This window comes from Leuresthes tenuis, unplaced genomic scaffold (assembly GCF_036924035.1).
Source record: "Leuresthes tenuis unplaced genomic scaffold, fLeuTen1.0.hap1 SCAF_17, whole genome shotgun sequence".
In the NCBI taxonomy this organism is placed as follows: Eukaryota; Metazoa; Chordata; class Actinopteri; order Atheriniformes; family Atherinopsidae; genus Leuresthes; species Leuresthes tenuis.
This window is the reverse complement of record NW_027325371.1, coordinates 18,660,021-18,763,916: the sequence shown is the minus strand read 5'-3', so window position 1 is coordinate 18,763,916 and position 103,896 is coordinate 18,660,021. Positions and strand designations below refer to the sequence as shown.

Sequence of the window (103,896 nt, the reverse complement as noted above, 5' to 3'; positions counted from 1 at the left end):
AAAGAGAAGACTTCAACACAAAGTGCAAACCATCCCTAAGCCTCAAAAGCCTGATCAGATCTTGTCAAAAAACATCTTTAAACAGGTCTTTTTTAGACAGAAGGAAAAAAAAGCCTGTGAAGAAAAAAGAATTGGTGACCTCTTAGAGCAGTTCATGTTCCGAAGCGTTCAATACCGGCACTCAAACTTGAGGAGGCAGTGTGATAGGTACGGACGCACATGGTACCGGACCGCTAATGTTTTAGGATGATGTGACAGAAAACAAAAGCAATCAGATACATTTTGAAGTATTTAGGGATATAATTTCTACTCTGAATCAGCTAAATGCAACAGTTTATTGTATTGTCTATCACAAAACAGAGGCCCAGCTAAGCATCACAAACCCATTTTTTGATAGTACACATTACACGTCAGACATTTGAACACCAATAGAAAAGAATTCCACATATCAAAAAGCTGCTATACCTAAACCCTTTCTCTATTTAAGGTGTGAGCAGGGGTGTAACCAAAAGGGGGACATGGCCACTACAGACTTTAACCTGGCAAGAGCACATATGCAATAGAGTACTCTATATACTCATAGAATTGGAGTTGCATCTATCTATCGCAGTCACCATATACTCACACCTATATTTATTCAGATTATTAATCGAATAACTTGGAAGAAGGAATACTCAGCAGAGAATAACAGGCATCTTGTTTTTAAGATATCAGTGCCACATCAATCTGGATGTATCATCAATAGTGAGCAGCAAATGATCAGCAGATGGGGGGCTCAATCAGCAACTCTTATTAGCATGCATTGTCATTGGCAGCAAATGCTCCTGAAGTCTTGTTGCTACTCTTGCAGATCGTCTGGGGTATGCAAACATCCAGACGACATCCAGTCCTGGAGCGCGGCCTTTCCAAAAATCTCTAGAACATTCAGTGCACATGTGTGAAAACAGCATAAAAACAGTTTAAAGTCTGCTGGAATAAAAACTGCTGAGCACCGCATATCTGTTGTTATCTTACTTATTTGAAATGTTACATTTGCATTACTTTTATCAGCATTTCAGAAAGTCTAGTGTTAGAAACTGCTGCTTATAACTTTTGATCAATCGAAGGACACTTAAACATGCTGTACCTTGACATGGCAGTTATGCCTGTCTATATAATTAAGAGTGACAAAAGAAAAAAGAGTTTTAATTATGTACCATACAACATTGAAACAATAATTAGACTCAATGCGATGCCAAACAGGTTGGCCAAGGTGCGGTAACGCGCCCCCGTTGTTACCAAATATAGCCCCACTCCCACTCGCTTTCTCAAAGAGATGGATCTCCTGAACGACATGTCTCCTCTTGAAAGGTCAGGTCTTTTATTACTTAGATTATTATTAGGGTTGTTGTTACTGTTGGTCTGCTCAGACTCATGGGAGACGTGCTTGTTTCCTGCCGTTTCCATAGCGATGGCGGCGTGCCAGAGAAATGTATATCGTACTTTTTTTCAGCGTGAGAAATACCATGTGTGGCGTATGAACGTGAGAACTTGTTGAAATGCACGTGTCTCGTGAAAATTGAGAGCCCTGATTTTTAGCATTAAGCCATACAGTCCTGCAGTACCATGGTCGCTTCAGTAAACACCATTGTGGCGTGGTCTATGGGTGTGATGTCATCAATGATCAACTGCGCATGCGGGTCACTTCAGGAGCCGTTCACACAGCAATCCGTAGACAGGCCACATTTAAAGATGTAATGTTAACATCCAAACAATTTGAGCAGTAAATCGGAATTGTGCATTAAGACCTGCAGTATGACCGTAGCCTTATGGTCTAAGCTTGGCCACCCCTGTAATCATTTCCTGGATCGGTCACTGGATGTGAAATCCTTTGATTTATAGCAGAAAGCCAGCATATTGTCATTATGGAAATGTAATGTATAATATTGTGATAAACAGTGGCATTCACAAAAATTGTGTCCTTGTCTGTCAATTATATCATTTGTTTTGCTATCAAGTAAGAAGTCAGCTGACTGTTATGTTATATGACTTAAATGCCACGCCCACTCGTAACGTCACGCTCTGTCCTCTGGCTCTGAATGGTTGCCGCTCTAGCAGATGAAATCCGACACGTACAGCACGCTGAAGAGAGATCAGAAGGGCTCACTGAGTCTAAGAGACCCGAGCGGACACAGAGGACGGAAAAGTGGCCATTAGCTCGCATAGGAACAGATCATTCATCTCATCTAACACCACAAAGTCTCATTTATGTTGTTTGTTGTGTTTTTTCATTTAATCTTACTGCGGTGTCTTTTTTTCCCACGTGAATGTGAATTCCTAAGTATATGCACAGGGCTGGACCTTGCACAACCACTTCTTTAATCAAATACTCCACTTTGTAAAGAAGAAAGCCAAGAGAAGAGGAAGAAAATGGAGAAATCAAACGGCTTGTCTCCGGACAGAAACGTCCTCTGTCTGTTTGATGTGGACGGCACCCTGACACCACCAAGAGAAGTAAGCTCGCATCTGATCAGTCGCCTGCTGTTGTTGTTTATCTGTCAAAGCAAGCTCTCATTGCATCTCCCCTCACTCCTCTGCCCTCATCATCCGCCTCTCATGTGCTCTCAGTGTGGGGAGAGCACACGGTGTCCTCTTGGCATCATGCGCTCATTATTCGGTGTTTTGAAATCTTTTACGCTCTTTGCTTCCCCCCTGTACGAACTCCGGGGTTGCAGTCTTGTGTTTCCAAAAGCTGCTGTGACCTCCTGCATGCATAGGGCTTGCTTTTAATTCATATACACAACACATCCAATGCATTGCAGCGAAGTTGCTTGCTCTCTTGGGTGACAGACATTTAGAATTACTACGTGTGTCAACGTTCCCGGAGCGATCCGTCATTTTTAGTATCAAGTACAGTGTTTTATGTAATGGTTCATGCCTTTATGTTTCTTTTTGTCTGCTTGGGTTTTGTGCTTGGGTTCATCTGAGGTTAGGATGTGTTTGTGTGTGTGTGTGGCTCAAGCATTCCATTATGTTTCAAAATTGGGCATCTGCTCTGAATTACAACATGACAAAAGCAAATTCATTTTCCTTGTTTGCTGTCTTACCTATATAATGATGCTTTAACAACACAGATTCTGCTTTTTAGGGATGGTGCATGTTGAGGAAGTTCTGTCAGCTGACACAGATATTTGAAGTGTGTTTTCCTGTATTCTGCAGAAAATCGACCCAAAGCTTGATGAGTTCTTCCAGACTCTGAGGAGGAAAGTGAAGATTGGCGTCGTGGGAGGCTCGGACTACCCCAAGATAGCAGAGCAGCTCGCTGAGGGAGATGATGGTGAGCAAGCCTCTTCCTGGTTTAGCCATGGTCTGTTTATATGCTTCATATTGCTCAGGCACATGACCTGACCCTTTTTTATTGTAACTTCTTTAATTGAGTACCAGTCCATAGAGAGTAGAGCAGAGAAGGTAGGTCCTGGGAATAATTCAGGATTTAGGCCACAACATAGACTCAAACCTGTTCGCTTGGAAGTCAAAACCTCTTGGAGGTGAAGCAGGATGACTAATGGTTACATTTCCTCTTATCAATAATGTCCTAAGGTGATTTCACAACATGTCTGGAGCAACAACTATTGTTCATCCTAAACTTAGTCATCTGCGCCAGGTTCAGTTTAGTTTGCTCTATCATTTCTGTGGCTGCTGCCGAAACACACACTGGCACACTTGACGTCCCGCTGTAACACCAACAAGCTCCCAGCTCAGTGAACACATGGCTGCAGTGACAGGCTGATAACTGCCCTATTGATAAATATTAGACTACAACTGGAATGCAGGTTCATTGTGCCAAGCCAGGGCTATGTGGTTTTGTCACCATGCCAAGTGTGCTGAAGGTGAATCTGATGTTGTCACTGTTACGATGACCTGCGGAATGGGAAAGATATCAGCCGTTTTATTACGTATTTACAAATGTTAAGAAAATTGTCCATTTTAAAATGCTTTCACAGATACTATGCTATGCACACTAATAAACCATAATACCAGCACAGATGCTGATGTTGATGCTGTGTTTATAACAAGCCAATTTCCTTTGTAGTCTGGAGGATGCAACATCCAGAGATTCCAAATAAGTTTCAAATTTCGATTTTCTTTGTCTTCCATTTTGATTCTAAGAATATCTCTTGGGCTTATGCCATGATTTCTACCACAGGTTTGTGCCTGTGTATTGTAGCCGAAGGAAAATCATTGGTATTCAGCCTTGCACTATTCATTCAGAGATTTCTTCAGGTTTTCTGAATCTTTTAAGTTACTGGGTATTGTAGACAGTGAAATCCCTTTGAAATACTTTGCAACTTTACATTTTGTGATGTTGCTCTTAAATTTTTTTTAATAATTTGCCTGCGCAGGCTTTCTTAAAGTGGTGAACCCTGCACATGTCCTCCTCCGTAAGACTCTCTGGGATGCTTGTTAAATGTCTGTTTTTAAAGCGTTATTTTAGATAATGACACAATTTTTCAAGTCTTTTGCCATCCTTCTCCTAACATCTCAACATTCTGTCCCACCTTTGAGTCATTTTCTATTGAATACGGTGTTTAGTGATTTGCTGATCGTGGCATTCTGTTTACATCTTGTGAAGGATCAAAACTTTTTGAAAAAGGAGTTGTAATATATTAGACTGTATATGAATGAAATGTCAGTTTTCATGTAATTTGTTACCACATTGTTAAATAGGTAGGATAAAATATCTTGTTCTACTTCTTTTTTCCTCTTAATTTGGCTTAGAAAGTCCCATTGAGATATAAGATCTCTTCTTCCAGCGAGTCCTGGTCAGACCTTTATCTTGCTGCGCTATGTTAATGTTAAAGTGATTAATCAGTTCTGTTTGAGGCAGAGATTAGAATTAGTGGAAAGATTGGACAGATTAGATGTGTCTTTTCGAGCCAGTGTTGCGTTCGCTGTAATCTGCTCCCTGGTATATATAGTTGGTTGTTTTGTACTTCCAGTCTTGGACTCCCTAGCGAAGAAGCTGCTCTAAGTGTAGTTCTGAAGATTTTAGAGAGGCAGATGAGCACATTTAACCACATGTCACCTGTGTCCTCTCTTGCAGTGATACACAAGTTTGACTACGTGTTTGCTGAGAATGGAACAGTTCAGTACAAAGATGGGAAACTTCTCTCAAAACATGTAAGTCAATGTGAGAACATATTGTGCACCTATATTCACCTCTTATAAAGCTGCTAATGTTTTAGAGAAGCATGTTTGAAATGGCCACGCTGTGAAGAATCATGTTGGAAGATACTCTTATCACGTTCACTACGGTTTAATAAAAGTCTTGTTACCTGTACTGAACTAGGGCAGCTTTTTAGGTAATCTTTCCATGTCTGTATGCAGAGAGGAGTTTGCTAAAAAAAATTAAAGTTGCATTTAGAAAAGAATTTCTTTGTATGCCTGCCATTTTTTTCATTATTGAAGTGCATGTTTGCAGGCAATCCAGAACCATCTCGGAGAGGAGCTGCTGCAGGACCTGATCAATTTCTGCCTTAGCTACATGGGACTCATCAAGCTGCCAAAGAAAAGGCGAGTCATACACCAAACTCAGAGAGGCTGCTATTTACTGAACCCCCGCCTCACACACACACACAGACACACACACACACACACACAATTCTTTGACATCTTTGACCTCCAGGTATGCAGGAATGTTTTTATTCCCCAGCACTGACCTGTTAGAACAGGGGATGACATTTCTCTTGTGAATCCTTGTTGAAATTGGGAAAAAGTTTATTTTGTGGACTTGGTATTAGGTCAGAGCACATCCAGGACAATCTAGAAAGTCTTTGGCAAGCATAACTTTTAACTTTTTCTGCTTGCAGGGGGACTTTTATCGAGTTCAGGAACGGAATGCTGAATATCTCCCCCATTGGTCGGAGCTGCACACTGGAGGAACGAATAGAATTTTCAGAAATTGACAAGGTAAACTACTTTCCTATTGACCATTGATCTGTAATCAGTCACCAGTGTGTCGCATAAATGTAATATTGTCTTAATCAGGTCTATTTTCCTAAAAGGCTCATAGCTGCAGTGTTTCTCAGTGCATACAAGAATTCAAGCATCATATCACTTTCAGAGGATGTACTATGGTATTTAAACATTTCACAATCCGAAAATGCACTTTAGGTTCAGCACCTAACCAAAAAAAACTTTATGTTACATCAAACCACTTCTCCATCTGTGTTTTATGACATAACCTCAGTTAAACAGACTCAGAAAAGGTCAAACTACATTGAGCTTTCCAGACATTTTAACAGAACTTCCACTGATCAATCACAGGCCAGGCAGTAGCAGATATCAGCAGAAGAGGAGAAGTTTAACCCTTCAGCAACCCTGCTTGCTTTTATAGTTGAAGTGAGTACATCCTCTTCGGATTTTAAGGTTTTTACATATTAGGACATAATAAAAGATGACCTGGTCTTCACCAGGTCTTGAAATAAGGTCAAATTAACCTTACAAAAACATGACATGTTATGCTATATTATTGCTTATTTAACAAAAACTAAAGTAAAATGCAGATTTATTTCTCCACGCCACAGGACCAGAACTCCTTGCAGTCATTTAGTTGATCGTGAACTTCTCTGTATGCCAAAATACTCAAGATTTGAGGTCATCTAGCTGACCGCTAAAGATTGGCTGAAATTGCATCATGCTACAGGATAATGATCCCAAACACAGCAGCAAATCTACAACAGAATGCCTGAAAAAGAAAAGAATCAAGGTGTTGCAATGGTCCAGTCAAAGTCCAGACCTCAACCTGACTGAAATGCTGTGGTGGGACTTTAAGAGGGCTGTGCATAAACAGATGCTGCAAACCTCAATGAACTGGAGCAAGGTTGTAAAGAGGAGAGGGGCTAAATTCCTCCACAAGGATGTTAGACACTGATAACATCATAGAGAAAACAATAACTTCACTTTATTGCTGCTAAAGGTGGTTCTGGTCACATGGTTTACTCAGATTTACACACACGGCTTCTGCATTTTGGCTTAGATTTTGTTATGTGTTGTTGCTCATCTGAGATGGTATTTGCTGGCAAGGAGCAGATTATTTTTCTTATTATGTCCTGATGCATTAAACCTTAGAACTGAAAGGTTCTGAAAGCCATGTACTCTCTTTTCCACATGGCTTGTTTTTCTTAGATTCTCTGCTAAATTCAAAGAGAGAAGTGCAACACTTCTTAAAAAATTGGGAATATAGTGAATCATTAAACCAGGGCTTAACTAACACTAACACATTAAGACCTTATCCTAACATTTTATTTTAGACGTTTAAAAGAAGTAAAGACAGAAGCATTTTTTTTTAAAAACAGCTGGTGAGTCTTACAACTAATTAGGTAAAATGCCAACAGGTCAGTATTATTTGGTATAAAAAGAGCATCCTAGAGAGGCTGGGTCCCTCCGCAGGGCACATTAAAAATAGGCATGAGTCTGTGAACACTGAATTATCACATTTCATGGCTGCATCCACAAATGCAAGTTAAAACTCTGCCGTTTAGAGATAACAAACATTTTGATAATGTAAGATAAAACCTGTCCTGTGGTCTCAATGATTTTAGTTTTTTTTTTTTAAATCATGGACTCTGTGTCAGTCAGGTTTAAAGAGGAGAAAGATCACAATGCTTGTTGCCTCTACACAATTCAAAAGCCAACATCCTTGATGGTTTGGGATTACATTAGTTCTTGTGGCCTGGGTCACTTGCACATCAGTGAGTACATGGATGATTCTAAACTGTATATACAGGTTTTGGAGCAACATATGCTGCCATCCGACCCATGTTTGTCAGGGAGGATCTGGCTTATTTCAGCAAGACAATGTTAAATCACATTTTACACGTACGAACCACATAAACAGAAAAGTTTTGACGTTACCTGAGCTGCAGCAAAAACATGTGCAGTGATCTCCCACAGAGAAAGTTAGAAGCTGCAGAACGGCTTTAAACTTTTCTCACAGTCCACAGCGTATGACATACTTCAGTCAATAACTCGATTCTGCTCCCATGTATGTATACAGGGAGGATCGTCCATTTAAATGGGCAGTTTGAACTTTAACCGTAGCTCGACTCAGCTGCACATGTGACCGGGTTGACTGTGTGACGGCCAAAAACAGGAAACCACCGTTAGATGGTTCTAAGGGAAATTGTTATGTGTCAGCATTTTATATGTTGTCTCTGAATTATGATTTGTACTCACAAAATACTCCTACATATTTGTTTTTGGAAACACCTGTATGGGTTTGCTGTAGCAGATGACGCAGTATCTGAATGACACATTCAGCTCCTTGGGAAATAAGTCAAGAGCACTGTCGATATACACAAGCCTCATTTTTCCAGTGTAGTGTTAACAAGCTGACTGGTTTCTCACTTGTTTCTCAGAGAGAGAAGATCAGGGAGAAATTTGTCGCTGCCCTGAAAGAAGAATTTGCTGGAAAGGGACTCCGCTTCACTAAAGGTGAGAGAACAGAGAGTTCGTTCCCACCATTCATTACAATCCACATCCCAAAAAGAAAAAAACAACTTTAAATAAAATCTCTCCTGACAGAGATCAGAGGCGATTCAAATAAATGGTGTTTGTTTTTTCATTATCACTTTATACGATTTTACTTTAGTAGCTGAAAAAATCTGTTCCTTATCATCCACTGACTGCTGGTCATTTAATTGAGCATGATTTTAAGAGGTGAGCTCTCTTATGTAATTATGGTCAGACCACTTCTTGTTTGTACTCACGCTCTCTCAGGATGAAAAACAAGCTCATTAGTATTCTGTTTACTGCAGTTCACTTTAAGGACCAACTGGTTTTACAGCATTTCTGCTTGTTGTCTGTTATGTGTCCTTAAAGAACCTCGTCCCACACTTTGCACTTCTTCTTCGCCCTGAACCTTGTGCTGGACATCGGAGTAGTCGGTTAACTATTACACACTGTTCCCTCTTGCTCTGTTAGCGGCAGGAGGGTGAGAAGGGTACATGATGTTTGCTTACGTGCTTCGTCAGGTGTGAGCTTCTGCCGGTGATGCGCGGGAGATGTTTACCCTTCAGAAACAAAAGGCAGACGCGATCCTGACAAACACTGGGATTTTCTGCTCTCTCAAATTGCTGAGGTGTAAATCTCTTGTGTGTGTGTGTTTTTTTGCGATCCTGGTTCCATTTGTTAAAGTTTTACTGTGTTGACTCTGACTCTAGGTAAACATGTTGATGGGTGGAGAAGAGATGGGTGGTGCAGAGTTGGAGTTTGTTTATTTGCCTTTGCTTGGAGTTTATCTAAGGAAGGCTTTCCTGCCCTTGTCAGCTGTATGGTTGTATATCTCTGCAATAGGTGATATATAAACTAAGCACAGAGTACAGAATGAATGTAAGTGTTCTTGTTGTGCTCTGATGATGTCAGATATGCTTTATCCTTGAATAGTTTCCCTTTTAGACTATGACCATTTCAGAGAAGTTAAAGAGGAGAAAACCCTCATTTGGTCTAAGAATAACAAACTGCTCCAGTTTGTCAAGGCAGGTGTTGTATGTGAGGTTTGACAAAGGTTGCCCTTGACCCTATTCGTCGTGTCAGCAGCTTGGCTGAAGCTTTTTAATCTTTGTTCAGGAGTGGAAAATGTAGGCGGAGGGATGGGTTGGTTACAGACGTGACCAGAGGCACAAAGCTGTTTATATCATTGGGCTGAGGGTGTTTGTGATGGAGGCGTGTGGAGGGTGTGTGAAGGAGAGAGCCTTCTGATTGGCTGGATGCTGAAGACAAAACCGTGAAAATAAGAAAAACAGAAAGGGTGAGAAGGAGGTCTGTGTGGGAACGGCTGCTGAAGGCCCTCCCAACATTTCACAGCTCGACAGTCACTGAGTGGATTTGATTTGCAGCTGAGCTGGAACAGGGATTTTTCTGTCTCTTTTAAAATAATCAAACAGTTCGGCTTCAGTAAGCTGGCCTGTCACACTGCAATCACGAGCAACCCTTGCTCCCACAATTACACTCGTCACAGTTTGAAATGCTTGACATTTTCTGGCCAGAAAATCAACCCGTAAGGGTGTGTTTGGGCAGTTCTTTCTCAGGCTAAGTTCTCTGAAGCTTCACATCAAGCACTATGTTTGACTGATATGACAATGTGTCTCTGTGCTCTTTCAAAACGGTAGACATTATATGTATCTGATAAAAGCGATGCCAATCTTGATAGCTGTGTGTATCACTGTCTCACTCCAGGTGGTCTCATCAGTTTTGATGTTTTCCCCGAGGGATGGGACAAAAGACTGTGTTTAGAGCTGCTGGAAAGAGAAGGCCTGGACGCCATCTACTTCTTCGGCAACGAGACCTCAGATGTAAGAGCATTTTGTTTTACGAAAAAGCTGTCGCAAAGAGGAAGTTATGCCCATACATGACTGTGGAACATCTCATTGCAGGGTCCATCTTATTCTTTTAGGGTTTTGTAAAGGCCTTTGCATACCAAAGCGGTATTTTTTGTATGGGTTTTTACAGAGTAAAGTGTGTTTTACTAATCTGTCTGAGGCGACTAGTTGTGAGATTTTATGGTTCACTCAGAAACAAAACAAGTAAGGTTGCCAGTCATATAGTTTGACCTCCTGCTGGTGACAACTTCCCCATTTGTAATTAACTAACTAACGTTATCACATTAGCCTTTTTAACACTTATTGGTATATCAGTGCAAAACAAATGTTGCCATGTAGCCCAAAGCAACAGAGAATAAGCTTGAATCATGCATTAGAGAGCATCTCTGTGACACATTAAATGTGACCATGTGACCATGATCATGCTCTAAGTGCAAATAGACACTTGGTGTATATTAATACTGTTTGAAAAGACCAAATTTCTGACAGTAAACCAGCATCCACCCGCACCTGCATACCTCAGTATGAGAATCAACCCATTTCATACAATAATCATCAGGATGAGCGTCGATCCATTAATAAAAGTTTCCCAACCCAAGATGAAAAGGGCTAAAAAAAAAATGTTTTATCACTTCTACTTCCCCGAAGCTGAAGTGGAAAGAATTGTCCAATAATAGCCACAGAAGGTGGGAGGCTTGTCAGTTATCAAGGCAGTCCTGAAATCGTCCGGAGCACAGACGTGTTCATACAGCTACAAGAATGTGGCCCAAGTGACCCAAATCACCTTTGAATCTGGTTTGAGCAGTAATATCATTGTGTCCAGAGGGCACCACACCTCTACTTAAAGCTCTCAACTCCTGATGAAATCAGCAAAAATACATGCTAAAGACAGGTTGATGTTCAAATAAAAAGACCAATTTGAATCAGAAAATGTGACTTTCCCGCATGCGCTACAAGCACAAAAATGAAAACATAAGGCAGCTCTTGCTTCTCTCTGTGAGCTTACAAGTGGACGCCGACGTGGACAGAGCTGTGAAGGCAGCTACAGACTCCCATGAAGCAGCAAGTCAGTTCAAACACAGCTCAGGTCAAATGTTAGAGAAGCCTCAGCTGAAAGATCATTGGAAATCTAATTTGTTGATTTATTTTACCGACGAGAATAGGAACAAAACAAGCCAAATGTGTCATGTTTTATAATTTTGGCGATTCTTTTTGTAGGGAGGAAACGACTATGAAATTTTCAACGACCCACGGACCATCGGGTTCACGGTCTACTCTCCCGAAGACACAGCCAGACTCTGTCGAGAACTTTTCTTTGATGCTTCACCGCAGGACTGCTGATGTCCTGATCTGCTCCCCTTCCCTTCACCGGCAAGCTCTGCTGAACTGGATCACAACCAGAATCTTGAACTCAACCTATTTATGATTTTCTGGAAGCTGAGACTACTGATATCTCCGTATTTTTTCATATTTAATATTAATGGGTGATTTCACTGCATCTGCTTGGTGAATTGGATTTTTAAGAAAAACTGACGTAACTGTGGAAGTGTTTCATGTTTCTGTGTGAAAGTTTTAAGTGCTGTGCTGTTCTTCTGTGATGTGTAACACATAACCTGAAGTGACCCCGAAAGATTCTAAAACTGGAAAGTTAATCATTCGGATTATTTAAGTGAATAGTGATATTTTGCACTAATGTTGGGAAGATTTTATTCCAGCAGTCAGTATTTTTTAATACCACTGCAGGGTGGTGAGAGGAACGAGAGAGACTGAGATTAAAACATGTGATTGTCCATTTTAAAAATGCAGCACGAATACAATAAAGGCTACAGCCTTTCTTCTTCTGCTGTTGAAGATATGCAGAAGTGAACATTCCGGGTGTTTTGATGTCTGAAATGGATTTGATTTGTTGATGGTTCATTGTGATCCCGAGTGTCAAATGTCTCCTGCTCAAGTGAAAGAATTTAGCACATTTATATTTTAAACTGATCATCAATGAGCCAGTGAATTCTTCTTAACCACTGAGTTGAGCTACCGTGGCCATGTCTACCTATTAACTTTTTAAAGGTTTGTTTCTTAGCAAATCTCTGAGTTTGCTTGTAGCAACATTGTGTAAAAAATGCACGCCTCTTCCAAGGACTGTAAATCATTTGTTAAATGTTGAAACGGTTTGATTAGACATTTTTAAGTTTTAAGGCGTAATGGTTTGGGGAAAATGTCGTTCCGCTGATGGATCCTTATTGTGAGTGTGAGGCCTTTGAAAAGTCGTGTAGATGAGCGTTCGTTCTGTTTCTGACTGTAAACACTCCTTCAACATGAAGAGCAACAATGGTCACCTAGACTTCCGTGCACACCTGAAAATGAGCTTTTAATGTGTCACTGAAGTTAACTGTAAGATTGACCTTGTTGTTTTTCAGCAACTTGTGCAGAAAAAACATGTCTAATTATTGGAATAAATCTGTTGTTGTTTTTTTAAATTCTGTTTATATGTATTTAATCTCACCAACTACACCTCTTTCATTTCTACTTTGGTGGTTTTTTAGAAAGCAAATCATGATTCTTCTCTCAGCTCTGTTAATATCCAGTCGCCACACTCTGACCTGTCATTATGCATCCAGTCACTAGATGTCACCTTTTTCTAAATCTTTATCTACGACGAGCTTCATGGTGTGTGTGGTGTCCTATCTTGTTACCTGTTTCGTCTCATGTCACCTGTGTATTTTCCAGCCTGCCTGCCCCACTACAAATGAGCCAGAGTTCACTTTAATGTTAACTTTCATCTCTTATATCTCACCACTGGCTAAAATGACAGCTTATAGAATTCACGGGGCACCAGTTAGATGTGGAAAATAAAAATGGAAGAAATGCAAGATAAGCAATGGCAAAGCATTGGCTAAAACTGACAGCACAGAAAATGGGAAGCAGAGGAAGGCAAATTTCTCATTCAAATGTTTGTTATTGAGTCACAGCCTCAGCTCAACTAACCAGTGAATGTTAGCTTCTAAAGTTCTTTTTTTATCCCTGTTTTCTAATTATTTGTGTCCTTGGTTACCCTGTCATTTTTTACATGCTGTGATAGATACTTGAACCCTAAACAAGTGTGAATCACTAACTTTAAGCAGATATAACTAACCTGTCCACAGTGAGGTCCCACACTAACAAATGGCAGATAAACATTAGCAACTCTTTCTGTATTTTCAGTAATGGAGCACTGAACTGGATTGACAAACATTGCTGCACTTATCTTAATGGTTTATTTTACTGATAGTAAAATGCCAAATATTCAGTTCAGTCCAATAATGGGAAATTATATTGCTGCAGTAAAGATTATTGTTGAATATGTCCTATTTTTATAGGTAGATAACAAAAAAGATCAAATAAAAATCAGTTGAGAAACATTTAGAAAGTTGAAGTGCAGCAGAGAGAGGTGTGGAAGAAATCTAAATAAGTCACCATGAATGGATTGGGGTGTTGTTTTTGTAGCTGGGAGCAACTTAGCTGATTATGTCACACACAGTGTTGGCAGGCAACAACAGGAGAACTCTCTCAGTAGACAACATGACAGGAACTCACAGCCAACACAGTTCAACATCTCTCTGTCTGCAGTCTTTGTCTGCCCATGCAGTCCATCCTACCCAGCTCTATTCAGCTTTAGTAGATAGGTGTTATTCCAGCAGCCGGGTCTCGGTAAATAGATAATGTTGTGTTCCTGTTCCTTCTGCAATGATCTCACACTTCCCATGATGATCAAGGGAAGAAATAGTTTAAATTTCCTCCTCCTTTATCTCCATCAGTTCCTGCAGTGCATCCTGGACACCTCCTCTTACATCGGAGTCCTACTCCAGGCATTACTTTTCACTGAGAAAAGCTCAGTAGAATTTTTTTTTAAAAAGATACAAAAAAAGACACAACATGTCCAGAGCTACTGCAGGAATGGAGCAGCACTATTCTAGAACATTTTCTAGAACAAAACTTGTTCACAAGTGCAGCCATCAACAATTTAGAGGGCCTAAAAACCCATGTTTCTGCACATTTGGCACTTTTCTCTAAAAAATATCTAGAAGTTTTAAGCTCTGTGTGCTTCAGTGGTGTTGAGTGTTAAATTTGAGGAAAATAAATGTAATCAATTTCTTGATTTTGAACAGCTGCCTTGCCTTTTTTGTGTATATCCTTCTGATTGAAGCAATCTTGCGGAATCTCTTCAGACCTTGTATATCCACGATTTAGAGCTGCAAATTTCCTGATACACTCAAATTACAAGCAGGCCCCTCAGAGACCCACTAAATTGGTTCTCAAAGCTTATTTGTTCTTTTCTTAATCAAGCCTTGAGGCTCTTGTAGTTTTATTTCACCAGTGAAGAATAGTGTTGATTTATGTATAATATGAGTTTACCACTGGCAATTTATATTAGAGCAACTCTTCCTGGTTTCCATAGGGATATACATAGCAACAGCAAATGCATTACACCATTGAAGTAAATTGAAAGGAAATTCAATTTTATACCCATAAATGCAGGCACCGAATTTTACCCGCCACTGTTGTCTTATAATGGCGCTTATTCCTTACAAAGATAGGATCACCCAACACAATGGTCTTTGTGACACATGATATAAACCAAAAAACACTTGTGACTCCTGAGTGAGAAAGCAGTGAGAGTAATGTACTGAAATTATAATCATGAGTGCTTATTCTGTCTAAATAACAGGCTGAGGACACTTGGCAAACCACTTTGCTGCTGTCAAAAACAGACCTTTAACCTAAAGTGTTAACTCTCACTTCTTGCTTGCTGAAGAAGCACACAACTCATGAGTCATACAGTTTAATGTTCTTTCGAGGCTCAGTTGAAGTGTTAGTGGGAATCATCACCACAATGGCTCGTCCACAGAAAGTCACTTGCGAACAAAGTTTAAATTCAAACAAATTGGGGCAGTGACACAGACACACAAGATGCATAGAGACTCTACTGAACATACACTGTGGTGGAAAATGACATACAGTACAGAATTTATCCTGAAAAAAACAACACTTGTGAAAATAAACTCTGTTGGCACCAACCGTGTAGGTGTGAGGCTCTCTGTCACACCGAATACACTCAGATACATGCTTTCAAAACAATCTTTTTAACACATGTGGAGTCAAACCTAACAGTTATGTATGAAGTACTGTGGCATTTGACCATTTAATATGCGGGAAGTTAAGTGCAAGTTTCAGCTGTAATTATTCAAAATATAAAGCCTGTATTCTGACGGAGACGTGCACACATATATATGTATACACATGTATATGTATATACACACACATCAACAGATAGAGATAACCACAAACAACCACAAACAAAACCATACAACAAAAGTTAGGAATTTCTAAGGAGAATATTTGCTTTCTATTTAAACTAAAGCTATTTTTCTTTCGTTTTTTTTGTTTGTTGCTTTGATGAGGTCCGTTTCCTTGAGCCACCACCTCTCTATAAATCCCCAAACCCCCACCCAATTTTCCCTCTAAACTTCCATACATTACCATCTCATTTTCACTGCAAACCTTCCTGTATTTGTAAGTCCAGTTTTTTTCCAAATGATCTGAAACCAAAAGCAGACCATGAGGCATCCCATCAAGTGTGGGAATGTAAAAGTAGTTTTTACGGGTTTACAGTTTCTAACAGCTTATGCTTCATCAACTTGTCGTTCCTTTCTTTCTTCACTCAGCAACAAAGTCATTCAGACGTCTTTCTCCTGAATTAAAAACATGCACTATTTCTTTTTAAAGCCACACGTCACTTGCATCCTTCATGTAATCCTGGTAAGAAGGGAAGTAGGATGGAATTCAGCTTTTATACTAACACAACTTTGTCTTTGTGCACAGTCAACTAATGTGTAGTCATGTACGACATTTACCCAGTTTTTCATCCCTTAACACTCATTGTGAATTAACAGACACATGTTCTTCCCATTTTAAGATCTGCTTCATTCATGGTCCCATTTCCAAACTAATTATGAACAAAAATATACACAAAATAGATGATCTTTCGCCTATTTATGAGAGTAAATGCAGAGAAAATGTATCAGTGCTGTGGGCAGTTTTGAACAGAGTATTTCGGCTCTGTGAGGAAATAACTGTCAGCATCAACCTATCAGCAATGAGCAATTTGCTATGAAGCATACAGTATGTTTAAAAAAAAAAAAAAGAAGAACAGCAAAGTCATGAGTCCCAGAGCACCCCTGCCACCCATCTGACCCAACCCTGAGCGCTGCCATTCATCAGGCCCAGAACTCAGGCCCTATGAGCTGATGACCTTCCCAGACCAGGTCTCGTGTTTCGTCCCTGGGTTAAGATGTGTGATCTTCACATCCACCGCCTGCACCTTCAGGTTCTTAGGCGGGACTCGGCACACCTTGTACGTAACTTCGTCTCCCTCAACTGGGACGTACTCCCCCTCAATGCTGAAATCAGAAAAAGTTGAAGCAGTGAAGCATGAGAGTTTTGGTTTTAACCGTCTTCGTGTATAAACACAGGGAGGATGACAGATCACATGTAAACACAGGAACTGCAACCATCAAGTCAAATAATAACCATTGTTTATCTTTTTCTCTCTTTTACTTTTATGCTATTAGAACTCTAATAAGTTTCTTTTTCTTTTCTTTTTTTTTTTACAGTTACTCTCAATTTAAACTTCCTCATACTGTACAATAATGAAATTTCAAAATAATGTGTTGTTTTTTTAAATATTTTCAGTAACTCTAATAATTGAGGGCTTGAGTATGTGATTTGGAGCACTGCAGCTTGAGAATAAGTCCACTCCTCGACTCCACAGACGTTGCAGAATGTATTCCTATCCACACGCATAACAGAAGCAAATCTGCTAAAGAATAGAAAACAGTAACTCGGAGAAATGTTGGACCAGTGATCCAGAAATTTGGCTGCAGTGTCACAGGAACATTCTGCATGATGCATTTGCTGAGACTGTGTTGACATCTAATGCAATGTATGGCCTGAATAAAAAGTACCGGTCTGCAATTTGCTTGCACTGCTACATGCAATTCAGCTAATGCAGTATGTTTGTCTGTGGAGTGCTTTGTGTTTTTGCCACTCACTCTGAGATGTGAACAAAGATATCTTCGCCGCCGTGGGATGGTTGGATGAAACCGTGACCTTGCGACCTGGAGAAGTTCTTACATATGCCCTTAAAAACTGGACCTGAGTGGGCACGAACGGTGCTGCGTGCAGGGAGAGGAAAGCAAACAAATTAAGCAGAAAATGACTATCTCTACATGATTTATATTGCTCCAGTGGAGCTAAAAAAAAAAACAAGTAGAAAAAGTGGTGTCTTAAAATTGACAGTGGTCTTCAGTGAACAACCTGACCCTGACCACTACTACAAGACAAAGGAACTACTGACTTCAGGGAGCACAGTGCAGACCTTGCCCTGCTCTACATTAACATGAAAATATATTTAAGAAATCATTACAACATCAATAATCATTACAACAAAACTTCTTTCATTTCCTGTCCTCACTGTTCCAGTACAAGAAATGCTTTAATTTGCAAATTAGTATAAAGATCGGACCCTAGAGCAAATAAAAAAGGTCATGTAGTCTTACCAAATCTAGATTTGTCTGGTTAGTATCTACTGTACAAGTCTGTGGGGGCAGCATTATAATCCAGGGTTGCTACAACAGGCTCAGCAGCATTACATGCTCAAAAATTAAATCAGCTGACTATATAAACACACTGAATGACCAGCTTTTTCCATCAATTCTTTTTTTTCCTCCGTGATGCATGTGCATAATTCAAGACAATGACAAATTTTTCTTCCTATAGACATTTTTATTAAAACGCTGGCTTGAAAAACATTTTTCATTTCCAGAGTGTTTAAGTTGGTAGCCCCTTCAACCACTCAAGTGCATGCTCTCAAGCTCAAAAAAAGGGATTTTTCTTAAAGTAAGTTGCCTTTAAATAAGTCATAAGTTACAGCTATTACCCCTTAATTGCGGCAAATGCAGTGCTCTGAAATATCAAGTGAAGTGCAACTATTCCAAGGCTGAATCTAAGAGCACAGTTTGAATCTGACATCCAGTTTCCAAATCTCAGTAACTAGCCATACTTACGCTGAGTAGGTACGGGTGCGTTTGGTTGGCAGTGGGCTGGGCAGATCACGTGGAAGTGGTGGCTCCTTCCCCTCCTCCCACACCCGGCTCCTCTCCCTCAGGAAAGGGAAAGACAGGGTTAGGGGAGCATCGGGGGAGCGCAGCGGGGTCCCAGAGGGTGACGTGAGGCTGGGATCCGCCATGTCAGCTGTGATGAAGATAAGTAGGACTGGGGAGGATGATGTGGATGCAGGGTCCTTCTCAGTCAGTTGCTGCTGTTGCTCTTCAGGCTGCAGTCTGCTGACACTGCCGTCTGTCCTCTGCAGTGTCTGTGGGTCCGTCTGTTTGGAGGAGGAGGCTACCACACTGTGGACACTCAGCTGTTATCCAGGTCAGCGCTGTCAGCTTAGTTCTGTCAAGATGACTTGCTGTGAGGAGAAAGATGCCACAGAGAAAAACCAGAGGAAGATCAAGGGGCTGTCACGTTTAGACCTGATGGCAGAGATGAGAAGGGGGGCAACCAGGCAATAAAAAGCCTATTCAAGCCACAGACCACAAACAACTGAGAGAAACATGGAGTGAAAAATGCTTTTGTGTGTGCGTGTGTGTACATGCTCTTTCACAGGGACTTTCATGAAATGTTCACTTTATGTCATGTGACTAAAAAAAGAGGAAATTATGCAACAGTGACAGAGCCAACCCCCGTTAGTTAATTCTCATTTCCCTTAAGGTATTTCAGCAAGTAAATTAGTCTCTAAGCTAAGAGGCAAAGAGATTCTAGAGACAGATCAATGTTTGTTTTCATCTGACCCGACACACCTCTGGTTTACAGGTTTGCAGAGTCACTAAGGTTGTTTTCCAGGCAGATTTGTGAGTATGGGATATACAGTACTACGCAAAAATATTAATCCATCCCTCATTTCCATATACTTGACATATCCATGGCACCAGACTTTCTTTTACAGAGATTTTGAGCTGTAGATCTCCAGGTTTCCTGAAGGTCTTTCAAAGTTGTCTGCTGGACATTGACTCTCATTTCCAGACCTGTCTTGGTACTTGAGCAGTTTCATTTATGTTTATTGAGACATTTAACACTGACCCATGACATATCTAAGCATAAAAAAGCACCTAACTCAAGGGATGAACCAGTGTTGTGTCTGCACATAACAGACAACTTAACAAATAGCCAATTATAAATGGTATCTTTCAGTGCTTCAGAATTTGTTCTGCTGTGCACTGAAGCCTCATCAGAAATGGTCTCCATGAAGGGTGGCTGTCAAGAAGCCATTCTAAAGGAAGGGAAACGGGGAGAAAAGGCCAAGCTATGCCAAATGACACAAGAAGTGGACTGAAAATCAGTGGCAACAGGTCTTATGGAGGGATGAATCTAGTGAATTGAGGCAATGAAGGATCATCTTGACAGAGAACAGAACAAAAGGTAGCCAACACCCAAGAAAGAGCTTTGAGATGTCCTTCAAGAAGCCTGGAGAACGATTCCTGAATACTGCTTAAAAAAAAATGACAAGAAAGCTCGTCCAAGAGGGCGCAGGCTGTGTTGAAGAATAAAGCATACCAAATATTGACTTTCGGGTTTGCCAAAATGGTTCAAACTGTGTTTTTGCCATGCACGCTGTATTTTCATCTGTGCTTTTTCAATAAATCGCTGCTTCAATTTTCTGTTTTCCTGACTATGTCTAAAGAAATGAGGAGTGGCTGAAGACTTGTAGTCGTACTGTGCAAAAAATAAATGAATAAATAAAAAATAGAACATAGATCCCGTCTGCACTCCATTTCCATTCCCATAGGACTGTAGGCTACAACACGATCTCCCAGGCTACAGGACGCGTAGAAATAAACATGATAATGACGTCTTTACGTCTTCTTGAATTGTATTCTGACAGTTCAGTGTATCAGTTGGTGTACACGGTGATTTCATGTGTACAAATACATTCAACCTATATCGTGGTTGGTGAACTCCTGTTTATCACAGGCTGTTTGGTCAGGTGACCTCGCCTTTCAGTTGCCCCCCCCTCTCCTGTGTGTAATGACGCAGGCGGGCGGGTGTGACGTCGGAACAGCTGCAGAACGCCGCCGCGAGTGGTGCGTTCGTGACGTCATTGACTCGTTCCAAAATGAACCATTACATATGCTTGTCCTCCTGGACTACAGCCCTATGTTATAATAAAACGCACAGCCTTCAGGAGGAGCAAACCCCTGAGTTTTCAACACGATTATCACAGAAAAGTAGCTCAGGAAGAAGTTAGAGATTTTAGAGTTGTGGCTTCCATATGTGGTGAAATTAGGCTACAGTCTGTGGTGTCTCCGCTTGTCCAGGTCAGGGACAGTCTCCTCCCTGTCCCATCATTCTGAGAAGGCATGACTAATATGAATTACATGTTTGTGTGTGCGGAGTTTGTCCAGTTTGTCCACTCTGAGCCCTATGAGTAAAATCCCATTTTTAACTCCTTTGAATTTAAACCGTTTTTATTTCAGCAATTAGCTAAACTCACACTCTAATTTCAGCAGTGCGTCCAAACTGTAGGAACAGCGAAAAAAAAATCCCCCTACAATCACGAGACGATAACAACACACGGACAAAAGCAGCGTGAGAGATCGCTTGCTTAACAAATATGATACAATAAATCCGCTGCTGGCTATGTCGATCCATCCTTCTTTTATACGGGATCAATCAATCAAACAGTTCTCTTTTAAAGATTCTTCAGTCAGCCGTGCAAAGACAGCCGAAAACAAAGCATCACTGACACGCTCCCCTTTGCAGGGGCTCACAACGTGCAGATCCTCACAGAAATGTCACTTACCGCAATGGGTGCGCCGAGAGGTTGAAGAAGAACAGTGAGAGCGAGTAAGTGTGCGAGTGTTAAAAGTCGCCGGGAATTATATAACGTGCAGTTAAATAAATAAGTCGACCAAATCCGCGCAGACCGACGGAAAACCCTGATGCGATGGTGGCTGCTGAGTCTGCGCAGCTGCCGGAGATTCCGATGGCGTGATGCGACTGCGTGAAAGTGACTTTGGCCATTCCTTGACCTACATCTGCAGACGGAAGAGCGAGTCCAGTGCGCAGAGAGATTCTGCCGTGGTTTTAAGGTTGTTAACACGCATTTGTACCCCAATGCAAGTTAAAGGATGTTGGACACAAAGCTCTGCAGTAACAGTATCAGAACAACAAAGGCATCCAGACTATAAGCAGTCTATCTTCTGCGAGTCACATGCAACCAGTGTGTTTTAGTTCGAGTTTCACATCCGAGAAAAAGATCAACAAGCCACAAAGTTGTCACATGAAACCCAGTCTATATTTCTGCTTTCACCATGCACACAACTGTGGGAGTCACAACTGAGCAGTGGAGATTTGTTAGAAACATGTGGGCTGTGTCCTTCGCTGCCCCCTAAAACTGTGGGATTTAAAAGGCCGGTCAGTAATCTCCCCCTGATATATTTGCTATAATCACACAAAATGACAAATTCAGAGACCACAGCTGCTCCTGCTGGTGAAATGCCTTTATACTGCCAGACCAGAGTGGAGATAAAAAGACAAAAGGCTGATAAATAATCTGTTGCCGTGTTCAGAAGAACCTGGGGTCGAGCTAATATCTCATTTATTTAAAATTCTGACTTCCACAAAAAAGTAATCTCCTCATTATTGTCAAGTTATTTGCATCCTTATGTTCAAACATCACAGCCAAACACAAACTGAGCTCCTTCTTTGAGCCATCAAGCTGTGACACTCGCATTTCTGCCTAAAGTAAGAATGACATTATCAATCAAATAATCCATGACTTAATAGCTTTTGGAAACCCCTCGTGAGAAATATGTCAAATAAACATAATTTTTTTTTATTAAATACATATAAGCGCAAATTGTACTTGTAAACATGAAGCTGGTATACTGGGGGTAAAACTCGCACCACAACCAACGTCAACGTGGCAGATTTTACATCAGCTACTTTTACGCTGACAGCGTCTTTTGTTCAGAGAGCAGCTTGACTTCTTCTTCGTCTCTTTCGGAAACAAAACAACAGGGTTCTGGCATCCTCTGTCCACTGTGCCTCTTGTCTCAGATCAGCCACAATGGTCCATCTGCTCGCGGACACCAAATAAGTCTCATTTCCTTCCTCTGCGGTGCTAACTGTTCCACCACGACAGCAGCCCCAGTCCCGGCTCACAGATGGTCCCCTGAAACAAAAATTAGAAAGTATGGGTGATGTTGTCTCTGCCAACAATAAGTCCAAGCCAAAGATAACTCGAATGTGGAGCTGCTTTGACAATATGTGCTGACCTTTATGGCATCGGAGAGCCGGAGGGGCTGAAAGGCACAGAACTATCAGCTTTGCTTTGTTGCACCATCCCTGCTTTTGCTGTATCTGTTATATAAATACACACTGAAAGCTCAATGCTATTTGCCTTTTAAAGTAAAGCGACACGCAAAAGCTAGACCAGCGTATCGTTTTTGTTGTGTGCGGAAAACAGGAACCTAACGCTCTAATCCATGAGACATAAGAGCTCTCATAACTTTTGCAAAGGTCTCAGATCTTAATTAGCTTGCTGAGACGTCGGCTCGTTCACAAAAATCATCATCATCCGTAGGAGCAAAGCGATGCAACAATAACAGCTCCTGTAACAGGTAATGGGGACCAGCAAAGGCCAAGCTGAGGACCTTCCGGGACATTTAGCAGACTCTGGCCTGGTGCTGCCTTGTTCTACTCTGCAGCTACACCTGCACATCCGGAAAAGCACGTTAAAACGCACACTGCTTCTGTTACAACAGCATGGCGTCGTAGGAGAAGAATCCGGGTGCTGCACTGACCTGCCTGCAGTCCAGACCTTTCACCAACTGAAAACATTTCCAGCAATCGGAAAACACAAAACACGACACAGGACTGCTGAGCAGCTAGAGTTCTGTATCAGACCAGAACGGGACAACATTCTTCTCCCTCACTGGCCTCCTCTGTTCCCAGATGTTTACATGACTCATGCTACACAGCGACAAACGCGTCTCTGTCCCCAACGTTTTTAAGACATTTTCCTGCTATCAATTTCAAGAGAAGCTCATATTCTGCAGATTTTTTGTCCAGAATTTTTGACCAGATGTTCAATGACCAGCCCCCTCATTAGTTCTTTAGATTACAACCAACACGGTGACAGTCCTGAGATGTGTTAGCTGCATCCTTCTTCATTCAACTGGAGAAACCATTTCCACATTTACAGAAACGCTCGAGTCGGTGCCTTGAGATGACATTTGTTGTGACTTGGCGCCATATAAATTAAACCGAACTGAATTTGATTTCACGTACAGCAATCAAGATGGTAGACTGCCAGCATGCCAGACCAGCAGCGTCTTATGACATCAGGATCAACAAGGTGAGCTTGGTGTCTAAAACGGGAGGCAGACATACAATGGCTGCACAGCCAAATCATTTGGTAAACTATCACTCAATCAGAGCTACCAGGGTGAGCGTCACCTTCAAAAAACTCAAATTTTCCAACTGTTCGTGTGTGTAGTCTGACTCTTACGATTAGAGTGTACGGCGCCTCTTTCTTCTCCGTGCTCTCCTCCGCCGGTGGCGCCGCCGACTGTCCCGGTTGTGCCGGTGTGTCGGACGCAGCGGTGGACGGACCCGTGGGCGACGTGTCCACAAAGACTTCATCCGTCACCCGAAAACGGATCTCCTCTCCTTGGTCCATGTAGAGGTCGTGCGCTCCCTCGTCCGTCTCGTACTCCCAGAGCCACACTTGCTCTGCTTCGTCACTGACGCTGCAGCTAAGGAGGGCACCACTTGAACTACAGTCACAGCTAACTTCAGATCAATGTGACGCGAAACGTTATGAAGCAGAGTGCCTCGTTTGTTAAGTCAGGATACAATTTTGCGGGCTGCTGAAGCGACTCTGGTGGAATGAGAATGTCGTCAAAGAAGCCCATCGTCACTGTGAAGCAGAGAAATCAGCATTTACCAAGCACACACGAAAATATATAGTGCCAAATTACAGCCATTTCACACATAATGAATCAACTCAAAGACAAACGATGAAACTGTAAACTCAATTTAAAAAAAAAAAGAAAGAAAATTAGACCGTTTGGGTCATTGTATTTACAGCCGTGTAAAACTGAGCATCAAAACAGACAAAAAGTGGCGTACAAAAGAGAAGAGAGTCGTGAGAGAGAGAGAAGCAGAGGGCAAACAGAGGCCTGCCAGTCGAACCTGAAGGCTTCAGAAGACAAACTGTGGATAACTTAAAGCTAACGGAGAGCACCTGCAATGTACGTTCAACTTTAATTTAGGCCACGGAGCTGAAATCTGTGCGATATCATTTTATTTGAGGTTTCGTGGATGTAAACAGATCTGAGCTCTGTTATACTCAAACAGAGCGGGCTACGTGCTAAAATCCTTTTCTTAATACGGAGTATCTTCATGTTTAGTAATAAAATAGATAAAAGCAGAGATGTACATTAATCTGCCATTTAAAAATGTCGACTTCAGCTCTGGGAAAGTGCAACGACACTTTTTCAACTGAATGTTTAAAATTAAAAAAAAGAAAGAAGAAGCGAATACTCATTTGTTGCATCGCTAGATTTGCTCATTCTAACACATTTGTGGCGCATGCTGAAACAAACAGGAAGAGAAACCTTACCGTGAACTCCCTCCTGACTGCAGTACTTGATCTTGCCGATGAGGATCTCATCGAGGAAAGGGTGGAAAACGACATACCTGAAATGAACTGACAGCAATGGGAAGAAAGGCAGGATCACATCTGTGGGAAAGACCTCAAGAGCGACACCATCAACACAAGCACGCCCTGTTAACTCTCACCTTGAGATGAGAGCATTAAAAGCATTTGCTTAAATTTTCATATTTCCTTACCCTTTTCATTGGGAAAAAAATTTTTTTTTTTTAAAAAACATGTAAAAATTAAAAACTGAGTGAGAGCTTTTTCAGTAATTTAATTTAATTTAGTCAGTCTCATAAACAAAATAGAAAATACTGGTTAAAACCTGCCAAATCCAGTAAATCCAGCAGATAAAACCCCATTAAGACTTTCATCAGCATACCTTTAGTGTGTGAGGCGCCGTCTCCCGGGAATATATAGGAGTCCTCCAGTTTAGTGATGTCATACAAACAGATGCAGAGGCCCACGTTGAAGACCACCTGAGGTTAACGGAGCAGGTGACAGTTCAGCAGACATGGCAGAGCTTGACCGATATACACTTCTCCTTACGGACTTTCAAAGTATTATGGCATAGAAATGAATCTTTGTCATTATGGATCACGGACTTTTTTTTTGACACGAATACATTTAATGATCATTTGGCCAACAAAAGAAATTGGTCTGATGATGCATTTGAGTCACAAGTCCCATTTCTTTTGATTTAAATACTGTTACTTCTGTCAGCTTTGTACACATAACATTCATGCCCACCTCGGAAGCAGATTCCTTCTCTGTGGAGGTTCTGAGAACATTCTCTAAACCAAAACGTTGAGGGTGTAATATGTGCTTTAAAGCATTTTCACACATGGTCACATATTGGAAACAGTTAAAGGACTCTACTAAAGCTGCCTTACTGCATCACATCTCACATTTACAACCACTGTTTAGGAGACTAAATCCCAGCAGGGGCCACCTCGCGAGTTGAAGAGATGTTTCACTGGATGACCGAAACCTTTAATCCGATTTCCTTTCCTGCCAAAGGCATTTCACTTAGATAATCCGATTAAGTAAAATGTATTATTCTAAAACTGACTTGTTTGTTGTCGTTTTGCACGACATATACGACCGTGCACTCGCGTGCAGACGTGCGTGGACATGCCGTTTAGCGACTAGGAAACTGGCCCCGGTCCCCCAGAACCAGCTGACCCGTCTCACCCACCTTATTGGCCAGCTTCTTGTTGAGCTCCTCCGCGATGGCGTCGTTTAGTTGTCTCTGGAAGTTCCACGGTGGGATCCGGACGGTGTCGACCATCTCCACCAACACGAACATGATGCACGCTGCACACCGTGAGCCCCGACTCACTCATTCGCAAACAGAAACACACGCACGCCGAGCTGCCAGTGTGAAAAGAGAAGGGGCCGAAAGTTTAACCGCTCAGCATTTTAAGTTCTTCTTCTCTAAAAACCACAAGAACAACAACAAGAAGAAGAGCGGGTCATAGTGCGGCTGAAATACAACATATATTACCTGTAACTGCAACGGAGGCACCCATAACGTCTCCGCGTGCAGATTTGCCACAGCACTCTTTTACGACACGTCGCAAAATTTAAAGGCATAGTACGCATTTTAAACGGATAATTGTATTGAATTTTTTTAAAATTATAGCCTGCTTTTCGATACTGTTACAAATAATTCACCATAGTTGGATCTGTGGAACATTTTCATAAAGTTAGCCAATTGTCACAAGTCTTTTACATGTGTGTTACTAAAACATGTTAACTCCACGAATTTAAGTTGTGAGTTACTGCCCTACATTTTGTGACTAAATCAAAATTTGAGACAATAAGTAAGAATTTAGATATTGATATATTTTAGATATACATCTAAAAAAACAGGTCCTCTGGTTTTAGGTGCCATTCTGTTTAATCTGGCCAATAAACGGGCTTTGGGTTGTGCCATGGTTTATATTTTGATGTGCTCTGTGCCTTTAAGATACATATACACGAGTCACAACAGTAATAAACAAACTCTTTCATCCATAATTCATCTCACCATTAGGCATTTTGTTCAAGATTGGTGGTGCAAGGTACTTTTGAACAAGAGCTAAGAGTTTGAATAAATGAGAAATAAATATGTACACACACACACACTACTGAAAACACATTACGAACTGAACACTGACAAATGGTTAATATAATCGTTCAAATGTAAACAGATCTGACAGCAACTTTTTTTTTTAACTGACTTAAGTAAAATTACTCCTCAGGTGACACAATTCAGTAGGTGCAATCACCTTATCCACACATTAATCAAAAGAAATCACCAAACAACTTAACTTCAGAACTTCCTTCTTTATTATTCATATAGTAAATATCAAGATAGTAACATTTTTCAAGCTTTAGAACAGCAGGCAGCTGTTTAATGCTAAAACAGGAGTGAGGACAATCGTCACTATGAAATAACAGCTGTTCATGTTCCATTTTCATTTAGTGCAGCTGAACAAATGACCTAAAATAGCAGAACTGATTTCAAAACACACAAGTTGGAGCCACCTGACTGCAAAAATGACACGAAGCTGTCACAAGAATCACGGTTTGACTTATCATTTTGCAGATGTGCCTTGAAACAAACAAACAAACAAAAAAAAAAGCCTGAACCAATGAACAATAAAGCATCATCTTTCATGACTGCAGGTACCAGGTGTTTCACATTGTGCAGCGGTCAAACAGAGAGGACGATCGTGTTAATCCGCATTTAAGAGGAGAACTGATCCTGGTGTGTGCGAGAGAAACTAAATCTGCACATGATCAAATAACTGATTATAATTTCATGTGACGTGTTTGGAAACGAAATGAAGAAGAAAAAAAAAAACAGAACCATTAGAACCTGAACATCCAACTTTTTGTGGCATTTGAGCAGTGGAGGAGGAGTCAGTTATATCAAAGGTCCTTAAAGTTGGGCTCGGCCACTTTCCAGTCGACTCAACTATTTCAACAGAACAGAAAGTTAAGACAATTCACAAAGCTATCACGGACCGCCTTCTTAGACAATCCCTTTACATCTCAATATTAGTTCAACGCTGTCATTAAGACAGAATACAGCTTGCATCGCTCTCGTTATTTATACATATTTATACTGTATATATATATATATTTATAATTCTGAAAGGTATTTATTCATATATCTATACATTATTTTTTTTTACTTATGTACACTCTCTTGGACAAAATGCAACTGTACATCACATCATTTACAAACGGGTCCTAAATCAGCTTTGGGAACTGATTTTTAACTCTCCAGCGGCAGAATGAGGACATGTGAATCTACAGAGTTTCTGCATAGTGGGGATAATTAAACACAGAGGACCAAGAGCGTTCCCGTTTTAAACAGCAGAAATCCCCTCCAACATGCCACAGAAACAAGCTAAAAAACACTGGTTCAGTGGCTCACGCTTTGTACACAAAGCAAGCTCATACAAAAGTTCATGGAGTCTCGTCCTCCTACAGTCTGAATGCTGGTGCGTTTACATCGAAGAGTAAAACGTGTGCAGAGGACAAATAATGTAGGCCAAAGCACACCTAAATCTACTTTTTCTAACTATAGAAAGTTCTAGTGTCCAGGCGTCTGTCTGGACACTAGATTGTGCGTTAGTTTGCGTAAGAAGAGAGAAGGCCTTCCGACGGCGTGGAGGACCAAACCTCAACCCGGACAAAACATTCAACTCAATTCAATTCAATTCAAAGACAAACACAGCCATCTCCCATCACATCCACATGAGGAAAATTCACACACTGGCAGGTTCCGATGATACAAAGGACGAACTGAAAAACTGTGGGGGAAAAAAACAAAACAATGGAAAAAAGTCTGAAATGGACAGCTAACTGATCTGTGAAGCTCCAGGGGATTTAAACATAAGAGCATCGACTACATGCCGTAAGTGTAGAGCTTTCTCAGGACACAGCACGATTGCGGCTGGTTCATTTGATAAATGACTGCTTTTCCCTGTGGGCACAGAGCCCATGGCGACGTAACCTGCCCATTCCATCAAACAAAGCTGTCTCACTGGACCGAATGAATCAACTTAGTCAAAACAAATGGAGCGACAGCATGAGCGAACAGGGACGGACGAATACAAATGTTTGGTACCTGCAGCAGTCACGAGTTCTGGTCCACTGCCCCAGTCCGAGAGGGACCTGTTTTTACACAATGGAGGGATGCATCGTGTAGTGAAATAGCACAAGCGAGCATGGGAAGGGTCTCAGAGTGCAAGCACATGAAAACAAAAGCTCTTAGACTGAGTGAGAGCTGCCGATGAAGGTGCAGAGACTGATGGGATTTCAGCAGTATTGCTCACAGTAAGTCATTTAGACCAGTAGTTTGTTACTTTTGCAAGGGGTGTTATATGATTGGTTCAGATCGTCTGCTTTTGGAATAGGATTACTCAAAGAAGCTCCAGACAGATTTGCATTACAGTTTACAGAGGTGGGGCATGGCCCAACTTAGAAGCAATTAACTTTTCATGTCGATCCAGATCTGGATCTGGATCAAGGATATTTTTATTCGGCCATGACGGAGGTTTGGGGGTCTGTTCTTGTTTACAGTGTGGTACCATCAACAGTCAGCACGTTGAAATGACACGAGAGAGATTTTAATTATTGTCTTAGTCTGATCAAACCCGTACAAAATGGAGCTTCTAAAAACCAGACGGTGACACCAAGATAGTGCGGTTGGTGGCGGAATCACTCGGTACAGTGTAAGCGTTTATCAAAACAGTCAAAATCCCAATGAACCTGCTCTCATTCACATGTTTTTCTGTTTCTTTGGTCAACAGAAACTGTGACTGAAAATCGGCCCAAAAAATAAACTTTGTGTCAACTCACAGTCACTTGAAGCATTTCCAGACGGTCGCTCTGCTCTAATAAAGTCCTGATTTCATAACCAGTAACTTGAAGACAATGTCTCCGCAGTGAATGTGGGACTAACGTGTACGATGATCTCCCACAGAGAAGGTTAGAAGCTTCAGCCTTAAATGTTTACTCACACAGTCCAAAGTGTGGCGACGTTGGACGTACTTCCATAACCCGATCACTGTCCCGTGCGCGTATATTGGGAAAAGGGTGGTGGTCCAATTAGTTGCGCACGTAACCGTGTTGACTGACCGAGCAACATTTGGCCAAGTCAGTAATGTCATCCGGAAAAGATCTTTCGACTTCACAGGTGAGGGACAAAGGAAAAAAAAGTACAATAAGTAGTCAAAAAACTCAGCTTATTTAGCCGTTTGAGTGGAGCATTAAATATGTGGCAATGAGGTAAAGGAGAACAAGAATTATCTTGGATTGCATTTTGCAGTCAAATATATTAAAGCTAAAAATTTTTGTAAAAATCAGTTTCTAGCTTATTCTAGAGTCTAAATCCGGTCGGTATATTGCAAAAAGAAGAAACCATTAACGGTGTAGGTAATGCTGAATTTCTTCTGTTTGGTGCTCTGTTTCAGAGATCATACAGTAGTGATGCCAGTGTAGTAATAAATAATGAAATAGCGCCTCATTGGTGGAGCGGATGACCATCTGCATATGAAAGGGTCAAGTGAACGCTACCAAAGGCAAACAAGCACAACAAATCTGATTTTAAACTGCTGATTACGTTATGTGCGTTTGCTTGAGTGCGTTTGTGTAACTGGGAGCTTTCACAGTAATCCTGTCTCTGCATGTAAGTGCTCGTGCGTGTGTGCGTGTGCGCTTTTCATCTGTACAGCGACGTTGTGTGTGTGTGTCTGTGTATGCGCGTCCTTTATTTTCTCCTCCACTGTTCACGTCGTCTCTCCCTCCTTGTGGTCCACATTCCTCTCCATCTGAACCCAAATCAAGACCCCACGATGGAACCCCCTCCCTCCCCACGCCCTGCCACCGACTTCTTCATCAATTACTGTAGCTCCTTCATCCTGTTGAGGGCGGAGCCTGCCTTAAACCATTCGATCTGTGTCTCATTAAAGGTGTGGTTCAGAGAGATGGACTCCTGGCTTCCATCGCTGTGCTTGATCACTGCTGTCACCACCTGGAGGAGGCAGAAAAAGACATGTGTCGACATAATGTGAAGAAAGCTCGGCTGTTCTTGGGATTCATGTATCACTGGCGCAGGCTTCTGCTCACCATGCCGGGAGCGAAGGATTTCAGGCCAGTGATTGAAATCTTATCATCGGGGCGAATTTTGTCATAGTCGCTGGGGTCGGCAAAAGTCAGAGGCAGCAGGCCCTGTTTCTTCAGATTAGTCTCTGTGGCGATGAGAAAAGGTGGAGAAATAAGAGTAAAAGATACTGATTAATACTTGATGGGTCCTGCGGGCATGAAGTTATCCCCCATCTGCGCCACAGAAACGCAAGGTCAGGTTCACCCATTTACTTTTACCCATCTACTTTTCTAAAACTACTGAAGAGTACAAGCACATCGAAATTTCACGAGTCATGTGACATATTTCTAAAATTAAAAAACCGACTGATGTTTTCATGCTGCTTTGCTTTGCCATGGGACTGACCGTGGATTCTGGCAAAGCTTTTGACGATGATGGCGCGTCCTCCCAGGTGTCTTGGCTCCAGGGCAGCGTGCTCTCGACTGGATCCTTCTCCGTAGTTCTCATCTCCAACCACCACCCAGTTCACTCCGTTGGCCTGGATTAGACATTTGAAAAAGACCAGGCAACAGTTTAAACTGACTCTGCACTTAAAGTCCAGAGGGGAAAAGAAAAAAAGAAGTACTGTGAGGGGATCTTAAACAGTAGTTTTCGGAATTCATGCATTAAGCAACCTCTGAAACACTGGTTGACAATTAAGCAAAATACCAGAAAAGTTATTTGTACTTTCTGTGGCTAATAGTGTGCTTACTGTTTCAGAGCAGTATTACCTCTATTGACATATTATGATGAACTATATAATCATCATTCATTTCAAATCAGTGGCTCAAGTGATCCAAAGCCAACAATTTCCACGTGTTTGCACCACAACTGCATGTGCACCATTTAAAATGCGTCCTCCAGCAATCTCACCTTGTAGAAGCGGGCCACGTCTGGCACCCCCCCATACTCTCCCGTCAGCAGGTTCTTCACCTTATTCACGGCGTCGTTCTCAATGTTGACGGCGCCGATCAGCAGATTGTTGGAGATGTTGTCCAGGTGACCGCGGAATTTCAGCCAGGGCCCGGCAGCACTGATGTGGTCAGTGGTGCACTTTCCCTTCACCTGTATTCGGATAAGAAACGGCACTCATGTACTAGATACCTTTCTTCTTTTTAAAAGCTAGATGGCAATTATAAGCCATTTTAGCAGCTATTGCTGGCAGAGCTGTAGCAGTTCTGCAGGTTTATGACACAGTAGTGCAAAATGGGGGCGAAGGGGAGGAAATGCAACAATAAAGTCACCAGACACCCTTAATCATTGTCCTGCCCAGACATCAGGGGCACTATCACTGTCCATGATTCTCCTACTCATACTGACCAAGAGACAGCTTACAGGAGTGTTTCCTGTTTTTCTTTAAATAGGACAGCTAATACTGCAGCAAGGCTCTGTCTCACTAAGAGCTAACAACACATCCATCTTCTGAACTAATTGCTGCACATATAAATCAGGACAGGTCTAATCGAATGAAAATGTGGGTCACCTGCCCCCGAAACAACCACAATTTATAAGCTGCATTACACATGGGATCCAGCGCAAACAGTAGCAGCAAGGATCATTAGCTCTCCTCCGTGCACAACTCCCTCGCAGTAACGTGTCATTTTGCCAAATGCATCTAATTAAATGGGACAGCTCTGTGGCCACAGTGAAGCTCACAGCTGGTGCACATTACATGTAGCGTGTCAACAAACTTACAGCAAACAAAAAGAGACGAAGAGAGACTTTATTTTTCTTTTCTTTTTGCTCTCTCAGGTATGACAAGCCTGGCTTGGCAATGAGTTAAAAAAAATGGTGTTTCCATTTCTTGCTCACCTTGATGAGGATCCTCATGTCCTCCAGGTCTTTTCCATGCCACTTGTCAAAGGGCTCCAGCAGCTGCAGACGGTTACTGGAGGGGTTTACATTTACCTGTACGGCACCACAGCAGGGTAAGACACAAGATTTCAGCAGAACCTCCACATCAACAGTTTTATCAGCATCGTGCTGCTTTCTGGAAAGCGTATCCAAAGACAGACTTTACCCTGAGAGAGCTGCTTTCTGCAGGGGGATGCTGGTAGGTGTCCTGGCCCGGGTCAAAGTCTCTGGAGGGGAGCTCATCACCGGAGGGTGGTTCCAGCTTAAACTTCTCTCCGCTGGGAGCAGTCAGGTAGTCGGTCTCAGGGTTGAAGCTGAGGGTCCCGGCAAGAGCCAAAGCAGTCACAATCTGCATCAAATTACATAACAGGCCAACAGAAATTGTAAAACTTGTTTAGGACATAAACACGAGGAGAGAAAGAGTGTGTGGATGTCCTCAGTCTCTCTGACCTCAGGAGAGGTGACAAACGCATGAGTAGCTGGGTTAGCATCATTCCTGGCTGTGAAGTTCCTGTTGAAGGACGTGACAATGGTGTTCTTCTCTCCTTTTTTCACATCCTTCCTACAAAGCCAAAACAAGGAGGATGATGGGAACAGCTCGTCACTTCACAGGAAGGGAAATCTGAATCCCTGCTGGCAGCCCACTGTGGCTACAATATTCATAATAAATATCCATACAATAGCCATTTCATGTGGTTTTAGGCCAAAAAGGTTCAATCTTCTGGAAACATACAGTACGTGTACTCTGGTTGTTTCAAGTTGATCAGCTTAAATGGTATCTACCGTATGTGCAGGCAGAATTTTGGTAACTGATTGATGCTACAGCTGCTAGTGCATTAAAAATACATACAAATGAGGCGCATACCTGTCCCACTGTCCGATACAGGGGCCGCAAGCGTTAGCAAGGACGATTCCTCCAACATCGCTCAGGATCTTGGCCTGACAAATGGACAAAATGAGCTTGAAAAGACTATTTCAAACAAATAATTGAGTCTTAAAAAGACAAATGCTCAGGTTGCTTGATAAGCTGAACTTTCCATCTCGGTAAGTGGGTTTCTGACTCACATATCCATCCCTCTCGATAGTGGCACGGATCTGTTCAGAACCAGGTGTAACTGTGAATTGGGCCTTGCACTTCAGGCCTTTATCCAGAGCCTGCTTGGCCAGAGAGGCGGCTCGGCCCATGTCCTCGTAGCTCGAGTTGGTGCAGCTACCAATCAGACCTGTTTTTGTATGTTTGCAATAAGAGAACGAAAAGTTTTAATTTCATAACTGGCATATAACACGAGACAAGTTTTATTGAACAAGAGACGCAAACGTCTTGATTCTCCTGCTTGTGTTAATTCCATCAATGACTGGAGTTATGTTGCATTCAAGGTGACTTTGGAATACTAGTGTGATTGAATTGTAATGTGAGATCATCATATGTAGTCAATAATACAGCATGTAGGAACAGAAAAAAAAAAGATCATCAAATATCACTGGACAAAGCAATAAAACTCTGAAAACTGTAAGATAATACAGCTGTGTCACACTGACCAACTTTAACCTCAAGAGGCCAGCCGCTCTTCTTAGCTATGGCCCCGATATCAGAGACAGGGTGGGCCAGGTCCGGGGTAAACGGTCCGTTGATATGGGGCTTCAGCTGTTATGGAAAGAGGGATAAAAGAAAGGGGGGGATAAGACCTTCTAAAAATAGTGTTTTTAATTGCTATAATAAGTGCTTCACACATGAAAATCTGGACTATCTGCTGAAGGATTTCATCATCGTTGTGTTTGACTTTAGCGCTTGTTAAGTTTCACACCATTTTCCTATGAATACATCTGTAAAAAGATACACAACAAATACTTGAGTAAAATATGGTAAATCAAGGATTCTTCGTGATCTCTTTGTTGGGCATTTGAAGCGTTTGAACTCACTTCGCTCAGGTTGATCTCAATGACTTGGTCATATTCACAGCCTCCATCTGGCACCAAGTCTTCTTTGAAGTCATCAGCGATGGTGGCAATCTCTGAGCAAGGAGGAAAGCTGGAGGTAAGACACAGTGTGTGGAGTCCAATTTGGGGTTTCAGTAGCACCAGAGGCTTCGGTTTCAGGACCACGGTCGCAGTCTCAGGCCTGCGGTTTCAGGACATTCATTTTCAACAGGATCTCACGTTGCAATGCGCTGGAACAGCACGTCACTTTCAGCTTTCCAGTGTCAGTTATATTTATTTCAAACTTTTGGCATGCCATTTCCCATTGTTAACATGCCAAAACGGTTAGGGTTAAAGCACAGGGGGTGTCATTCTCTCACAGTGTGAAAGTGAACTCCTTCTTACTTTTGCAACTTTGTACTCCTCCAAAGTAGCTATCGCGAAAAATTAGGGTCCTGAAACTGCAATCCTTAAAGTGCTGTCCTGTTACTGCAGCCTCCGGTTCTGCACCCTTTACTCATGGAGACTGAAAATACAGAGAAAAACAATAAGAAAACTGACCTCCACGGCCAGTTTTCTTCAAGTACGTCCTCATGCGGTGGTTGTAGGGGAAAACAGATGTAGTGGCTCCGATCTCAGCACCCATGTTACAGATAGTGGCCATTCCTAAAATGTGCCATTTTAAGGATTAAGGTAAATTCACAGTCTAATATCTGTTCGTATTTAAAATGTTTTAGGAGCCTTATTACTATTCTTCTCTTTCTCTGATTGTCAAATCTACACATCTGCATCTTTTTCTTACCAGTGCAGGAGATGGAGTCAACTCCAGGTCCATGATACTCCACGATGGCCCCTGTTCCACCTTTCACAGTCAGGATGCCAGCCACCTTCAGAATGACGTCTTTTGGGGAGGTCCAGCCGGACAGGGTTCCTGTCAGTCTCACTCCTATCACCTGAGGGAAAATGCACAGGCTTAAACAAACATCTTCACGGGGATTTATGGCTAAAAATTCAGAGGAAAAGGCCTGGTTTAATAAGATTCTAATGAATATACAAGGTGTCAGATGGTGCCAGAAACTCACTTTGGGGCATTTGAGCTCCCACGGGATTCCAGCCATGACATCTACAGCGTCGGCTCCACCTACTCCAATGCAGATGGAACCCAAGCCACCGCCATTAGGAGTGTGGGAGTCAGTACCAATCAGCATCACTCCGGGATAGGCATAATTCTCTAGGATGATCTGCCAAAAAACGGGGAAATTTGCACATGGATATTTCAAGAGAAAACAGCAGTAATGATGACATTCATATTAAATCAATTTATCAAAGAGAAAATCCACAAATGATGAATAAACAAGTAGTTTCAATTAAAAAAAACTAAAACAAGTCATAGTTACACGTTAAAAGAAAGCAAAACACATTTATCAAGATTAGAAAAAGGCACTTATAGCATGGTTATAGATTAGTAATCGCTGTACCTGATGGATGATCCCTGAGCCTGGTTTCCAGAAACCAACTCCGTATTTTGCAGCAGCTGTTGCAAGAAAGTTGTACACTTCCTCGTTCATTTCCTGTGTTCAAAGTAAATGGAGAGGTTTGTGTGCAGCTTTTACAAAAAGATGGAACTTTGGACCTATAGGCTCATTTGAGTCGAGCTGAGCGTACACATGATGGAGTGATTTGATCCCAAACTGCATGATCAAGATGTGTTAGTCCGGTTTTGAGAAACTTGATTTCATATGGTTTTGGCTGGACTAAGCTAGTTTACATGCATTTCAATATCTAGATTTGGTCCGACTAACACAGTAATTTGAGGGTTTTTTTTCCAGTGTCAGGTAAATTGTGTTAAAGTGTTTGATACAGTGTGTTCAAATACAATTGCACTGTGTCGCCATTTAAGTCAAACAGACATTTTGTGTTGCATTCACTGACTTATTCTCATGACAGCCTGAGCCAAAAACTAAAGCATGTTTTTGAGATTGGTATGTCCCAAGCAAACAAACCAGTGAAGCGTCATCCATTGTTTGTTGTGTGTGATCCCCTGTGTGTGTGTGAGAATCAGTTCAAGTGACACACACTTAACTGTCTACGTTCCCTCCGTTCCTCCTCACCTTTGCTCTCTGCAGGTCCTGAGCTCCTCCGATCTGAGCCTCGATCAGGTGATCGCAGTGGATGGTGGAGGGAACAGCCACCTGGGGCAGGCCGCTGCTAATGAACTGAAGCATGGCCATCTGGGCTGTGGCGTCCTGCATGGCCACGCGGTCCGGACGCAGGCGCAGATAAGTGCGGCCGCGGTCGATTTCTTGCCCCACTGGATCATCCAGGTGACCGTATACAATCTTCTCCGACAGAGTGAGAGGCCTGTTGAGCCTGGTGGGGGGGGATTATAGGAAATGTTTGATGAAAATGTTATATGGAGAGTTTTTTTTAAAGCAAAAACTGCAGGTTTTTCCTGTCATACAGTTGTCGAATACTTAACATAAGACTGGATTAATGCTTTGCTTTATTATAATGTCAATTTTACCCTTTAACATCGACTCGCCTCTCACTATTTGATCGGTCTGAGAGGTCTGATTTCTATTATCTATACACCTGTTTTCAGAGTCTGATGGATCAGTAATGATTATCATCACTTCAATAGTCTCTTTAGCTGTAATTTTACAGGCACCAATAGCTAGTGAGCTGAAAAAGAGGGAGACAACGGGTCATCCAAAGTGACCTCTGGCGCCAACAAGTCATCTCTGACAAGTCAACACTGTAAATGTCACATGATTTACCACACTGCTGTAATAAACATCAATCATCCCTCATGGGCCTAACTGGAAGGACTCTATTCCAGTATTTCTATGAAGGGCAGCTGCTGACCTCCTGCGTACGATGCTGATGTTCTCGTGAAGCTTCTCATAATTAATGCTGGAGCCCGGCTCAAAGCGGCTCATGGCCACCTTGGCCTTGGCGCTGAACACTGCGGAGACATGAAACTGTCTTGCTCTGGTTCCAAGGGCCAGCTAGACCAAGAAAAGCAGACTATTATTCAGAGAAATTAAACCTTAAAGTAAGGCTTTATTGTACTGTTTAGGACCAACACGTAAAGTTTTAAGAAGCGCGGGAAGGAGGGGCAGTTAATATATGAAGGACAGGGAATATGTGAAAGAAGGTGAGTGGGTTCAAAAATGTCTTTCACAGGCAGCTGAACCAGTAAAATGGAGAGAGATTTATCACAATAAGAGTCTTAAACCTTATTGGCAATCTATGCAAGTTTGGAATTGAGTCTCAAAAGGAATGGCATGAATTACGTACAAACAATGCACCAAACCACTCTCAGAAGGCCAACATTTGCCTGAATATAATAACAATTATGGAGGACCCCACTGCGTGTTTTTTCTTATTCGCTGATGTCTTCTGTCACAACCAGCAGAGTACGGCGTTACACTAGAGGTCTAAATATAAATAAGTCATGGCGATGACACACCAGGGACACTTTTAAAGCAGTTTACTTGCTTGACATGCATTCATCAGTGTGAAGCTCAGAGAAAAGTCACTGTGCTGAGGAGAAAACTGGGTGAAAGTTCCCACGGCTCATACTGATGCCTCACCAACTGGACCTCAGGCAGTCTGACAGCACTGAGTGGATTAAACATTCTCCGACAATGTTGGCTACATTATATTCTTCTGTGATTGAATGAATACTATAAAACTATATCAGATGATATATATGCAATAAGAGTTACCATAAAAAAGGACAGGTTTTAATAAAGAATTAGAATTGGCTCAGAACTGAAAAAAAAAAATCTTGGCTTCTGCCACCTGAGCATCAGCCTTTACCAATGTGAAGCCAAAACAAAAGAAATCTATTTAGTTCGCAGTAAAATATCTGCCTGAATTCACAGTTTATACAAACAGAGGCCAGACTACCGCATAATCTAATCTAATCTATTTTATATAATGGACCAAACTACAATAGTCCAACTTGGTAAAAAGAGATTGGAGCTATAACGCTCATAACGCCTTGGGAGTTTTCTTATGATTGTGAAACGTTTTAGTGGCAAGGTCATAATAAACAAGAGCAGAAAGATTTCTGTTTTTACCAGAACTGAACTGTGGCTGGTGATGACTTTAACGAGTTGGTCATATTTGCTATTCAGCTGCCTTGATGGGTGCCATCTATGGATGATGCCTCTCATATCATAGCACTAACATTTATGTTAATTCACGAACCTAACCTGACGCATGTGTTCATCCTTTCTATGGCACGACGTTGTTAAATGTCGTGATTGGGGCTTTTTTCATCTTGTAATAAAACATTTATGGGAGCAAACTCACATTAATGTGCGTATAACAGAAGCTTATCTGAGACCACACTTATATCTATCCCCATAGCATTTAAAATATATTCTCATTATGTTGTGTGAGCCACTACCAAGCGGAGAGGCTGTTGAGTGCCAGTTGGCCGTCAGGAGTGAACTCTCACCAAGTGCGCAATAAACTAACACCCGTAACCTTGTAATCACCTTGCAAACACCAGCTTACCGAGGCCCGGTTACAGCCACGGCTTCGCTAGTTCTGACTGAGGTTTGTAATGTTGAAAAGTAGCGTTTAAAGAAAAAAAACAAAACGTTTTCAATTTTTTGGCTGCTGTCAGGTCGGATGTGGCCGTTGCAGTGTGTCACTTTCAGGAGTCAAACCGAGATTTTGTGACCCGGCAACAGCGTCGGTGACGCACTCTGCTCCTCGTTTACCCGCCGCGGGTCCACAAGAAGTGATGGAGGCTGAACTACGCGGCACAAACATATGTTTCACACGTGTCCTCGACGGCAGCAGAGTTGCAGCTCTGTGGAAGTAAAGTAACGTTTTTCTTACCCGGAGTCTGGTGGCCGTCAGACAGTAAGACGCCATTTTGTAGTTCGCTGACAGTTAAGCGTCGCCTCCTTAAGACGTCAACAGCTAAGAGCCCGTTACTGACAAAAACAAACAAACAAAACAAATGTTTTTTTAGTTGTTTTTGTCACATTTATGATGAGAAAAAAAGGCTTCTTCCTCAATCCTTCTCTTAACTACCCATTCACATTTTTGAAAGTTAACAAAAGGCTCTTACACAGTGTGTTCTGGTAATGGAATAAACACTGTTTAGTTTAGCGTTACTTGCATTTATTGGTTTTATTTTTTCTGCCTATAACTTAAAGTGTATCTCTGTCTTGTTTGTGTGCTTGCTCTTAACTCTGTGGTCTTTATTACGTAGTTTCCTATGTTTTGAAGACTTGAGGTCAGCTGATAATAAAGTAAGTACGTTTCCATCAAATACAACATTTTCATTTTGCTCACACAATATTGTGTGGTCTCTTTTTTGGAGGAAAAAGTTTGACGAGTGAAATGTAAAGAAAGCCCATAGTTTCTGTTTGTTCTGTTGGCCACATCAACCCCCACAGCATGATGCAGTGTATTTGTGTATGTGCTCAGATTTCAGGGATAGGGAGAAATCATCCACAGAAACAGAGTTAAATATCAATCCTTCATCTGCATTTTTATTTCTTTTTTCACATATTTTGAGTGGTTAACTGATATACACTTTATTTGATCCATTCTGTAAATTGTTCGTTTTTTGCAATTTCATATTTGCAGTTATATGGTTATAGATCTGGTTAACAAACATGTTTAAAGTCCTCCTTGTGGTTGTGTAACTCATATGTTGCTCATCATATGAGTATGAAATATTCCCCTTGTTTCTGTATACTGTTTTCACCCTTAGCAGGTTAGACACAGAGTCGTAACAGGATGTTTTCAGCATGCATACTAATTCAGTTCTCTAGTACTTTCAAAATCCACTGGTGAAATCTGGACAAACGAGATGGGAAACAGAGGAAGGATGGCCGAATATGCGTGTAGACATAAACTAATGTAAAGGGTAAACAGATTGGATACCTGATTAAAGAGCCACATATTTTGGATAAAAAAAGGGCTTGCTGTTTACTTTTACTGAAAAAAAAAGTTCACGATATGTTTAATTTATTTGCTTTAAACTTTTTTCCCCCTTAACACAGTTGCCACTATGAAATGGCATTAAGTGCTACAAATTACCAACACATAGCTAAATAATATATTTATATTCTTAATATTACTGTTATTTGTTATTTGTTATTTCCTATATCTTCAGTGGAGCACTGTAGAAAAATAATTTCCCCCTGGGGATTAATAAAGTACATCTGAATCTGAATATACTATGATTAGTACATTCTTTAATGATTAGTTCACTTAAACCTTTTTTTTATTATTCAAAATAATCTGTTCAAATTTAAATGGTCAGTTGATACTATTCTTCTTTTTGCATGCTTTATTGTATAGTATATGAGTAGGATGCCCAGAAGGTAGTCAGTTTAGAGTTCAAGTCATGCTGAAATCCAGAGCTGTACCAAAATAAATAAGCAAGTAGAGCACTATTATAGCTTTCTAAATAGAGAACATCATTTCCCACAAACCCTTGCTAAAAGCCAGGTTTCTGTATCTGCTGCGGCCCAATAATCGGTGGGCCCTCCTCCATCTCAACCAATAGAGACTCTGTTGCTATCACCACTTGTATTTTTAGTAAACTGATCAGCGCCGAAGGAAACTGCAAATGTCTCTCCGCAACATAAACTAGACCGTGCAATATCATTTTGGATTTTGAATTAAATCCAATTTTTAAGTGTTTTTGGATGCCATTGTAAAGACTGTATATCCATATGTCACCTTGGAGTATGGCGCGGTATGTTTATCAGCTGTGCTCTGGTTCATAAAGCAGAGAGAGGGATATCTTTTCAGTATACGCGTTTCACTGGAGTGCCAGCGGTCAGGTGGTGAGATGCGCAGATGCAGTCAAAGCCAAAAAGATAAAGTGCCACCTATTATGATGTGAAGAAAGTAGTCTCTGTCGTCACGGGGGTGTGGGCGAGTCACACTGTATAAATACGCCGGGTTGTCAAACAGCAAAGTTTCACTGGACCCTCCGTGCAAAGTGTCAGTTGAAGACAAGTAGGTAAAGCTTTGGTCGTCCGATAATTTTAGCAGCGTTGGGGGGGGGAAAGCTGCGACACTAAGGTGAAAAATATCAAGCATCCGAACCCGTCACTCGATACAACCGCCTTGAACCAGAGATAACACAAAGGAATTCAAACAGAGACGCAGGAGTAGAAGTCAAGCTCGCGCATCAGTACCGATAGGTGGGTAATTAACTGTCACCTGGTGCATGAAATGAGGCACATTTTCATTTGAATATATTTATGTGTAGGAGTGCATTGAGATGTGCTGGTGTTTGTCCATCTAGAAGCTTTCTATTGAAACGCGCTGTTGGCCCTGCTGGCTAAATAAAGCTTTTTTGTATTATCCATTTGTATACACACTAGCTAAAATGTGCTTGTTGTAGTCTCCTTTGCTGTTGGACTGTTTATGCTCCGACTAGTCCCTTTCGTCGTTCAGTTGCATCCTTCGATAGTCTCCCACTTGATTACCTTTGTAATTAAATTCCTATTGGCAAATTGGTAAGACGGGAGTTTCCACTAGCATGTCAGTTAAACCAGTGTCCTCTCTGCTCCAGTGCCTTTTGCCTGACATAAGGCACTAATCCTCAGGTATACAATGCTGCTTTTCACCTATGCAAATCTGCACCTTCCTCTTGCACATTTACATTTCCCAGTAGTTGTTTGTGCACAGCATTTCAAATACAATGAGTGTGGAAGGTCTGTTGGGCGAAAACGGAGGGCAAATCATAACACTGAGTAGGCCTCTCTGTGTAACTCCTCCTCAAATATGATATTTTTAAAAGCTATTTTGCTGTGAAATCTGTGCTGCTGCTTATGCTCTGTGCAGGATCACCGAAGCTCTGATGCTTAATCGTAAAAGCCTGACATTAACAGCCTGTTAAGCAGCACATCGTGCTCTCATATTGAGCCAGTGTAAACAAAAATAACACTCGGATCCTGCTGATGCTATGACCCACAAATGTAAAACGAAGACGAGCACTGGAACATGAGTGGTTTCATTAGAATCGCACTCTTAAATGTACAAATGTGAGACAATCCTCCAGTGTCATTGGTTGACATTGTGTCTTGTAAATCTTCCTTTTCAATACAAAAGGTATATGGAGTAGTAGGGTCACTCAGCTCTTGGTGCACTCAGTGTTTTCCCTGGTGGTGGCTATTGAAGGTGGCAGGCTGTTGGCTCTTTCTCTACAGCCACTGTAAGTCGTTTTTTTCTTTTTTTAAATCAAGCTGGTGGAAATGGATTTGTTCTACAGATGATGCAAAACCAGGGCCCTATTTATAGCCTCCTTCTTACAAGCCCCCTTCTTATCCCTCAATGTCACGAGAAAGGAAAATAGAAATCTGGCTGTCCCGTCCCCCCCATCTGCCCTTCATCCAGCCCGTGCAGCTTTATCTGTGACATTAGAATTGTCTTTAATCGGAGTTGTCTTTCTAATCTTAGCTGCTGAATCCCCATCTGGCAGGGACGTGGATGTGAGGGAGTTGTTGTGTGTATATGTGGATGGGGGGGGGGGGCACACACTGCATGCTGGGAAGTTGTGTTTCTTCGGCTAGCTGTCCTGCCATTTTCTGCTTCCTCAGTACATCTTGGCTCAGCTTTGTTTTGAGTTTTGCTTTGCGTCTGACCTTTCATTCAGTGTGCGTGGCGACGAATGGACTGCGAGTTGAAAGCATCATGACAGAAGCACTTTATGGCCTCGCATTTAGATTATACAGGATTTATGAAGCTCGCAACGCAGCATCTGTTACATCCTTCAGTAAAACTGAACTGTACAACAGTCCGTTATAGTTGCAGCTTTTTGAATAAAATTCATGTTATGTAAGGTTACTTATCTCCGTGCAAGAGGCTGATTTTCATGCATCCGACTTGTATAGTTTAGTATAAATACTCAATTTCTTTCGGAATTTGTGTCAAGTTTCCTGTATTTTAAGCGCTCTCATGTGCTTGTGACGTTCCAAGTATATGACGATAACCTTTAAACATATGATGCAACCAAGATTAAAACTGATCTGATACAAGTATTGCTTGCTGTGTATAGAATATCAGTGCGAGTAGAGTAACTGTTTTCTTCCATTTCAACAGTTGGGACCGCTAATCACGGCAAAAACAGCCTGCAACCTGCTGCTGCCTTGGAGGTGCCTTTACCATGGTGACACTAAAAGAGTCAAACATTTTCCAATAAGCCAGAGGAACAAACTTCATACAGCTGCCCTTCAGCACCATCATCTCGAGAATTTTGTTTCCACGACGGCGCTAACCTGGTGCAGCCATGCATCTAGAGGTAAAGGTCGCCCTCAACTTCATTGTGTCCTACCTGTACAACAAGCTGCCGCGTCGTCGAGCCGACCTGTTCGGTGAGGAGCTGGAGAGGATACTTGTGTCTCGTTTTGAGGGACACTGGTACCCTGAGGCCCCGCTTAGGGGTTCCGCCTTCCGCTGCATCCACCTGGGAGCACCAAGGGACCCTGTGGTGGAGTTGGCCGCCAAAAGAAGTGGGCTGGACACAGAGGAAGTGCGCGCAAATGTTCCTGCAGAGCTGAGTGTGTGGATCGACCCTTACGAGGTATCCTACCAGATTGGGGAGAAGGGGGCAGTGAAGGTGCTCTACCTGGAGGACCCTCCAGGCCTTGGTTGTGATAGTGATGGGACTGAGGGGGGGATTCGAGAAGGAAAAGGAGATGCAGAGGCTGAAGAAGCTAAGAGCCTGGGTTTTAATCCAGATGCTCAGGTGTTTGTGCCAATTGGAAGCCAAGTATCTCCTGCCCCCATGCCATCCCTCTCCAGCTCTCCCACACCTCTGTCTGCCCAGTCCTGCCCCGGGCTCTTCAGTCACCGCAGCTCCAGCACACCCACCAACCCTGGCGTCCACTCTTCTAACACCTCTACTCCTTCTCCCCCCGGCAGCGGGCTGCCCTACCTCTCCACTCAGCAACCCCCTTCCACTCTTCCTCCTGCTCGTCCACAGCCAATCACCTTCACCACCGCCAGCTTTGCCGCCACTAAATTCGGCTCCACCAAAATGAAGAAGTGCAGCGGGGCCGGGTCGGCAGCCAGCTCTGGTGTCATTGTGCCACCTTCCCAGAGGATGCTCTCCCGGTCTCCTACCACCATCTCTGCACCAGAGCTGCTCAAGCACAAGCCCCTGTCTCTCTCTTTGCACTCCCTCGGAGGTCCCATTCCCAGCCAGCTCTCTCCCAACGCCAAAGAGTTTGTCTACCCAGGATCCCCAGGCCCCCTTTACCTCGACGCTGACACCCAACCCATGCAGCCTCATGCTAGCCCTTTCCAACCCCCGCACACTGTTAGCGCTAATCCAACCTTCGACCCATTCTCCAGCCCTCCCCCCCAGAGCGTGGGCATCATTGGCAGCAACGGAGGAATCTCTTATATGGAGAAGCCACCATTTGTCGAGGGTTTAGGAAGCTACAGCCTGCAATATCCGAGCCAGTCCTTCCAGCCTGTCGTGCTGGCCAACTAAGCCTTCATTTGTAATAAGAATTGTTGTAGGAAGAGTTGGGTGTAGGACTGTGATGCTCCACCTGTTTTCAGTTTTTCTAACAAATTGTTCTAATGCTAATATATGTTGAGAAATAGTTTTACTATAAAGATTAGAAAAAAAAAGAAAAAAATGACGTCCACTGGATATTTCATGTGACCTGTTTTGTATCTCTATAACCCCCAAACCCCACGTTTCCCGTGTCCATCACTGTTCCTCGTCACCTTCTCTGTGTTAGCACTGACAGGAGGAGACGGGGGTGAGTTTCTGCCTTTAGTCCTTGCTAATCTGTTTATTTTCGCATTGAATGTTGATGTGAGAGACTTTTTATTTATTTTTTTTCCTTGTACTCCAATGGACTCGACTCTAGTATAGCTCCATTTTGCACTGCACTGTCATGCTGTGAAAAAGGACTTTGCCAAGTCCTGCAGGGAACGACGGCTGTGGAAAACTCAGCACTTTGCTTTGCAATCTGCTCTGCCCTACTTGCCACAAAAACAGAGGGATGGAAAGGGGGAGGGGGGGATTTGTAGTCCTGCTCTGTTTTGTTATGTTTTGCTCGGTGGGCTTAGTACCTTATTGAAAGCTGGTTGTCATTAGGTGGAGTGTGTACATGACCAGGGTTTAAATGATAGGAAAGGGCAAAGGGAGGCATCGCGTTGGTAAAGAGCGATGTGGTAGAATGTATTGTAGCTATCAAGACAAATTGCAGCTGTAAAGGTTGGAAAAGACCTTTGTGAATGTGAAAGACGAATGAATCCATTTTTTTGACGATGACCATGTGCTCGTACCTCAATCGAAAGCACTGGAAAACGCTAAAGCGCGCCCACACTATTTGCATTAATGTGCTCGTATGTGCAATTCCAGTCAGCAGTGTGTGAAGGTGAACGGGCGGAGAGGGTGGTGCGGCGGGGGAGCAGCAGCTAAGCAGCAGGGATTGTGATAAATGGCTTAGCATGACTTTGACTATGAAGGAGAGGTTTTCCTCTGCATGAGGGAGGGAGAGAAACGGCTAGATGAGTCTGTTGCCAATGCACCGTCCAGGGTGTACTGGCTTGAAAAGGGACACTTTAAAACCCAGAGCACGTTTCTGGTAAGCTTAAATGGTATTGAAGCCAAAGGCTCACACTATTCTCTCCCTCCTCTTGATATTCTCCAGCGTTCGTCGCTCCTCCGGCTGTTACAAAGAGGGGGAAAAAAAAGAAAAAAAGCCAGTATCGTACAGTTCAGGTTGCTCCGTCTCTTCCCAACTGCAGCGACATGAACAAAGATACAAAGAGGACTGATCTCTGCGTGTGGGGGGGGCTCTAGTGGATATCTCGACAGATATCTGATGTTTCTACATTGAACAGCCAGGTCTCATGTCGTTGTTGGGTGACCTCCACATGTCCAGCTGTCCTGCACTTTATCACTGGGCTCCTGATGCTGTGTCACCTCACCGATCGGCGCTAAAACCCTTCTTTTGCCCCCCATTTGGTTGTTGATGCACATTTTATTCAGCCGTTTATGAAATGCTTTGGAGATTAAAGGAGTAGCTAAATTTGTATTTCATCGCTTCACGATGATGTGTTATTCTTAGCCGTTTATTTGAATGTTTTTCTGGACCCCATGCTACAGTTCAGTTTGTTTTTTGACTCGAGGACCCATGACTTGGGGTCACATCGGTTTTCCAGTGTGACCTGTGTCATAGATGCATGATTTAGTCCTTGTTTTTTTTTCTTTCTTTTTCATGGGAACGGATAGGGATGAATACTTCTCATTAAGTGATATTATTACAAGGGAAAGATTTCTACTGTTTTGTTTTGTTTTCTTACTGTTTTTGTAATTTATTTCCAGTATTTCTATATTTTTTTTTTTTGGTTTCCATTTTGCAAATGATCACTTGTGTTAAGACATGGTGACTCCAGGAACGTGTATAAAAGGAGAAAAAAAAAAAAAAAAGTTCTTATGTTCAGATTCTTTGTTTAGTTTCTTACATGCTGAAGTTATTTTTTCAAAAAGGTAACCTGAATATATGCAAAACTGAGACAAAATAAAGATGTATAGAATAAAGTATTGAATGTGTATTGTACCTTGTACAGCATTTGTCTAAGACGGGTAAATGTATTCTTTGGTTTGGAGTTTGAGAAGTGAATGTTTACAGTGGGGGGGGTTGTTGAGGTGAGAAAAGATGGCCGACATGCTCCCAGGGCCACTCCCATAGGCAGTGCATTTAAACCAAAAATCCTCACATTAGATACGAGTCCGCTGTCTATTTTCTTCTTCTTGGTTTTCTCACTTCTCTGCACTTGGTGTGGCCATCCCTCCTTCTTTTACTCATTTCTTTTGTTCACACACTTCTTCAGTTGACGGATCCATTCAGATTTAAAATTTTCTTATTTTCTCATTCCTTCTTTTTTTCTTTTTAACTGCATCCCCATCTTTGTTTTTTCGGTTCTTTCCAGTCAGCCAGCTCATTATTTTATTTTTTGTACTGATACTATAGCCATATCCCAGACTTGTCTTTGCTTCCAGTACTTGTCCTTCACCAGTGCAGTCTAATTTCATGAGTGAAACTACCCTGAAGCATTCGAGGGATTTCTACCTCGCCACACCCCAGAAAAATGAATTAATTGTATTGAGGTTTGGCTGGAAATGGGAGGGAGGGAGGAATTAATGTACTTTGGATATGCTTCTGATCACATTTTCAGCCCTGCTTTTAGACGGCCTGCGGGAAAATAAATCTCATTCTTAAGTCGTGATTCTTGTCTCTTTTTATTAATAAGACGTGCATGTCCAAAATGACAGCTTTTGGTGTGAAATGAAGGGATCAGGAAGTGCCTGTTCCCCCTTTTTCTTTCTTTCGAACTGTAAGATGATACTTTAAGCCAACACAAATCCACTCTGGACGCAGGCTACGCTACAAGCAGGGCTGAACAAAAAAGAAGAGTTTTCTATTCTGATGTCCTTTGCTTACATTGAAGTGTTTTATTTTGCACTTTTTGGATATTTCATTGTCATAAAAGAAGTTTATTTTCTATGTCAACTTCAACATTTAAGAGTAAAATAGTTGTAATCAAAAGTTCAGATGAAACATATATGTTTGTTTCCTGCCTGTATTTTATTATTTTTCCTATTTTGTACCTGATCTGTACACCCTATAGATGTCTAATGAATCTTTCACTACTGAAATGCAATGACCTGTTTTCTGTGCTGCCCCTTGGGAATGGGGGGTGCGGGGGTTACTACTGCAGTTTCTTATTGTATCAGATTCTTTTTTTAAGTTTGTAATAAAAAAAATCAGATTGGCAAAAATGAGCATGGAAAACGAAAAGCATACCGCGTCGTCCTCGTTATTTCTACGCAGCCGCCTCGGCGAGCCTTGAACCGTGGAGCGAGGCGCGCTCCCATCGCAGTAAACAAATTCGACGGGTGTTTGATCAATAATTCAAAGCGAAAGATGGAATTCTCAAATGGTGAAGAGCCAGATTGTTCACCACCCACCTCAGCTGGACTCATCCCAGCTGATATTACTTTCCATTTCATCAGCTGGCTCTGTCTGTCTGTCTGTCTGTCTGTCTGTCTTAGGCAGGGCAGCTGAAAGGTTGCTTCGCTCACGTGAGGCAAGGCTGTGCAGAGCACAGTAACATATAGTGGTGTGACATTAACATGGATGACTGGGGCTCTCCTCTACATCTTTGCCCGCTCACTGCGCTTTATCTCTTTCCGTCCATCTTGTTTGCCTCTTATCTCTTCCCTCTCCATCTTTACAGTCGCCTGATTCTTTCCTCTCCCTGTCTCCATCCTCCACACGCGCACGCTCATCCCGCTCGTCTTTGAGGCTGCTGCTGTTACGCAACGCAGCTCCCCTGTGTGTCGATGTGATCATTACGCAACATCTCCTACTCCTCTGGAATACTGATGAGCAGCAGGGTTGAAGCAACCAAAGGACAGTTTAGGAAAGAGAGAAAAATAAGCAACCGCTTTACAATCCTATTTAGTGTGTGCGTGTGTGAAGATGAGGCACTTATTTGTCCACCAGACTGTGCCTCTTTTGTTTTATGCACCGTTTCTTTGTCTCTCAGCGCCTCCCATCAGCACCGCAGCAGCTGCTCGGTGACTCGGGCGAGGTCAAAACAGGAGCCCGCGTGTCATTAAATTCGATTTATTTCATACGCATTATTACAAGATACAATCAGAACATGACACTACACTTACATGGTTACAAAAACACGTTTATATAAAAAGAGAACAAAGCGAAACAAACTTTTCCATAAAGAGATCTTCTGGGGGGTTTTTTTCTCCCAGGAGTATACTGGAGCTACTTGAAACCAGCAGCGACAGTCCAGACACCCTGAAGGCAACACTTCCGCTCCGATTTTCCCTTCTCGAACTTGAATGTCACAAACGGTGTGCTGCTTTCACCAAGCACGCGCCTTTTCACAAGCTTGACTGATCCAGATTGGCCGTCTATTGATCCAAAATAAAAGACGAGAGCATTTTCTGACGCGCCAGTCAAATCCCAACATGACATAAGAGTCTCTAAAGGTTCTCAGAGTTACTAACATTTTTTTGATTTTCTCTTACATCTTCAATGGGTGCGAGATTTGAAGTCTGCAGTAAAAGACGGAGAAGCCTTTCCTTATAGAGGGGGGAAATAAAAAGAATCCACTTTTAACAGTCGTTGTCTCAAAGGGCCACCGGGATTTGAAAGGTGCAGCAGCTAACAGATTCGCCCACACTCACAAGGCTAATCCAATGCCGCCATTTGCCTCTCTGGTCGGTGGTGAGTGAGTTTTTACATTAAAAGCCAGTTTTCAGGCAAAAAAAAGCTGCTACATACTCTCCGTACTTTGCTAAGTACGTTCATGATTTATTGTCTAAAAGGCCAAACTGGCCCGTACCTTCATTAAGTCTTATGCAGAATGTTTTATTCAGTTTTTCTTTAATAAAAAATAACCAAAAGTTGCACTCAGCTATACTGACGTCTAAACAGCAGAGTGAAGTCAACTTTGAATGTCAACGCAAAAAACAGTCGGAACACTTCAAAATATCCGTTATATTACACCAGGAGTCAGGAAAGTCAAACTAAACATCTACCAAGAAAACACTAAAGCACCAACTGATCCAGTGTATGTAGAAACGAGATCAATCTTTTGGAAATAGAAGCCAATCCACACAGTGATTAAAAGAGGTCGTTTCCAGCTGTTTTGTTTTCGGTTGTTTTTTTTTTGCTTGCACTGGCTGCGCAGGGATGGGCGGTGCTGGCTGTTTGTGAGTCAAACGCGGGTCACGTCACGGCTTAGATGGCCTGCGTGTTTCCGAGCAGAGCTGTACATCAAGTCCAGCCCTCCAAAGAAAACACACCCAGCCTTCAGCGATGGTTCACAGACGTAAGTACACTTTGTGTCAAAAGAAAGAGAGAAAAACAAACACAAATTCACTGGGGTTTCATGCACTGGGATCCCGGACAACAGAGGATCGAAACTGGAAGCACAAATGACTTTTTGGGACATTTTTCTATTCAGCACATCAGAGGATTTTACACACAACATTACTGGAATTAAACAGGCATTAAATAACAAGAGTATTATTGCCACATTAGTTTTTCTTTCCATGATTGCGGTACACGTGAGCACAATGTGTGCAACACAGAAGAAGAAGAAACACGGGAGATGTAGCATCTCTTAACAGTCCGTAAAACAACTCGATTCATAAAGTCGGACTCGAGGTTTCGCCGAACCGAACCGAGCTTCTTTACACGTGCTCTGGGCTTGGACCAACACCACCCCGGATCTCTGCTCAACTTTTAACAATCCAGAACAGCGAGTGTTGGGTGAAGTGAACACGAGTGTGCTGTTACATGGGAAGGGGGGGGTTTAAAACACCCAAAAAGCACAGCTTACCCACTGGATTCCCTGCCTAATCGTTGGTTTCCTCATATAGGTATTGTTCCGCAAAGGAAAATAGAATCATCTGACATATTGTTGTACAGCACAATCGACAGATGTGTTATTACCATCAGAATAAATACAGCACTCGTTGACTATTTGGCAACTAATAGGATAAGTGTTGGGTTAATAAAGACGGTCACCGTCTCCGTTTTAAGAAATAAAGACCATGAGGCGGGTATTTACACGAGTTAGAAGCACTCAGGCTTTAGGCCTGGCTATGCCTTTTTTGTTTGTTTTGTTTTTTTTGATCGGAAAAAATAAACAAATAGATAAACAAAACAGGTAAAAAGAAATCAACCCGCTGTCGCGCCACCCGTGGCGGGTCATAACTAGCCCTCCTACTTGCAATGTGCAGTGAAATAAACATCTCTACATGTGAACGTACCCCTCCACCAGTGAGGGCCCCGGAGATCATCAAACTTACACCCTTAAGAGTAACATACAGAGAAAAAAATACTTTTCTTTCTCCCTTTGGAAAGTCACCGTTTTCAATGACTTCTCTAATAAAAAGAAAAAAATCTTATGTGAGGTCTGATCTGAAATCAGTAGAAAAAAAAGAAAAGAACTTAACTAAACAATAATCAAGTAGCTTCAAACTACAGGTCATGCAGGTCTTTTTCTCCCACTGCGGTCGTGTTAAACAGGGTCATTTCACCAGCTGCTTCACGCCACGCCACATACATGTGTTTTTTTTTTGTTTTTGTTTCTTTAAAAGGAAAAAAAAATGCAAAGATGAATTACACGTGACAAAACGGTTCAGGGAGATGACTGTACACACACACAGCTGTTGAAAATAGTGTTTTGGTATGCACATAAGACATGCATGTGGGTTCTGAGAGGGAAGAGCTGGGACTGAACCACACTGCAGACTTCCCCTTCTTCCCTCCAGTGAGCGGAGGTCTCTCTCTCTCTTCAGACCGGAGGCAACACCATCAACCCGACTCCTGCTCCCTTACTTAGCCTCAGTCAGAGTATTAGTTTAAGTGCAACACAAGAAAAAGAGATCGATGGCGATGTTTGCCTCCATACAAATACACCACCTCTGACTGACACTGCTGAGATTTGGTCTGGGATGAAGTGGCGTGTTGTGATGAAAAAAACTGATGTGTAGTATTTAAAAAGGCCGATTCTGTTGCATCAGCCTAGTCTTTTTGTTTCATGAACCTTTGTTGAAATAAACCAAATCTTCCACGAGTGTTTACCCATTGGGGGTGAGGGGGGGGTCCACTTCCTCTCCGAGTGTAGGAGCCAGGCGCTCTCCACAGGCCTTCCTGTGACCACCGCTCCCATCATGCCTCGCTGCCTGCCAGTGTGCATCCAAAACTCCAGCATCAACACAGTGACTGGAGGCCAGCGTGGACAACAGTGCAAATTTAGATTCCCTTGGTGTTTGTGTCTGTGTTGGATTCTGCGGGGAAGGGTGTTCTGCTTCGGTCTCAATGATGCCTTCTGAGTTTTTAATTTCTTTACATCGGGCCGTACTTAGCCTCATAGCGGGCCACGACGTTCTTACAGCGACCACAGTCCTTTCGCAGCTCAGCAACCTGCTGCCTCAGCGCGGCGTTTTCCCGCTCCAGGAAGGAGGCGCGCACCGTGATCTGGTTCTCTTTCAGCCGCCGTGCGTCACGGGAACGCTTTGCTGCCATATTGTTCTTCTTCCTCCTGGACCAGTATTTATCATCCTGAGGGAATACAGATTAAAAGTTGGTGAGAATGAAAGTCAGAAAAAGAGAAGTAAGAGTTCAACTTAACCAACATCTGTCCCATCGAGTATCTCCAATGCAAAAGCCATTGTTCTATTTGCAAATACCTGAATCTAACCAGCAATAACCAGAACTCTAAGAGGCCTCACAATTGACCCGTTTAGGCTCTGTCAAAGTTACTATGAAACCCTGCCTTTATATTCAATCTGAAACAATAAACTTATCAGTAAAAATTCTGGAGCTTATAAGTTTCTGCTGTTACTACCAACCTTCTGTTCATTTGGAACAAAAACTTTCTTGGCCTTCTTGATCATCGGCTGCGGTTTCAGATCCTCATCAGAGAACTTGTGCTTACGAGGGTTGAAAAGCTCTCCCCCGGGCACGCTGGACAGGACCAGGTCTGTGGGATCCGGCTGGAAATTAATGTCCACCTCGATGGCCTCTGGGTCAATGGGGGAGGGCGTGTTGCGTTCCCCAGTGTTACGCTCTATGGGTACAGTGGGAAATGTGTGGAATAAAAAAAAAAAGATTAATAAATAACAATCCTGCAATCATTAACTGTTGCCCGAACACAGGACATATGATTAAATGTCACTATATAGGTACTTATACAATGCAATATTTCAATGTTGGAATGTCCATTTGCTGGACATTTTCTGGAGATTTGCTTGAGATTCACAGGTTAGAGTAGTGAACCATCACAGTGTTTGTGCAGTAAATGTATAGAAACTGTAAAATGGGCTCCAAGGTCAGTCCTTTGACTGTGCATGTAACGTTAGTTAATGTAACACCAGTGGCTGGGTTTTAATGCATAAGGGGAGGCAGATCTGAAGCAATCTTTTGAAAAGAAAAAGAAAAAGAAAAGATGTGAAACAGACAAGTGTCTATTAACTAGTTTGAAGCAATTGAACTAGGCTGTGTGGTGTCGCCAGTGGGTGGGGGTGTATGCATTCCAAAAACGTCTATTACCTTTTTTCTTCACTTCCACTTCTGTTGTTGCCTCCTCAGACAACGATTCCAGCTCTTGTCCTTCTTCTTCCTCCTCCTCTTCCTCCTCCTCCTCCTCCTCCTCCTCTCCGTCTTCTTCCTCTTCCTCTTCTAGTTTGGCTGGTTGTAATGTCGTGACCGTCAAGGTCTCCTCTGGATCTGAGGTGACCGTTGAGGGAGAGGGGGGAGTTCCTGAGGTGGAGACGGAGTCTTCAGCAGGAGGAGTAGGAGCTACATGAATGACTTTGGGAACACATTTGCCTTTGCCCTCCACTGAGGTCAGAGTCTTCTGCAGCAGCTCCTCCTCCTCCAGGCTCACGGGGATCCCGTTCTCCAGGAGGAACTCGTCCAGGTCCATGTACTCCAAGTGGAAGGTCTCTCCGTCATAAGGAATCGTCTTGTCCCAGATGGCGGGGGTCAGGGAGGCTGACACTCCTCCCCCTCCGTTACTTGCACCCCCTCCTCCTCTAGCATCTCCACCACCACTGGGTGCCACAGCCCCACCTCCTTCCACATCCTCGGTGGAGCACAGCTTTTCTTTCTCTATTTCTGCATTTAGAAAAAAAAAAAAAAACAAGACGACACAGTAGTTTAGTAAATAGCTGCACACGTGACTCTTGAAGGTATGGGACACAAGAAAAGTCCATTCACGAATAAAACAGCTGGGTGCAAAGTAGAGTAGTGGCGGTGTGACATCCGTCGGGGAATAAGACAGAATCATGTTTCAAGGAAGTCTGAGAGAAGACAAGACAGTTCCGTTTATTACACACACAGCCCAAAACACACACCACCACCACACGAACTGGAAACTAAATAACACAAGTTAAACATGTCGGTGAAATGTGAAGCAGCAACTCTGTCATGAAGTGTCTCTAAAGTCTGGTTTCCCTGCTTAGAGACCAGCACACAGCAGCCAGAACTTTTTGTTCTTTTGTTGCTTCCTGCAGTCTCAGACGAAACTGGCTAAGGGCAACATATGACATCTGAGCCGTGACCTCGCCAAATTAACGGCCATACTTCTACAGAAATACATTCAATAACTTGACATAGGAATGGATTAATGTGTCCGCGTCTAATTCAGTTAACAGCCTTGAAGCTATCGTCAAACTCTGAGCTGATTCAAGTTACCGAGACGAGCTGGAAAAGCTGAGCACCATTTTAAGCTTACCGTCCTCGCCTTCCTCCAGAATATTAGGAGGAGGGATATCCATAATCTTCTTCAAAACAAATGGGAACGACTTCTGCGGTTCTTCCGTAACGACGTTGCCGCTGGGTTGAAGCGCTCGTGCCACCGCTGCTTTGCCAGGCATTGTTCCCTGCCAAGCTCCGAGGAGACCGTAGCTTTTTAGAAAGGCAGAGCTGCTTAAAACACCGCGAAACCAGTACAATAACCGCTTGTCGCTCGTTCCGCGGCTGCTGTCAAAGAGCGTTTATCAATATTACCGTTTTAGGTCGGAAAAAAAAACAACACTACACAAGCATCTTGTTCTCAGTACCCTGCGAGTGAGCTCATTGGATATTCACGAGTTGCGCGTGGCGCCCATTGCTGGAATACTAGAAGCTGATTGGCTGCCACTGCAATCTACATTCATATATGGCAGCGTCTTCTGGACTGATGTCGTTCAATGGTAGCTTATATGTACAAATTAAGTTAATTTCTTGAAATAGGATAAAATTACACAGTCCACACGTACAAAACATTGACCGCAATAAGACTATACAGTCTTCTGTAAGCAGTATGTTTGTACAGAACAAAAAGCAAAGTGTCATTAGTTGGAGTACGACCTGCAAAAGAGACGATAAAGCTCAAGAAATCTTAAATGTGCACTGCTGCCATATTACCACAGGCAGAGCTGCACCCACAACCAAAAATACCCTGCAATAACTCCTTGTTCTCTGTAAGAAGAAGACACTCGTGGCCAAACACGTGCAGTCGCCCCCGCCCCACTCACGTGATAGTACAATCTGTCAAGGGGCGTAGTTTCAGATACACCGCACGTGCAAGGCAAGGAGACCAAGAGCGCGCGCTCTAACAGCTGGCACGGGGAGAGAATACAACACGTTATCTACCACAGGGACCCAGTGTTGTTGTGTTTTAATTCACTGCTATTCCCAAAAATAACAACAGGGTGCTTTACACTACACGCAACACGTTATTCTATTTGAATACACTCATATTTAGCAGCAAAGGGATTAAAACATGGAGAAAAATTCCCGAATATCAACCCCTAAGAGTCACAATAGGTGGTAATCTCACGTTTCGGTGCACGCTCTCTTCTACTGCACGCGGGAGCGTGCGTATCTCTTTTCCTCTACTCAGTCAGGCGGTTTGTGTTCAGGAACACAATGTTCAACAAGAAAACAAACCACCTTCACCTCCAGCCTGAATATTTTTTACAGGTTCATAACGTTGACAGCTGGTGTGAGGTAACCAAGGCGTCAGTCCCGGCAGAAAGGACGCCAGTTAATTACCAGCAGCTTGAGTCTGAACGACAGGAGGAAACCTAGTGTCTTTGTGACTTCATTTGTAGAAGAGTATGCTTCATATAAACACAGTATAAAGCTGTCATCAAGACAGGAGGTATGATTCAAATCGCTACCCACAAAGTTTCTCAGGGTACGCCTATGTATCACAACTCATTCCTGCAGACACCACAATATACAGCCATACATATGCCTTCTAAATATTCTGCCTGTATAGAGCAAACTGAGCTGGTCCATTAGGATAAGTGCCTATACTTGCCCCCTAGTGTTTAAACACACAGATGGAAATATTGTCTTTCCTCTAGCAACAGGGCATGCAGGTGGCAGGGTGTCCAATTTCTGAAAACAGAGAAGACTCTTAGGGCGCGCTGGCCTCAGACTCGGTCTATGTGGACAAACTTCAACAGCAAATCTGTGCAGTATTATTTCATAGTCCAATTCCCAGCTGATGTGCCAGTATAGAAAGGTGAGAGAGTTTAGCATGCTTGCCTAAGCCGTCCAGGGTTAATGAGGGCTTAAGGCTTTCCGACCTGTTAGACAACGTAAGAGATGACCCAACTGGAAAATGATATAAAGGTTACTGCCGGTGCTGTTACAGAGAAGGGGAAAATCTTCTGTTTTCCTAATGCTTAACAATAAAAAATGTGAGACAGAAACAGCAGAGAGTGTCCAGTGGAATCAACAGTCAACCTATTGACCATGCATGTTTAGTTTGTTCTGCTCTGCACTGTATTCTAATGAAAATTCCTGCAAGAATTTTGCACATCATGTGACTGAAATGTCACCCTCAGTGCACGCTGCCAATGTGGTAATGATCATCTTAACGTTTCCAAGCTAAGACAGTAAGGGATTGATTAAAGTTTTAATTATGACATTGCAGAAATTGGTTATGCATTTTGGATTTGTTTCAATGTGCACTTTGCCTGATACAGCAACAAACTGTGGTGATGCAGCACAAGCAACTGAAGGAAGAGGCTCAGTGGTGCTGTTGTTGTACTGTGTCTGAAAGCCCCCCCTCGACCCTGTATAAACGCATATCTGGCGGCATCCAGAGTCAGCAAGGAGGCGCATCCATTTTGGGAGCTATCCAGTGCTGAAATGGCCCTGCACCAAAAATCCTTGTACTGTAATAAAGATGACTCTAATTTTCACCTATTTGATTGAAACTCTAACAATGGAAGTGATAATATCACATCATATCCTTCTCTGGTCTGTGAGTCTTGTGGCTTGCTTTGTGAAGGATAATTCTTTTAGTCATCTAGGTCATGGTCATCTGTAGACCTTAGGAAAAGGTCATCGGACTTCTATTTTTTTGGTTCTGCAAGACGTTTCACTGGTCATTCAAGAGGTTTTTTCAGTTCCAATGGACTGATGGAGAGGGCCTAGATTACAGCTCTAAGGGTGATCACTGTTGGTTGACCACTCGTTTGGAGGATAATGGCGTTTTGATTTAAATCCATTCATACCCAATCCGTCCGACTGTGGATTGTTGGATTCTGTGCTCTTAAGATATGGCTTAAGAACCTGCTCCAGCCTGAATCAACAAATCTTTATCTTAAATCTTCAGAAACCTTCTAGTTCGTGCCATGGCGCACTTCCACAAACATGTAGTGGAGCTCAAAACTTCTTAAATAAAACAACGCCTACCTGTTTGTCACCATCCATCAGGGAACACTTGGCTGTAACTTCATCTTATAAATAACTGCTTTATCCTTTATCCTCATCTAATGACGCGTTATGCAGACACGTTTTTGTCGATACACAAACAAAGCCTTTGATGATGAAAAGAAAAAAAAGAACTAAACTAAACAAGTGACACAATCATTAACCCATCTGGTTTTGGGGCATTTGTGTCCTGGCACCTCACTCTCTCACTCTGTTTGTCTGCACAGAAGCAGTCTATAGAAGTCTGAAATGCCACTAAACATGTTAGAAAATAAAGCTGAGTGAGAATGTACATTTAAAGTACAGGGTGTGCTTTAAACTGGCGATGTGATGAAACCCTAAGGGGAAGTTTTCTGGATGCTGTGTTGACATCCCGATCAAAGACCACAGTGTGCTGATAAAGTGCCTTTCACCGCCTGTCCATGTGAGCCCACTGACACCTTTCTAAACTTCTAAATAAGCAATATCTGATAATATTGTGTATCATTATCTTGATATCATGGATAATGATTCATATGTGCCAGTTTAACAGAAATACGTGTGCGGAACTATTGTTTTATCCACCTCATTTATATCAGGAGCGTAGATAAACAAAAGCACTTATTGGTGTGATAAAATACTCCAGTATGGCCACACAGTTTAAGGGTTCTGACAAATTCAGAAGATTAAAAACCGTAATGAAAGCATATATATTGCAGTGTAGCAGAGTTTGACCGTATGTGTTTTATCTCAACAAGTGGCAGTTGACTCATAAGTAGAATGGCCTCTGTGAGATGAACTCTAGACCGCGCCAAAAATCAATGGATTTAATTGAAATAGCAGGTAAAGTGAACTGGTCTTGTGAGTTTTGGCAACTTCAAGTCGTTTAGAGTCTTTCGTGTTGTAATATGCAAACAAACACGTTTTCTCACTAGTTAAGGAGCTACATGGATTAAATGTACTGCAATACAATGAAAAAAATTGTTGTCATCCACTTAAAATATATGTATTTTATTTGCGTCTATGTTTCTGTTTACAGTCCGGTCATTACAGGTTACGATGTTTGGTAACGAATTCTACCTCGATGTGGAACGGAGCCTGGCTTTCAGTTTCAAAAAAGCATTGTGAGCAATTATGCTTACCAGTTTCATCAAAGGCAGGGAAGGAGAACGGATAGTCGGCCAAGGCCTTCAGGAGGTCAGGAACGTCGCTCCTGTCGCCCAAAATGATTTGGTTCGCTGTTGACATGACGAGCAACTTTAAGTGACACCTGCTACTGAAGACGGTACAAGTCCAACTGAGTGGAAGAAAAAACGCTCAAAGTGTGGGAGAGACACCGTGTTCACTCTCTGCGTCTGACTTATCTCACTTTCAAACAACTTCGGAACTGCACGAGGACGTATGCATGTGTCCAAATAATTTGGGTCTTACGAAGCAAAGTTAGCCACGCCCCCACCACTTGTTGACTCGATGGCATTCGACTGCGCACATGTCAGTCAAACCACCGCGCCTATCAGGGAGAAGAAGGCGGTCCCTTGTGGTCAAAACAACAACAGCTAGGCTTTGCAAATAGAGAACAGGTTTCTATTCAGCGTGCACGGACACACTGCTGCACGTGCAAGGCAAAGCAGGCCTTTCTGAAGCGCCCAGCGCCAACTAGTGTCTTGCATAGGCGGTGCACCAGTATGGCGTTTATTTTTTATTGTGATCAAAGGCGATTTTACTTCATTCGTACGTATTTTAATGTATTTTAAGCATCAAATGCTGCCATCCAGGTAACTTATTTGTCAATGAAGGTCAGATATTTAATGTTAAACCACATTCTTTGCAAATTCCAAGAGTTCAGGTATTAAACTGGCGTGCCTGCCCTTTTTGCAAGAGTACAAACTGGACTTGAACATGACAGCATTTGAGTTTAATATTTTAATGCACATTCTGAGGTTTAACATTCTGCATATCTGGCTGTGACTGTGAGATAAAAACACTAATAGCTGCTGAAAAAAAAAAAAACAAGCAGGAGGGGGAAAGAACAAAAGCACATAAACAGCTGCACATACAGTTGAATATAAACCCTTTATGGATCAGCAGTAATGAATAGAGTCTATGACTGCTGGGCTTTTCACAGTGGCACCAACTTCATTTTTTACTTCATCAGCACTTTGGTGTTTATAACAATGTTTAGATTGAACAGACACAAGGACGTCACACACATCCATACACTTGAAAAAATAAAACACTACTTTTAAGTAAAAGGAGTGTGGCACTTTGGGGAAGGAAAGTACAGGTGCCTCAGATTTCAAGTGTTTTCTTTTGTTTGCTTGATTTTGGAGCTAACGGCACATCCTGATCGCTTCACCTAAAGATTTTGGTTTTGGTTTGAAAGTCATGACAAGTTGCTAGTTTGGCAGTTACAAAGTCAAATTCTTCTCAGTCCTGCAGAAGAAAGTTGTACTTCCCAAAGTCAAGCTCATCAGGCATGATGAGCATGTCTTCCCTGGCTTTTGCCAGTCTCTGTCGCAGGAAATCCCGTCTCTCAGTCCACTCTTGCAGCTCCTCTGAGCTGTGGGCATAGTCGCAGCTCACACCATCAGGGCAGCCGCCATCATACCTGAAAAGCGCAAAGCATCTATTGGTTTTGTTCTGACAACTTCATGATTGTTATTTTCCATTAAAATGTCGTTACTAGAAATTCTAAACTAGTTTTTAAACCACTGCAGGAAACTACCACAAGATATGAGCACAATATTGACAACCAGTGGCATGTAAAAGTTTGGATGCACTGGGATCAAACCCTGAAATATGAGTTGACAAGATCCGAGCAGCAGCCAGGTTTCCCCATCTGCTCCTGTGATTTAGACTAAGGACACTGCGATATAAAATTCCAAAGGGTTGAAGTCAACACTTATCTATTCTGTGAAACCACAAACTGATCCCAGAAAAGATCTTACTTGGGGCAGAGTTTAAAGCATGATCCAGGAAAGCGGTAGCTCCACGTCAGGGCCTCGTCTTCTCCCTCACAGCTGAACACTCGATCCTTGTGCTTCTCAGAGGAAATGTGCTGCTGCCACTGACGCTCACTGTTACTGTGTTTACAGCAAAGCCGACAGTGGAAGCCATCCTAAAATCGAAAACAAGGGATGCATTTTCAAATTCGTCTTTATATACAGATGCATGGATAAAACAATTATTTGTGGTCTTTGGCCATTTTTTAAAATCCTTATAAAAATTTATTAAAATCAGCTGTAGGCCCACCATTGGTTCGGCATAGTCGGTTGGCATAGCAATGTATTTCTCCTCAGGGTTGGACTGAGAGCACATGGCTCCCTCTGCCTGCTGGTTGTGGGCAGCTAAAGCCAGCCACATGTCATAGATCTGCTGCATGTCACGCACTGAAACAAAACATACAAAATACTCTCACAGGTTCTACATACAAGGGTTGCTTTTGCAGCTGCATTTGCAGAGTGACTTTTTCTCTAACTTACAGTCATTATTCTTCATATACATCCACATCTCCTTCTCCTCTTGGCTGTGAGCAAAGGTGCAGTTCCCAGGGTAGTTACACTTCCTCTTCTCCAGAATCTGAATGCACATCTAACACAAGAAAACTTGATGATAATAATTATAGAACAGAGCGCCGAGGGCTGCCATTGGACAAAAACCCTCCTCTATCATTGAAAATGTCAACATTGGCTGAACAGAGGAATAATGTAATTATTCTTTCATTATAAGACAGGATACACTTAAAAGAAGGTATGTATGATTGCTTGGCAAAAGTGAATGAACCTGCAGTTGATCTCAAATTGGATTTAGTGTCAAATATTCTCAATCAAAGGGATGATAAGCAGGTGCGAGTGTGCACCCTGAGTTGCTTTAAGAACAGAGACATAGCAAAATCCAATCTTTATGATGTACTTAATGTTTCTGGAAGTGGCCGAAAGAACATTTCTGAGGATGTCAGCAAAAGTTATTGATACTCATCAGTCGGAGAAGTCTTTCCTGCAATATTTTTTCCTTTTCCTGTTTTGCCAATTTCAACTATTACCATGTGAAAAAGGCCATCAAAGGCGTGAAATAGACCAAATAGCAAGGTTCGTAACAGTCTGAGGTCACAGAGTAACTCTGATAAAGTAAAGGTCTCTCTCACATTGGCTGATGTTAATAGTCATGAGTTCACATGAAGAGAGCACTAAACAAAAATCCGTAAAAGCAGATGGGATGCGATGGTGGCAGCATCATGGTTGGAGTCGGTTTTGCTGCATCTGGGCCACAGACTGAAGACCAAATTCTGAATTCTATATAGAAATGTATGTGCACTTGTCTGTGAACGGAATCTCCACAGAGAGCGGGGGTCATGCGGCAAAAAAATAACCGCAAACACCACTGCACCAAAGAATAATGTTTCTGACTCTCAAACAGAAATGTTGTGAAATGAGCTGAAGCGAGCAGTTCATTTGAGAAAACCCACCAACATTCCACAGTTGAAGCTGTTGTGCAGAGGAATGGACTGAAATTCCTAAAAGCTGATGGGCAGCAGCGATTAACAGTTATTGGAAATATTTAGTCTAGGGCTAAAGTCGAGTTTGTACACGGTTTCATATACAGTGTATTACTCATCCAAATAAGGTTAAAAGTTCACTTCCTCAGTCCATGATGTATCAGATGACTGACACGACCATCACAAAAGTCATTTGGATTATGCCTGTATTTGTGTATTGTACAAGCCATACGTGTGAGTCAATTACCTGATACCTAAGCTCAATGTACATAAATATGATTCATTATATTGGTGGGTGTGATGATATCTCGTGCCACAAGATCTCACGAGATTAAACTCGATGATTTCTAGTCGTGTTAAAAATCTGTCTCACGAGATTTGTGAGTTATCGAAACTTCCATTTGTGACCTGTGGGGTCTTGCTACGTCTAGCCTGCCAGAACCTAAAGAAGGAGAAGGAAAAGAGGAGCAGGAGGAGAAGGGGAAGCACCAAGCAGCCAGAATGACATCGGAAAATACCGGTACCACTGAAGATGCCCCCGCCACTTTGAAATCGTTTGTTTGGCAGAATTTTGGGTACCCGGCGGAAATGATAAATGGCAGTAGAGTGACTGATAAGACGCGGACAATATGCAAGCATTGTATTAAAATAATGCTGTACACCGCGGCAATTTAGTTTCAATTTGTGTAAGAAGAAGTTTATTATAAGTTCATGTTTACATAATGCATGTAAAGAGTTATAATAAAACATTTCAAAATGCATGTGCAACTCGGTTAAATAAAAGTCTGTTGGTCCAGTCATGTATTCTGTCATGGTAGTTTTCTTAAAACCTCATCTCGTGAGCTGAGTGTATCGTCACACCCCTACAAAGCACACTGTGTATTGTAATCCTTAAAAGGTTGTGTAGTTCAGATCATTCCCTCAGCCCACCAATTTCTCAGCCCAGTGTCCCCTGCTTGAACCCCCTGTGTGTCCCAGCAGATGCACCGATAACAGAAGAGTTAAAGCAGACTCTTGTCTACTAAGGAAGCCACTAGTTCTCCCCTGAGGCCAAACAAGTCATCCTGTCGAGAACTATTAGAAAGCCGTTTCATGATTGTTGACTTCAGCGGAACCAGGGGTTCATTATTGTGGTGTCCATTGGAGCCATATAAGGAAAAGCCCAGCAGACCATCTCTACCTCCTCCTGCAGCATCTCAGTTACTGTTACCGCTGACTTGATCCTTTTGCATCTAAACGCTTTATTGAAATATTATTTTGACAACTTTTTCACATCTCTCCTTATTTCTCCTAAATTTCCAAAACATTTAGGTGCAGTTATTGCTGCATAAGGAGCAGAGACTGAAAGCAAACGTTCATATTGGTACAGCAAACACACACATATGTAACATTGGATGATTATTTCTAATTCATTGGAAAAAACTAAATATTTTTGTTGAACTCATGCAACTTAATTCGTCTTAAATCTATTTTTTAGGAAATTATGTTTTAAAGTCATATTTATGAAGTACAGAAAGATAATTACACAGTAGTTATGAAGAATGCAGAATGGAGGTTTAATCGCTAAATTCAAGAAATAACTGGAGCTATACAAGCCACAGCCTCATCAGAAATTCACCACGTTTAAGTAGGACGTGTCCGCACAGGAGTTTAAAGCCTCAGTGTGGCTGAAAACATTTCATGGTAAATATTTCATTGTATCAAACAAACCATCTTTAGAATGTAAAAGAAATTATGCGCTTCATAGTTGAAGCTCATCTTAAATGCCACCTGCTGACATAAGACACCTACATGCTTTGTCCCTTTACGGGTAAGGAGTAAAATGTAGGATTATCAGTAAGTTTAGGCTCTGCGTGGTCAGAAAACAACTAATATATTATGGCCTACCAACTGTGGTTCTGCTGCTTTCAAGGCATAACGCCACTGATCAAAACAAAAACTTTTTGCAGTACGTCGCCGGTGTGTTTTCGGTGTTTGAATCAACCCTTATCAAAGTGTGTGAGATTAGAGGAGGCACACCTACATCATATTGCAAAGGGTTCTTGGCATGCGGCAGTGGTCGGACCTCAACCCATTTATTTCTCTCTGGGGACTTGACCAGCAGAACACGTCTCTCTTTGGTCCACCTGACGATGAAATCAGAAGGAGACAGAAACAGTGTAATAAACTATCTACGTTTTTAATCCAGAGGAAGACTGAACACTGAATGCAAGTGAGGGGGGGAAATGATCACAAACATTATCAAATAACTCACAAATGGCTAAAGGAGGAACTTGGTGGTGAAGCACCAGACCTACAGCGTGCACAAAATGCCTGAGCGAGGAACCCGACCGGCACCCTTTTCATTAACAGCAAGCTTATGGAAACACTTTGGCTTCTATGAAGTTGAAGGAAAATATTTTGGAACCACATCACAAAGATGAGGAAACAAATTACACACTTCTAGCCATTGAAATTTGAAAAATACCTAGTTGTAGTTGCCACCAACCAGAGGACCATCGAGCAAGTGACGTCAAAGCTTCATCCCAAACTCTATGGCAACTTTTATTGCCATGGAAATTTGTCCTGACTGAGAACCAGGGCAAGTGTGCAAGCAGCTAAAGACCCTCGCCTGACTGACAGTAAACACTATGGACAGGGGGTCTCGTGTCACTAAAATCGGTTTTTAAGTTACCTAAATCAATCCAATAACATAGAATTGAAATGTTTATGAATCACTTTTGTAATTTAAGCAATGTGGACATGTACAGCAACAAAGCAGGGATATATTTCTCTCACATGTGTCTGGCTTTGGCAGTGCAGTGCTTGAGTCCTTTGTCTGGTTCACTGATCAGGCCGTCCCGCCAGCACTGAGCACATGCAAACTTCATCTTCATATTAAGACTCCTCCCAACACCGCCTCCTATTGCTCCTTTTGATTTGTTTGCACCCCATCCAGAGGACAGCTGTTTCAAGTCAAATAAAGGTAAGAGTACACGTACAGATGAGATGCTTAATAAAGTTTCATTTAAAACATTACAAGTCTATGTCAATTCATCAATGGCTACAGTTTCAACTATAACATACCCTGCTTGCTACTTTGTAAAAGAACAGGATGCTATAATCAATATGAACGACAAATCAAAAGCTCTGCAGTTTACATAAACAGAGCATTTTACTCAGAAGAGAGAAAAACAGCAGTCAGGTGGTATGAAAAGAGAACTGCAAAAGGCAGAACAGCGTCATCAAGACCAAACAGACCGGTTGGTCGATGCGAAAGTAAACATTGCGGCTTTGCACACATTATAAAAATTTGAACACATTGATTTCTTACTTGGTTTGCTCTCTCTTTGCTTGAAATTTGCTCCTGCTTCTCATAATACCCCATGGATACTTTCACAATCTCATCAGGGCTGATGCCTGCAAATAAACACACAAACAAACCCCCCCCCCCATGACATCAAACATCAAATGTCTCGATCAGCTGTTTTTGAGCTTTGCACCGAATGCCTCCAACAATGACAAGGTGCTTTTGCTGGTATTTAGAGATTCATTTCCTAAAAACAATGAAAATAAAATGGTCATGAGTCATCCTGTCCTCAGAGACTCTGCTAGTTTTGCATGTGATGAAACACTTTCTGCGGTGGGCGGGGTCCGTTCAGATCAGTGGAGCAGATCAGTCAAAGCAGCGTGGCGTCCGATCATCACAAAATGAGGTCAGCGGAGGACAAAGTCTAAACAATGCTGTCAATGCTGCCTGTAAAGTGACAGATCACCTGTGGCAGGATTCCCCAAGAGCACCAACAAAGTATGTCCTCTAAAGCAACAGATACGGAATCACAGTTTAAGACGCAGTGTGACGACAATAAGCAGTTCAATGACGTCCTTGAAAATATTTTACGATTACCGAACAGGAACCACATGAACACACGTGCGTCTGTAAATGGCAAAAATCGCACCTGTGTGAGAACGAGGGTTTTCTGGTCGTTTTGGTCTGAAAATCCGCCGCTCCTGCACCCAGCTGTCACTGAACTGAAGGTGGGATTTAAGGGATTTCTGGTTTTTGTTGTTCGTTTGTTTCTTTTTTTTTTTAAATCCTATTCTTAACGTTTACTGTGCTCATTTACTTACTTGCTCCCTGCACCAGTGATCTGTGCTTATTTTTGGTTGTCCACTGGACAAGCACATCATACAATATGGCAACCACTACCCAGATTTCAGTGAAGGGTGATGTGGTGATGTTCCAGTTCTATATTTTGAGTCGACATCATGCCTGTAAACTTAATATTCACTTCGCTTTCAGTTCTGGTTCAGTGAGGAGCGATGTCTGGTTTCTAAATGCTCACCTGATAGTTGCTGCTGAATTATGTCTCAGTGCTGTTTTATTCCAAGCAGGCAGTGTGAATCAAAACAGCCGATTTCCTAATTTTACAAAAGAACCAGCTCCGTAGCATTAGTTGAGAAAACTGGGCTAACATTGCCCACATGTGTGATAAGACTGCACCTGTGTTACGTTGAACTCTCCAGGTTTTAAGTTCAATGAGAGAGTGGGCGTAATGACAGTCGTCCTCCCTCTGGCAGCCATAACGGTTGGCTTGACGGCACATATCCAAGTGGCACATGACGCTGAGAGGACGAACCTTACTGTAGTTCACAATGTGAGTCCTAACCACAAATGCCAAGCACCTGACGGGCAAGGCGGGAGAGACAGAGAGAAAGATGTGAGTTAGAGCCTGTGAGACACTGAAATGACAGCGCGTAAAGCCGGTTTAGAACTTGTAAAGACCCTCACACTCACTTATTAGCGTCAAAGTTGTGATGAGTGTCCAGGTTAGAGCAGACCGCATGATTGTTACTGGAGCGCTTACTGATGATCCGCGGTTTATTGTCGTAGCACTCCTGCAGAGGTCCAGAAACAGTAGAATTAAAAGAATGAAAGACAAGGAGAAAAAAAAAATGCTAGTTTTTCTTTTTTACTTTAATCTTCATCTATAATTTCCTCACGTTCATAACCATCATCATCAGTATTACAACATCCACGTCCAGTTTCACAGCCGTACTGAAAGTGTTGTGACTTTTGTGGAGTCCAAATTACCTAATGTGCTATACTTAGTAGTTAAAGATGAGAAGTCACGAGGTGTCAAAGATGAGATAGATTCAGCTGGTTCGCGGTCCAATGATGGTTTATTGCAGAGTTACAATTCGACCATACATGAGAAGTAGCCCGGGCTAAGTCTGAAAACTCTTCTGAAAGTTCCCCTCTTTTATACAAGTTGGGCCTGTGGATGCTCCTCCCCGGGCCCCTCCTTTCGTATGGCGTGTTTTCCCTAATCTTCCACCGTTATGTTTTAATCAATTAGTTTACCCGTGGCAGGGCCCTTCGTCATGCCTTTTTTAAAACCTTTATTCATGCAATAGTCCTTCCCACTACTCCTGACCTCCCCTCTACATCCATATTTCCTGTTTTACCATGTTTGCATTGATGCGTGACTCGACACTGACCTTAGGTACTTTCCATGACCTTAATGCCTGACTTGTCCTTACACAGAGCTAAACTTTGGTACTTTCCATTGGTACTTTCCAGACATTAACTTTCGTACGCATGCCTTTTTATTCTATTACTTTTGGGGCCCGGTAAACTTACACCACAAAAGCACACATTCCATATATGAGCACTAACCCGACAGAGGAAGATGAACATGCCCCTGTTTTCCTGTAGAAGACGAATGATGCCGTTTACAGGGTCAAGTTTGACAGCTGCCGTCTCAAACAGCAGCGTCCTGTCCAGCGTCCCTTTCCTCTCTTGTGTCCAAATGTCTATTTCCAGCTGGTTATAGGCAAACGTGCATTGCTCTCCGTACTTGCAAATGCCCAGATCCCCCGACCTCAGCAGCTCTGCACGGGCGAGAAAATACACACAAAAACACAGACGCAGTTAGTCAATTATACTTTAATCATCTTCAACTGTGCGGACGTCGAACGGCCGTGCAGAGTGACGAGCGTGTTTTTCAAAACCTGTCTGTCACCTGCAGGTATCAGCTTCTGACCAATCACAGAGGCTGTAATTTGCATCAAATGACTTGCAGTCTTTTTACCGGGGTTGCTCATTGGCACCGATTCTGTTCCTAACTTTTACGGCAAGACGCTCGAGGCATTCCCACCCTCCAGCATGAGTCCATGGTCCTTAGTCAGAAACGCTTTGCATCACTACATTTTCAACTTCACGCTTTTCTTCGCATACCAAAGAATCTGTGAAAGGTATCCGCCTTTCAAACGTCGAATCATCCGTAAAGACGATAGTCTTTTTAAACATTTTCCCTTTCACCGTTCACTCATTTGCTGTGGAGGTTCTCACCTTTACAGAGGACAAACGGTCCTGAGAAGGACATCAGGGTGGGAAGTGGTCGCACTCTGGTCCACTCCGAAGGAAAACTCGTTTTCCGTCTACATAACAAAACGTCCCGCTTGCAGTTGTGCGCCAGGTCTGGCTTGTGAACAAAAGAGTATATCCCTTTACCTACAACCGGAACATTCCAAAAGTACAAAGAATATTTTGAGAAACTGCAAACATTAAAAGAGAGGAAGCAATTACAAGGTACATGTGAGATATGTCCTCCCCGGCTAATAAGTAACAGTAGCACTCCCACTAATGGAGGAGAGGACTGGACTTCTGCCGTACCTTCCTTGGGGAAACATGTGGAGCAGGCCTGCAGGAACTCGTAGGCTGACAACAGAGGGTGAGAGACTCCAGGACTATTCCTTTCCTTTATGTCCACAGCAAGAAAAGGATTTTCATCAAAGTTAAGAAAACATACAATGAAAGAGAAGCAAACACAAACCATGTTATCAGTCTTACTTTGTTGTGACTTTTTGGAGCTCGCATTACGGGAGCAGCAGCAGCAGCAGCAGCAGCAGCAGCAGCGTGCGAGTTTGAGAAACCTGAGGAGCAACGACAGAAAACACAATTTACACACACCACATTGAAGTAAAAGCACTACAAACACTATTCTAAATGCCTTTTAATCTAGCAGCAAATGCAGTTTCAGGTGACTAAAAGCTGATCTTTTGAAAAACCTCTGAATTGAAAATCTGTTTGTAGTGCAGCTAAGGAGCGTGGCAGAGGCTAGTCTAGAGAAGAAGCTGGGACAGATATACTTTACTTATCCCAAAGGGAAATTATATATATCATTTCAGGTAGGGTGGGTTTGGCAGAAAGCAACAAACCGCCCTGTTTATACCTCCACTGACACGCTGAACGGTTGTGTTTTTATAGCTCAAGATTACATCTCACATGAGCACCAAAAATCCCTGTCTGGGCTTTGGTGTAGGATACGGTGATATCCAGTGGCACAAACTGCAAATGTCAAATGAATACCAGCTGCTAAGATTGCAGTTGGCCCATTTTTGAGCCAACATTTGGTTTGTAGCTTCGGAGCTACTGTAGAAGTATGGTGGTGCAACATGGATGTTGCAGCTAGGGCGACTTTTGATTTAGTTCTCTCTTTAAGGTCATGAAAACACAAGCAATCACATTTGAACTTGTCACTATGTCATATATTTCTGACGTCACTCGACATGCTCAGCTTTTCCGTCATTCATACACTGACATAAAACCTGACAAACAGGTTTAGTCGTCTACTTTATTCATCAATGTGAAAAACTGCCTCCTGCTTTTTCAATCATAAGTCACCAACGTTTGATAGTCACCATTTGAGCTGAAATCAGAGAGCGAGTCCAGGCCTGTTCCCCACATTGAAACTGCTGGCAAAGCAACGTCATCACCTTCCTCTGCGGGGAACGAGTCCAAGGCATCGAGACAGTCCAGCTTCTCCGTGGCTTTAATGCTAATTTTAGGGACCCCACCGTTCTGACCGATTGGATCAGAAACATCCAGCGATTCATTTAGAGACTTTTCTCCCACGTCCAGCTCTGTCGTAGGCTCATGAACCTTCTCAGTAGCAACGGCAGTTGGCATCGCGTCCAAATCGGCATCAAGTGTATCGAGGGAATCGAGACCATCCAGGGCATCCAGCGCCGTGGAGGTCTGTGCTAAGATTGAACCGTCTGTGCCACCTCCAGTTCCAGAGGCGGAGAGGTCGTCTAGGATATCCAGTTTTGCAGCAGAAGCGCTGTGTCCGCCACTTGAAAACAAGTCCAGGGAGTTGAGCTGGGTGATGGTCGAGCTGAAAAAGGCCGGAGGTAGCTGTGGTGTTGGGGCAGGCAGGACAGAAGGAACTGTGTGAGTGGAAGTGGATGTCCTGCTGGGGACTGAGAACGCTGCCTGGACGTGGTAGAAAAACACTGCGTGCTTGTTATTTTGTCACACAAACCAAACCTTTCAAACACTTGCACATGGTTAAGAAATCAATTTGGATGATTCGCTAGACATCTCAGTAAAGTAGCCCATTTCAGCCAAGGTCATCTTCACCATTATCAGCAACAGAAGTCAGTTTGCTGGCCTACAAGGACAAAGACAGCACATTTCACCTCAGCTGGGCCTTGTTCAGTTGGAATGCCATCGAGCAGACTGTCTAAATCATCTCCCATCAGCTCAGAGTCCTCCACAGCTTCGCTACTGTCAGGTAGCAGGAAACCGGCAGGTAGGCTGGCGACGGGTGACGCGGAGGCAAAGGTGGACTTGGGCACGCTTGGGAAGCTGACTGCGGAGAAGCACAAGGACATGTATTTGGATCCCATTTCACAAGCAACTCCTTTTGAACAAATTCCCCAACAGCTTAATGAGGACAAGACAAAGAATTCTCACCTGGTGCAACAACACTCAGAGGATTCACACCATTTCGTAAATGATCACCGGGGACCTGGAAAGGAGAGGGAAAAAGAAACATATGAGAGGATGAGTACAGGCCCAACAACATGTTTAAAAACAGGAAAACGCACGGAATCTGTTCTTTCGCATCATTCACCTCTATCACTCTAAATAAACAGGTCTCCATAAAAATATCCACTTCACTCACCTTTGAGCTGACATAGGGTTTTCGAATTTTCAGTCCCAGGTGGAGGGCCAGCTCCTGCGCGAGCTCGTTCACCTGTTTGTCCTGTGAAGAGTTCAAGAAATGACTCCAGTGGCACATCTAACACAGAGTGTAACAACAGGACGAACTGATCCACATTATCTCTATTAAGAGTTCTGCCCACCTGAGGACTCGAGAGCAAACAGCTGGTGGTGCAGTTGTAGGCATCCTTGTATTTCCCAAGCTCCTTCAGACACAGCGCCTTCCTGTACAGAGCTCTGCGACTGTCCTTACACACTTCCAGAGCGCCGTTGCAGTCCTCGACACCTTGATCATACTTCCCCTGTGGAAAACGAGAGATGATACAGGCCAAGGTGAAAACAAACTGTCAAAAATGAGCATGAAAGCAAAGTAAGGAAAGGCACAAATCAAGTCCAAGTAAAAGAATTCATAGATAAAGAGTGTAAATTCCAAACCCGATCCAACGTCTAGTTTTCAGTGAGATTAATACAGTGCGAACAGCTTGTTGTCTGAATTATAAAGTCTCAAAATTGACACAGCTGTTCAAGGAGTGTCTCTTTGGTATGCAGACTTTGCCACGGCGGCCTTGAGTTGGTGATAAAACACATGTGAATTATTCAATGAAGGCCGTGCTTTTTTTAACGGCAGCCCACCAAATGTGTGGACAGCACTGTTTACGTTCCAGTTCCGCGCCAAGCGTTCTGGTTCTAGTTCTAGTGCTTCAGAGAATTTGGGATTTATGTCCAGAAACATCACAACAACAGGATTTTAGGCTTGCATTTTGATCCTGAGATCAACACTGGCGCACGTGAGTTCAATGCTTTTTTTATTTTGTTTTTTTTATTTCCCACCTATTATATTGATCTTTTTCATTGTCATTTTTGTTGAAGTTTGTGTCTTTTATGTTCATATTTGTGATGCCTCGATTGCTTCCTAATGTACAGCACTTGGGTCAACAGGCGGCCATTTTTAAAAGCGCTTTTCAAAAATGTTTGACTTTGACTTCTGGTTCTTGCTACTAGTTCATAAAGATGCTTTCAACTTGCAAAGAAACAGCATTGTGTCTTTTGAAAAACAAAACAAACAAAAAAAAAATCACAAAAAAATTCAATCTTTCTCAGTAATTATCTCTGCGTTTAAAATGACACAAACCGTCTTTGACGGTGTTGTGACTTTCTGTGATATTTACCTAATATACTATACTCAGTAGTTAAAGATGAGAAGTCACGAAGTGTCAAAGATGAGACAGATTCAGCTGGTTCGCGGTCCAATGATGGTTTATTGCAGAGTTACAATATGACCATGCATGACAAGTAGCCCGGGATAAGTCTGAAGTCTCTTCTGAAAGTTCCCCTCTTTTATACAATCTGAGCCTGAGGCTGCTCCTCCCCGGGCCCCTCCTTTCATATGGCGTATTTTCCCCAATTTTCCACCATTATGTCTTATTTACTATGTTTACCCGAGGATGGGCCCGTTGTCCTGCCTTTTTTTTTAAAACCCTTTTATTCATATAATAGTCCCTCCTACTACTCCTGACTTTTCCCCTACATCCATATCTCCCGTTTACCATCTTTGCATTTAGTGTGAATCTGGACATATGGCGCTCTGTTATCACACATGCATTCATTAATGATTGACTCAGAGCTACACATTGGTTTTTTCCATAGTATTACATTCAGGGATTGTTAGATATCCTGGTAACCAGACACTACAACGGAGCACTGGCGTGTTGAAGCAGGTCGAAAGTTATTTCAATAAGCTATCATTATACGTTCATCTGCTTTTATTTGGCTCTTCAGCTGACTGACTCATAACTTTTGGACACGAAAACACAATCGTTAAATTGCTCTAGTCACAAGACCCAGCCGCGCTGCTGCTCGCCCAGACAATAAGCTGCATATCTGCGGAGCCGCACTTACACGGGACAAAGCATGACTCACCATACTGTGGTAGGCAGCAGCTCGGTTGACATACAGGCTCTCCAGCAGGGCTTCGGGGATCTGGATGTCCTCTCCTTCAGCGTATGTTGAGACATTCAGGCCTTCGCTGAACTCCCTGACGGCCTGCTCCCACTCTCTGTCTCGGAAGCAGGCGTTGCCCTCCTCAAGCAGGTTGCACACTAACTGGGTCAGATAGTCCTGTCAGCAAGAAAAGAAAGAAGAAAAAAACTGCTTTGTTTTGATGCAATTACAATCAGGCCTGTATTTAGAAGTTTTATGAATGAGTCGTGCTGATGTAAGAAGTGCAGAAAGTGGGTGGCATTGTGTTGCTGAAATAAGCGAGACCTTCCCTGAAAAACAAGCTCTCTAGATGGAGATACACTGTAACTGCTTTGGTGCTACCCACGCATGCCCAGACAATCACGGGTGATGTTTTTTGAACTGTTCATCGACAGCAAGATGGATTTGTCCTCCTCCTCTTCAGTCTAAAGGATGAAAGGTCGCCGATTTCCAAAAAGAAATGTAAGTTTTAATAGTCCTCAGATCACCGACCTCTTGGCAGTCGACCTCATCAGTTGTGAAACGTTCCGTTCACAGCTCTTTAATTTTTTTTTTTACCACAACTTTCACTGGTGATTTTGAAGCACGTTGCAGGAATCTAATTCAAAATCAACATACATCTTCTAAATGTTTGACTGGAAATGTTGTCTCTGCAGAGCCCAGCGTGCATATTTGAGCACATATTCCCTTGTGATTTTCCAGTAAAAAAATGTCTTGTTTGCAGCACGACAAACGTTTTGTGGCCTTTAGAGTCAAAAAGGGTATCCAGAGACCTGATCCAAGGCAGGGGATTAAACAGAAGCGTTTTGTTACAGACTGGACAAGAGCTCCAGACATGACAGCGAGGAGAGATGTCAGGACAAATCAACACAGTCCCAACAAAAAAACCCAAGAACGTGATAGTTTAAAGAATGATAAGAGAGTCTGTGTTTAATCTGATGCAGTGCCCAGAATGAAAAGAAAAATAGTAGGCAAAGCACAGGCAGCGCCTCTCACGACAATGGTAACTTTATAATATTTGACACCACAACTGCAGTGGAGACGGATAAAAGCTGATGGCAACCCTACCTGGTAGCCCTCGGGATCTGGGTAAGCCAGGGGAGACCTACAACACAAGACACAAACGTGTTACTGGCATAGCCTATCTGAAAAGGATATGAGTAACTCAGAACCGGTTTCACTTTCTGTCAGTGTGCCCTAAAAATATAACAGAAAAGGAAAAACAATCTCTCACTGAATAAATGCCAGAGCCTTGCTTATCTCCTCCTTGCGTTTCTCTCGGACAGAGTCCATGGTTGGTCACTGGTTGAGGGGTGAGGGGTGAGGGGGGGTGAGAGAGACATGCAGACCAGAGCAGGATTATGAACAAAGACTGACAGATGATATGTTGATACTAGCTCATAAACGCCCACTTCCATCGAAAGAAAGGTGCAAGAAACCACCGCCTCTTGGAGACATGTTTCAAACTAACTGAGTTTGGTCCTCTTGCTTATGTGCGTTACTCATTATTTATAAAAACATTCCAGCGTGCATGTTGTCCTGACTATCACGGTGCAACTTTGGCGAAACACACCTACCTGAAAAAGTGAGGAAGTTCATTGAACCGACGTAAAGTTTAGAGGCAAGTCATGGTAGAAGTGGTAGAACCGAAAAATAAAAGGCAGAGCAGAGGAGAGGAGTCAGCGCGGATACACAGTAAACAGGTAGAAGCCCGCCGAGGTCTGACGGTGAGGGTACCCGCGGTCTCTGGTTCAGTTTCGTTTCCCTGAAACCCTGGCAGTCAGCTTCAACTACTTTCCCTGCACAGGATACTTAAGAGAAACCACGTGACAAAACAGAGGCCTACGTCACAGCGTTCGCGTTCGCGTCCGCATCGCCGTCGGACCGCGTTGATGGGTCACGTGACTGACGCCGCAATGGCTGCTGGTTCGTACGTCAACGGCGTCGCCATGTTGGCCGTGGCAACGTATTAGAGGGCTGAAAGGTGAAAAGATGCCTGGTTCTTGTGCCGCTTGGGGCTGCAGAAACCGTCACACCTTTCAAACCAGATTAAGAGGAATTACCTTTCACAAGTAAGCACGAACAGCTGTTCCCGGTTGTATTTGATCACTTCAAAACTTTGTGAAGTTTATTCGTTGGCCACATTAGTCCGGCAATAAAAAGCTAGCAGCAAGTATCTGAGATATTAATGTTATTCGCTGGAATAAGTTTGTCAGGAATATCCACTTGGTTATGGCTAACTCACTGCCTCATAAGTATTTTATTACTAATATTTTTTTTAAAGGATTTCTTTTTAGACACAAAACGTTCCACCAAGTATTTCTATAAGAAATTTAAAGTCGATGTAATTACAAACTGTACCTTTTTCAGTGCTCAGCATGCCTGATATCGTTTGTCACTCTTGGTATTGAAAAAGTTTACGGAGAGATCTTTGTTTGAAAGTTGATGCTTTTAATAATTCATTTTATTGATAACTCTGGCCAAATTCTATTTGCACAAGTGGCAGTTTTATGGAGAAAACGCTACTTTTTTTTAAAACAAAAACTTTGAAAACATATGTATTCAATCCTGTTACAGCAACAAGGCTAGAAAAACTCTACACATATGTGTTTCGTGTGAGTTCTGGAACATATAAGGTCTGATTTAACACACATCTTGGTCGTTTGCTTTTCACTGGAAAGGACACTAAGAGCAATTTCTTCAGTCATATTGATAAAAGGATTAAAAAAAGGGGGGAAAATTATGAGATTCAACTTGTTTATACTACGAAGCTAGTTGATTGATATGTTGTGGATATGAATATCTAGCTTCCAAACTAACGTTTCTCACACTTTGAAGGTTTCCCAAAGAAACCAAGGTGAGGCGGCAGTGGGAAATAGCTTTAAGGAGAAAAGGTTTCTCCGCCAGCGAGTCCTCCCTACTCTGCAGTGAGCACTTCAAGCCTGAGGACTTTGACAGGACCGGTCAGACTGTCAGGCTGAGAGATGGAACTAGACCAGCTGTCTTCAATTTCCCGAGCCATCTTCGAAGAGTAGGTGGACCACCGTGCTAAAGGGATTTGATCATCACTGCGTGTCCCGCTCTGCTGGTCTTTCTCAGTGTTTCTGGATCAAAGATGCATTGGTATTATGTAACCTTAAAATAACCTGAAACTCTTCTCCTTCAGGAAGTGACACCCAGGACAACACGAACCTCAAAGAAGGCTGAGGAGGGTCTGACAGTCAAGTCGTCTCTGCATTCCCAAGAAACTAAACTAAACCTAGACACTAGTGACGTGAGTATTTGTTCTAGTTATGCCCCTAAAACCTGAGCGAATTAAGTCCCACGGTCACGTTTAAACCTCACTGTCACCATTTTCTTCTTTATCTGTCTCTCACAATTCCCTTTATAAGTTGATCAGGAAGACTTTCAAGAAGCAGTTTAATTGTCACTAATAGAACTGACATTTTTACCTTTTAATTAAGACACTCAGAGAACAGTATATATAAAACTGATGGAGAGATATCATTGATTATAAATGGGGGTTTCAAGTTCACTTCAAAGTCAGACTACAATGATCAGAGAAACTACAAAAAACCCAAGAGCTACATCTCAGACTCCACAGGCCTCAATTACCATGTTAAAGTTCATGACAGTACAATTAGAAAAAGACTAATAGACAAAGACAAATAGTTGGACTTGTTTCAGGTCTCAAGGTGTTGAAATCGTCAAGTCGGGTCTAGACCTCAACCTCATTTAAATGCTGTGGTGGGACCTTAAGGGCACTTTCACACCAGGATCATTCGGGGAATGCCGAATGATCTACACTGCACTTTTAAAAGCGGACTGAACCGCCTGGACAATGTCATGCAGTCTCAACAGCTGCTGGTTTGGGGCAATACCGCTCCAAATGAGCACTGACCAGGAAGGAAAGAGACTGGTTGGTTTATTTAAATGATTTCTGTTTTTCATGATGTCGTGATGAAATTAAAAAAATTTTCTACTGTCACTATAAAAGAAACTTCTTATCAGTAGTAGATATTTTGACCAGTGTGAAATTAAGCATGTTTTTATCTTTGACTTCCAGCTAGTCAAAAAGCAGTTGTTGATGCCTTTTGATGGGTATAACCACAAGAAATATTAAAAGGGCATTACCTAATCCCTCATGTGGCACTCTTTGTCTCCTCTTTGAGCAGACCGCTGTAGAATACGTGTCTCACAAAAGATTGAGATTCTGTGAGAATAATACATCGGGCCAGTGTATTATACGTCCTATAAGCTGTGCATGTAAGCCCCTGTGAATGAAATGTGAACATTCCAAAAAACATTTCCTTCCTTCCCTCTTCTAGGACCATTCTTACGCATTGCCTGCATCTTTCAGCGGATTAAAGGCCAAACTCAACGACGCTTTGGCACGGGTGGAGAGTCTGGAGCGAGATAAGAGAAATTTAAAGGATAAAGAGCGCAGGGCCAAGAACACAGTGCGCTGTCTTCTGGAAGAACTTCAGAGAAAGGAAGTTGCATAAATGGAGACGTAACAAAGTTTTACTCAGGTTAAATGAATACACCACTCTGAGGTTGTGCACACGTTTACACTTCCGAGTTGGGATGCACGGATTCGCCTTGTTGACTGCAATTAGCACATAGGACAACAACAACCAATGGCAATGGCTGATGATGATCAGGTGTTTCCTGCTTGTGTTTAATCGACTTTGCCCTGAAAGATATTTTTTGAACACAAAGAAATTTAGTTGGGCAATGTAAGCACTTTAAAGTAATTGAGTCTCAAAAGGATCTTTTCATGACTTTTCAAAGAAAAGGTGTGTATTTGTGCTTAGTCAATGGTGGTGTGATGAAGGGTTAAATGCTTAAAACCATGCAGTAGTATTTTTTTATGCACATGCCATTATTCTCCCTCTCCCTGTTCGCTCAATGTCAACTTTTTCACCTTGTTAACATGTCAATATGTTTGGGGTTTCTTGTATGGTTTTGTTTTAAAGGTGTTATAAGACATAATGGGCAAACTAATTTCACCTCTGAACCTGCAGCGTGCCACCTGCCCGCTCAGAAAGGCGAGGTCAGTTAGCTTGTATGTAGACTATTTGGGGAACCAATATTTTTAAAGATTTTTTTTTTTTTAAGGTTTTGGGTGCAAGTGGCCTTTACTTGATAGTAGGTAGACAGGAAAGAGGACAGAGTGGGGGGAAGTCATGCAGCAAAGGGTTGAGGAACAACAGCCCCTTCATGGAGGGCGCCTGCTTCCCAATTGAGTTATGCGACACTCCTGGCGGAACAATCCTGACTACTTCCTGGGTCGGTGAAAATCTGAAACAGACGAAGATTGTAAAGCTCAGAATTAAATCTTTATTTATTTTAAGCTTCACAAAGGAAACAGACAGATTACTGAAGATTACTGATACTGAAGAACGGAATCAGTGAGCACTTAAGAACTTCAGAACCAAGAGGTTTTACAACATGTTTTTAGGGGAAGATTAGCCACTTCCATTTGCTTGAGGTTGTAAATCGAATCCGTCTCTTGAAACAAATCCAGATACCTCCCCTGTCATGAAGGAATGCGCTTACACAAACACACTCTAGGTAAACATGCATAAAGAACATCTACCATGTAGATAGAAAAGTATATTAAACAGTTAAATTACTATGAATAAATAGTTGCTGTACTGCAGGCTCCAGCAAGTGCCAGATGAAGATGACACAAGCTGGTTGAAGGAGGAAGTTGGTGTGTTTTCCTCTAGTTTGGAAACCAGGGATGTTCCATTTATGACTGTGATGGCATAAAATCAGATTCTGTAAGCCTTTGTATCTTATCCAGAAAATGTTGCACTCCAGCAGAAATAAAAAAGTGATATGACAACATTTGTGTCAGAATAGTACTTTTTTTCATTCAGTTTTTTTCCAAAAGGGACTAGTGTCTGTCAAGTCAGCAGAGGGAACTTACGAGGTGATGCTTTCTGTAGGCCTAAGTGTTAAACTGACCCAGTAAATAATAAATCCTTTGTTTGCTTCGCGTAATGACCATGGGACAGTCATTCCTGGCAGTGGCTGGACTTTATTACACCAAAGTAGAATGGGAAAACATGTTCCTTTGTCTTTGAAACATGCCAGATCTAAACTCTCATACTTCTTTGCTTCTTTTGGTGATCTAAAAATTCAAAATAAAAAAAACAGCTGATGACCATCAGTAGCACTTGCTCTAAGATCACTAATCTTCCTCTCAGAGGAGCAGATAATAAAACAACTGAGCGTTATTAAAGACGTCATAGATTCTCTCCTCACTCCAGGTTGTAATGGGACAGATTATTGTCCCGGTGGTTACGCACATCCTTAACAACAGCCTCACTGCAGCTAACCTCACTCTACATATTGTGTGCCTTTATGTATATATTCACTTAGAAATGATTTTGTATTATTGGTCACTGTATGGATTCTCATTTCATAAGTCATAAGTGATTTTAACCCAAGGACATTGTGGCTCACGTTAGCACCCTACACTGCTATATCAACAACCTCAGAAAAAATCCAGATTAATCATTTACAATCAAATCATGTTCATTTTACGTAATTAGAAATAAAGGTGATTTTTTTTATTCAGACAGGTAGAAAAATCTCATTGAAAATCTTTCTAGGTGATTCATTTGTGTTCTTTGTGTCAGTCATTATGCAGATTTCACCAGACAGTCTTTTTCAAAACAAACAGAAAACTTTAGAAACATCACTGTGGAAGAAAAAAAAGAGGTAAAATATTTCATGAGGTAAGTTTTGTAAGCTGGAGACTCAAATGCTCTATATTATAAAAATGTTAAGGATCTACAGTACTTAACAAATCTTAAATTTAAGACATTAGACTTAGTTATAACTTGCTGTGGCTTTGTTCCTTTCTGCAGTCTAGGGGATTATGATCCACTTGTTATGTATCAGGATGACTACGATACAGCAGTTTGGAACAAAAACAAAAGGTCCATTTAGTTTACATTTTTCATGGCAAGACAAAGCGACAAAAAAGTGGAAGCTTTTTATTTTTTTAGTGAATGGGCGCTTTGGTGAAGCCTTTGAACGCACCGTTGTAGTCTAACTGAACTACAAGTCCCTTGGCCGCTTGGTCTGCGGTCATCAAGCCGGGTAATGTGCTACTAGACTTTGGTTTTGAACGCCGGAGACGAGCGGGAGTGTGTCACTGGACTGGATTTAATCGTCACAGTACTGTTGTGGTAATGACAATGCTATTTTTGTTTACCGCTGAGACGTATGTTTGGCTAATTTGTGGGCTAGAGTGTTCACGAAGGCTGCTTTAAACTGAGGTCCGACAGCAGTGACCGTTAACAGTTCTGTAAACGGGCCGAGTTACGGCCACGCTCTGTTTCACGTGAAATGCACCCGAGCTAGCGAGCTAACTTAAGTTTTTTTTACTTAGTAAACTCATAACCAAAGAGCCAGTTAAAGGTTGGGAGCATTAACCCTGAAACAAGTCGCTTCGTTTGTTATATATTCAATATGCGTGCCGTGTGTTGCTGAGTCAACAGTTGTCATGGTGCCCATTGGTGTGTTAGCACGAAGTTAGCAGACGTCAGCTAATGCTAGCCGTCAGTTATTTTCAATGGGAATTATACCCCAAAACAACTTTGTCCTAATTAACGTGGATGCCACCCCGTTGACTGGCCTATTGTGTTGAACGTGCACGTACCATTTTAAAAAGAATCATTGAAGTTATTCTCAACATTTTCATTTAGGAGGTCCAATATTGGTTCCCAACCTAGAAAATTCTAAATTTTAAATTACTCCAATTAGCATCCAACAATAGCAACATTTTTGTTTACAATGAGTGGGAGTGGACGCCAATTGTGTCTCAGGACAAAGAAGATGTAGACATCACGGTTCGTTGTGAAGCAGAATGACAAGTAAATCTTGTTGGTCCTCAGGTACCCCAATGGCGACAGACATTGTTGCACAGTTGGCTGACTCTCTGGCCAAGACTGGAGTAGAGGATGGAGAGCTGAGTTACAAAGGTCAGGGAAGAAAGCTGGATGATGCCCAGTCAGGTACGTGAAAGCTGTCAGTTGGAGAAGTCCAAATCCTTGATCTGGATTGATCTTTTTTTAAAATTTATTTATGACTTAACTCCTTATACTCTAATGTCAACATTGAACTGCTCACCCTGTGCTGCTTCTGCAGTGGAGGAGATGGTGAAAGAGATCCAGGACGTTGAGGGTTTACAGGCTCTCAGGCTGGAGGGAAACACCATAGGTGTGGAGGCAGCGCAAGCCATTGCCAAGGCCCTCGAGAATAAGGGCGAATTGAAGGTTTGAAGTTTATTCTGTTTTTGATCCTTTTAGCTTTAAATATTGTGGTCATGTTCATCAAGTTTATACTATTATATCCAGGAAGTGTAACTTTTTTTTAAAATAATAATAAATATTCCCTGATGAATGTCACAAGTGTGGTTAACAGCTTTGTAGTTTGTTTTTGTTTTTGATTATAATGAAATGTAATCAAGATTGTGTCTTGACCTGTCCTGACATGGTTCATATGTATATTCTCACTTTCAGCGCTGCTATTGGAGTGACATGTTCACTGGTCGCCTGCGCTCTGAGATCCCAGCTGCCCTGGTAATGCACCAGTTCCACTTCACTTAATCTACGTTCAGTCATATTTAAGCTCTCAATCAGAACAACCTGAAAACAGCCAACGCTCTGCTTGGCTTGTTTCGACCTTCCTTACCCGAAAATGGCTTTTTGTGTTTCTCTCTTTGCGTGCGTGTTAGAATTCACTGGGTGACGCCCTGATGCTGGCGGGTGCCCGGCTAACTGTTTTAGACCTCAGCGACAATGCGTTTGGACCAGATGGAGTGAGGGGCATCGAGAAGCTGCTCAAGAGCAACTCCTGCTACACGTTGCAAGAGTTGCGGCTCAACAACTGCGGCATGGGCGTCGGAGGTGGCAAGGTGATGATACATGACAACTGCATTTCAGGGATAATCGTACAAAGAGACTAAATTGTACAAGTGTACAAATCCTTTGAAGATCTCAATGAATAACATTTGTGCATCCACATATGGTTTGTTTTTTTACTCCTCAGATCTTGGCAGCTTCGTTGACCTACTGTCATAAAAAATCCAGCACAGTGGGCACCCCGCTCAGTCTGAAGGTGTTTGTTGCAGGGAGGAACCGTCTAGAAAATGATGGAGCCACTGCCCTTGCTCAAGCCTTCCAGGTACAGATTAGTCTACTCTTTTGGCTTAGACAAAGTATTCTCGCAGGAATGTTGAACTTGTATCTCCAAAGTGTTGTGAGGTTAACCCCATTTAGGCTTCCTGAACCCAATTTACAACTGTCTCAAGGCATTTTATATGTATGTAGCTCATATTGTCAAACGGAGTGACCACTGTCAGTCTTCCCCATGTAACAGCCGGTTTTTAGCATTCTCTTTGTTGCTGTGTAAGAAGGGTAATCATACTATTGTGGTCTGTGTTCCCAGTTGATGGGCAGCTTGGAGGAGGTTCACATGCCCCAGAATGGCATAAATCACCAAGGCGTGACAGCCTTGGCCTCAGCCATGCAGCACAACCCAGGACTCAGAGTTCTCAACCTCAATGACAACACCTTTACCGAGAGGGGGGCTATCGCCATGGCTCAGGTACAGAAACGCAGACATTACGGTCAAGTGGGCATATTTTCATTCTCATTCTGATAAGTGATATGATCTTGATAAGTACATTCACGGGTAGATGCAAGAGTTTTACTCAAACTCTGCAGGAGTTGTTCATGGCTTAGACTGCAAAATATGTTTTGACCCATCAGTGGACAAACAACACTCCTCTTCATACGAGTTATTTTTCAGTTGTCAGAGTAGAGCTGCCAGTTCTCTGGCTTTAGTAAGCCTCCCTTCAACCAGCAGCCTGTAGCTTTGCAGTATCGCCTTTGTTCTCAGATAAATCGGTCTGGGATCAGTCTTTGGTACCATTGTTGTCAACTTGAATAGATGTTTCCCCTACTCTACACTTCTCTGTTACACAAACAGACAAGGTGCAACGTAGAAGAGCGAAGGAGCTAACGCAACCAGAGATTATACTAAAAGACAACACAGACTGAGCTGAAATAAAGAATGAGCACACCTAAGGAACGTCGTCCCTCACGTTTTGGCCTGAAGCGAGTTCTTGCTCTACGGTTCTGTCTAATTCTCTCGAAAGGTTTTTTTTCTTTAGGCATATATCACCGCTGGAGATCAACTTAAAAGTTTTAGCATGATATCAAAATGGATCATTACGCCCACTGAGATGTAAGCTTTCTTTGAAAAATGAATTCATAGCAATCAGTTTTACATGCTGTGTGTGTGTTCTCACAGACCCTGAAACACCTGCGCAGCATCCAGGTTATCAACTTCGGAGACTGTCTGGTACGACCAGCAGGAGCTAAAGCGATTGCAGAAAGTGTGTCAGAGGGGCTACCGATCCTTAAGGTACGGACCAGAGCTGTGTCTGTCTTTCAAGATTAGAATTTGTTGCAATGACGTGCGATTGTTAACCTGTGGCAGCGTTAATGTTAGAAGGCTGTGTGTGGGAACAACCTGACAGCATCTTAACCACATGGCTGTAATGCTGGATTCATTTTTAAAAAGCCTTTATTGGATCTTAGTTGGGTTTTTTACCTCTGTGATTGAGTGCAACACGGTTCTATTATGTGATGCGACATTTTCTTTTTGTTCCGTTTAACAGGAACTCAATCTGTCGTACGGTGAAATCACAGAGGAAGCTGCTCTGGCTGTGGCGCAGGCTGTAAAAAACAAAGACCAGCTGGAGAAACTGGACCTGAATGGTACACATCTGGGCAGCGGCAGCTCTGCTTGTCATGTGTTTACTAATCATAGAGATTTAGTGAAAATGGCTGCTTTCCTTTTCAAAATGACACGCATTTGTTTTGAAGCATTTCTATCGATGAATTTGATCATACTGTTTTTTATTGGTTTTCAGGTAACTGTCTAGGAGAGGATGGCTGCAAAGCTGTGAAAGATGCCATGGAAAGCGTGAACCAGGGTGGCCTTCTGGGATCATTAAGGTAATCTGGGTGTGCTAGTCTAGTTTTCAGAAGCTCAATTTTGTGTGATTTTGGTCAGACTAACATATTTAAATGCATTTTAAAGGTCACGTTTCAGTTGGACTCGCGCAATCATTTGTGTCTTTCTTGTCTCATTTAAATCCGTTTAATTTTAAGACACAAACTCAAGCAAAGGGATTGTTCACAGTCACACACAGTGGTTGTACTGTAGAGATTTTTCCCACCAAAACGGTCTCAGTACTGAGAAACTGGCGCCACACTAGCTCCCAGTCTTTGCTAAGCCATAGCAAGAAAGTGCTTATATCAGCACTGGGGCAGGATTACGGAGACTAACCAAGACGTTCCAACCGCCGCGTTTAAAAGTCCAGAATCAGTGTAGCTTTGAGTCGGCTTACTTCAGTAAAAACCTGAGCTTCAACGTGGCTGTGAAGTTGAAGTCGAAGCAGCAGTGCAAACTCGTGAGCTCCGTGTCATGTTGTCAATGTAACGGCACCCAGCGCTCCACATAAAGATGCATTACTGATCACACTTTGCAGCTAAATTCATAAACACTGTTTGCAGCTACATTTATTGATGTTGTTTGCTGTTTTAGTAAAGTCAGCTGGCCTGTTAGATCGTGTTTTACTCCTGTTTTTATCTCCATTCATAAATTCAGGTTTGCATAAAGACCCATCAGTATTTTAGAGCGTGTTACAAACTGTTGTCTTCAACAGTGTTAATGAAGATATTAAGACAAAAGTCTGATGGGAAAACAAGACACAATCTAATCATGCTGTAATCTGTTGTTTTGGGGAAAATTCCTTTCTCCCTGCATTTGTGGTCGTCTACAGAAATTCAGGATACACCAAACATGGCTCTGTTGTGTAGACTGATTAGTTATTCACGCCCACATTATGATCCCTTATGCGGTTTCAATGTTTGTGTGCATATATCCATGTAATTCAACGGGCAGAGCATGAACTTTGCCTCTCACTGTTAAGACTGCGGCTAAGGCGGCCGCCACATCCTCTGTCAAATCAGCCCCTTCTGACTTAATTTAAGTCATTGATGCGTCTCATCCCAGAATGCTTTTCTTTGTGCTTGATTTTTTTTTTCCTCAGTGATGATGAGGGTGAGCCAGATGATGAGGATGATGATGATGACGACGACGACGATGATGATGATGACGACGAAGAAGATGAGGAGGATGTGGATGAAGAGGAAGTAGAGGAGGAAGAGGATGAAGAAGAGGAGGAGGAGGAGGAAGAAAGCTGTAGCAACAAGGTCAGCAACGGTGAACTAAAAATGGAAAAATCCCGATGCTCCAAATCTAGAAGGTCCATGGTGCACACGTTTGCTTGTTGTTGTGGTTCACTTAGCGTTTTTTTCCCCTCTCTTCCCCTTCCAGCTGTCCACTCCTACATCAGCACCCCGACCACCAGAAGTCGCCTCCTTCCTCAGCTTTCCGTCTCCTGACAAACTGCTCAAACTGGGCGCCAAGAGAGCGTTGCTGGTCCAGGAGCAGGTAACCAAAGAGATGACCACACGCACAGCAGCTCCAGTTTTCACATAACCACATTCAACCGCGTTGTCTTGGGGTATAGTTGGGAACATTTAATAAGTTACACGATACAAATGGAGGATAGATTGATTCATATGTTGCTTTCATGCGTAAAGCAGTTTGGCCTTTCTTTTTTTATTGTCTTCCGTGTGTGAAGGTGGATGTGACGGACGCTACAAAAACAGCAGAAGCTTTCCTTAAGATTGCATCCGTGTACAAGGAGGAGAACAATGATGTTAAAAATGCAGTGTTGGACACCATTGGTAAGATACTTTCAGTGTATTCACGTCTCATTAAGGCAGTTTGCTGTTGGCAGGCCTTCTGTTAATTTTTTACATATAAATTAAATGATTGTCTTCCATTTTGTTGACAAAGTTTGAATTCCGGTTTTTTTTTTCTACTCTCTCAGATACCCTTCTGAATAAAGCCTTCACCAATCCTTCCTTCCAAGGCTACAGCTTCGTATCATCTTTGTTGGTGCTGCTCGGACTTATCAAGGTAATCTATATTCGGACAGGTCTGTAGGGTTTGTAAGGGTACAAATATAGGTTTGTCGCTTACTGATGCCTCTGTGCATTTATCATGTTAACTCCTTTATTGAACTTTCCATTGTTTCCAATGCTCCTGTCGCCTCTGCGTCCTCACTCATGTCAATCTGTCCGTTTGTCCTGTCCTCTGTGCTGCTCAGAGTGAGGATAAGATCAAGCCTGTGCTCGTGGTCCCTGGCCACCTCCACGCCTTGGAGCACGTTGTTCGACAGGACTACTTCCCCAAAGAGAATGTAGCTGTACTCGAGGCCTTCATGTCCCGGTAAGGACGTGATGAATGAACCAGTGAGGAGGCAGCTTCCAGGTACAAAATGCAGTGATTACTGTCCTTTCTTCGATGGTGGTCCACACACTCCAGGTGATGCCTCATTTTAGTGTAAGGGAGGGTTCAATTTCAGCTCTGATTGAAGTTTCCACAATCATGGAGCAAGTCAGCGTGTTTATCAGCGCAACAAACTCGCATAGTTATGATAAAGGTCCTTCATTGGACTCCAATTCAGATTTATGTGGGATGAATTCAGGATTAAATGCAATCCTCAGTGCTCAGTGATGGGGTTTGCCAACTGTTGTGCCATCACAGAGCGCAATTAGCCTTATTAGGGTCTAATCACTGATGATTTGGGTGTGTCTCTTGAGATGTGTTGAAAAGTGTTTTTTTGTTTGTTTTTTTAAGTCAAATTATCCAGAATATTGCCAAACGCGTAATTCAAAAAAGATGCAAAGTCAGCAGTCAGGTAACTGAAATAACTTCATCCACAGGGGCAACAAGGCGCTGGAGTCATGTGGAAATGCCAGAAACAGCCTTCAGTCAACACTGCAGAGAGTCCACTCTCAGAGCTGAGGCATCTGCTCGCACACAGACTGAACTTTGATCACTGATGGACCTTTGGAAACCAACACACGTGGACCCTCATTTCAAATAATGAAATTAAAGTGGCACTTGATGAGAGGGTCTCCGCTCAGGCACAATTTACAGTGTCACTGCTGAATATCATAAATTACTGAGTTGCTTTTTCTTTTTTTTTCTTTTTTTTTTTAAACCTTTGTTTGGACTCGACTTGAATGCCCTTGGTGTACACTATTCGAATCCACAGGACAGCACTGACGGCTCGGGGCTTTGCCCTCCACATGACCTGAAATCTCCTGGTTATTGACACCTCATTGCCTGAATCACGGATCACACGCTTTGCTGCAAACTAGAAAAAAAGGCTCTGACTGGGAGTAATCTGGACTCCGAAGGCTCAGCTTTTGTGTGTTGCTCTGTATCATATCTACCTTTACCATTCTCTTGTTTTATATTAAATGTTTACTGAATTTACAAAAAAAAAAAAGCGGTCAAACAATGGTGTAATGGAAATATCTATTGACCATGGTTGTAAAGTTAAAACAATCAAAAGGGATTAAATAAACTGATGTATTTTCTGCCTTTTCGTGATGCAGGCTGCAGTGTTTTTTGGACTTTCAGTCTTTGAATACAGGAACTCTCATTTGAAAAGAATAAATACAAATCGTTGAGGCGTTGATCTAAAAATGACTGCATGAAAACTGAGTAAAACACCAGCTTAAAGCAGCTGAAAATGTGTTCAAGTGTGTTTTAATTGCAGCAGACAGAGCTTCGTTTTGTTGGTGCCGGTTTAGAGGAGGAGAAGTTAAAAGCCCTGACTTTACAGCAAAATTTCTGGAAATGTAAAGCCAGTGTGTTAATTTGCAGAGAAGAAGAGGGATCAGGGGGGTCACCGCCAAAGAATTTACCAAAGCCTTGTTTGTTAGCCTGCTGGACCACAGCTTGTAAGACTGGGCCCGCTCACAGTGAAATGAAGCCCTCTGCAGATAACTGAAACCTGGATTGTGCAGATTCTCAGATCAATCTCATTTTACCAGCGATATAGCTTGAAGGTAAGCTGAGTGTTTTGTTTTTTATTTCAATCTCTTTTTAGATGTTTCGGATCTTTTCTTGAAAGCATTTTTTATTTGATGAGCTGACGCATAAGTGGCGAATACAACATTTGATCATCGCATTTACATGCTTCTATAGCATCCCAAACACGCTTAAGAAATCATTTTTTAAAAACGTCGTGTCCAGGCTAAACTTTCTGCAATAAAATCCAAAGCTCTGACTTGCTTCTTACACATTTTACCCACCCAGATGCAGATCATCTCCGCCGCAGTCTTTCTGCTCACATTAACGTTCAGCTCACCTGCTAAAGCAAGAAAATGTCCCAAAGAGTGCAGCTGTGACAACACCAAACTCACCGTAGGCTGTGTTGGCAAGAACCTCACGGATATCCCCCCCACTATAGACGAGGTGAGGAATTCAAACCGTTTGAATGAAAGCTTTTTATTTGAACCTCTGATAAATGACACATTTTGCCAGAAGGACCACTTTCAAACATTAATATTCCACACGGATAAATGCGTGTGGTTGTTCGTGCTTTCATTCAGTTTTTCCACGTTCGCTCCCTCCTGACTGTAAAATTGCCTCAGTTATGGTCTGGTCTCTCTTCCAGATTACAGTAAGACTTGACCTGAGAAATAACAACCTGCAGATGCTCCCCAGGGGGGCGTTTACGCACACACCTTACCTCACCCACCTCAACCTGCAGCGCTGCAACATCGTCCAAGTAAAGGAGGGCGCCTTCCGGGCCCTTGGCCGTCTGGTGTCCCTAAACTTAGCCCATAATAAGATTGACATTCTTTACCAGGTAATATCAGTGAGCAAAGACAAACGCTGCTTTTTCTTTTTTAATTGAATCAACTTATTTTATTTTATTCTTTGACTGTTGCAGGAATCTTTTGATGGCCTCTCGTCCTTGAAGGAGCTGCATCTGGACCGTAATCTTATCGAAGAGATCCAGCCTGGAGCCTTCACGCAGCTCGGCTTCCTCAACATGCTGGGCCTCACCCACAACCAGTTAGTTTACATCCCCAACATGGCCTTCCAAGTACGTGGTCAGAAACTTAGGGTTAGGATTAATCACCAATGAATGACTGACGGCGACAGATAGAAGAAGCTGCCGCACACTCACGCTGTTACGAATATAACTCTGCAGTGATCAAACTCCTCTTTCAGGGCTTGCAAAACATCAAGTGGCTTCGTCTTAGTCATAACACCCTGAACAACCTGGCACCTGAAGCATTCGGTGGACTGTTCACCCTCACCCGCCTGAGCCTGGATCACAATGAGCTGCAGTTCTTCCCCACGCAGACAATGACGAGGTGGGACGATCTTACAGACTCTGAGCCTTCTTACAGACATGTGCAGCCTTAATGTTCTAATAAAGAGCTTGTGGCATATTAGAAATATAAATAACTAACAAATATCTTTTTTTAGATTGTTGTATGTAGATTAGTGACACATAGACTGATGGTAAACACATTTCCCGTTATTTGAATAATTTGAGACTAAATCACACCGTGAATCCAGAGCTGCTTTTTGACCCCTGAGGGTGTATTTATTTTATGAGTGTATTGATACAGGTATTGTCGTGTGAAAAAGAAAGTAGGAGTTCATATTTTTTTTCCAACGACTTCAGCGGAACCCACAAAGAACACTGGGCCTCATGCAAGAACCTTTTCGTATTTTATTCTAAATTTTTCTCACTTTTTTTGTAAGAAGGTCTCGTGCGAACACGCCAAGTCAGATTCAACAAACGCTCTCAAAATTCGACAAAAAACGACCTGCGTAACTGATAAATGCCACTCGTGCGTATTTAAGTGCACGTGCACGAGGATAGTAAATTTCCATACACCACGCCCAAAATAATACCATATAAGGCTACGCGTCCTCTCTCCTGTGCCAGGAAGTGTTGAGTCATGAGAATGGCATCAAGGCGCAAAAAGAAGAACTTTACGGGCTATGAGATTGAAGTTCTGCTTTCAGAGATCCATAAAGGAAAATCACACCAGGCCTAAAGCTCACTGCGCACGACAACGGCACTGGTGCTTTTACGCATATATGCAGTACAGAGCTCCGATTATGTTTGGCTGTCCAGCCAAGGCATTGGCCTTGTTATATCCATCCATCCATTTTCTAAATTATGTTCGTACCTGAAAGAAAACTATATAAATACTATAAAAATATGAAAACATCAGTGAATGCGCAAATTCTCTTAAGTAACTCGTACGCACGACTTAAGAACAAATCTGTTCGTAGGAACGGTTCTTGCATTAGGCCCATTGTTTCAGAAGTCTCGTGGTTTGTTCAGATGCAATTTTACAAATCTAAGCAATGCTGTACCGTCGTGAACTTTAACATTTAGCTGTTAAAGTTGTTTGTAATGTTTCTACAAACCAAAGCATGTTGGATCGGGTTTGTCATTTTGCATTTTCCTCCCTTTAAAGACTCCCTGAGGTCACGCGCCTGGACATGAGCTACAACCCCATGACCTACCTCGGGGAAGAATCTGTCACCATGGCAAAGCTTACACACCTCTACCTCGACCACATGTCCCTTCAAGACCTGTCAGACTTGGCTTTCTCCCAAGCCCGCCTCCTCTCCCACGTGGACCTCAGCCACAATCAGCTTCGCTACCTGGAACCCCTCTCGGGCCCTAAAGAAATAACCATCCTCAACCTGACTGGTATAACTCTCTGCTCCATCAAATGTATTTGACACAAGCTTTGACACTCATCACTAAGAGGGTTTAAGGTTTCCACCTCACCCTCATATGAAAACATGGTTTAGAATGTTATTTCAGGCTGTTTATTTTTGTCAGGACCTTTAAGTGGCATCCAAGAAGAAAATATACTTTTCCAGTGTAGTAACCTGACTTCCTCATGTCCCAGCTAAGAGGAAATAGGGTGGGGAAATGTTTTCTATTGAATCATACACATAGATTAAGAGTAATTTATCTTAAAGGCAACCCGATCTACTGTAACTGCTTCATGCGGCCCCTGAAGGGGTGGGCAACGGCTGGAGGGGCGAAGCTGCTGGGAGCGTGCGCTGGACCACCTCACCTCTCAGATGAGCCGCTGCAGGCAGTCACTTCCCTGGATCTGCGCTGCCGCAGCAGGGGTGAGACTCTGAAGGAGGAGGAGGAGGAGGAGGAAGAGAAGGAGAGTAAAAAAAGCGTTCCAGCCACAGCCAAGCCCAAGCAGACAGCCACATGTCCGATCAACTGTGAATGTGATGTGAGTGTGTTTTTTCGTGGAGACAGACGCAGTATTTCACTTTCGTTGAATCCTGTCCACTTCTGACATTTTCTGCTTTCTTGAAAAAAAATGGAAGCCAAAAAAAGGTTGGCCAACCCTGCTTAAGCGTTGTGCTTGCGTCCACCAGGTGGCCTAAAGCACAACGTCAAATGGAGGCTAACGATAGTGGGCAACTGCTTGATGTTTTCAACAGAGCTGTGAAATGTCAAAGGTGTTTTCAGACTTATTTTCTAAAAAGTCAGCTTAGACTTGACTATTAAACCAAGTAGCTTTTATTCATGTAATGCCAATTTACAGTAAAAGTTATTTTCACACACTTTACATGGAGAAAATCACCACAAAATCCCTTTGAACAAGCACTTGGTGACGGTGGGCAGGAAAAAAATTGGTATTGGAATTTCCAAGTTCCCTGTAAGAAAAATCAACTGTAGTGTCTCTTAAAGTCCGATTTCCAGCTCGGAAATTCAGAGGAAGCTCACCAACCCCAACTTCAAAATCCAACATGGCCAATTTGCGCATTGTTCTGTCAGTTCGTGTCTCAGTCAGTGCGGTTACATGCGGGCAATCGGATCGGATTTATGGCTAACTTACAATAAGACTGAGTTATTCATCTTATTTAGCTTAATGTGACAAGAAATTGGATCAGGTTACTTGCGATCGAATTAAGACCCCAAGATAACTCGATCCAAATGCCCACTGAACGTGCATGTAGACGACAGTGGATCGGATCGAGCGTTCTGCGCATGCTCGAGATTTTTTTCCCGCAATCATCACCCGGAAGTCGAAGGAGATGATATCACTGTTGTTGTCGCTGTCAGAAAGAAATAAACCACGTGATGTGCATCGCGTTTGTGCCATAACCATGCTCATCACAAATGTAGAGGGACGTAGCTTCATCTTGCTCTTCATTCGCCATCTTTCTCGAGTGCCTTAGTTTTGTTGTTGTTGGTGGTGAAGACGTCAACCAGAAGTGGCTCTATTAGCGATAGCTGAAATGGGTACAGCGCTACCTATGTACTGCGGTATTGCATGCTTTGTGCCAGTAATTCGATTCATTCCATATATCCGAGTATAATTACCCTTGCTCAGATAAGGACCATAAGCCAACTATAGCTATAATCGAGTTAATCTCATCATGTAAACCCACTGATTGAATCAGTCGCACACACAATACTGTGCAACTTAAATCTGTGAACATATTGTTACAGTGTTTGTATGTACAAATTAGGGCCAGGAGTTTAACGGGTTAATTAAGATGAATTAATTACACAAAAATTAATGTGTTAAAAAAAATGTATGCATTTTAATCGCACTTATTTTTGCACCGCGGAACGTTTCTAACTGGATGAGTTTCAGGCATACCGATTATACTGGAGCACCAAGTATCGTTCATGACTTCAGACAACAACAAACCACAGTGAACAATAGTCAATCATGAATGAAGAAGCTGATGAGAGCGCTTTGGTTGGCCCCGTAGACGGGAAATTTTGTTTAAAAAAAACAGACGGATAGGGTGGTCGGTTGCGTAGTGGTGGGTTGTGCGCGCGCCCCGTGTATAGAGGCTACAGTCCTCACTGCAGTCGACCCCGGTTCGAATCCTGCATCGGACGGCCTTGTACTGCGTGTCATTCCCCCTCTTTCTGCTTTCAGTCTCTTTTTATCTGTCCTGTCCATTAAAAAGCATTACAGATAAATAGAATTAAAAAAGGATGGATGGATGGAAGCGTCGATAAGAGCACAGTTGGTTTAGTACCACCTTGAAAAAAAAACCGTTTTGTTGCTTAAACTTATATATTCAGTCATTATTCAATGGTATACTAAAATCCATGTAAAAAAAATTGCTTTTCACTGTTCTCAGGTCAAATATTTATATGCAATTAAAAATGCGGTTAATTTTGATTAATTAATTACAAAGCCTCTAATTAATTAGATACATTTTTTAATCGAGTCCCAGCCCTAGTACAAATACAGCAGAATGCACGGTTATCAACTTGTATTGCTAATAGTGGCTAGGCTGTGGGTGAGGTAACAGAAAGAGAGGGACAATAGCAACCAAGATCACAATAAGAACACAGGACTCATCTAAACTTCTATAAAGATGTGTTTTTGTGATTGGACCCTCAGACTGAAGCCCAACATGCCACATGTGAGGGTCGGGGTCATACCAAAGTCCCGCGAGGCTTCCCCATTAAGACGCAGCTGCTCGACCTTCGTGACAACCATTTCCACTTTCTCCCTGCCAGCAGCTTCCCCGGCAGCAACAAGGTGGTTTCTCTTCACCTGGAGTTTTGCAAAATCCATGAAATTGAAGGTGGTGCTTTCCAGGGAATGAAAAGCCTGCTTTATTTGTATCTTTCTGACAATGAACTCACATCATTGGACCCCAGAGCCTTTGCTGGCGTCCCAAACCTCACCTACCTCCACCTGGAGGGGAACCGGCTTGCACAGTTTCCTGGATCAGGTCAGTGTCTGGTCATGGTTAGCCTTGGTGCATGTAGGCTGAAGTTCCAGGAATACAAACTTTATGTACGCATGAAGCATGACGTAAAACGTGTATATTCTCTATCTCTTTTTGTTTCTCCTGCAGCTCTATCACTCTTACCAAATTTGTTTGTGTTGCACCTGGAGCGAAATGCCATCTCCAAACTGGAGCCCACTGGTTTGCTGTCCTCAGTAGCCCCCACGCTTACGGAACTGTACTTGAGCAACAACAACATAACTTTTATCGCCAGGGCTGCCCTGAACTCGACTTTCATCGGAACTCTTCACCTGGATTCAAATCTGCTCACTGAGGTTCCTACCCATGCTCTTCCTGAGAACCCAAATCTAGAGGAGCTCAACCTGTCTCGGAACTCAATAGGCTGGGTTGGGCCAAAAGCATTTCAGCCCGTATCCCAAAGCCTGAAGAGGCTTTACATGGATCAGATGGGAATGAAAAAGGTACAAGAGATCTTTTTAAGGTGCCATCAACTCTTATCATTTAAGTCTCCTTTCTATTGTGTCATTGTTCTCCTTCATCTCTTAATTTATTTATTTTTTCCTTATTTCTTCCTTTGTCTATTTTCTATTTTTTCATCCTTTGGGAAAAGATTATAGGATGTAAGAAACTTCAACAACAAGTGACTTAAAGTAATTTTTGGGACAGATGAGGGAGAACAGTCGTATCAGCCAATAAGCCTTAGCTTTAAACCAGGTTCAGCCCAGATTTTGCCTAGATTTCAACCAAGAAATTTTTAGTGGGTTGCTAAAAGTAATCTGTACAGCCTTTTATCCCAAGAAATAGACCAGAAGCTGTCACCTTAGTTTTTATTTTTTTATTTGATTTGTGTTGTACCTCTGTCCAGATGTCAAAGGATGCATTACTGGGCCTGGGCCCAGGGCTAAGAGCGCTGACTGTGAGAGGAAACCAGCTAAAGGAGCTTCCCGACCTGAGCCCACTCACCAGCCTAGAGGTGGTCGACCTGCGGGACAACCCCCTCCTGTGTGACTGTGCCCTGCTGCCCCTTCGCAGGTCAGCTCATTTAGCAGGAAGTAGGGCTTTCACACAGAAATTTCACCACATATTTTCCAGCAAGATGGCACAGTGTGTAGGGAAGTCTGTTTTTTCATTGGAAATCATCGTACTCGGATCGCAACTTTAACTATTCTAATAGTTGTTCGCCTATTTCTGTCTCTTTGTGTCTTTTTCTCAGGTGGATGGAGAATGTGAGGTTGGAGGTGACGGCAAACTGTGGTCAACCTCCTGAGCTCAGAGGTCAGCAGGTCAGGGACATTAATGTCTTCACCGCCTGCCCAGAAAACGTTGCTCCTATAGGTGATAAGACTGTCGCAGAACCAAGACGTCAAAAAATGAGGAAATCCAAAGCCAGCTCTCTGAAGTTGCCCAAAGTGAAAACCAGACCAGAAAAGCCCAAATTGGCCCAACGACCCAATAACCAGCCTCAGAGAAAGCCTGTGACGCCAAAAATGATGAAGAACAAGAAGACCTAATTCATAAGTAAATGACTTTTGTCATTTTATTTGCCGTTCACTGTGTCATTATGGTAATTTGTCTATTTTTTCTGTTTGAAAGCGTAAGATACTACTTTCCTTTTTTTAACAATAAAAATGCTCAAGACTACGACCCAGAATTTTCATGCACTCTGTGCAAGCTATGAACAATAAACACGACACAAAATGAGAACTATGAATTGATAAATTTGGTGGTACCGAGTGATGAGACAATTATTGTAACGAGTACCACACAACTGTGTTTGTTTTCACATCTTCTGTAGTGATCCTGTGTCTCTGACAAGAATAATAATCACTGCTGTCTCTGGTTAATAAATACACAAACCCCTATGATGTTGAAGCTAAGTGTGAAGGAAGGAACAGCTGTAAGCAACAAACCACAGCCTCTGTAACTTTTTGCCAAACCTTGATTACGTACATTACTGTGTTTGCTTATAGAAACCTAAGTACCAAAACTGTGTGTCTGCACTTTCTGTAGAGGAAACATCTGGATTTACAGCCTATAGGAGTTGCTACTTCTGACCCTTGGCTGTATATAAAGGTGGACATAAACACCAGGCCTGAGACGTGAGGCCAATAAGGAAATGCCTTAAAGTGCTAAAGCCCTGATGTTTTCTGATGTTAGGAATGCGTACAAACCAATGGGTGATATCACAGTTGCTTCATCCACTTGGTCAGTGTTCTCTGCTGGCAACATAACTTAGTGTTGGCCTTGGTGTTTTGTGACAGGGTGCTATTGTTTTTATCATAGACTGTATTGCTTTTAAATGCATTTTTAAATTTCATTGATGGATCTAGGCCTTTGTGATGGGCAGTCCAAGGTATGAAGTTTGGTATTAGAAAAGCTAAAAACATTGTGGTATGTTAAATTCAGCCCACTGCAGAGCATCCTGCCTACATTCAATATCATCCATACAATAATGGTGCTAAGTCAGGTTTGCAATCATATGATGTACATGTGCGTCGTCAGAGGTTCCATGGCCGTACCCGCCGGTTTTTGGACTGCCTCAGAGGTCCTAACACTTCCGAACACATTCTGTCAGGTCCGAACAAGGTCCGAACACTTTCCTAACGACATCAAAGAGGTCCGAACGAGGTCCGAACAAGGTCCGAACAAGGTCCGAACAAGGTCCGAACACAGGTCCGAACACAGCCAAAAATGGGGCAAAAGGGACACGTGACGTGACGTCGGAGGGGGCGCGGTTAACGCTTTTGAGTGTCGGCCATATTTTTCTTCGCATACACTTGTGACAAGCACGGGAACAAGGTTTGTAAACTTGATTAATACTCATAAAAGTAACGCCATGTATAAGCCGAATGTTAAACCGTGGGACAAACAATATGCAATTTAATCTTCCGTCCTCTCGGCACTTTATCCAAGTTGTATTTCAACTTCCTTGTAACGTAGCCATTTTGCCAATGGAAGTTCTGCCTGTAATAGCGTCGCTGTTCATACCAGCATTGTGTGGCGACGGTGGGGATGTTAGTGATATGACAGAATCAGAAGACAAATAGTAACTTATTTTTTTGTTTATTTGCCGTATAAACTATGCCGATTCCTCGGGGAAAGCCTTAAGATGTTAACTATTCTTTTTGCATTTATTGTCCGTCAGTGCAATAGTAATTCGTCGGCTATCTGTGGCGTTTTCTCCACTCTGGTAACGGAGCCTGGTTATGTGTTTGAGCAGAGCAGACAGATGTGTCCAGATGTATTAACCCTTGTGTTCTGGTCATATTTTTGTTACTCAGGCAATGTTTGTTGCTCTGGTGGACCCGCTGCATTTTTGGGGTTTTTCATTAAACACAATCAAACAATTTTATGTTAAAATACTTTACAGATATTTACTTCATCCCAATTACAAGCAATATAAACAACATACATGATTAACATGTAATATGATCACATTTATGTATTAAAGTGCAATTCGTTTTTTTCAGTAAATTGTGATTAAAAAATAAAAAGGATGGAAAACATTCAAGAAATGTGCAAATGAAGCAAGGTTTTTTGGTATAACTATCATGTATTATTCATTTGAACTTTTTTAGAACTTTGAACATTTACAAAACATAAGTAAGATCTCAATCTCAGCTTGGCTGCTGACCACTTGGTCCTGGGGCCTGCTGCTGTCTAGCTGTGGTTCATTCTCGTTTAGGAGATAGCTGATGATTAATGTCATCCTCTTCTAAAAGTCACTGTCAGACTCTGAATTTGATCTTCATATTCTGAAACCTCTGTCTTGACCAAAATCAGTTTCAAGGCCTTGTGTGCAATGAAGCTTTTGGTTGTTGCAGAGAATCGGTTGTATTAGTAGTTATCACTGGGAAAGCTATATTTATTGTCCCCCCCCCCCCCCCCCCCCCCCCCCCCTCAAAAAAAAAAGAGGGAAAATGAAAAATGTGCGGGAATATGATAACAGGTGCAGGTGCGTGAATGTCGGTTTGACACACGCACAGCCACGCACACGTGCGCTCACACACACACACACTATCAGCTGGCCAAGAGAGGAGGAGGACAGAGTTTAGGGACACAGGGCCTACAAGTTCCACACATTTATTAGACCTAGGTCCGATATAATATAAAAAAATAATTGTCATCACTGTGATCACAATTGTCATCACACGTTTTGATTTTTTTATCACAAGAAAAAGTCTTTCTTGTGATAAAAAAATCAAAACGTCCCACAGACCCAAACCACACACAATTAAACATGCTTAATTGTGCCAAGTTTAAGTTTTACATCTGTCTGTGTGTGTAATAATAGTTATGATGATAATAATAATAACTTCATTCATATATAATATTTTAAAACATACATTTACAAAGTATTTCAACAACAATAAAACAGTAATGCAAAACATAACTAGATATATATATACATAAATTATGTACCTACCTACATACATACATACCTGTATAATCTCCGCTCTGTCTGTCTGTCTGTACGCACACATAGCCTGGCTTGACATTAACCTGTTTTATATTTAATGTTTGTAGATGACCAAGACAGGAAAACCGGACACATACTGGAAGGACATCTGTACAAAATATGCCCAGGGCCAGTACCATTTCTCCACTGGCAAACGACCAGGGGCCAAGAAATGGAAAAAGGCCTTGGAGCAAATAGATGCTTGCCCCCTGCAGAGCCACACAAAGGATCTGTTTGGGAGAAGGCTTCGGTGCTCCTGTGGGTTTCATAAGGTAGGTGAAATTATTTATTAAGTCATGATGATTCACTGTAGCATGTGCATTAATTTATTGAACAATATATATCTGCACAATTAGAGAAAACTACTAGTGTCCTTAGTGTGTTCTTAGTTGCATGTAGCATGGCCCTCTTTTTGTACCCCCCCCCAGCCAGCAGATCTGTCATCAGGCGCTGGCTCTAGTGAGGCAGGAGCAGTTGAGATGGAGGCAGGGCAAGTCCGAGTCTGCGCGGAGTTAGGCAGAGGAGGCATGGAGACAGGGAAAGGAGACACAGAGGCAGGGAGAGGAGACACGCAGGCAGGGGGTATTGGAGACAACACAGAGGCAGGGAGAGGAGACGCAGTGGCAGGACCATCAGTGGCAGGACCATCAGTGGCAGGACCATCAGTGGCAGGACCATCAGTGGCAGGACCATCAGTGGCAGGACCATCAGTGGCAGGACCATCAGTGGCAGGACCATCAGTGGCAAGACAGGGAGTGCAGTGTTACAAGTGCAACGAGTTTGTGGAAGGAGAAAAATTCTCTGAACACCTGTCTGACCACCATACAGAGGAGATGTGTGACACCTGTGGGGCCAAGGTGCAGGGTACTGTTGGTCTTTTGAACCATATACAAGCGGTGCACTATTCAGCATTAATCTCACCGCAAAAGCCAACTCTATTACCACCTAAGCAAGTGCCATCTCTGCTCCCCCCTTCAAGTAGCTCTGCAACACCACACCACACTGCAACTCCACTGAGACCAACTTTTGCTAATTGGAAAGGTTTTCTTCCTGAACAATTTCGTAAGGTTATCCAGGAAGCAGATCAGGTGTGGATTGCAAAATGCCTATATGAGCCCACAGGCCAGCTGAAAAGGAACATAAAAGCATGTTGGTTTCACCCACCACTGGAGCCCAAACCATCTCCTCCTGAGCCTGGGTGGTACTACCGGCAGAGGATGTTCATCTGGGCACCAATGAGGATGTGGGGGATTCCACTTAAATGCCCACAATGTTCCCGAAAAATGAACAGCTCTGGGATTTACAGAAAGGTCAGAGAGGTGATTGATGTGGACAGCCGCTACTACCTAGTGGGAGGGGACTATCCACGTTGCAGCAAGTGCTCTCAGCCTGTCTGCCCATGGAGCCAGGATATGCTCTCCCAGCTGGATGTGGCACACAGGAGCCTGTTCCCTGCTGTCCTCACAACACAGCTGGCTCTGGACCGGAAATGCATGACTTTCCTGAAGCCGAGGACCAGTGGTAACAGTTCCTCCTACCTCCAGTCTGCGATAGAGGAAGCGCACAGCGAGGAGTGGGCACGTCAGACCATCCGCTACCTCTCAGACTGTGAGCGCCATACGAAGATGGCTACCTTCGTCCCCTCCGCAGCTGTCCATAGTCCTCCACCACCCTTCAGGCCCCTTCCACTTGCCCGATGGTTTGAGACGGTCCACTCCAACGACATCCTCAGCCATCTGGATGAGATGAAGGGAGTGATCACCTCTACCTATGGTAGAATTCTTAAGATGGATTCAACAAAGAAGGTTAGGGTTTCAACAGTAAAAAAATATGGAAAATAGAACGTGTATAATTACAACAAACAGTTTGAAAGTAGTGTTTGTTTTACAGATCACCAAGAAGCTGGCTGGCGCTATTGGGGACAGCGCTGCATGGATGACAAACATCGGCAACGAGTTTGGCCAGGTTCTGAACTCTGTTCTGACAACGGGTGAAGGTGCAGGGTTGGAGGAGTTGTGCCATGGCATCGTCACTCGATATAAGAATGCGGGCCAAGCTGAACCTGAGGTCATCTATGTTGACCGGGACTGCTGCAGCCAGTCAGGTGGGTAAAAATGATAAAATTCTTCATCAAATATACGTTTGAAAAACGCCACGCACACACACTGTTACCACTCCACTTGTGGGAGGAGGGGTACTGGCAATTGGGCAGCGGCTGACTTTGTTTTTCACAGGTGTGTCTTCAGTGGTGAAACTCTTCCACCCATGGAAGTCTGCAGTGCGCTTAGACAGCTTCCATTTTATGCGACGTTTTAACTGCGGCCTCACTACAGAACACCACCCTCTGTATGGCATCTTTTGCACCAAGCTTTCCTCCTGTCTCTTCGAATGGGACCAGGAGGATGTGCATCGCCTGAAGGAGGCCAAGAGAGCAGAGTGGAAGAGCAGCCACAGTGGACATGCTCCCACCGAGGAACAGCTCATGGCCACCATCAGCCCAGGGGAACTGAAGAGGCACTGCAGGAGAAGGACGCGTGGAGTGGAAGAAATGAGGAGCATGATTTCAGGGCTGCTGGAATCAGTGTGGGAGCTGACAGACACCACAGGGCTGCATCTGGTGAACCATGAAAGCATGCGCCACGTTTGGGAGGTGCAGCAGAAGCACCTGGAGTGCCTCCAAGACCCTGCAGGTGTTGCTCTGTACACAAAGGTGGGGACTCTCCAGAAGGGCGGCAAAGAGCTGGACATCCTTAGGTGTGGTAGAGGATCCTCCTCCCTGGAGAGTTTTCACCGACACCAGTGTGCTTTCATTCCAGGTACATTCACATCTGTATTGTGCCTTTTTTTTATGTTCTTTTCTATTTATGACAGAGAATGTGTTGTAATTATTAGAAATTACACAATTATCACTGTCGGGTATTCATGTGTCTTTACTTTACAATAATGGTTGAGTATTTTGTTTCTTAGGCTGGCGGTGCAATGCAGTGCACATGCAGATGTACATGCTGGAGGGTGCATCAAGGTGGAACATGGGCCGGGCCAAGGAGGCAGTAGCTGTGGAGGGGGCCTCAACCCTCCGAACCTTTGATGTCCGGTTGATGTCTCACCTCAACAACATGAGCCAGCGGGTCCATGGTTGTGCTCTGGTTCCCGAGTTCACCCCACCCGGGAAACCTACTGGTAAGAAAGATCTCAGAGCAACACTGGTAGACCAGATTATTACATCCTCTCCTGTTTTTCTTAAGATTGTGCTATACATGTAGGAGATAGATGTGTGTATGTAGGTCCGTTCTTGATCTTTGTATTTATACTGGTTACAGGGGAGCGCATTGCTGTGGAGTATCTATTGGCCCAGACCAACAGAGGTGACCTGCTTGCTCCACAGCAGATGCCTGAAATCCCCTCCCAGGTGCTTGAGGAGGACGAGGATGAGCCAGATGCCACAGTAAACATGCCAGGTGATCTTGGGTCTGGTGATCCCTGGGATGAGGGTGAGCCTGACGCTGCTCTCTGCCAGTCAGCTGAGCTTGGGGCTGGTGATCCCAATCCTTCAAGTCCTGTGGAAGACCAGGTGTTGTCGGAGGGTGACACTGAACCCGGACCCCTCAACACAGAGGTCAATAACACTTTCTGTAACACCTTACTCAAAAATACAATATTTAACCGAAGAAAATCTGGTTAGATTTTAATAAGATAAATTAATTTAAAATCAGCATTGCTGACATAATTAGAAACAAGAGTGTACATTTATTTGCTTGTTTTTTTTCTTTTTATCACTTTTCAGACCAGCCAATGTGACTCCAGAGGTGTTGTGGGATGGGAGGCAGTTGATGCACTGGCAGCCTACCTAGTTGGTTTGAACCGGACAATCACTGCCTTGTCAGCCAAGGAGGAGGCAGACATAGTGCACCTGTACACTGCTCTCCATGCCATGGACAAGGCGCCTTCAAGGTACAAATAGTAATTATTTTGTACACCATGATTAAACGCAGATTCCATGGAATGAATAAAGCATATGGAGGTCTCTTTCACCGTTTAGGTACACGCAGAAGGCTAAAAAGAAAGGATGCGCATCAGGAGGACCATGGAGAGCATCCAGGAAGCCGAGTGGCTCTGCTCCTGGACAGCAGGCGGCAGAGAGGTGTTTGAGCACAATTTGCTCTCATTTTGGTTCAATACAAGTCATTGAATTAGACAGCACTCATCATTGTGACAAGTATTTATTAAGTGTAAATTATTTTATTGCAGTCCCTGTTCTTTATGACTTTACATCCTTGTTCACAGTCCAGTTCATATCATCTTTCTCTCCCACAGACTATACATGACTCATGGCCAAGCAGCCCAGGACCCTGAAGCACACAGGGTCAGTGAGTGTGTTTGTCTCAGACTCTTTAAAGAATTTGAGCAAGCACGCAACCGGCCACGGGACGCAAAGGGGAAAACAATGCCCATACCTCAGTCCATTGTTAGTGCCTACAGCCATGTCAAACAGCTGCTGGAGGACAGCAGGGTTGTCCTGGGTCAGACCAACTTGGTTTTGGTGCCAGTTAATAACACCACTGTCTCTCTATGGTGTGTGCTATTTCGTTTACCTTTCCCATACAATCAAGATAAACAGTATATAAAGATTTCACCTCAAGAAAAACCGCCAACTGCATGCTTGTATATGGTATAACCTTAGGGGGATATGCTCACATGTTTAAAATAATGAATGTTTGTCTTGTAGGCTGCTTAGGAGGGATAAAAGGAAGGACAGGGACATGCTGCTGCAAGGCACTTCACTTCCTAAACATGTGCACCTGGCCAAGGAGTCTCTCCCTCCAGCAAATGCACTTCCGGCTGCCCCTGTGCCCCAGCATGAAGTGATGACTTTTGCAGAGCCTGAAAACCACGAGGGGGAAGCTT

General features: G+C 42.7%; 10 protein-coding genes across 14 annotated transcripts; 5 read left to right on the top strand and 5 right to left on the bottom strand.

The window, feature by feature from the left end:
* Positions 1-2,088: 2,088 nt before the first annotated feature.
* LOC140273491 (phosphomannomutase 1-like) lies at positions 2,089-12,835 on the top strand. The gene is made up of 8 exons (XM_072369090.1): positions 2,089-2,493; positions 3,199-3,316; positions 5,084-5,160; positions 5,462-5,553; positions 5,850-5,949; positions 8,400-8,475; positions 10,219-10,334; positions 11,580-12,835. Exons 1-8 carry the CDS (start codon positions 2,410-2,412, stop codon positions 11,700-11,702), a joined length of 786 nt encoding a protein of 261 aa, XP_072225191.1. The 5' UTR covers positions 2,089-2,409; the 3' UTR covers positions 11,703-12,835.
* Positions 12,836-15,164: 2,329 nt separating this feature from the next.
* On the bottom strand, positions 15,165-21,786 carry csdc2b (cold shock domain containing C2, RNA binding b). Its single transcript, XM_072368842.1, has 4 exons — positions 21,259-21,786; positions 18,461-18,867; positions 17,447-17,569; positions 15,165-16,795 (listed from the first exon to the last, which is right to left on the bottom strand). Exons 2-4 carry the CDS (start codon positions 18,640-18,642, stop codon positions 16,633-16,635), a joined length of 468 nt encoding a protein of 155 aa, XP_072224943.1. The 5' UTR covers positions 18,643-18,867; positions 21,259-21,786; the 3' UTR covers positions 15,165-16,632.
* A 253-nt stretch (positions 21,787-22,039) lies between these two features.
* polr3h (polymerase (RNA) III (DNA directed) polypeptide H) lies at positions 22,040-26,694 on the bottom strand. Of its 2 annotated transcripts, XM_072368840.1 has the most exons (7): positions 26,630-26,694; positions 26,321-26,496; positions 25,505-25,601; positions 25,087-25,173; positions 24,318-24,381; positions 23,971-24,205; positions 22,040-22,632 (listed from the first exon to the last, which is right to left on the bottom strand). In XM_072368840.1, the coding sequence occupies exons 2-7, from the start codon at positions 26,429-26,431 to the stop codon at positions 22,582-22,584; spliced, it is 645 nt and encodes a 214-aa protein (XP_072224941.1). In that variant the 5' UTR covers positions 26,432-26,496; positions 26,630-26,694; the 3' UTR covers positions 22,040-22,581. The 2 variants fall into 2 exon arrangements, with proteins under 2 accessions (XP_072224941.1, XP_072224942.1); XM_072368841.1 differs by lacking the exon at positions 26,630-26,694 and having other exon boundaries at positions 26,321-26,577.
* A 744-nt stretch (positions 26,695-27,438) lies between these two features.
* On the bottom strand, positions 27,439-39,971 carry LOC140273009 (aconitate hydratase, mitochondrial-like). Its single transcript, XM_072368530.1, has 18 exons — positions 39,899-39,971; positions 37,904-38,046; positions 37,150-37,408; positions 36,517-36,609; positions 36,121-36,279; positions 35,841-35,991; positions 35,600-35,704; positions 35,042-35,133; positions 34,661-34,766; positions 34,187-34,344; positions 33,987-34,060; positions 33,572-33,683; positions 33,288-33,470; positions 33,080-33,175; positions 32,141-32,332; positions 31,634-31,766; positions 31,252-31,373; positions 27,439-31,156 (listed from the first exon to the last, which is right to left on the bottom strand). The coding sequence occupies exons 1-18, from the start codon at positions 39,932-39,934 to the stop codon at positions 31,025-31,027; spliced, it is 2,346 nt and encodes a 781-aa protein (XP_072224631.1). The 5' UTR covers positions 39,935-39,971; the 3' UTR covers positions 27,439-31,024.
* A 2,018-nt stretch (positions 39,972-41,989) lies between these two features.
* tob2 (transducer of ERBB2, 2) lies at positions 41,990-46,737 on the top strand. The gene is made up of 2 exons (XM_072369311.1): positions 41,990-42,231; positions 44,135-46,737. Exon 2 carries the CDS (start codon positions 44,322-44,324, stop codon positions 45,528-45,530), a length of 1,209 nt encoding a protein of 402 aa, XP_072225412.1. The 5' UTR covers positions 41,990-42,231; positions 44,135-44,321; the 3' UTR covers positions 45,531-46,737.
* A 6,198-nt stretch (positions 46,738-52,935) lies between these two features.
* Positions 52,936-59,716, bottom strand: tefb (TEF transcription factor, PAR bZIP family member b). Of its 2 annotated transcripts, none has more exons than XM_072368221.1 (4): positions 59,442-59,716; positions 54,154-54,720; positions 53,454-53,671; positions 52,936-53,163 (listed from the first exon to the last, which is right to left on the bottom strand). In XM_072368221.1, the coding sequence occupies exons 1-4, from the start codon at positions 59,545-59,547 to the stop codon at positions 52,948-52,950; spliced, it is 1,107 nt and encodes a 368-aa protein (XP_072224322.1). In that variant the 5' UTR covers positions 59,548-59,716; the 3' UTR covers positions 52,936-52,947. The 2 variants fall into 2 exon arrangements, with proteins under 2 accessions (XP_072224322.1, XP_072224321.1); XM_072368220.1 differs by lacking the exon at positions 59,442-59,716 and adding an exon at positions 55,340-55,681.
* Positions 59,717-60,353: 637 nt separating this feature from the next.
* On the bottom strand, positions 60,354-75,562 carry LOC140272780 (zinc finger CCCH domain-containing protein 7B-like). Its single transcript, XM_072368222.1, has 22 exons — positions 75,344-75,562; positions 75,001-75,068; positions 74,835-74,871; positions 73,707-73,904; positions 71,930-72,088; positions 71,749-71,829; positions 71,538-71,592; positions 71,261-71,433; positions 70,481-71,054; positions 69,630-69,712; positions 69,453-69,537; positions 69,129-69,290; positions 68,454-68,668; positions 67,572-67,672; positions 67,278-67,459; positions 66,108-66,193; positions 65,573-65,739; positions 64,818-64,920; positions 61,782-61,890; positions 61,552-61,688; positions 61,248-61,417; positions 60,354-60,907 (listed from the first exon to the last, which is right to left on the bottom strand). Exons 2-22 carry the CDS (start codon positions 75,057-75,059, stop codon positions 60,727-60,729), a joined length of 3,117 nt encoding a protein of 1,038 aa, XP_072224323.1. The 5' UTR covers positions 75,060-75,068; positions 75,344-75,562; the 3' UTR covers positions 60,354-60,726.
* Positions 75,563-75,696: 134 nt separating this feature from the next.
* Positions 75,697-79,562, top strand: LOC140273053 (THAP domain-containing protein 6). Of its 2 annotated transcripts, none has more exons than XM_072368578.1 (4): positions 75,697-75,838; positions 76,695-76,797; positions 76,933-77,040; positions 78,095-79,562. In XM_072368578.1, exons 1-4 carry the CDS (start codon positions 75,759-75,761, stop codon positions 78,269-78,271), a joined length of 468 nt encoding a protein of 155 aa, XP_072224679.1. In that variant the 5' UTR covers positions 75,697-75,758; the 3' UTR covers positions 78,272-79,562. The 2 variants fall into 2 exon arrangements, with proteins under 2 accessions (XP_072224679.1, XP_072224680.1); XM_072368579.1 differs by having other exon boundaries at positions 75,729-75,838; positions 76,605-76,797.
* Positions 79,563-80,883: 1,321 nt separating this feature from the next.
* On the top strand, positions 80,884-88,337 carry LOC140273404 (ran GTPase-activating protein 1-like). Of its 2 annotated transcripts, none has more exons than XM_072368950.1 (16): positions 80,884-80,974; positions 81,683-81,802; positions 81,936-82,063; positions 82,310-82,369; positions 82,525-82,704; positions 82,839-82,973; positions 83,238-83,396; positions 84,105-84,218; positions 84,475-84,574; positions 84,730-84,814; positions 85,915-86,077; positions 86,202-86,318; positions 86,512-86,617; positions 86,764-86,852; positions 87,043-87,164; positions 87,662-88,337. In XM_072368950.1, the coding sequence occupies exons 2-16, from the start codon at positions 81,691-81,693 to the stop codon at positions 87,741-87,743; spliced, it is 1,752 nt and encodes a 583-aa protein (XP_072225051.1). In that variant the 5' UTR covers positions 80,884-80,974; positions 81,683-81,690; the 3' UTR covers positions 87,744-88,337. The 2 variants fall into 2 exon arrangements, with proteins under 2 accessions (XP_072225051.1, XP_072225052.1); XM_072368951.1 differs by having other exon boundaries at positions 87,043-87,206; positions 87,662-87,750.
* A 711-nt stretch (positions 88,338-89,048) lies between these two features.
* On the top strand, positions 89,049-96,173 carry chadla (chondroadherin-like a). Its single transcript, XM_072369590.1, has 10 exons — positions 89,049-89,207; positions 89,410-89,604; positions 89,689-89,844; positions 89,973-90,118; positions 91,244-91,482; positions 91,761-92,032; positions 94,178-94,514; positions 94,641-94,993; positions 95,398-95,564; positions 95,746-96,173. Exons 1-10 carry the CDS (start codon positions 89,049-89,051, stop codon positions 96,041-96,043), a joined length of 2,322 nt encoding a protein of 773 aa, XP_072225691.1. The 3' UTR covers positions 96,044-96,173.
* The last annotated feature ends 7,723 nt before the right edge of the window (positions 96,174-103,896 follow it).

Coding starts and splice junctions, on each gene's coding strand:
- LOC140273491 (XM_072369090.1), top strand. CDS start 2,410: ATGGAGAAATCAAACGGCTTGTCTCCGGACAGAAACGTCCTCTGTCTG. Junction 3,317..5,083: donor GCTCGCTGAGGGAGATGATG/GTGAGCAAGCCT, acceptor CCTCTCTTGCAG/TGATACACAAGTTTGACTAC. Junction 5,554..5,849: donor ATCAAGCTGCCAAAGAAAAG/GCGAGTCATACA, acceptor TTCTGCTTGCAG/GGGGACTTTTATCGAGTTCA.
- csdc2b (XM_072368842.1), bottom strand. CDS start 18,642: ATGGCGGATCCCAGCCTCACGTCACCCTCTGGGACCCCGCTGCGCTCC. Junction 17,570..18,460: donor CGCACCCGTACCTACTCAGC/GTAAGTATGGCT, acceptor CCCTGCACGCAG/CACCGTTCGTGCCCACTCAG. Junction 16,796..17,446: donor ATCTTTGTTCACATCTCAGA/GTGAGTGGCAAA, acceptor TTCTGATTTCAG/CATTGAGGGGGAGTACGTCC.
- polr3h (XM_072368840.1), bottom strand. CDS start 26,431: ATGTTCGTGTTGGTGGAGATGGTCGACACCGTCCGGATCCCACCGTGG. Junction 24,382..25,086: donor CAGTCAGGAGGGAGTTCACG/GTAAGGTTTCTC, acceptor TCTGCTTCACAG/TGACGATGGGCTTCTTTGAC. Junction 22,633..23,970: donor AGGCGCCGTACACTCTAATC/GTAAGAGTCAGA, acceptor TTTTTGTTTCAG/GGGACCATCTGTGAGCCGGG.
- LOC140273009 (XM_072368530.1), bottom strand. CDS start 39,934: ATGGCGTCTTACTGTCTGACGGCCACCAGACTCCGG. Junction 36,610..37,149: donor AGGACCTGCAGAGAGCAAAG/GTGAGGAGGAAC, acceptor CTTTGAACACAG/GAAATGAACGAGGAAGTGTA. Junction 33,684..33,986: donor TGTATCGGACAGTGGGACAG/GTATGCGCCTCA, acceptor TTGGCTTTGTAG/GAAGGATGTGAAAAAAGGAG.
- tob2 (XM_072369311.1), top strand. CDS start 44,322: ATGCATCTAGAGGTAAAGGTCGCCCTCAACTTCATTGTGTCCTACCTG.
- tefb (XM_072368220.1), bottom strand. CDS start 55,481: ATGCCTGGCAAAGCAGCGGTGGCACGAGCGCTTCAACCCAGCGGCAAC. Junction 54,721..55,339: donor TCTGGAGGAAGGCGAGGACG/GTAAGCTTAAAA, acceptor TTCTAAATGCAG/AAATAGAGAAAGAAAAGCTG. Junction 53,164..53,453: donor TTGTTCCAAATGAACAGAAG/GTTGGTAGTAAC, acceptor GTATTCCCTCAG/GATGATAAATACTGGTCCAG.
- LOC140272780 (XM_072368222.1), bottom strand. CDS start 75,059: ATGGACTCTGTCCGAGAGAAACGCAAGGAGGAGATAAGCAAGGCTCTG. Junction 69,291..69,452: donor CACATGTTTCCCCAAGGAAG/GTACGGCAGAAG, acceptor TTCCGGTTGTAG/GTAAAGGGATATACTCTTTT. Junction 67,460..67,571: donor CACAACTTTGACGCTAATAA/GTGAGTGTGAGG, acceptor CTTGCCCGTCAG/GTGCTTGGCATTTGTGGTTA.
- LOC140273053 (XM_072368579.1), top strand. CDS start 75,759: ATGCCTGGTTCTTGTGCCGCTTGGGGCTGCAGAAACCGTCACACCTTT. Junction 75,839..76,604: donor AGAGGAATTACCTTTCACAA/GTAAGCACGAAC, acceptor CACACTTTGAAG/GTTTCCCAAAGAAACCAAGG. Junction 77,041..78,094: donor TAAACCTAGACACTAGTGAC/GTGAGTATTTGT, acceptor TCCCTCTTCTAG/GACCATTCTTACGCATTGCC.
- LOC140273404 (XM_072368950.1), top strand. CDS start 81,691: ATGGCGACAGACATTGTTGCACAGTTGGCTGACTCTCTGGCCAAGACT. Junction 83,397..84,104: donor GGGCTATCGCCATGGCTCAG/GTACAGAAACGC, acceptor GTGTTCTCACAG/ACCCTGAAACACCTGCGCAG. Junction 86,078..86,201: donor AAGAAAGCTGTAGCAACAAG/GTCAGCAACGGT, acceptor TTCCCCTTCCAG/CTGTCCACTCCTACATCAGC.
- chadla (XM_072369590.1), top strand. CDS start 89,049: ATGCAGATCATCTCCGCCGCAGTCTTTCTGCTCACATTAACGTTCAGC. Junction 92,033..94,177: donor CGATCAACTGTGAATGTGAT/GTGAGTGTGTTT, acceptor TTGGACCCTCAG/ACTGAAGCCCAACATGCCAC. Junction 95,565..95,745: donor GCCCTGCTGCCCCTTCGCAG/GTCAGCTCATTT, acceptor TCTTTTTCTCAG/GTGGATGGAGAATGTGAGGT.